At 38.1% G+C, this 144,179-nt stretch overlaps 1 pseudogene; it reads right to left on the bottom strand.

The window, feature by feature from the left end:
- Positions 1-49,077: 49,077 nt before the first annotated feature.
- On the bottom strand, positions 49,078-137,690 carry LOC142433749 (nucleotide triphosphate diphosphatase NUDT15 pseudogene; annotated as a pseudogene).
- Between the last annotated feature and the right edge of the window lie 6,489 nt (positions 137,691-144,179).

Below are 144,179 nucleotides of genomic sequence, written 5' to 3'. Positions count from 1 at the left end.
ATTTCAATTCACTTTATCACAACTTATCTTCTCCCCTAAAAGGTAGGTTATATAAACACATCTGATTAACCAAGCTCCTTGTTTTTGTGGCTTCTAATTTCTGAAACAAGAAATCATCCCTTACACATTCAATTATGTAATTCTTCAACCCACTGGCAACAAGGCATTTCCTGAGTGGGTCCATATGCTTTAATTGACGTGACCCCATCCTATATCCACCTTCTGCTTTCTGCTCTCAGAGTTTGTCTTAACTGTCTTTTAGTTAATGCCGCCACAGATGTACTAAAGTACATCAGACAAGCTCTCCCCTCTAATTGTACATAGGAGACATTTGTGAAATTTAGCTTTCTTACCTTACCAATGTATTTGGTAAGGTACACTCTTTCCGCATCAATGAGAGTTGCTCTTGAGACTTGAAAGAGGCCTTTGGCCAATTGTCTGCCAAAATATGTGATTTTTATCACTCAAAATTCAGCAAGTAAATACCCTTGCTTCCTCCAGTCTTCTAATGCCTCTCCAGGGCAGCATGGGAGCTTATATAGACTCCACTATTTAATGTACCCATGGAAGGGAAAACAATGTATTTACACAAGTTTCAAATTTCAGTAGTACTTTTAGTAGTAAGCCAGAACCTTTGCAGAATTTTCAAAAAATGGAGTTTGACTCCAGGAATCTTGAATTGCCCCCTCACAATAGTTTTCTCCAGTTGCTTTAAATCCCCAGCATTTGCTTGGGGACCCTGCAAGTGTTTCTGCCACTGGAGAACCAGCACATGGGTCCTGACAGCAACCATCATGGGACCTTGACGGAAACACCAAGAGACTTTTAAGGATAGTGTCCTTAGCATCACTGAAATTTTGAGCGAATGTCCTTCACTATGATATCAATGACTTCCTCCCAATCACTGTTCCTTCGTGAAAAATGAGCCCCTATTTGTTTCAGCTGCTGAGTTTATTGTTCTATTATCTGCAGATAAAATCAATTACAAACACATGCAGACTTGGTGGTAACAGAATAGAATACCACAGTGTGGCAAGTGTTGTCATAAAGAGCCTAGAATGCAAAAGAGGCCCCAAAGCTGTTAGGCAGTACCAAAGGTTTCTGCTCTGTCCTTGGTGAAAATTGTAGTCAGGTGACATAGCACCTGCAATATAATCAAAAGATCACAGGTAGCCATGTTTTAGAAAAATCCGTGGTTGACATAAACAGTCAAATCTAGGCCACTGACTCAAAGGTTGGCTGTTTGGATCCAGCCAGGAGCATCATAGGAAAAAGGCCTAGTGATCTACTTCTGCAACTCACTGTCAGCCCATTGCATGGGAGGTTGGTTAGATACTCTTAGATCAACATCAAGATGATTTGGGAGGTTGCATGTAGGGAATGACCTGTGGGTGGTTTGGAGCAGACATGATATGCAGTGCTTCCAAGACAGAATGCCAACATTCTGGCTTGGGAATCCTCATTTTAATCCATATTGCATTCATTTCCCTTCCTCTCCAAGCCCATTCGACAAATTCTAGTCTAAGATACATTTCTTCCAGGTTTTGATGCCTGCTGTCAATCACAGAAGAAAAATGCCAAATTATTTCTTGGGGAAAATGGTATACAGGTTTCTCAAGTTAAGAAGGGTTCCTTTTAATAAAAGCTTTACTAACATCCAGGTTGTATTTTCACTTGCCATTTTATGAATAGTTATAAAGGGTTTTAAACAGAGTGCTGCATGGGGCTGGAAGATATAGCCACTATCCACAAATCAAGCACACTTAGAAATGAGCAAATGGAAACTGAAGGCTGATTACTGATAGTGTCCTGGCAGTAATTGTCACTAATCCTTACCATCTTGTATAGGCTTTCTTCATATGATTGCCACATCCCTTGCTGTCATAAATATTTCATAAGATATTCAAAGCCAGTCCACAGCTGAGTAATAGCAAATGTCAGATGACACATTAGGAAGATGCATAGAGATTTTAAGCATAAATTTTTATCACAGAGCTTGATTCACATCTTAGGGTTACTCTGAAGAAATACCATTCATAGAAAAACGTGAGGCCGCAATTAACATGAACACCTTTATTAGGAGTCCATTATTATTGGCAAAGGAAGAAAGGCACAGGCTCTAGTTCTGTTTAGGTTTCCTGCACATTCTCCACTGTGTTAAGTATCCAGACAAGACACGCTGACTAAACTGTTCAAATGCACTGTGGGGACTTAATCATTCTCATCTACAGAACACGTAGTCATTCCTCTGGGGACTTAATCATTCTCCTCTACAGAACACGTAGTCATTCCTCAGGCTGATCCTGGGGAAATTTTTTTCAGGACACAACATCAGAGAAACTCTCATTTTCTCTTTTGGTTTCCATTTCTCACCTGTGACCCACTCCTTCTGAGGATACTCAGAGTGCAGACAGATGTCTCGACGAGAGAATCTGACATAGGTTCTTCCATTCCCTTATCTTCAATCCAACTGGACCCTGCTCACCAGGGCCCAACGCTCTGGGTCTTGCCTTCAAATTACTTGGTGAAAACTTTTTGGGAAACTATAAGATGCCAAGTGTCCGTATTTACCTCATGTATCTACTTTCCTACACGTCAGGAATGTATTTTAGCTAAGTAGCACAAGTGATTAAGTGCTGGGCTACAAAATGCGAGTTTGAGGTATGAGCCCACCCACAGTTGCCTTGAAAGCTACTACTGAAAGCTCACAGCCATGAAAACCCTATGGAGTGAAGTCATAATCTGAAAAATCATGGGGTTGTCATGAGTTAGAGTTAACTCCAGCACAAATTGTTTAGTCTGTTATTTCACAAAATCGAAACTTAAGAATGACTGCAAATTTCGAATTTGAAATATTAACAGAGTTAAGGTAGGGAGAGACTTTTGATCACAAAGACCTTTCCGGGTACCCCTCGAATCACACCATCTAGACACACCTCCACATAAGGCTGACCCAGCTCAACAATAACTTTTTGAAACAATAAAGCTAAATTGATCAAAGGAGAAACTAAAGAATGTCTCCTTCTTGCTCCTGCATAAAAGCAGTGATTGATTACCACCATTTTCATTGAATTATAAAATATTTTGTGAGAATATCTCATGGATGATATAATTCAAGGGTTTAAATATATTTAAAAGAGTTATGCAAGAGGGAGGGGGAAGCGGGGAGGGAAGTGGGGAAAAAGAGGACCTGATGCAAAGGGCTTAAGTGGAGAGCAAATGCTTTGAAATTGATTAGGGCAACGAATGTACGGATGTGCTTTATACAATTGATGTATGCATATGTATGGATTGTGATAAGAGTTGTATGACCCCCTAAAAATGTTTAAAAAAAGAGTTATGCAAGCACGACTAAAATAAATTTCAGATCATTTTCTTAATTCTTGTAGCCATTGTTACTAGCTCCCCATACCTACACCGAATCTCCCTTGAGAATCCCTTCATCTATTTATTGTCCCTATAGATTTGTCTATCCTGGTTTCCATATAAAGAATATCATATCAAAAGAGTAAATTAAAAAACCCATCAGCAATAACAAAATAAAGCAAAGGTAAACTTCCATCCCCACCCCCAAAAAAGCAGAAAATAATAAAAACCAGAAAAAGTTTAAAATTATTCTAATAGGGGGAAACAAGTAAGATGTTAAAATTTAAGCTAACAATATCTATAGTAATTGATTCTCCAATGCACAATTCCTGAGGAGAAATTTAATGGAGACTTATTCCACATGGGGATTCTTCAAATGGATATTGGTCTTTCACTGACATCTATAGCCTTCTGTCAACCAGGTGCTCAGAATTTAAACTCTAGTAAAATTCCCTCTTGTAATACTGGATTTTATTTATTCCAATACTTGGATCACACAGGCTGGTGTACTTCTTCTGTGTGGGTATGGCTGACAGCTCTCTTAGATAGTTGCTTGTTTTAAAACAAATCTACACACTATTCCTTCTAATAGCCAGGTACCATTTGTTTTATTCACCACACTTTGCTATAGCACCCATATCTTCAGTGGTCAATTCATTAGGGCAAATGTCGAGCAGTGCTATATCATAAGAATTAATTTTCTTAAGTTAGGATTTATGATTATGTGTGAACTCCAAATTCATGATTTTTTTTCTCTTTGATCAAAGTGGGAATTGGAGATGAGTCCACCAAGGTAAGCACAGATATCTCAAAGGGCATAGAGGGTGTTACTTAAAGCAAATTTTTAGGTTGAGGTTCAGGCACCCTGATAGGGGTCAAACCCAAACCCAGGGATTCATATGGCGTCCAACTAAAAAGGAGGGGTGGCAAAAAAAGACGACGGTACTGGGGAATAGGACACCAATCCACCCATGGGGAGGGTATTGTTTATGTCACTACAGGAAAGGGAGAGAGAAACCAGACCTCATTCCAGTGTGCAGAGCCTTGAGGGCAACATACTGGCATGGGACAGCACCTTAACATAGAGCACTGAGAGGCCAAGCCAAGTTACAGGAACTCCCTCCCTAGAAGAATGTACTACAGAGGACAGCACTGAAGACATAGCTGGGGAGAGTGGCTGGTCTGTCCTGACCACACAGGAGCAAACTATAAGGGATGGAGGGAGGGAGGGAGGGAGGAAGGGAGAGAAAGAGAGAGGATCTCATCCTGGTCCACTAAACCTCAATGATGACAATCCTGTTTCTAGCAGCCAACACACAGAGAGTACCACAGGCTGGCCCAAGCACGATACACAACATCCCCTCACTGGCCCACAGCACCATGGGGGACAGCACTGCAGACACAGTACAGCAAGTGAGTTTGGTCTGACTACCTCCACATGGGGGGAATCACAATGGGAGCACAACAGAGCAGCAAGGGGAACAAAGCCCCCAAGGAATCCAGAAAATAGACTTCTGACTCAGATGGCAGAGCTTGGCACCTCAACAGACCTGCTTGGAAGACATTCATAAAAGTCAGCAGATAGATCTGGAACTATTTATAGCCCTTTATTTCCTTTTTCTTTAATATTTTATATGTCTATCTAGATAAGATTTGCAGGATAAAAAATCCTGAGAAGAAAGCAATGGGACCAATGTTTCCGGGGGTTATTAGAGAGAGGGAGATGAGGAAAGGGAGCAGGTAGCCAACAAACTCAGGGACAAGGGAACAACAAGGGATCTAAAATTGACGGAAGTTGTAGAATGCCTGGTGGGATTTGATCAATTGTAATGTAGCCAAGAGGAAGTACAGAGAACAGAAAGAAGGGTGAAAATTGTAGTGTGGCAAGGGGGAAGTAAAAGGAAACAGAGGAAATGACTAGGAGGGAAAAACTATATATAGAAGTATAAATATAGGTAGGTACATATGTAAATATATGGGGCATATGGGGATGGGGTATTGAGCTATGCACATATATTTATATGCTGAATTATGCAGACAGACTTTGGACCTCCACTTAAGTCTTCCCTCAATACAAGAACCCTCTTCTAATAACCTGGCGCTCCATAATGCTCACCTCACCGAAATGATCACTGAAGACAAAATGGGTGCATAAGCAAATGTAGTCATGAAAGCTGATGGTGCCTGGCTATCAAAAGATACAGTGTTTCTCCATACTGAGAAGTATATGCTACAGGGAACAACAATAAACCTACAGGTTGGCGAGAGGGGCCGGGCTGCCACACTCATACAGAAGCAATCCAGGAAGGAAAAAGAGAGAGCAAGGGACTAGGCCCCATTCTGGCACAGAGAGGATTGTAGGGCCAATAACAGCTTGAGACATGAGGTCCCCTTGCTGGAGTATACCATAACATAGGAGAATTCTGGGGACATGGTGGAGAGTGAGTCTGGTCTGACATCCCCCTCCCCCAGTAGGGCAAACCATGAAGAAAACATAACATATCAGCAATGGAAGCAATGCCACGCCACAAAATTCCTGAGGAGCCCCCAAAATAGACTTAAGGCTAGGAGGGGGCAGTTTCCGGAACCTCCTAAGACTGGTGAGAAGATAGTTTTAAAAGTAAGCAACAGACTTGTAATTATGTATGCTTTTTCATTTTAGTTTGTTTTATTGCTAGTTTTTTTTCTCTTTTTATTCAATCCGGTTTTTTTTCTTTTTCTTTTGTCTCCAGTGTTGTTGTTTGGCCTATCTATATAAGATAGGAATAGGAAGCAAGCCTGAGGAGAAAGCAATGGGACAGATTGTTCCAAAGAGACTTGGGGGGAGGAGGAGGTGGTGGAAAGGAGCTGGGAGCAAGCAACACCATAGACAAGGGAACAATTAGGGAATTAAATGCAACCACGAGGAGGATGGAGAAATCCTGGTGCTGTTGGAGCAACAGCAATCTCACTGAGAGGAATTTTTAAAAGGCACAAGAAGGGCTAGTGTGATGGTGGGACAGGAAGAAGATAAAAGGAAACAGTAAAGATCTAGGAAGCAAAGCTATGGATAGAGGCATAAATATAAGTGTGTACTTATGTAAATATATTATTTATAAAAATAGAGGTACTGGCCTATTTACATATATTTATATGGCAATACATTGAGGAAATGGACAGACTGTGGCCCTCTGGTCAAGTCCTCCCACAATGCAAGAACACTTTGTTCTAACAACCTGGCAATTTTTTATGCTCACCCTCACGACAGGATCACTGAAGACAATATACGTGCATAAGTAACTGTGATGAAGAAAGCTGATGGTGCCCAGGTATCAAAAGATGTAGAATCTGGTGTCCTAAAGGCTTGAAGTTAAATAAGTGGCCATCTAGTAAAGAAGCAACAAGCCCTCATGGAAGAAGCACACCAGCCTGTGCGATCATGATGTCTCAATGGAATCAGGTAACAGGCATAAGAAGACCCAAATCAAACCAAAAACATATTACTGAGAACGAGGGGGACCAGAGCAGAGATCCAAAACCCATCTCTAGACAAGAGGACATCCCCTCACAGACAGATCACACGGAAGAGATGAGTCAACCAGGGCATAGTATAGCACTGATGAAGCACCCAAACCTTCCTCTGGTTCTTTCAGGCATCCTCACCTTCCACTATCATGACCCCAGTCCTACCTTTCAGTTCTGGCTAGATTGGAGCCTGTACACTGGTACAGAGAAGAGCTCGGGGGAGGAAGGAAGAACAGACTGTAATGATGAATGCATAACCTTCCCCCCCCGGGGGGGGATGAACAACAGAAACATGGGTGAAGGGAGACAGCAGGGGGGTGTAAGATATGAAAATAATAATAATTTATCATTTATCAAGGGGTCACAGGTTGGGAGAGGAGGGAGGGAAAAAAGGGAGCTGATGCCAAGAGCTCAAATAGAAAGTAGAGGTTTAGAAAATGATGATGTAACCTATGTACAAATATGCTTGATACAATTGATGTAAGTGGAATGTTATAAGAGCGGTAAGAGTCCCCAATAAAATTGCTTAAAAATAGAAAGAAAGAAAGAAAGTGTCTGGGGTCTTAAAGTCTTGAAGTTAAACAAGCAGTCATCTGGAAGGAAAGCAACAAAGCCCACATGGAAGAAGCACACCAGCCTGTGTGATCATAAGGTGTCAATGGCATATGTACCAGACGATCAAACAAACAGTTATATTGATGTGAAGGAGAGTGGGCAGAGTAGAGACCCAAATACCATCTGCAGACAATTGGACATCCCCTCCCAGAGAAGTCACACAGAAGGGACGATTTTGCCAGGGTCCATTACAGCACTGACGAAACACACAACCTCTTGTTGCTTCTTTAATATGTCCTTCCTCCCACTATCATAACCCCGGTTTTACCTCACAAATCCTGCTACAGTGAAGTATGTACATCAGTACAGATCAGAGCATTTGACACATGGAAGCCAGGAGAGCTAACCCCCTCAGAAGCAGTAATGGGAATAGCAATACCACGAGGGAAGGGGCACGGGGAAGGGGGTGGGGGGAGAAAGGGGGAATCAAAGCAATGATGGATGTATAACTCCTCTCATCCCAGGGGGACAAGTAACAGAAACGTGGGTGAAAGGATACAGTGGACGGTGTAAGATATGAAAAATATATATATATATAATTTTATCAAGGGTTCATAGGGTGGGAGGGAAAAAAGAGGAGCTGATACACAGCTGATAATAAGGGTTCAAGTAGAAAGATACTGTTTTGAAAATGATGGCAACATATGTATAAGTTTGCTTGATATAATTGATTTATGGATTGTTATAATATCTGTAAGAGCCCACAATAAAATCATTCTGTTGTACATAAGGGTCACAGTCTTAGTCTGGATTCATTAGAGAAACAAATCCACAGAAACTCATATGTATAAGAGAGAGTTTTATATAAAGGGTAAGTGCACATCAAGAAAACATCCCAAACCAGTGCTGCCCAAGCCCACAAGTCCAACTTTAGCCCTTATGTCTAACACCAATCCACAGAGTTCTCCTCTATCTCACAAAACACATGCAATGATGGCGACTGCAGGAGGAAAGCCGAGTCAGTGAATGTGTAAGCATCTCAGCGCTGGCAGGCATCTCCACACGTCTTCTCCAGCACCCAGGGCTGTACTGGGTAGGTCCATGTGGCTTCTCCTCAGGAATGTCTTGCAGGAAGTGAGCTTTGCCAGCTGAAGCAGGGAACTGGTGAAGGCAGCTGCACCTTGATCTGACCATCACAAAGCAAGAGACCCGAGAACTTGAAAGGCGAGGCTCACTGAGCCATTTATCCCTCCGTCCTTCAATTAATCCCACATGTATTTATCGACCAGGTTGGCAAAATAAACTATCTACCTCAGTCACTATGAGTTGAAACTGACTCAAAACCAAAAACAACAATGTAAAGGAGTCTGGGTAGCAGTTTGAGTTGAGTGTTGGAGTGAAACTGCAAGGTCGGTGGTTCAAACCCAACAGCTGTTCTGGAAAATGAGGCTGTCTGTTCTTGTAAGGAGTTACAGTTTCAGAAACTTTATATAGAGTCAGTATGAATTGAAATCAGCTAGAGTCCAGTGGGTTTTTGATGGGGTTTACATTGAAACTTCATTTCTGTAACATTTCCTTTTTTCTTTTGAAATTCTCTGGTGATTATTCATTTATTTGAAAAACATGTATTAAGAACCTCCTGATATGTACTGGACAGTAAGCAAAAAGATATCTAAGCGCTGGTTGGTGGCCTCAAAGGAGTCCATAGAATAATGAGGGAGGCTGTCAGGCAACAATATATATATGTAATGATAATTTCTCTGATAAGAGAATTTCTATGATAATTTCTCTGATAAGAGAAACATAAAGCATTGTCATGGTTGCTCAGAGACAGTGAGCTCGACTTCTGGTAGCTGGTCTTACCAGAGGAGAGTATGATGGAATGCACTCAAAGGAAAAGTGGTATGATGTAATTGTCCTCTTTTACATCATACCACTTTTCCTTTGGGTGCATGTTTGGAAATGAGATAGACCTACATTGTATGGCCTCTTTGAGTCTGTAGTCGTCACCCACTCACTTTCTCTACAATGGAGATAATAAAATTTGCATGGTGGTTTTATTAATAAGGATTGCAGTGACCATAAAAGGGGCCATTAATTTAGCTTTTTCATTCCTTTCACAACATGCCTGAAAGGCAAGTACTGAATCTTTGTCTAAATGAAGATAAAGCCAGGAAATTATTGTAGCCCCAGCTTTCTGCTCCTATTTTCACAGGCAAGTATAGATATATTGCGGCTATATACTGACAGTTTTACACGCAGTGTAGAGGAAGGAAAAAGAATGGTGGCCAAAGACATAGCATATATACTCGTGTACAAGCCGAGTTTTTCAGCACATTTTTAATGCAGTTTTTGTGATAAAATTAGGTGCCTCAGCTGATAGTCAGGTCGACTATCAAGTACATAGCTAAGTGGAAAGTGTCAAAGGAGGACAGAGCAAAGAGGGAATGAAGGCAGAGTAGGGCAAGTGAATCTCCCTTACAGTTTACCCTCCTCCATAAGAATAAAGATATGACAAAATAATAATTTATAAATTAGCAAGGATTCATGAGGGAGGGAGGAGGAGGAAGGGAGGGAGGGGGAAATGAGGAGCTGATGCTAAGGGAGAGCAAACGTTTTAAGAATTATGAGGACAATGAATGTACATATGTGCTATACACAATTGATATATGTATGGATTGTGATAAGAGTTGTATGAACCCCCAATAAAATGATTTTTTACAAAGGAATAAAGTACAATCTATAGTTAGTAGTTGTTTTACATCTTTTAAAATTGCTGTGATAGAGAGGGACTGAGGAGACTACACAGATTCCTGGATGGGCTCACTCTTTACTATGTACACTGCTTGTAATGATTCCCTTGAGAAACGGTCTAGGTTCTGCCTATGCCACCATCCAATTTAGCAGATGAAAGTTCTCAGCAACCCACTCAGTTATAGCAGCTTCAAGGATTGCTTTCACTTTGGAGTTGTGCCTGCCCACAGGCCCAGAGAACTTCCTAGTCCGTTTCTAATTTCTGTAGAGACACCGTTCTTCTCCAACAGTAATGAGCTAGTGGAGCACTGAGCAAATAATCTTAGCTTTTTCCCTTTTTATCTCCCTGTGATTCTCTGGCTTAAACTGATGGAAAAGAAGGGGGGACAACCAGTGCTTGCTGAGCAATCTGGAACCTCTGCGTTTGTAGTATATTACTTGGTAATATTCATCTAGCTTCAAGAGAAGACTGTCTGGTATAAACTTTAGTCAGGAACCCTTAAATAGGGTTTTTCATTTTATCTGCTGTGCAGCACTGAGTCAAGCTGTGTATGTGTGTGTCCTGATGGTCAAAGAAGGAGTAACAAAGGAAGGAACCCTGCAAGTTAGTGTGCTTCCCCTACAATATGTAGTGTCGTTTCCAGGTGCTCTGGAGTCAACCCTGACTCATAGTAACCCTCGGTAACAGAGTATAATGACCACATAGGATTTTCTATGCTGTAATCTTTATGGGAACAGACCATCAGGTATTTCTCTCACAGAGTTGCTGGGTGGGTTTGAACCACAAACCTTTTAGTTGGTAGCTGCGCACTTAACCAGTTGTGCCATAAATGTAGTAGGCTTTGTAAAAGACCATTTAAATAATGTTCTATGAAGAGAATGCATGGTACACCTACCATTGTCATACAGAACAAACAGACAGAAGCTCCAGCATCTTTCCTGACATTGCTAGCAAACTATCAAATTGTAGATAGTCTTAAGAATTTCAAGGAATATGGCTCCTATCATGGAAAAATCTCCTCAGCAACTACCAAAAAAGCCCAACAAGATCTGTGCTCACTGGAAGCCAGGGAAACAGCTTAAAAGTTTCTAAAATTTGGAGATCAGCAATGCCTGCTGACAGTGACTGACTCTCCATCCCAATTGACCAGGCCACCTCTGTGATTTCCCCTCCCCTGCACAAACTAACCAAACCAGCCAGCCAAATGTCTTACCTTGCTGGCCTATGGGGTCTTTGTGTGGGTAGCATGCCATGAGAGCAGCTTGGTATAGACATCCTCCCCACCCAAGAAATGATTTCCATCATTTTTTCTTTCTTCTTTCTTGCTTTCTTCTCTGGCACCACTACTCTGGCGCCCCTTCCCCTGTAGGCCCCCAGGCTGCAGATGCATGCACACAATAGCTCTGAAAAGGGAGCAAGAAGCTCCACCAATGGCAGTTTTATTGTTTTAACTTCAACTTTCCCTTTAGTTTTTGTGTTTCTGATTTATTTTCATATTTTTTTTCTTTACTGGTTCTCTCCTACTTCCTCTGGCTGTTTGAACCCACCCCCCTGTGCTATGCATGTCTCCCAGGCAAAAATGACGCAGGCTCTGTTGATCCAGGCAAACATGCTCAAACTAGGGTTATTCTTAAAACTAGGTTTCTTTGGTTGGTTTCTTTTCTGCTGAGAACAGATCAGCACATCCTGCCATAGTAACAGCAACCCAGCATCTACATCCAAGTACACCATCTTTTGTTTTTTCTATCTTCTGCGCACGTTCACACTTTATTCATTCTTGTTTGCTCCTTATCTGTTTCTTCTCCTCCTCCTTCTATATTTCCTTCCTTTGCTATTTTTCTTCTTTAATTTTGTTTCTTCTTGTAAATTTATATACACATAAATCTTCTTCCTCCAGTCTTATTATTCTCTTGCACCACTCACTTTCTCTTTCTGCTCTCTCCATTTTCTCATGAAATATATTATTAGTTCGTACGAGCCTCTTAAAATCTATTTCCCATTATTTTTGCAAATATTTTGCTTTTAGTAGAGAGCCCCTCATTATTATGGTTGTTAATTTTATTTTATTCTCTCTCTTTTTCCACCTGATTGTGTAGTGGTTATATATTGGACTGCTAATCATGAGGTAAGCAGTTTGAAACCACCAACTGCTCCTTGTGAGAATAATGAGGGATTTTACTGCCGTTAAGAGTTACAGTCTTAAAAACCCATGAGAACAGTTCTACCACAACCTAGATCTCTGTGGTCACTATGAGTTGGAATCAATGTGGGGACAGGCAGTTTTGTTGTTCTTTTCTCCTGCCCACCCCCTACTTTACCCATAACTCTCCCTTTTTCTCTATTTCCCCCATGTTTTTCTGGTTCCGACTAGACTGCCTACACATCATTATACAAAGGTAACTAGCCGTATGTGGCCCAGAACCACAGACCACGAAGAACTGCACCTCTATAGCACAGAAATAGTAATCAACAACATTACACCCCCTAACATCAAGAAAACAAACAGAAACAACATAAAAGCATTCAAACTAATAGAGTATTCTGAAAAAGAAACTCTAGAATTAGAAGAAATGGAATTCAGAAGAATGGTGCTTACTTCATTTCAATAGATCTGGTAAATATTCATGAGAACAGAAGATTTTTTAAAAAACTAGAAATCTTTCACCAAAAGGAATCCCGGATAGTAAACAGTAAGATAATAGAATGATACACAGTAGAAGGCAAAATAGATGGTGGGAACCTACTAAAAATAAGACACGCACATCAAAAGACTTCAAAAAGAGTAAAAAGAGAGTTCATAGAGTGGGAAAACATCGTTAGCAATGGCACAGTGGACAAGAGATTAATCACTAAAATATTATGGAATTCTACAACAACTCAGTAAGCAAAAAACAAACTAAAAATGGGGAAAGGACATGAATAGAGTTAACCAAATATGTTATTCAAATGGTCAATACACACATAAGATTAATGCTTATGATCACTAGTCATCCAGGCGATACAAACCAAAACAATGATGAGATGTAACCTTATACTGACAACAATAACCCAAATTAAAAAATTGAAAACCATAAATACTGGGAATAGTGTAGAGAAATTAGAACTATTATACCTAGTGGGCTTGTAAACCTGTACAACTCTTGTTGAAATTGATATTGTGCTACCTAAAACAATTAGAAATAGAAATCTCATATGCTCTAGCAATATTTTCAGGACATATACCACCAAAGAATTAAGAGATGCAACATTAACGGGCTTCCATGTTCATTGCAGCATAGTTCACAATTGTAAGAAGCTGGAAAGAGCCCAAATGCCCATCAGTGGAAGAATGGATAATTAAACTTTGGTATTTACACACAAAATAGTGGTGAAAACATGGAACATATCATCATATGGATGGACCTGGAAATCATTATGCTGTATGAAGTTAGTCAATTATAAAAGGACAGAGATTATATGAGGCCACTAGTGTTAGGATAAACACCAAGATAGAGAAAATATCTCTTCTCAGGTTATAAAATCTAATATAGTCTCCCAGCCCCCCAAAAGAGACAGTATGTCTCATTAGTGCTGAAGATCCATATAAACCAAACCAAATTCACTGCCATAGAGCCAATGCCAACTCAAGGCGACTATATAGGACAGTGTAGAACTGTCCTTGTGAATTTTCAAGACACTCTTTATGGGAGTAGAAAGCCCCATCTTTCTATTGTAACTTTATGTGAGTAGAATGCTCTCAGAGAGGTTAGTGGCTAGAGTGAAGGCCTTGCAGATCACAGCCTAATGCATAACCATTGCCACCAGAGCTACTCAAGATCCATATATATATAACCCCCTTATTTGTTATAGTGTGTTTTTCTCGGTATGAAATCTCAGATAGGTAAATCTAATAAGATAGTTACTGGATAAATAGCTTCTTGAGGTTCTGGAAAGGGGTGTGGATGGGAAATGGGAAGCTAATAATGGTGAGCACAAGGAAGAAGAAAATGTTATAAAATAGATTATAGTGATGATTGGATTTTTAAAATATGTTGAAACTATTGAATGGTATGTGTTAGTTATATGCCAATAAAACTGTTAATAAGAACAACATCAAATTATGGTTGAATTCACAGTTCCAAACTCATTGTTGAAAGAGATGAAGAAGCAACAGTAACCAGAACCCAAATCATGTTGCACCATCCCCATGTACCCTGCCACTGAAATGTAATTACTCACTCGCCCTCCTAGAAGTGGAGCAGAGGTGCTAGCTTTGAGGAAACTTTTGGGTTCTCTAGCCACATTTGGACAATACAGCTGCAACGTTTTGACAATATACTGATGAGCATGATGGGACTAAGGGTTCATGGGAAAATGTAATTTAAAGATGATAGAATGTTTCCATGAAGTCCCCTAAGTAAAGACTCATGGCAGTTATTTCACGAAATTGTAAGACTGAAAGGATCTCAAGGTACATTATCCCAAGTCCCACTCAAGTCCTAAAGTAATTTGGCTGAATCCTGAAATAATCACCAAACAGTGTAGAAACATTTCCTTTATCAAAGGGGGTAGTATTCCAGATTTTAACCCAGCCTGTCATTCCCGTGGCAGCTGAATGCTGTGACTTTCATAATTTGTACTCAAGACTTCCACATAGTGTTTTATTATGTTTGTGTTACCCATGTTAAACTTCAATTTTATGTGTTCAAACAGAAAAATCTACATTGACGTTGATCAACTTGTTCTCACATGGATTTCAACTTATGGCAACCTCATATGTGGGTAGTAGAAGTGCTTCGAAGCATTTTCAGGGATAGGAAATTTCAGAAGCAGATCACTGTCAGGCCAGTCTTTCAAGATGCCTCTGGGTGGGGTCAACGGTCATACTTTTGGCTAGTCAGTGAATGCTTACTACTGAGGGATTCCTCTGATCATCTTAATATCAATCCAAACTCACTCCTGTCAAGTTCTTTCAGACTCAGTATACCTATAAGACTCCGTAAAACTGCCCAAGTGGGTTTCAGACACTTGGAGTAGAAAGTCTCATCTTTCTTCCACAGAGCAGCTGGTAGTTTCGAATTACTGACCTGGCAGTTAGCAGCCCAATATATAACCATTATACCAGAATACACAACTGGGTTAATCTACATTGCAGAGGCCCTCAATTACCGCATATACTAGAATATAAGCCTAGCCAAGTATAAGCCGAGGTACCTGATTATTACCTGGGAAACCAGAAAAACTGATTGACATGAGTATAAGCCTGGGGTGGAAAATGCAGAAACTATTGGTGAGTTTCAATAATAAAACAAATGAAAATAAAATTACTAAAAATTGAGGCATCAGTGGGGTCATGTATTTAAATATTTATTAAAAATATAAAACATAAATAAAAGGACAAGTCATTTAACATTAGTAAACCAGCACAGTAAGTGGAAAATAGGTTCAACAAAAACAATATGGTATCTACAATGATACCTTAAGACTACTATTCCCTGAGCTCAATCAGCAACCAAGCTAAAATGTAACAAGTTAAAATCCTTCAAAACTGGATTCCTCATCACCATCCCAATGCAGAGCTTCAGCTGGTGTGAGATCATCATAGACGCTGTCCTCACTGAGATCGCTGTCATCACCATCACTGCTGTCATTTTCATACAAAGCGCAGTCTTCACTGCCATCCATAGCATTACTAATACTACATTTCTGGAAGGCACGTCACACCATGTCTTCTGGAACGTCTTCCCATGCATCTCGAACCCACTTTGCTGTTAACTCTATGTCAGGCTTCATGAGATTTCCTCCTTTTGTTAGTTGGGCTTGACCAGATGACATCCATTCATGCCACATCCTTTGCACATGGTCTTTAAAAGACTCATTCAAAGATACACATCATAGGACAGCTCTGGTTGGTTAGATGTGAGTGAACAAACATTTAAAGGCCAGCAGTGTCAGCGGGGCTTTGAATGAACAATGGAGAAACGGCAATCACCCGTGAGATAACGGGTGCTCATCCCATTACCTCAGGGGGCCCAGCAAGATGTTACACCTCGCTGGGGTACCACTGACCCATGTATAAGCTTAACCCGTTTTTCAGCACATTTTTTGTGCTGAAAAACTCGGCTTGTACACGAGTATATACGGTATGTTTCCTCAGACAGTAGCCTCCAGAATGAGATTTTTCAAGTACATTTTTTATTCTATTTCTTTCAATACTTGAGGCTTTTGTTAATTGGCGTCCATGATGTTAAGCATCAGCTTGCATTGTTAAAATAGGGCATTCTCTTGCTAGAGAAATCATATGCACTCAAGATACAGTCACATATACTTGCTACAGGACTTTAGAGACTCTCCCCAGAACTTGTGAAGTTTTATTGTCCCCAAATGATTACACTAACCACTGATCTAGCTAGATTGTAGTGGTTTCAGGTTGCCAGATTTTGACTAAGAGAATAATACAAGTACGCCTCTAGAGTAAGTGTAAAGAACCCTAGCGGTACAGTGATTAAGTACTTGAACAATATGGCAGTTGACTTCCATAAAGATTGGTACTTTGGAGATTCCATCAGACTGTTTTAGTCTGTCCTACAGGGTCACTATGAGTCAGAATCTACTCAATGGTAGTGGAGTTTTTTGTGTTTTGTTTTGGTTTTGATTAAAGTTAGTACTGTATTTGCGAGTTTTCTTTCATGCAAAATAGTTGGAGGAACACCTAAATGGATGAGAAAAGTCTTTGCTGAGCTTTCAGAACAGAATGTTGAAGGGTTTAGTGCCTTCCAGATAAAGGATGTATAATGAATGTTTGGCAGAAAGTGGTCTTAGACTTGGTTCCCTGGCAGTGAGATATGGAGAAAATAGCCAACACTCACTACTTCAAATGTCCAGAGTAGCAACCTTATCCATTGTAAAGAACTTAAGAGTTGTGTATTAAATTGGTTTGGGTAAGTTTGCAGTAGACTCTCCCTACCTGTATCAGATAATCATTTTGAAGAGAAAGCTTCAAGTATAAAATAAAAGAGACAAAGAGCCCCCAGGTAAACCAAAATCATACCCATTGCGGTCAAGTTAATACAAACTCATAGGGATCAGTAGTAATCTTTATAGAAGCATTTCTACCGCATCTTTATGCTGTGAAATGGCTGGTAAGTTCCATCTTCGAGGCCCAGTCATTTTTAGCATTTGTTAAATTAACATATTTAGGGCTGCTCTGTCAGAGAAAGATGAAAGCTCAGACTCTTGCAGGGGTTGAAAAAAAGTCTGCCTTGCCCTGTGTATCATTATTTGAATCTTTGAGAAGAGTATTGTAAAGATTAGATAGAAGGTATTTTGTTGTTAGAGACCAGAAATGGCTAAATAGCACAGATATTCTGCTGCCTTGTTCTCTCTTTTACTTAAAACAGGAAAAGTACTCATAAACAGTCACAAACCGGTTCCCCCTTTCCACCCCACATTCCCTCCACCCTCCAGGCATCACCACTCTTACCATTGGTCCTAAAGGAGTCATCTGTCCTGGATTCCCTGTGTTTCCATTTGCTATCTGTACCAGTGTACATTTTTTGGTCTAGCCAGATTTGTAAGGTAGACTTGGGATCATGATAATGGAGGGGAGGAAGCATTTGAGAACTAGAGGAAAGTTATATGTTCCATCGCCGCTACCCTGCACCCTGATTGGCTCATCTCCTCCCCACAACCCTTCAGTAAGGGGATGTCCAGTTGCCTACCGATGGGCTTGAGTCGCCACTCTGTACTCACCCACATTTACAATGACATGTTTTTTTGTTCTTTGTGCTTGATACCTAATTCCTTCAACAGCTTGTGAAGAAAAGGCTAGTGTGTTTCTTCCATGTGGGCTTTGTTGCTTCTGAGCTAGATGGCCCCTTGTTTACCTTCAAGCCCTTAAGACCTGAGACACTATATCTTTTGCTAGTCGGGCACCAACAGCCTTCTTCACCACATTTGCTTATACACACGTTTGTCTTCAGCAATCGGGTTGGGAAGGTGTGCATCCTGGAATGCCAATTTAGTAGAACAATGTGTTCCTGCATTGAGTAAGTACTTGAGTGGAGGCCCAATGTCCATCTGCTGCCTTAATACTAATCCTATAAATATATGCACATAGATCTATTTCCCCACCCTCATATGTATATGTATTTACATATGTACTTGCCAGTATTTAGAGCTCTATAAATACCCTTTGTCACCAGAGAATAGGGTGGAGGGAGACAATAATAATTTATGAATTACGAATGGTTCATGAGGAAGGGGAGAGGGACGAGAGAGGGGGAAAATGAGGAGTCAATATTAAGGGTTCAAGTAGAAGGCAAATATTTTGAGAATGATGATGGCAACAAATGTACATATATGCTTGACACAATGGATGTATGTATGGATTGTGGTAAGAATTGTAAGAGCCCCCAATAAAATGATTAAAAATAAAAAAAATTAGTGATGAAAATATCTAGTTTTTAATACATAATTAGAAGGTTTTTTTAATATTTTGGAAACAGAAAATACTTGTGTGACAGATAAGCTTTTTTGTGCCAACCTGGTCAATAAACACATGTAGGATTAATTGAAGGGTGGAGAGAGAAATGACTCGGTGAGCCTGGCCTTTTTAGTTCTCTTGCCTCTTGCTCTCTGATGATCAGGCCAGTGTGTGGCTGCCTTAGCTAGTTCTCTCCCTCAGCTGGCAAGGCTAACTTCCTGCAAGACATCCCCAAGGAGAAGCCTCATGGACTTACCCTGATGCAGCCTGGGGTACTGGAGCAGCCCCGTGGAGACTCCTGCCAGCGCTGAGATGCTTACACCGCCACTGAATTCATAGACTTTCACCCACTGGACTATGATCTTCCTGCAGTCAGCATCATTGTGCATGTTTTGTGAATTTGAGGATAACTTTGTAGATTGGTGTATGACATATGGGCTAAATCGGACTAACGGGCGTGGACTGGATGGGGTTGCGATGCTTTCTGAATGTACACTTACCTTTTAAATAAAACTTTATCTTATACAGAAAAAGAGTAATCTGCCTTTGTTTCCTAGGAGAAAAGTGAGGTGTGGGAGGTAGGAATGAAGAGGGAAAGTAGAGCTCAACAAAGGCCTGAAGAGCGAGAATTATGCTCTACATGGACCCGCCTCCAGGCCATCACTGGTGAGCTTGTGAACTATAGGAAATGCTTATCAGAAAAGATGGTACTTTCATTTGACTGTGAATGACCAAAACCAGCCAACCAGTAGCATTGAGTCTATTCTGATTCAAAATAACCCCACGTGTGTCAAAGTGGAACTCTACTCCAGGGAGTTTGAAGTTGCTGAGTTTTCTGAAGCAAGTATTTTTTCCAAGGTGCATCTGGGTGAACTCGGACCTCCAACCTGTCAGTTAGCAGCCCAGCATTAATGAGAAACTTGTCTTTCACATTCACCCTCTGAGGCCATCCACTGTACATTCGTTTCAGTCCAGCTATTATTTTATAGTTCAAATAAATCTCCTCCTGGAAGTATCTTCATCCATCCTTCATCTTATGTTTCAATTTCAGAAGACTAATAAATCTAATTTCATAAACTTAGTTGTTTACAGATATAGTTGTGTGATCTTCACCAGGAAACATCTATTCTGTAATCTTCAGAACCAATAATCCTCATTAATTAATAATGAGATATTATGAAATCCAGGGGTGGGTTGCTCTATGATGTCATTTTTCGATGAGCTGATGAATGTGAGGCACTCTGTTGTCCCACATTTTATTCCTGATATAAAAGTGGACTTCATTACATGGAATTCAATGATAGTAGAATTTCTACATGAATTTTTGAAGCCTTTCTATAGTATGAGCTGATTGGTATAGAAAAAGAACCCTCAGGACCAGTGATGAGGGTGGTGATACCGGGGGGGGGAGGGGGTGGAGGGAAGGTGGGGTAGAAAGGGGAAACAGATTACAAGGATCTACATATCACTTCCTCTCTGGGGGATGGACAACAGTAAATTGGGTGAAGTGAGACATCTGGCAGTGTAAGATATGATAAAATAATAATAATTTATAAATTATCAAGGAATCATGAGGAAGACAGGAGTGGGGATGGAGGGGAAAATGGGGAGCTGATTCCAAGAGCCCAAGTGGAAAGCAAACGTTTTGAGAATGATGGGGGCAACAGATGTACAAATGTGCTTGACTCGATGGATGTATATATGGACTACGATGAGTTGTATGAGCCCCCAATAAAATGATTTAAATTAAAAAAAGAAAAAAGACTCCTATAGACTATAGGCTCCTTACTAAGTCAACTATGAGGTCTTTTCTTCAAATATTGCTTCAGTGATAAACTCCCACAGCCAGTGATTTGGTGCTGACCCATAAAGGCACTGTAGGAAGGGTCGAACTGACCCTATGGGTTTCTGAGACTGTAAATCTACAGGAGTAAAAAGTTACTGCGGAGCAGTTGGCGGTTTCAAACTATGGACCTTGCAGTTAGTTGCCCAATTCTTGGTTACACGTAGCAAGGACAATGTCAATAGACTCCATGAGCAATTCCTTGCCACTTATTTGTGCACCTCAAAACAGTTTGTTGGCTATATTCTTAAGTCACAAGTTAGCATCTTGGCACAATCAAAACATTCAGTTGTTAGGAATAAGATGTACAGTCACGCCAGGTTCTTTAGGAAAGAGTTTTGATGCTACTAGCATGTTCCCTATAGGAGGAGAGAAAATACTAAAACAAGAGAAAGTCGTATTTTATACTTGAAAGTATGCTGATCACATGCAAAACAACTGGATAGTTGAGGGCCTAATTTATTGGAAATGTAAATATATCAACATTATAGTCTCAATGCCCATTAACTCATACTTATTGCACATCTGTTTTATGCTTGCTTTAACTGCATGTTGCTCCCTTGTACATTATTATTTTATTGTTTATGCATAGATAGAAGTCTGCACTAGTGGAATATCAATCCCTTTACTTTTCATAGGTTTCAAAATTACCATGTGCCAAAATACCTTATCAGATAAATAATTACATAAATTCATTTAGATCCTAGTATTTGCAATCATTTATACAGATTGTGTAGGAGGCTACTTTTTTTGTTCATATTATTGGGGAAGTAACGCGAATATAGTAACCAAGATTGGAAAGGTAATCTATAAAAGCGTTTCGTAAAATACATTTCTTTAGAAAAAAATTTAAATACTTACTATAAAAGCTTTGTATACTGTTCATGATTCATTCTTATCTGCAGTTTCATTTGTGTTACTGTGTACCTAAAATAATAGAACTGCATAAACAGGATATTTTGTTCATTCTTTTATTACAGTGACTTACATTATAATGAATATTTGATTGGGTAGTCTGGGTTCTAGTCAGAGCTGTGCGATTGACAAACCTGTAACCATAGACAACTCACATGATATCTGTACTCTTGTTTCCTAATTTGAACATTGAAGAGGTTCTCTCTGGGACTTAAATGCAATGATTCTATTAAAGTTGCCAAATAATCATGATTTATGTATGTATATCTAATAATAACCATTCTATCAGTATATTAGACTGGAAAATCAGTATTTCTTTGGTAAAAAAGCTCTTCTCAGAGAATTGGTTGCACCAAGACCTTCTAAATAGACAAGCTTCCATACCATTTAATCCCAAATCATTGCCATTAACTTATTGGATGAGAGATCCAATGTAGGTCAAACAAATGGAGTATTTTCCCTTAGAATTTGGAACTGATGCACCGAACAAATAGGAAAATTAAAAAGAGAGTTCTTCAAAACAAAATTATTACTTGAATTGTGGTCTAGAGTCAAGTACAGGAAAAGTCAAAGCCTCCTCCCACTGTTGTTGAGTCCACTGGGATACATAGTGACCTTTTAGGACAGAATGGAACTGGCCCAAGGGTTTCAAAGTCCTAACATATTTGTGAAGCCGATTGCTACATAGTTTACCTGTGGAGTGGCTGGTGGACTCAAAGAGCTCACCTTGGTTTAGTAGCTGAGCACCTAACCACTGAGTAACCAGGTCTCATATAGTGAGGTTGAAACTATGGTGAACTAGTAAGATGAGAAAATAAACCTGCTAAGAAAAGTTAATGGAGTAGGATGTACAGATAGAAATGGAGATAGGAGAATATAGCCCATGAAGATAGGATACGTAGCTTATGTTTATGGTGTTCTGGTTTCAATTCTACCATGTCCAAACAGTACCTGGGTCCAATTCTTACGTGTCTACAAGATTTTTTAGTGTAGTCCTACAATATACCTTCCATAAATTGGAATATTGAATTTTTGAGCAACAAGATTGCATAATTCATTACCTACTAATTGGAACCAACACAACTGCAACTAACAAAATTTAAAATTTTGATGTTTAGTGCTTTGTTTTAGTATTATGTTTAGAATTGTGGAGGGAATAAACATTAAACATAAAAACTCAAGATGTAATACTGTAAAATTCATTCTTAAAGGTTGTTTGACATTTTTTTGGTTTGTCTTTTTAAACAGACATACCCAAAAAGGCTGAACAAAATAATTGCTAAGATTTTGTCCAATTTTTTGTTTTGGGTGCCATGGACTTGCCGTAAGCTCACAGTGAGCGAAGCAGTAGGCTGCTCAGTGAAAGGAAGGAGTTTTAACTCACTAGTCACACTTGGCGAGACAGATGAAGCAATCGGCTTCTGTAGCGTTGCATTCTCAGAAAGCCTATGGAACAGTTCTAGTTTGTCTTCTGAGTTGCAGTCAACTCTAGGGCAGTGGGGATTAGTGGGAGAAAATCATACATTTTCCTTTCCACCTCACACCCGCTCTTTATCAGAAGCTAAATTGCTTCTTTCATGATTCATGCAGGACATATTCTAAATCACGTAATATAAATTATTCCTCATATTGCTGTAGAAAAATGCTGGGAATTTTAGATGTATGAGACATTTCAGGAAATAAAATAATTACTGATTAGATATGGATGAAAGGAAAGTGACAGAAATATGAAATATCTAAAATAGTGTTGAATATCATATAGATGTTGAAAGTGCTCTAGTGGTACAATGGTTAAAGCCCTTGACTCTAACTCAAAGATGATGGTATAAATGCACGAGCCGCTCCACTGGAATAAAAGGTGGTCACCTGCTTCCATAAATATTCACAGCCCTTGAGACGCTATACAGAAATACCACTATGTTCTATAGGGTCACTATCAGTCAGAGTCGACTTGACAGGAGTGAATCTATAGGTGTTAGGAAAGTCATAATGGGCATGCTGTTACATATTAGTTGCATAGGCAATCATTCACCCACCTCTCTGAGTGTAGTGCCAAAGTCTGTTTCCTATATGCAATCCAATGGCAAAGTTACAGAACCAAGAACAATACAATTTCAAAAAACATGCTATCAACCTTACTTTCTCTCTCTCCACATCTCTCTATCCCTCCCTGTCTGTTGTTTTTTTTCCACACCTATAGAATCGATCCCTTTAAGGGGTATAGTTCAGTGGTTTTTAGTATATTCACAAAGTTGTGTAAGAATTACCACTAATACTAGAATATTTCCCCCACTTCATGCAGAATCTCTGTAACCATGAATTGCTCTCTTCACTCCCCTCTTTTTTTTTAATCTTTTTATTGGGGCTCATAAGGCTCTTATCACAATCTGTACATACGTCAATTGAGCAAAGCACCCTTATACATTCGTTGCACTCGTCACTCCCATAATTCACCTTCCACTTGGGTTCCTGGAATCAGCTCGGTTTCCCTTTTTCCCCCCATGCCCCTCCCTCCCAGATCCCACCCCTGGTCCCTTGATAGTTTATAAATAATTATTATATCTTATCTTACACTCCCCGGCGTCTCCCCTCACCTGCCTCCCCCTTGCCCATCTCCCAGAGAGGAGGTTACACATAGATCTCCGAGATCGGTTCTCCCTTTCTACATGCCCTTCCCGCCTGGTGTCGCCACTCCCACCGCTGGTGTTGAGGGGTTCGTCTGTCCTAGATTCCCTGTGCCTCCAGATCCCCACTGCACCGCTGTACATCCTCTGGTATAACCAGGTCCGCAAGGCAAGGTAGAATTGGGGTCATGATGATTGGGAGGGGAGGAAGCGTTCAGGAACTAGAGGAAGGTTTTAAGTTTCATTGTTGCTACACTGAACCCTGAGTGGCCCATCTCCTCCTCACTACCCCTCTGGAAGGGGTGTCCAGCTGCCTACAGATGGGCATTGGGTCCCCATCATGCACTCTCCCTCTTTCACGGTGATGTGATTCTCACCACCACCCCACCTTTGTTGTTGGAGACCTGGTCTCCTCTGTCCTTCATGGTCACCTATGTTGGTGTGCTGCTTCCGTGTGGGCTCGGTTGCTTCTGGGCTAGATGGCCGCTTGTTTGCTTTCAAGCCTTTAAGTCCCCAGACGCTATATCTCTCAGTAGCCGGGCACCATCAGCCTTCTTCACCACACTTGCTTATGCACACTTTCGTCTTCAGCGATTATGTGAGGAAGGTGATCACACAATGATTGTTTTTGTTCCTTGGTGTCTGCTACATGGTCCATTCAACACCTTGTATTCGCTTAGGCCGTGTGCTTCTTCTCTGTGGGCTTTGTTGCTTCTGAGCTAGATGGCCGCTTATTTGCCTTCAAGCCTTTAAGACCCCAGACGCTATATCTTTTTTTGATAGCCGGGCACCATCAGCTTTCTTCACCACATTTGCTTACACACACGGCTGTCTTCAGTGATCATGTCGGGAAGATGGGTATCCTGCTATGGCTGTTTAGCAGGGCGAGGTGCTATTGTATTGGGGGATTATGCATGAGGAGGCCCAATGTCCATCTTCTACCCTACTACTGAACCTATAAATATATGCATATAAATCTATTGCCCCCATAATCATAAATATATTTACATATGTACATGTCTGTATTTAGGCTTCTCTCTATGCACTTTGCCTACTACTCCTTTCCTCTATTTCCTTTCGCTTTCCTCCCGACCCATTACCATGTTTGGCCTTCATTCTGGATTCAGTAGTTCCTCTCAGTTACCTTGCTCTTGGTCACTCCTTTCCAGTCCTCCCCTCCCCTCCCTCCTCTGGTTTTGAGCCACTCGCTGTTCCCTTGTCCCTGTGTTGGGCGACACCTCCTCTCTTCCCTCTTTTAATAGACACTGGAAAGGAAGCATTTAGTGCCCCTATGTATGCATTTTCCCATTGTGACCATTCCATACAAACGGAATGATACAATTATGCAACCTTTTTTTTTAAGGGGTAAAATATAGGTTTATTTGTTAGATATTGATGTAAACTCAAGTGAACTCTCCTAATTTTTCTTTTGGACATTGTGTCTGTATTTTGTGTGCGCTAAGTCACTAGAATAATTTCAATTTCTGGAGATTAGGCATCATCTAAAACAGGAAATAACATCAAAAGGAAAGAAGCCTTTGAGATGTCAACACTTTTTTTTTGCCCTAATCATTTTCTTTTTTTAAAATTTTTTTTTAATTTTAACAATTTATTAGGGGCTCATACAATTCTTATCACAGTTCATACATATACATACATCAATTGTATAAAGCACATCTGTACAGTCCCTGCCCTAATCATTTTTTTCTCCTCTTTTCTTTTTTTACATTTTATTAGGGACCCATACAACTCTTATCACCATCCATACATATACATACATCAATTGTATAAAGTACATCCACACATTCCCTACCCCAATCATTCTCAAAGCATTTGCTCTCCACTTAAGCCCCTTGCATCAGGTCCTCCTTTTTTTCCCCTCCCCCCCCCTTTCCCCCCTCCCTCATGTGCCCTTGGTAATTTATACATCGTTATTTTGTCATATCTTGCCCTATCCGGAGTCTCCCTTCCCGCTTCTCTGCTTTCCCTCTCCCAGGGAAGAGGTCACATGTGGATCCTTGTAATCAGTTCCCTCCTTCCAACCCACTCACCCTCCACTCTCCCAGCATTGCCCCTCACACCCTTGGTCCTGAAGGTATCATCCACCCTGGATTCCCTGTCCCTCCAGCCCTCATATGTACCAGTGTACAGCCTCTGCCCTATCCAGTCCTGCAAGGTAGAATTCGGATCATGGTAGTTGTGGGGAGGAAGCATCCAGGATCTGGGGGAAAGCTGTGTTCTTCATCGGTACTACCTCGAACCCTAATTAACCCATCTCCTCTCCTAAACACCTCTATGAGGGGATCTCCTTTGGCCGACACTTGGGCCTTGGGTCTCCACTCTGCACTTCCCCCTTCATTTAATATGGTATATATATACATATACATATATATACACACACTTATATCATTGTTGTTTTTTTTGCAAGATGCCTTATACCTGGTCCCTTGGCACCTCGTGATCGCACTGGCCAGTGTGCTTCTTCCATGTGGGCTTTTTTGCTTCTGAGCTAGATGGCCGCTTGTTCACCTTCAAGCCTTTAAGACCCCAGACACTATCTCTTTTGATAGCCGGGCACCATCAGCTTTCTTCACCACATTTGCTTATGCACCCATTTGTCTTCAGCGATCCTATCATGGAGGTGTGCAGTCAATGATATGATTTTTTGTTCTTTGATGCCTGGTAACTGATCCCTTTGGTACCACTCGATCACACAGGCTGGTGTGTTCTTCCATGTGGACTTTGTTGCTTCTGAGCTTGATGGCCGCTTGTTTATCTTCAAGCCTTTAAGACCCCAGTCACTATCTCTTTTGATAGCCGGGCACCATCAGCTTTCTTCACCACATTTACTTGTTCACCCACTTTGGCTCCAGCCGTTGTGTCGGGAGAGTGAGCATCATAGAGTTCCAATTTTATCAAAGAAGGTATTCATGCATTGAGGGAGTGTTTGAGTAGAGGCCCAAGGTCCTTCTGCCACCTTAATACTTGACCTATAAATATAGACACATAGATCTATTTCCCCATCTTCCTATATATATTTGCATGTACATGTCTTTGTCTAGACCTCCATGAATGCCCTTTGACTCCTAGCTCTTTCCTCCATCTCCCTTGACTTTCCTCCTGCCCTACTACCATGCTTCATCGCCACCTGGGCTAGAGTATACCTCTTCTCTAAGCAACCTTACCCTTGATCATTTCCCACCATGCCTGCCACTCCCCCTTCTCTACCATTTGTGGTCCCATGTTTTTCCCTTGTCCCTGGGTTTGTTAACACCACTTCCTTTCACCCCCTGCCCCCCCACCCCAAGTCCCCCCGGAACTGTCGGTCCCGTTGTTTTTCCTCCAGATAGTTCATCCAGCCTGTCCTATTCAGACAGACCTGTGGAGTCACTAACATGCACGAAAACAAGTATGCAACCTTTTATGTTTAGGTTCTTTCATTAAGCATCATGTTTTCAAATTTCATCTTTTTAAGGCTGAATATATTAATTCAATATTCAGTATGCTATTGTATATCATATTTGCTTATCTATTCATCAGTTGATGATGATTCAAGTTGTTTTTACTTTGGAGCTTTTAGGAACAATATGGCTACTGTTTCTTGTGTGGTCATAATATTTTCATTTCTCTTGAGTATGTGCAAGCCTAGGACAGAATTACTGAATCATAAGTTACCTCTATGTTAAAGCATTTGCCCAAATTTTTTTTAAAAAGTAGTCACAGTATTTCTCATTCCAAACAGTAGTGCATGAGGAATCCAATCACTTCATATCTTCACCTAAACTTAATATTGTCTTTTCTGTTATTGGGTGCGAAGTGGTGTCTCCTGTCCTATGACTAATGGAGGTGAGCATCTTTTTCTATGATTACTAGCCATTTGCATATCTTCTTTTGAGAAATGTCTATTCAAATCCTTGCAACACTTTTATATTGAGTCATTTATATTTTATTTTATTGTAGGATTGTCCAAACACCATGTGATTGAAGGTGGTTGTAACCTGGATTCTGCTAGGATTCACTATTTTATGCCTGGAAAACATGGCATTCACTTCAGCAGCTGCCATGGATGGATTTGGGGAGAACATGGTAACTCAAGTGTGGCCCTGCAGAGTGGAGTGGAGTGGATGTGGCAGTGGTTTCTCTCCAGTACTTGAATTCAGAGATGCGGACACACTATGACAGTGGAAATTAAAAGAAGTGCAGAAAATGTTGGGTGGAAGTGCCTATGAAGTCATCAAGCTAAAGGGATACACCAACAGGTCTAATGGATTAATTGTAGCTGATCTTATTGCATCAATGTTCAAAAATCTTTCCAGGATTAATCTCTTATCAACAATGGTGAAGGGGGTGTATGGCACTAAGGATGACGTCTTCCTGCTCCTTCTGAGTATTCCAAATACTTCAGTTTTTACCCGTTTTATCAATAAGAAGTGGAAAGATGATGAGGCAGTTCAACTCAAATTTTCATATACATTTTCCTGTGATATTAATGACAATTTCCGCAATATGTAAGTGCTCTCCCCACTTCTTGTGTTTTGTGTTTTGGTTCCTTTCCCTTCCTTACCCTGCCCTGCCTTCTGAGCTTTATCACTTGGCAAACCTTCTCTTTTGATTTCACATGGCTCATTGTCCTAAGGAGTGTGTACTCTTATATGTGGTTTCAGGTTTGTGTGTGTGTGTGTGTATGTGTGTCTGTTTTACAAAGGTTAATATTCTAACTTCTTTTGTCAGACCACAAAAAAGCTTCTTTTTAAATTATTATTTTATTTTATTGCCGGCTCTTACAACTCTTATCAAAATTCATACATATATCTATTGTGCCAAGCACATCTATACATATGTTGTCATATCTTTTTCAGAATATTTTCATTCTACTTGAACCCCTGGCATCAGCTCCTCATTTTCCCCTCCATCTTCCACCCTCCATCCCCAGATCCCCTTGATAATTTATAAATTCTTCTTTTTTTTCCCCATGTCTTACACCAACCACTTTCTCATTTCACCCACTTTTCTGCTGTCTTTCCTCCTGGGAGTGGGGCCATACATTGATCATAGTGATTGGTTCCCCTTTACTTCCCCCCTACCCGTACCCTCCTAGTATTGCTGCTCCCCTTATTGGTCCTGAGGGAATTATCTTAGTTGGTGTGTTTTTGTTGCTGATTTTTGGGCCATAGTACTTCATTGAATATTTTTTGGCAGCCAAGTGTTTTACCCGTTGCATCAACCAGAGATTTCACTAAGTGACTTCTATCCCCATATTTCCAACACAGACTTTATTGTCCTCAATAGCAACATGAAAATCCGTATATTGAATCTCCACTGAATGGTGGTCATTGCCTTGTGCAAGGTGGCATATGTCAATAATCATCATGTATATTCAAATGAGACAGTAGACATGATGGTGCTTAAAAGACTTAGAGGAAGCCACAAACCTCACTGACACTTAAACCCATGTAAAAAACCTGAAATCAGCTGTGAAATGGTACTATTGATGCCAAAAGAGCCAAAGTCACCCCAGGCTGATGCTATGGGTTTGTCTGACTTTGTAAGACTTCCATTGGGATCTTTATTTTGCTAATCCTTATAGTGAGTTATGCACCGGAATTAACTCTATGGCAGTGGATTTGGTTATTTGAGGGTTACAAAAAGAAAATGAGGGCTGGGGATGCCAACTTGGCACTAGGCTCTTACATGAAAAAGTTGACTTCTTTAGAAGTAGATATTTAAAAAAAATATTCACACATTTATTTTTCAGGCACTATCAGAGAGTAAACATTCCTCTACAACATCATTGTTTAGGCAGCACTGAAATTTTGCACGTACATGGCATGCTTTTCCTTGTATAAGTTGCATTTTGATATCAACCAAAACCCACTAGCGGACATCAGTCACACAGCCCACCTCTACTCATCACTCATCTTAGAAAAGCACGGAAAACCTTAAGATATGATTTTGACATGAATGACATTACTTCTCCAGGGACACTGGCAGATGATTTATGTACTGACTCCGACAGTGACAGAGAGTAAGTGTTTCCAATATCAAACAGCTTCTCCTATGACATCTTTACTACCTTATTCAGTCCTACTAAAGTTTCAGAAAGATCATGCAAATGCCAACCTATTTTTAAGAGTCCAATCAGAAGAAATGTGAATAAATACTGACAAAAAGATGCTTCCAACAAGCTACTAAAAAGAGCCAGAATAGGAAATGACATCTCTCCCAAACTAGAGCTGGTTAAAATCCAGATCATTCAAAAATAGTTAATTTTCAATTAACTTGATGTGCTTTTTATCCCTCTTTTCACAAGGTAACAGGCTTGTTTTTGGTTTCCTTTTCATCCATAACTTTTCCCATGCAAGTGGCAAGAATTGGGGGTCAAAGGTTTTTTTAAAAAGCTTCAGCACCTAAGATGTCCAAGTTTCCATTGCTCCATCTGTAAAACAGGATATTTCATAGTGTTCATCCAAAAAGTTATTTTGTAAGGACTTAATTAGTGAATTCATATGAAATACCTAGCATAGGTGTCATACATAATAAAATACTCAATAAATTCTAATTTTAAACAAAATCAGGTTCTGTAGTATGAGTAAAGGGATACATGAAAGTCCCACCCAGTGTAATAATCAGCCCTGATACTCTGCCATGTTTCTCTACGTTTCTTACTATTAGAAAAACTTTGTATTGTTAAATTAAGGTCTCCAGAAGACTCTTACAAAGGTGTAACTCTTGAGAAAGCTCTCCAGAAGTGCATGGAATCATGCAATCACCAAAAAACAAACAAACAAACAAACAAAACCCCAGCAGCAAGTTGCCCTCAAGAAGATTTTAATTGATGATTATCTATGGCTAGTTACCCTTTGGAACTAGATCACCAGGTCTTTTCTGAAGAACTTCTTGGATGGATTCAAACTGCCAGTCTTCCAATTAGTAGCTGAGTTCCTGACCATTTGTGGCACTCAGGGACTCCATATGACCATAGTATACCTACTCTTCATTTATTTACTTAGTTAGGTTTCAAAAGTCAGATTGTTATGCAAAATTCAGCATTATGTAAAAGTTGAAGATGACTACATCTTTACAAAAATCCTGCTGCCATAGAGTAGACTGCAGCTCACGCTGACCCTCTGAAGGGTTTGGGAGGTTGCACACCTTACAGGACCTGGTAGCCTCATCTTTATATAATTACCAAATTACATAGCTATCCAACCAGCGAGAATCATGGCCCAGCCACATGGACACATAGCTTTAAACATGATAGCCGGTGTAACCCTTGCTTTGCATTTGAAAGTTTTTGACTGCCAGGCATACATCATAAATGCACAAAATAGTTGGATAGTAGATTTTTCACTCGTAATAAATGTGAAAGGGTGGATAATGTGATACTAGATAAATGAGGAGCAGATGCAGTGTGATTTTATGAATTTGTTTGGTATGTCAGAGAGGATGGAGGCAAGAATACACCAAATTAAATAAGAAAACAGTTTAGGAAAATTTGGATGTCAAGCTTGGTTGGATATTTTCTAAGTTCAATATCCAAAATTTTCATCAATACGTCTTTCTTCTCCACTACATGAAGGACATATGTGTTTAATGCCACTTGATATCCTTGGCATGCTATCATTTGAGGAAGTAAGAGTTTGTTCTCTCCGAAGTACATCTTTCTCAACAAATTATGGAGACAAGCCTCTGGTTGTGTCTTCAAATTTAAGTTTTTATAGTTTTCATAAGTTCACTTATATATGACTAAATTTTGCAAAAATTCCTTTCCTGTCATATGATTATACTTAACTGGCTGTGCTTCTAAATAGGCTTATACGGGCTTTTACTGGCATTCTCTTCCTTTGTTCCGCTGCATAGATGCAGACTGAATTTGAAATACAGTGGAATGCATGCTAGACGCTTCCTATTCCCTAATGTGTTTCCTTTCTCACTTAATTATTAGCTCCTGACTTCACTCTTACAAAAGAAATGCATTTTATTTTTTAATCTAGACATCAGAATGAATGTACTTAATAGTAACTTAACTTGTTTTTTTGTCAATGTGTTAGCCAATCCCTTTTGTTTGGTTTAATTATTGTAACATAATTTTAAAGGTTTCACGTTCTCTGTGCTCTCTTTTAAGCTCTGACTGCTTTTGGACGGATGAATTCTTTCCCTTTGCCTTTATCTCATTTCTAAAATTTGCAACTGATGCAGCAGGCTCTTATTTTATGCCTTTTCCTTTTCCCCCTGTTTCCAGAACAGATTTTTCTTTACCTGGAGATCTTTGAGCAGTCCTTTGGGAGCCTGAACTGAATTCATCTTGCTCTTTACAATTCCTCTGAAAAAGAAAAATACAATCTGTTGTGCTTTAATTACAATTTCCCTTAGGATATGCTATTCTTCCATAGTCAGGAAGTTTAACACTTCTTTCTAGAAAAGCAGACTCACTAGATTGCTTATTACTCCAAATTTTAAAGCATTTTGTAGTCTGAAATTCCATTTCTAACCCAATTTAAATGCCCCTGGTCAATGGTTTCCTGTAGTCAAAGTTTCGCACATTTTCAATCGATTTCCCAGGTTAAAATTGGGTTTCTTCACAGTTAAGAATTGACTAAAATCCATTAGCTTGGTTGCATTTGTTCCTCAAATATCTAGATATATTCTGTCTTTCAAATTCAAATGAATTCAAGGGTGGTAAGTCTATATTAGTGAATCCTGGATAAAAGCGGAGTTTAAATATACTGATTTCACTTTAACTCATGTTAAGTTATACAGTCAAGGTGTTTTGCTAAATAAAGGCAATTTCAAACCATTGAAAATGAACAGAGTGAAATTGTTAATTTTTTGTTAATAAATAAAATAGGCAATTTAAAAGGTTAAAGATTATTTTCTCAAACAAAGCATATAAGACTTCTATCTCAAACACATATATATTCACATGTACAGAGGCCTTAAAACAGTGTGCAAGTGGAAGTAAAAGATAATGCAAGCTTTCAACAAACTTTCTAAAGCTTCTCTGTGTGTGTGTGTGCATGATTATTTTGGTTAGGCACGCACAGATGCACATAAGGGTACATTGCAAAGTATTACTACAAAATATTTGAAATCTTTATTAACTAGAATATCAAATGTGAAGCTATGAAGCTATTGTTTCTCAACATATCTTCCAACTTGCTTTACACACTTCTCAAGGCAACGTTTTCATTACTCTGATCCTTCCCTGAAGAATTAGACACTTCTATTTACATAACATCAAAATGGTAGTTGGGGTACACTCAAGGGACTCTTCAATATTCTTTCAATTTGGGGAACAAAAAAATTGGGGCTGTGGGGGGAATGGGCTAAGTGTCACCAGGGAAATTTTCATAGGACAACCAGTGCCACTTTCGCAGAAAGAGAGGGTTCATTGTTCTAATGGAAAAACACAAAACCACAAATTCCTCACCAAAAAATTCCTGGTCTTTTTCCAGGAATGGAATGGTATTTTCTGAAGAGTCTTTATCATAAGCCTCCATGATTGTACTGTGTCCTTTAAGAAAATATATCAAGACAACTCCTTTGGAACCCCCAAAAACCACTCCACAAGCTTTTGAATTAACCTACGGGCTTTGACTTGAACTCACCCAAAAGATTCCTTTGGAAGCTACTATTTTGATTAGATTTTTTTTTACAATACTCTAACGAAATTAACACAAGTGTATTATTGAGAGAACTTGGCTATAGCCACCCACTGATCACCAAGACACATTTTGCTTGGAATAAAACATGCAAATTGGTTGACTCATATGTGTGTGTGTATATACACACCACAAGCGCACATACCTTTTAGTTCTCAGAAGAAAGTAACCTCTTCTAAGAAACATTTTGTTTCAAACAGAGTTTGTTGTTCATGCCTTTGTTACTTCATAGCACCAATAAATGCCTGTGAGATGATAGTTCTTATGACATTACATTAGAATTATTTAGTCACAGATGGGCAAAAACTGCAACGTGTACATTTCTCTCACAATCCCATCTGTAGCTCCCATTTAGCAGATCTTAAGTATAAATCAAAACAAATGTCCACATTTACTAGTTGAATTGTTAGTGGTGAAATTTCACCAATTATAAATTGGTGAAAATAGAAAGTAGTAACAGCTAAATTTGTGTCCAAAAAAAGTAAACGCATGTGCAATATCCAATCCAATAAGAAGCAAATTTGGTGTCCTCCTTAATCTTTGTCACTGATTGTGTGATTCCTCTTTATGAATCAATCATCTTAAAGTTTGAAGTAAATAAAATATAACATCTTAACATCAGGAAGTAGTTGGTGACACAAATACACATTTCCTTGATAATCATAAACAAGGGACTGTGATGTTGGATTTCAAATGCCAGGAGGCTCACCTGAAGACAGCATGCTTCAGCATAGCTTCTATACTAAGGATAGATTGTGATGAAGAGATTGGCTTCCCACATAGGACAAATTAACCACGGAAATCTTATTATATATTACTTATTATTTACAAGAGTGCTGGTGTCATAGTGGGCTGGGTTACAAATTGGGCTGCTAACTTAAAGATCAGCAATTCAAACCCATCAACTATTCCTCAGGAAAGGAAAAAAAGAAGCTTTCTGCTCTCATAAAGAGTTGTAGCCTCGGGAATCATAAAGGGGAGCTCCAGTCCATCATATAGGGTGGCAATTTTTTGGAATTTACTGGATTGCAGTGGGTACAGTAGGAAAAAGAGCCATGGTGATGATGTCATTAAGCGTTTGGTTGCTAATCGCAAAGTTGAAAGTTACAAGTCATCAGGGGCTCCTGGGGAGAAAGTTGAATCCATCAGTTTGTATGGAAGAAGCACACCAGCCAGTGCGATCACGAGGTGCCAAAGGGACCAAGTATAAGGCATCATGCAAATATATATATATATATATATATATATATATATATATATATATATATATATATGTGTGTGTGTGTGTGTGTGTGTGTGTGTGTGTGTGTGTGTGTGTGTGTATGTATATATACCATATTGAATGAAGGGGGAAGTGCAGAGTGGAGTCCCAAGGCCCAAGTGTGGAGATGGGTCAGTCAGGGTGCGAGGTAGTACCAATGAAGAACACAGTTTTCCCCCAGATCCTGGATGCTTCCTCCCCCCAACTACCATGATCCGAATTCTACCTTGCAGGACTGGATAGGGCAGAGGTTGTACACTGGTGCATATGGGGTCTGGAGGCACAGGGAATCCAGGATGGATGATACCTTCAGGACCAAGGGTGTGAGGGGCGATGCTGGGAGAGTGGAGGGTGAGTGGGTTGGAAAGGGGGAACTGATTACAAGGATCCACATGTGACCTCCTCCCTAGGAGATGGACGGCAGAAAAGGGGGGGAAGGGAGACTCCGGATAGGGCAAGATATGACAAAATAACAATGTATAAATTACCAAGGGCACATGAGCGAGGGGGGAGTGGGGAGGGAGGGGGAAAAAAAGAGGACCTGATGCAAAGGGCTAAAGTGGAGAGCAAATGCTTTGAGAATGATTGGGGCAGGGAATGTGCAGATGTGCTTTATACAATTGATGTATGTATATGTATGGATTGTGATAAGAGTTGTATGAGCCCCTAATAAAATGTTTTAAAAAATATTCTCATACGTTGATTCATTTAATTTTCAGAATAGCACAGTGAGGTAAATACTAGTTTTCCTATTTCACAGATGGCAAAAAACTGAGAAGGAGAAGTGAAGAAACATATGCAAGGTCCCACCTAAATGATGGAGGCCTTATTTGAACCTAAGTTGTCAGGCATCAGAGCTTAAAATTCTGAAGCAACAAGAATTTCAATTTCATCAGAAGTACTGAATAGCTCTGAAGTGATATGAATAAAGGGATCCTTGGATTAAAAATTGAAAATCACTAGAATTATATCCCCTGATAATTCCCATAAAGTTATCAGGCTTCATCGTTTCAACAACTCTTCCCTTGGTTTGGTTGGCCAGGTACCACCAGGGACGTCTTATTCAGCAATCAGCTTCAGCCTCTGATTGCAGACTTAAATGTTGATCCCTGCTGTGCGGAGCCAAGAGTTCCTGGATTTGACTGTTTATTCCTAGAGGTTAGTAAATTGCCTTTTTCTGACCTTATCTCCTGGTTTCAGACTTTGTTTCCTGGCTTGCATCATTTGGCATGAGGCCATGTCAGCTCTACACTCAGAGTGGCTGATCAAAAACTGGGCCAAAGATTTGTTGGACACAAAAAAAGCTAGAGCATGTTAATCTGAGAGTCATCCTTAGAAAGGACTTGTCCCAAGGGAAGAAAGTTTCAGCTGGAATTGGTTATCCTGGCCCACTGAAAAAGGCCCTTGTCCTAAGTGTGGAACTAGCGAGTCACTGTGCCCGATGGCTGGCTTTCCCTCAGATTGGTCTCCAGCCTTAGGCCTCAGTGCTGTGGAGAGTAGAGGAGAAGCACATAGAAAGCCTGGAGGGCTCCCCTGAGCAAAACTCCCTAAGACGCCTGAGCACCATAAGTATCATCCTCCCTTTGGTTTTGGAGTCTCTGTGGATGTCCCCTCCAAATTTGGAACCAATTGTGAAGAAAAGACTATTGAGAAAAATCATGTTTATAGCTGAAAAGCTTATGTAATATTGTTTTAAAAAAGAATTTAAAAAAAGATGCAATTTGGTGAAGCCACAATGAGCTTCCGAGTTCCTTCCCTTATCTCAGTTCACTAGAACTCAGTGACATCAAGTCAATACTGACTCATAGGAACCCTGTGAGTTTCGGAAACTAACTTTTTACAGGAGTAGAAAGCCCTGTCTTTCTCCCTCCAGTTTACTCGAGAGGTCATTTTAATATTTAGATACATAAATTTATCAAGTGATTGCATCTGACTGGTCCTGGAGAAAGAGAGCATATCTCTGTTCTCAGATTTTTGTGATATTAACCTGCATGTTATTGTTACAAAGTGTAAGATCCCGTAAACTGAAGAAATATGGATGTTTATACAGTGTACTATGGGGTATTTAGTTCTTCAATTTGGTAGTATATAAATATCCAACTGAATAACCCAAAACCCAAGAGGAGATTGGAGAGCCCACTGAAATAACAATAGCACCTAAAGTATATTTTCTCATATTGAGGCCCATGTAAAAGACTTATGCATGGGAAGAAAAGATTCAGTAAGACGAGAACAGTATTGCTCCTTCTGTCCAGAGCTTGTAGCCCCAATATTATCACATCAAATCCAACTCTCAGTGACCCTATATACTTTTTCTGAGACTGTAAATCTGTACAGTCACAGATAGCCTCATCTTTCTTCTGCAGAGCAACTGGCTAGTGTAAGCCCCAACCTGTGGTTAACAACCCAACACCTAACCCACAACACCACTAGGTATACTTAGAGACCAGAGAGAACTAGAAAAATACAGGTAACATAGGAATGCATAATTTGTTTGTATCTGTATATCGATGAAACAGTGCACATCTTAAGGAATCTATTTCTTTGAAATGCCAGGAACCATAAAAACTTCTAGGGACATATAAACTATGGGGTCATGAAGAGATAACTCCTAAACTATTGCTTACATTAGTAGCATTTGGCATAATGCTCTAACCAATGAAGTACCTGATTACAAACTGATCATTTTATCTTCAAAGTGGCAACAGAAAAATATCTGATAATGCACCAAGAATCATCAATAAAATTAACATCAAAAACCATGGAAGCCAAAAGACAGAGAGATGACATATTCAAAGTACTCAAAATAAAAGATTGCCTACCAATAACTCTGTTTATGGCAAAAATATCCTATGTAAGTGGAGGAAAAAAATTAAGACATTCCAAGATAAACAAAAATTGAGAGTCTAGACACTAGGATATCTGCTCTAAAAAATACTACGAGTTCTTCAAGCTAAAATAAAAGGTATTAGATGGTGACTGGAATAGATCTGGAGAAAAACCGAGCACAGGTACAGTTAACTACATAGAAAATATAAATCATAGTGTAAGTATATGTTTTTTAATTCCATTTTCCTTAGTTGATTGAAAAGAAAACTAACTGTAAAGAAGTGTAATTATAAGTACAAGTGAATGGATATACAATATATAATATAATCTGTAATAATGAAAGCATTAATTGGGGAGCAAATCTGATCTATATGGAAGAAAATTTTTTAACCAATGGAATTAACTTATTAATTTAAAATTGATGGTTAAAAACACAACTGCTAATACTCTACTCCAAGGACACCACAAAAAATGAAAGCAATGATAAGAGAAGTCGAATATCACACCAAAATATCGATGTAACACAAAAGATGGTAGGAATAAAGGAAAAAAAAAGACATGATACACTCTTATCACAATCCACACATATACATACATCAATTATATAAAGCACATCCGTGATAACAGTTGTATGAGCCCCTAATAAAATGTTTAAAAAAAAAGACATGATACACATTGCTAATAAATGGTAGAGGTAAGTCCAACCTTACTAGTAATTACATTAAATGTGCATGAGCAAAACACTCCTATTGAATGTTGGAGAGTGGCAGAATGGTTTAAGAACAAAAAAAAATTATCCATTTATATGCTGTCTACAAGAGACACACATGAGATTCAAAGATCACCATACTGTCTACAAGAGACACACATGAGATTCAAAGATCACCATACATTGAAAATAAGCAAGTGGAGAAATATATTCAATGTGGAGGAAACCAAAAGTGAGCTGGAGTAGCATATTAATATCAGAGAAAATATATTTAAATTAAAATTTGTTACTGGATAAAATGAAGGATAATTTGTAATGATAAACATGCCTATATATCAAAAAGGTTTAATAACTATAAATAAAATACTTGAAACAAATATGTATATAATTGAACAATTCATTTTCTAACAGTTGACGGAAAATGAACAAGAGAATAAAATCTTGAGCAACACAATAAACGTTAGACCTAAAATACATGTATACATCATTCTACCCAACAGCAACAGAATACATACTTATTCTAAAGTGAACATGAAAATTTCTCAGGATAGATAATATACTATATAATGAATAAAGTGTCAATGAATGTGGAAGAGTTGAAATACAAAAGATGTTTTCTGGCCCCAATGAAATCAAGTTGAAATAAGGATCAATAATAAATGTGCAAACTTCAAAATTTGTGAAAGAAAACAATAAATTCTTATGTAGTCAATAACTCAATGAAAAAAAATCAGGGAAAATTAGAAAGTACATTGAAATGAATGAAAAGACTATACAGCATAACAAAAACTACCATGTGCAGTGAAAACGTGGCTCAGAGGATGTTTTATAATTGCAAATGTCTCCATTAACAAAAAAATAATTACCTCAGGCTAATAACCTTATATTTTACTTTGAGAAAGGGGGAAGCAAAATCTGAACATATGGAAAACAGAGGAATAGAAACAATAAAGATTAGGGTGGAGAAAATGGAAGTGACTATTGGAAATTGATAGAAAAAAATCAGTGACTTTTTTTATTTTCTCAAAAATCAGAAAATTTCTTAAGTCCAAAATAGAATAAAGAAGAAAAAAAGACATTTCAGAACACCAAAAGAATGAATGAACAAATGCTGAAAGTGGACTTTGGGGCCAGGGCGTGGTGCCCCAACAGACTGGACTGGAAAACACTCCTAAGGGCCAGCAAACGATACCTGAACTAACTACAAGCTTTTCTCTTGTGAACTGTTTTGTTCCGTTCTTTTTCAGTGGTTTGTTTTTGTTGTTTTGTTGTCTGGTTGTATACTGTTGCTTTGTTTTCCTCTGTGTTGTTTTCGTGCATGTTAGTGACTCCACAGGTCTGTCTGAATAGGACAGGTTGGATGAACTATCTGGATGAAAGACAACGGGACCGACAGTTCCGGGGGGACTTGGGGTGGGGGGGTAGGGGGGGTATGGAAGTGGTGTTAACAAACCCAGGGACAAGGGAAAAACATGGGAACCCAAATGGTAGAGAAGGGGGAGTGGCAGGCATGGTGGGAAATGATCAAGGGTAAGGTTGCTTAGAGAAGAGGTATACTCTAGCCCAGGTGGCGATGAAGCATGGTAGTAGGGCAGGAGGAAAGTCAAGGGAGATGGAGGAAAGAGCTAGGAGTCAAAGGGCATTCATGGAGGTCTAGACAAAGACATGTACATGCAAATATATATAGGAGGATGGGGAAATAGATCTATGTGTCTATATTTATAGGTCAAGTATTAAGGTGGCAGAAGGACCTTGGGACTCTACTCAAACACTCCCTCAATGCATGAATACCTTCTTTTATTAAATTGGAACTCTATGATGCTCACTCTCCCGACACAACGGCTGGAGCCAAAGTGGGTGAACAAGTAAATGTGGTGAAGAAAGCTGATGGTGCCCGGCTATCAAAAGAGATAGTGACTGGGGTCTTAAAGGCTTGAAGATAAACAAGCGGCCATCAAGCTCAGAAGCAACAAAGTCCACATGGAAGAACACACCAGCCTGTGTGATCGAGTGGTACCAAAGGGATCAGTTACCAGGCATCAAAGAACAAAAAATCATATCATTGACTGCACACCTCCATGATAGGATCGCTGAAGACAAATGGGTGCATAAGCAAATGTGGTGAAGAAAGCTGATGGTGCCCGGCTATCAAAAGAGATAGTGTCTGGGGTCTTAAAGGCTTGAAGGTGAACAAGCGGCCATCTAGCTCAGAAGCAAATAAGCCCACATGGAAGAAGCACACCGGCCAGTGCGATCACGAGTTGCCCAAGGGACTAGGTATAAGGCATCATGCAAAAAAAAAAGATATAAATGTGTGTATGTATGTGTATATATGTGTATATGTATATATGTATATATATATATCATATTAAATGAAGGGAGAAGTGCAGAGTGGAGACCCAAGGCCCAAGTGTAGGCCAATGGAGATCCCCTCATAGAGGGGTTTAGGAGAGGAGATGGGTTAATTAGGGTGTGAGGTAGTACCGATGAAGAACACAGCTTTCCCCCAGATCCTGGATGCTTCCTCCCCCCAACTACCATGATCTGAATTCTACCTTGCAGGGCTGGATAGGACAGAGGCTGTACACTGGTACATATGAGGGTTGGAGGTACAGGGAATCCAGGGTGGATGATACCTTCAGGACCAAGGGTGTGAGGGACGATGCTGGGAGAGTGGAGGGTGAGTGGGTTGGAAAGGGGGAACTGATTACAAGGATCCACATGTGACCTCTTCCCTGGGAGAGGGACAGCAGAGAAGGGGGGAAGGGAGACTCCGTATAGGGCAAGATATGACAAAATAACGATGTATAAATTACCAAGGGCATATGAGGGAGGGGGGAATGGGGAAGGAGGGGGGGAAAAAAAAGAGGACCTGATGCAAGGGGCTTAAGTGGAGAGCAAATGCCTTGAGAATGATTGGGGCAGGGAATGAATGTATGGATGTGCTTTATACAATTGATGTATGTATATGTATGGATTGTGTTAAGAGTTGTTTGAGTCCCTAATAAAATGTAAAAGAAGAAAAGAGAAAAAAATGATTAGGGCAAAGACTGTACAGATGTGCTTTATACAATTGATGTATGTATATGTATGAACTGTGAAAAGAATTGTATCAGCCCCAATAAATTGTTAAAATAAAAAAAAGAAATTAAAAACAACAACAACAACAAAAAGAATGAATGAACAAATGAAATAACTGAATAAAGGAATATCATTAACTCATGTTACATAAATGCAGATTATAGCAGAATATTATTTGTAAATATGCCAAAAATTAGATAGCATAGATGATATGGGTTAAAAATTGCTAGAAAACAACAAGTTACTGAAAAAATGTAGAAAATCTCAAGAGGGCTATAACAAATAATTAATTGAAATTATAATATAAAACCTCACACTAAGAAAAATCTGGGCTGAACTTGCTTCACTGCTAAATTCTGCAATTTTTTAAATACCAAAACTTTTTCCAAAAAATAGAAGAGAGGTAATTTCCTGACTTGTTCCATGAAGTCAGTGTTACCCTAATACTGAAAGGAGACAAATACATTACGTGAAAGAAAAACTATAGAACAATATCTCTGAGGAAAATAAATGGGAAAATTTTCAAGAAGAGACTATCAACCTGACCTTCTGAACATTTAATATAGATAGATAGAATGATAGATAGGTAGATAGACAGATAGATAGATAGATAGAGTGGAATTTTTCCAATAATGCAAAATGGTTAAATGTAAAAACAAATCAATTTTTGAAACAAAATCTCATGATCATATCAAATTATTTAGAAAAACAATTTGCTATAACCCACCACTTTTTATTATAAAAACTCAGAATTAAATAGGAATAGAAAGGTACTTTCCCAAAGTGATAAAAAGTATCCGAAAAACCAGTAGCTACTCATTCCTAAATGCTTCCTCCCCTGACTCCTACTACCATGACCCAGGTCTACCTTATAAGACTGGCTAGACCAGAGAACACACAGTGCTACAGATAATAGCTCTGAACACATGAAATTCAGGACAGAGAAGCCCTGCAGGAACAGTAGTGGGAGGAGCATATCATGGAGGTTGCAGATGGTCAAGGAGGGGGAAGGAGGAGAGAGGGGGCACCCATCACAAGGTTGGATATATAGCACCCCGCCCTGCCCTAAAGTGTATGAATAACAGAAATGTGGGTGAAGGGAGACAATGGACAGAGTAAGATAGGAAATAATAATAACAATATATAATTGATCAGGATTCATGAGGATGGGTGGGAAGGGGCGGGAGGGGGAAAAGAGGCGCTTATACTAAGGGCTCCAGTGGAAAGCACGCGCTTTGGAAATGATGATAGCAACATATGTACAAATATACTGAATATAATTGATGTATGGAATCTTATAAAAGTTGTAAAAGCCACCAGTAAATGATTAAACAAATAAAATATAAATATTAAAAACCAAAACACCAATAGCTAACATCATACTTAGTAGTCAAGAAGATACTCTTGAATTTCTAATTTTATGATGCCTTCTCTCCACTTCTATTACAAAATATAGAATTCTAGCTAGGGCAATTAGGCAAGAAAGGCAGGCATCATGGATGAAAGAGTTAAAACACTATTTGCAAATAATACAACCTCATATACAGAAAAGTTTAAGTAACATAAACAACATAATTAGAGCTAATAAGTGGTTTAGAAAGTTTACAAATAAGATCAATATATAAAAATCCAGAGTCGCAAAAAACAATGTTATATCCCGCTGCAAACACAACCATTTAACAACCAGTAATACCAGCAATATTCAAATGAATTAACAGGCCGACCGGCAAACAGAATAAGCATGGGAAGGTGAACAGGACTGTACTCATTATATATAAGCTTGGCAGAGGACATTTCTTAATATATATTTCTATGTGCTTTCAATACATACATAGACCCATGGATCAGAACAGAAAACCCAGACATAAATACATCAGCCTATAGGCAACTAATCTTCGACAAAGGATCTAAAATATGCAATGGGTAAAAGACAACCTCTTCCACAAAGGGTGTTAGACAAAGTGGAATGACATATACAGAAGAATGAAGCAAGACCCATACCCCTCCCCATCCACAAAAATTAACTCAAAATTGTTTAAAACCCTAAATGTAAACCCCAGAGCTATCATGATCATCAATGAGAAAACTGGAACAAATTTAAGAGCCCTATAGCAGGGCATCCAGACTACCAACTTCAATGAAGGAGGCACACACAGCAGAAGGCAAGACAGATGACTGGGACATGCTGAAATTACGGCATTTATGCACATCAAAATACTTCATCAGTAGAGTTAAATGGGAGCACAGACTGGGGAATTTTTTTTTAACCAATGACACATTGGACAAAGATCTAATTATCAAAATCTACAGAGCTCTACAGATTTACCCACTGACTTATTCTTTATTGCTGCTTCCATTAGCTTTGGTTATGGATTCAGCAAGATGAAATCCTTGATAATTTTCATCTTTTCTGCATCTATCATGATGTTACCTATGGGTGCCGTTGTGAGGATTTAGGTCTTCTTTACAATGTGGTGTAATCTGTACTGAAGGCTGAAGCTTATCTTCAACAGCAGGTGCATCAAATCCTCGTTACTTTTAGCAAGCACGGTTGTGCCATCTGCATATTGCAGGTTGTTTATTATCCTTCTTCCACTCCTGAGGCTGCATTCTTCTTCATGCAATCCAGTTTCTCTGATTATTTGCTCAGCATACAGATTGAATAATTTGGGTGAGCGGACACAACCATGTCACACACTTTCTGATTTTAAACCACGAAGTATTCCCTCTCTCTGTTTCACAGCTGACCCTTGATCCACGTACAAGTTCCACGTTAGCACAGTGAAGTGCCCTGGAATTCCCGTTCTTCTCGAGGTTACAATTCATGTAGTCAAATGCTTCGGTTTAGTCAATAAAACACAAGTGATGTATTCCTGATATTCTCAGCCAAGGGTCAGATAGCATCAGCAGTGATATTCCTAGTTCATGTGCTCTTATGAACCAGCCTGAACCACTGGCAGATCCCTGTCAATGTACTGTTGCAACCAATGTCAAATTGTCTTCAGCAAAATTTTACTCTTGTATGGGATATCAATTCTATTGATTTCTAATTTGCACATTCCATTGGGTCACTTTTCTGTGGAATAGGTATATATACGGATATCTTCCAGTTGGCCAAGTAGCTATCTAATTTCCTGGCATAGATGAGTAAATGCTTCCCATGCTTCATCAGCTTGTTGATGTATGTCATTAATTCCATCAATGGTAAACATGGGTATACCTGTACTTATTTATTATTCTGTAGTGAACAACTTTTTATCATACACTATAGTGAACACATTTTTCACGACAGCTAAAATCATTCTTCTAGTATGGGTGGCATCTGTCCCCAACCCATAGCACATTCCTATAAAATCAAAGCCTCTTCTCATTTTTTAATTGCTGACAGGGATGGAGTTACCCAGAAAGCAATGTGATGAAACCCACATAAAGCTGTTCATAATAGATAAATAAGTAGGCACAACTAAGCCTGTGCTTGTTTTTCTTACTGGGTAATTCCTCCTCACCCCCCTGGCCGCCCCGCACAGTAGCTTCGCTGTGTATAGGACAGAAGACAGAATACTCTAAAAAATTCTATAGCCTCAGAGTCAGAGTGCTATATTCATTTAGATTACAACATCTAGAACCCATCAGGGAGAATAAAAACTAGGCATAAAGGAGTGTAGCCTGTTTATGTACTATTGAAAATTGCTGTATTACACATCTCCAAGTGAGTCAGTGGTTAAAGTGCTTGATTGCTAACTGGTCTAGAGCGGGAAAGAGACCGCAAATTGAGATATTTTATAGAGACGTGGTTAAGTGGGCAAAGACAAGGCAAATCATCCAGACTAGGATATAACAGTTTCCAAAACATTCATGACCATGGTGCTAAGTATCAATGATAGAAAACAAAGGATATCATCACAAAATTATAACTGGCAGCAGATCAATTCAACACTGTTGCAGGAGGGACTGTAGGGACTATAGTCATGGAAAAAGGTATTTGATTTGGGCGCATGCACAAATGCCCTTTCAAAGGGGTACAGGCTTCTTTGTAGGGCCCATATCACTTGACTAATGCTAATTGATTGATTGTCAATGTACATGTTTCATGATCATGTAGCCTTGAGTCATATCCAACAACACCCTGACCTTTAAATTACCCAAATCTACTGCCAGTAGTTTGAGCCTGAGTCATATATGGTTTCTGAAAGTTGATCTATACGGGACCAGTCATGTTTCTCCATGGAGCAGCTGATGGGTTTAAACTATCAACCTCAGGTTAACAGCTCAATACCTAACCAATAGTGCCACCAGGACTCCTTCCTTTCAATAACTAAATAAAAATCTAATTGCTCTAGTAACCTTATACGACAGGGTAGAACTGCCCCTGTGGTTTTCTGAGACTGGAAATCTTTCCTGGAGTAGAAAGCCTCCTCTTTCTCCATAGCTGCAGCTGATGGTTTTAAACTGCTTACCTTGAAGTTAGAAGGCCCATGCATAACCACTTTAACACCAGGGTTTCTCCTCTACTTGGCATGCATCCGTAAATTATTAAAGGCATGCTCAGGCAAAATCCCTGCAGTCATGACTGTCCTTGGGATGGCCAGGAGAGTTACAATATACTTTTAAACACATTACTTGAGGGCAAAGCTACTATGTTACTCTTAAATGGTCAGAAAGAACTCATATTATGGTAATACTCCGACTGGAATGTTTTCTTTTTGTTAGGTGCCCTCAAATCATTTCCGACTCACAGGAACCCTGTGTACAACAAAACAAAACACTGCCTGGCCTTGCGTCAGCCTCACAGTTGTTATGCTTGTATTGAGCCATGGTCGCAGCCACTGTGTTGATCATCTTGTCAGGGGTCTTCCTCTTTTTCACTGCGCCTCTCCTTGATCAAGCACAATGTCCTTTCCTAGGGACTGATCTCTTTAGATAACTTGTCCTGGTAATATATCATTTTGTCCTACTGTGGTGGCTTGCATGTTTCGGTGATACTGGAAGCTAAACCAAAAAGACAAAGTCACTGCCATCCAGTCAGTGTTGACTCATATTGATACCTGTGCTTTTCTGAGACGGTAACTCTTTACTGGAGTAGAAAGCCCAGTCTTTCTCTTGTGGAGCTGCTGGTGGTCTCAAACTGGCAACCATGTGGACTGCAGTCCAATGTGTAGCCACTACACCACCAGGGCTTCTACTGGAAAATATTTCACTGGTGTTTCAAATAGGAGAAATGTTATCCAAAGTTAACAGGTGTTCAACAGAGCTTCCAGACTAAGAACAGACTATGAAGTCAGAACAGCCGCCCACTTCAGGGCAATTAGCCACTAAAAACCGTACTATGCATTACTTACTGTTTCAAGGCTTGGGTCAGGTGCACCTTAGTCTTCACTGTAGCATCCCGACTTTTCACCACTCTAAAGAGATTTCATGCAGCAGATTTCCTCAATGCAATGGGTTGTTTGACTTCTTGACTGCTGCTTCCATGAGCATTTGATGTGGATCCACACAAGGTGAAATCCTGGACAACATCGTCTTTTACTCCATTATCATGATGCTCATTGGTCCAGTTGTGAAGGTTTGGGTTTTCTTCGCATTGAGTTGTAATCCATACTGAAGGGTACAATCCTTGGTCCTCAGCTGCTAGTTCACTTTCAGCAACCAACGTTGTGTTATCTGCATATCAAGCTTTCCTCTAATCTTAATACCTTAGCCTACCACAAACCAAGTCCTTTTTAAATTTAGAATTAAACATAAGTAAAAGTTAGTCCATTCGAATCTACCCGCTACTCTGCAAAACATGTGGCAGTCAGTTTCCATAACGACAGCCATGAAAAACCTATGTTTTTTATTTTTTCAACACATCTCTAGCTGAATCAAAGTTACTAGGGAGCGAATACGTATTAATGGCATGAGTTCACAAAACTTTGTGAAAGTTGGAGCTTTCCCCAGGAGGGAAAAAAAAATCAAACTTTTTCATTTTAATTGGAGAGTTAGCTATAGGAAAAGACTTCAAAATTTTTTAGAAAAAAATAAAATTAAAAGATAATAGACTGTTTCCATAAGCTTTTAGAAGCTCCCTGATAAACCTGATATTGTGTTTTTGAGATTTTCATTAATGCAAGGCAGAAGTGATTTTTTATTATCAAGGCATCTTATTAATATTTGCAGGATGTATTTGCTAACACAAGTTACCTATGTCAAAATCAGTATATCTATTTCTTGATCTGTTTGTTGACGGTTGGTCAATTTGCTATTCTGTGGTGGCTTCCATGTCCCTTTGATGCTAGAAACTATGCCACCAGTATTTTAAGTACCATCAGGGTCCCCCACAGTGAGCAAGTATCAATAGAGATTCTAGTCTGAGAACAGACTAGGAAGAACCAAGAGCCAAATCACTTCTAAAACATTATCCACAGACAAACTTACCAATAACAATGGAACATTATTTGATGTAGTCCCTCAAGTTGGAAGGCACTCAAAACACGACAGAAGATCTGCCTCCTCATACTGGTGTCAACCTTAATATATTAGAAGCAGCAAAGCTTTGAGGACCGGCGTTTACTGATGGGGCATGACTGAAGGTGAGAAGAAACAGCTGAAACCCCTATTAATAACAGGAATGTGGAATATACAAATTATGAATCTAGGAAATTGAGAAATAGTGAAGCATTCAATGGACTGTATAATTATGGACATCCTGGGCAGTAATGAACTGAGAGGATCCCTGATGGCATAATGGGTTAAGCATTAGACTGCTAACTATAATGTCAGCAGTTCAAATTCACTAGCCACTCCTTGGTAGAACAATAAGGTTTTCAGCTCCCGTAAAGATGTACTGCAACAGACACCTACAAGGGAGAGTCTACTCTGTCCTGTAAGGAATGAGGCAGAATATGAGGCAGAATCAACTCCATGACACTGATGGCTTCTTATTGCTGTTGTTTTATGTCCACAGCATCCCCCCTTTTTTATTTTCTTTTTTGCAATCACCAAAAGTTTTCCTTGTTTAGATAGTCAATCATAAACTAGCCAGGTTCCTTAATTTCCTGCCTTGTTTGCCCTACTTGCATGGGTGTCACAATTACATTACTAAGCAAATATTTGTCAAAGAGAAGTGGCAAATCACTAAATATAATAAATTCTACATTAGAAACACTGTGTCAACATTTGAGTTAGGATCTCTCCGTGTATTGGAACACGAAGGCAGATTCTACTGTCCCTGACTCCATGCAAGTTAATAAGCACCAAATGTGTAACCCAAAGCTCACATAAATGTGGACACTAGATCTACACAATATTATTTATCACACATGAAAAAGTAAAATTCAATGACACAAACGCAAAAAATGTCACAATTATTGGCTGTAAATGCGACAGCCATTTGAGAAACTGTAACCTAAGTAGCAACCACATGGAAAGTTTTAGGCACAGTGGCAGAACTTGGAAAGACAGATGAGTTTGCTTCTCTAACTAGATGGTATTGTGCCTTTTCAAAACACCGAAAAGAACCCACTTGGCCACTTATAGATGGTTTCCTTTGTATCCTACCAAATCTTCTCAAAAAGAATCATAGTCTTGTTCTTTAAACAAGAGTTCCCAGAAAAGCTGGTCCCCTGGAGGAAATTTATCCCAGGGAACCCACTCCAAAATTTTATTTTTCTCAGGTTCAATGTTCTTTGGTTTTAAATCATGAATCAAGTCGACCTCCCCTTTCATTAATATAGTAACATAATACTAGTTCTCTTTCTCAATGAAGGAATTTACAGCTGAGGACCAGCGAACATTTTTCAGGTAAAGAGCTGCTTCTTCCAAGTTTTCTCTTTAAGTATATTTTTCCAGCTTTCACTGAAATCCAAATGACCTCCAGGAAGATGGAAACTGCTCATTTCAAGAGAACCTTTTCTCTTTCCCAGGAAGATGCAAAGAGGATGCTTACTACTAGTCACCACTACGCCTACTCTGACTCTAAGCCAGGGCCACACAGTTGTGAAGTGGAGATCATAGTACCTGGAAGAAGAGCTGGACCCAAGCCGAAGTCTGTTTCTATGTTGTTGTTGTTTTGTTGTTTTTTTAAAGGTGCAATGGGCATTTTGAATCAGACAATCTTATGGCTTACTATGGTAATAATGACAGATTCAGAAGGAAAAGCATCACATTCAAGGTCAAAGAGAAGATTTCAAGATTTTCTTTGAAGTGAAATGTCTGTGATAGGATAACATTCACACACCTATGAGAAAGATGAAATTATATGGCTATTATTCAAGTCTACACATAAGTTAGGCTAGGTTTCCTAGAGATGCACGTGCATGCGTGCATGCGTGTGTGTGTGTGTGTGTGTGTGTGTGTGTGTGTGTGTGTTGAGAGGTGTATCTAAAGGAACCACCTCTTATCTGTCAGTCTGTCACACTGTGCTGGCTTGGATTATATGTTGCCATAATGCTGGAAGCTATGTCTTCAGTACTTCAAATACCAGCAGTCACCAATATTGAACAGGTGTTAACTCAGATTCCAGATTTATAACTGATTACAAAGAAGAACTAGACTGTTAAATCCAGAGTGATTAACCATTGAAAATGTTATTAATAGCACCAGAACATTGTCAGATACAGTGCTGCAAGATGATCCCTTCAGGTTGGAAGACATTAAATATATGATTAGAGAATAGTTTCCTCCTCAAATTAAAATGGACCTTAATTATAAAGTTGGAACAAAGCTTTTAAGACTTTCATTTGCTGATGTAGCCTGGCTCAAAATGGGAAGAAACAGCTAAAAAGATTGAGTAATAGTTGGAATGTAAAAAGAAACATGCATCAAGGAAATTAGAAGTAATTAAAAAATGAAGTGACACATTAAGGTGGATACCCTTGGAAATCCACAGGGGAAGTTCTACTCTCTTTCTTAGAGTGATCACAAGCTGAAACCAACTGGTTGGCAGTGAGTCTGGAGTCTTTTGAACAACTTTTAGGTAAGGCAGGGGAGCATGAATGGAGGCTGCTTGACCAGAGACTAAGGCAAAAGGAATTCCCTTAAAGAAATAACTATGACTGGGACTAGAGTTCTGACAGGAAAACCTCCTAGAGCCAGGCCTCCCTTCTGTTAATGAAACTTAAAAAAATCATTTTTGGGGGGGCTCATACAACTCTTATCACAATCCATCCATACATACATTGTGTCAAGCACATTTGTACATTTGTTGCCCTCATCATTCTCAGAAACCCGCAGGGGCAGTTCTATTCTGTCCTACAGTGTTGCTATGAGTAAAAATTGACTCAATAGCAGTTATTTGGGTTTGGTTTATTGCCTGGGAGACTGAGATCCCGAAACAGAGGAACCTCGATTTCCAGAATCCCTCACAGTCATGATTTCCTTGGAGCAATTAATAAAAACCTCCCCGGCATTGTCTCTATGTCTTACTAGAGTAGATTTCTCATTAAAATATCAGAACTCAATCCCAATAACCACTTCTTCAATCTGAAAATGATCAAACTTCAAGATGCATTGATAATTATTGGCCATTGAAATTCCAAACACGAATGACAGCTATTAGTTGCAAACTAATAGCCTAACAACTTCTTCATTACAAATAACTTTTTTTCAACAGCATAAGTGACAACTGTTCACATGGACAAAGAGTGAAGAAGGATGGATGCATTTGGATTATGCTTCTGTACTGTCAAAGAATTACAGTGCTGGGCTGCCAAAAGGAAAAAAAAACATTCTGTCTTGAAAGAAGCACAGCTAAAATGCTCCTTAGAGGCAAGGAGGATGAGACTTCATCTAACGTGTGGTCAAGAGGGACCAGTCTCTGGAAAAGGACATCCTGTTTGGTAATGTACAAAATCTACAAAACAGGAAGACCTTCAACAAGATATATTTGGCACAGTGGCTGCTTCAGTGTGCTCAAAGAGATGAACAACATTGAGGATGGCGGAGGACCAAGCATTGCTTCAGTCCATTGTACATAGGGGGGCTCTGAGTTGGAACCAACATGACAGCACATGGATCCTACCAGAAGGGACACAAAGAAATCAAATTTACTATATTTGTGGGAAGAGATGATAGAGAATTCCAATATCATCAATCAAAACAAAAACATGGGTTGACTACGGGACAGACCATCGATATACAAGCTCATCTTGAAGTTAAAGAAAATTAAAACAAGTGCACAATAATGACCTTGAGTATACTCCACCAGAATTAGAGGAGATTTCAAGCACAGGTTTGACTCATTTTACGGCAATGACAAAACACCATCTGGGTTGTGGGATGATACGAAGAACATTGGATATAAAAAAAGCAAAAGATTATTAAAAAGACATAAAAGAAAGAAAACACCAAAGTGAATGCCAGAAGAAACTAAAAGCTCAATGTAGAGTAGCTAACGTAAAGGAAAGAAATGAAGTGGCAGAACTGAACAGAACATTTTAAAAGGCTATTTGAGAGGGAAAAGGAAAGCATTTTATGAAAGGTGGAAGGAGTTAGAAAGCCAAAAAGGAAGAACTTGCCCAGAATATCTCAAGCTTAAAGAATTGAAGAAAACATACATAACTCAATTTGAACTATTGAAGGATTCCATGGACAAATATGAATAATTTAGGAAGCATCAAAAGCAAGATGAAATGAATAGAGAGAGTCAATGTACTTAAAAAGAAGTCCTAAATTAACCATTTCAAGAACCGACGGGTATGGAAGGAAGAAGTCCAAGCTGCCCTGAAAGCATTAGCAAAAATGCCAAAGCTCCAGAAATCCTTGGGATACTACTTAGACAAAGAAGGTCTCATATTAGCTGCTATCGGTTTCTCGTGTTGTTGTGAGAGGGGGAAGATCAATCAATTTATGCCATAGAGCATGGTTACATAGTTTCCCCAAATAAACAGACACTCCTGTAAAGGTGCTCAGTGAGCCTTAATGTAAATTCAAGACCATATGTCAAGGGGGACATAGCTGTCTCAGAGGAAGTTATTTCATCTTTGGTGGGGTGGGGGGAAACCTGTCATTGGTGAAAACGCCAAACATTACTTATTTAAATGCCAAACATTACTTATTACTTAAATGAGCAAATTTGACCTAGTTTCTATGCAGCTATTGGTGATCCAGGCCATGTCCTATTGCCAACCAGGAATTTAGACTCTGTTCTTTTTAGATATACAACATCCTTCATAGACCACATCAGAAGAATCCAATTTAGAAACCCTACTAAGAAAGCTGAATTTTGCCTAAAGCACACCTATAGTGAATTAAAGGAACTGAAATACTCCCTCAGACTTAAGGCTGAAACACCTAGTGTAAGAAGAAGTAGATAATTACTATCCCCAGGTTATGGATTTGGAAGTCATTTGGATGTTGGTTCAAATTTCTTTCTTTAAGAGTGTCCAATAAATGGCAACTTAAGACTATCATATGTTTGTTATTTTCACACTATCTTTGCTTTTTTCCTGGTATATCTTATCCAGATTTTGTGGAGGAATGTTTTACAAAATTTTGCCTGATTGCCAACCCTCATTGTTAGTGTAAATAGTGCATAGTCATTTGTTTTTAATCTGCATAGCTCAGCAATCTATGCATTTTAGTAAAAATAAAAACTTAGCGTATGCATTCATTTTCTTAACAACATATTATATTTTATACCACTGGCTAAATTAATGATACCATCAATAGTTTAGAAGTCCTGGTATTATGATGGTTTATGCGTTGGGCTGCTTATGAGTTGGCATGGACTCAATAGCAGTGAATATCACAAGATTATCACATGCTCCATGAGGATGATTTTTAATGTTTCTTCAAGAAAATGATAATTATCTATCTAAAATGGACAGGGGACATATATATAATCCATAGATATATGAATGGGTTTGGGGTTTACACGTAATATAAGAACAATTGTCTTGTGATGTGGCTCTACTCAATATTTGTCCTCACAAAGAGATTACTGGCAACATGGAGGCTATATCAAAGTGTGGTAATGAAACCAAATAGTGACCAGCTATCAAAAGAATTAAATCTTAGTCTTAAAACTTTATCTTAATATAAACAACCATGTAAGTGAAGAGTAAGTTAAATCCACATAGAAGAACCACACCAGCCTGGGTGATCCAAGGATTGCAAATTATAAAATGCAGCACTGGGGATTGAACCGTATTAAGACTTTAATTCTGAACACCTGTTTTGCAGAAGGCTATAGATAACAATGAAAATCTAAAATCCATTTGAAAAGTCCCCACATAGATTACGTCTCTGGAGAACTCCCTCTAACCATTGACCAGGAGTGTGAATAGCCTTGTTATCAGACAAAGTGTATATTGACCTCTTGATGAATTCAGATGTAGCCAGGTTAAAATTTAACACCTTGTTTTATCTTCTCCTTTGGACACATCTTAAATTTGCTCTAGTTTTTGTTATTTTCTGCTTTCGTTTGAGTAATATTTTTCTCTGCTTTATTTTATTATTACTGTCAGGCTTGTTTTGTTTTTATTTCTTTGGTATGTCTTTATATAAACTCTAGAGGTAAACCTGTAAACCCTGTAACTAGATTAATGGTTGCTTAGGGATGTGGCAGGGGAAGTTGGTGGGGGTGAGGAATGGAGTTCCAATAATAATGAATACAAGAACAAAGAAAAGTTTCTAAAATTAACCGTGATGATTGCACAACTTTTTAATATGTTTAAAACTTGAATTGCACTTTATATAAATTACATGTCAATTAACCTGTTACAGTTAAAAAAGGATGGGGGTGTTAGGTCGGGCCGACTAGAGAAGCAAATCCAGTGACACTCATATATATGTGTAAAAGAGAGCTTATATTATGACATAATTAGTTATCAAGCAAATGTTCAAGATCAGTCCAGAGGAAGTCCATAACTCCGATACTAGTCCATAAGTTCCTCTTCGGATTCATGTAGCCACATGCAACAATGCAGAATGCAGGAGCATCAGTGGCCGAATGGTACAGAGTCATGAGGATCTAATGGTGGTGGTGACATCATAGGGCTCTGGCAGCTCCCAGGGTGGCTCTTCAATAGAAAGGGGAAGGCAGAGAAAGAGGGGGAGGTTCTGAGGACAGGCCCACAAGGAGGTACCATCAGACTGTGACCTGATTGACAGACTAGACGCCACCCCTACAATTCAGGTTGACTTGTAATTATGTAACTACCAAAATGGGGTATCAATTGAAATGTTTCAACAATTTGATGAAGCACACGCAATTAGCAAGGTCTGGCCAATCAACTGAAAGAGATCCATGATTGTACACATTCCAAAAAGGGTTATCCAACAGAATGGTGGAAATTATAAACAATATAATTAATATCCCAGGCAAGTAAAGTTTTGCTGAATATAACTTAACAATGGTTGCAGCAATATATCACCAGAGAGCTGCCAGAAACACAAGGCAGATGCAGAAGAGGACATTACTTGAGGAATCTCATTGCTGATATCAGATAGATCTTGGCTTAAAGCAGCACGTACCAGACAGATGATGAACTATATTTTTTTAACTAAGAAAGTGCATTTGAATTCGTGGATCATAATTAACCATGGATAAAATTGCAAAAAATGAGAATTCCAGAATATATAATTGTGCTCATTGTAAACTTGTGCATGGACTGAAAGCCCCATTGTTCAACTAGAATAGTGGGACGTTGAGTGGTCTTAAATTAGGAAAACTGTGCATCAAGGATGTATCCTTTCATCGTACTTGCTCAATCTGTATGCTGAGCAAATAACTGAATGTACTATACGAAAAAGAAAGGTAACATTAGGCTTGGAGGAAGGCTTATTAACAACCATTGATACGCCGATAACACAGCCTTGCTTGCTGAAAGGGTGAAGGACTAGAAACGCTTGCTGATGAACATCTAGGAATGCAGCCTTTTGTCTGGATTACACCTCCATGTAATCAATACAAACATAAAACCTCACAACCGGAGCAAGGACAACATCATGGCAAATGGACAAAAGTTGAAGTTGCCAAAGATTTCCTTCTACTTGGATCCACAAGCAGTGCTTGTGTCAATACAGTGATCAGTAAATCAAAAAGTGTATTGCAGTAGGCAAATCTGCTGAACCACACTTTTTTAAAGTGCTGAAGAGCAACGAGGGACCTTTGAGGGAAAAGGTGTGCCTGACCCAAACTATGGTGCCTTCACTCACTTCATGGGCATATGAAAATTGAAAAATAATAAGGAAGACCACAGAATTGATGTATTTGAATTAGCATACTGGTGAAGAATATTGATAATACCATGGACTGCCAGGGGACAAACAAATCTTTCTTGGAAGAAGTACAGCCAGAATGCTCTTTAAAAGTGAGGATGGCCGAACTTCTTGTCATGTACTTTGGACATGTTACCAGGAGAGACCAGTCTCTTGTGTATGTCATCATGCTTGCTGACATACAGGCTCAGTGAAAGAGGCAGACCGTCAAAGATATGGATAGATATAATTATGTGTTTAAACAAGGTTAAGATTGTTGGAATTGCACATGACCAAATAACATTTTGCTCGGTTGGATATAGTTATAGTTGGAATCAAGTGGATGGCACCCAACATCAACATAGAAATGTCTTTGATATTTATATTTTATATTCAAATTCTAGTAAGTATACCCCCATTATTCAACAAAGTACCAAATAAGTTGACTGCAATACAGTTGAATTTTATGGGTTACTTTTTCCCCACTCTTGCATGTAGGTACACAAGTTGTTGTTGTTTGTCTTGGAGTCTTCCTTGCTCAATACACACATTTTTATACATTTTATACATACATAATTGAAAAGGAAGATCAAAGAGGAATAGCATCTGAATTATGGTCCAGGTGAAGGATATTGAAAGTACCATGGACTGCTAAAGAACACACAAACCTTTCTTGGAAGAAACACAACCAGGATGCTTCTTAGAAGCAAGGATGTTGAGACTTGGTCTCGTGTGCTTTGGACACATTATCAGGAGAGGCCCATGCCTGGAAAAGGACACCATGCTTGAGAAAGTAGATGGACCATGCAAATGAGGGAGATGATCAAGGAGGTGGATTGACACAATAATAACAGCTATTGTGAGGGTGGCACCAGACTGGGCAGTGTTTCTTTTTGTTGTCAGTGGGTCTCTTTGAGTCAGAACTGACTTGATGTCACCTCACAAGAATAGCACCCGTAGAGACAACTCCAACTAATAGCAATCTTATCGAACAGAGTAGAACTGCCCCGGACAGTTTCTTATACTGAAATCTTAAAATAACAGATCCCTTAGGGAACCACTGGTGGGTTCAAATGGCTGATCTTTCATTTGTACCCCTGCACTCGCAGGGCTCCTATTACCTGTCTACATGCCTGCCAATGTGGCAAAAATAGAGGGCTATACTTTGAAATCCAGAAAAGGATTGATTTTTTCCCCGCCTATTGTTTAATGTAAACTATCCTTAAATGATCTGTCACGAAAGATGGATATGAGGCACAGCTTTAGGGTAGACCATAGGATTTGGACAACATTCTGCCGACAGAGACTTGCTGAACCTGTCATTACCAGGGAACTCCTCCCCTTTGGCGTGGTTATTGGTCTCATTCTGCTTCATGTGCACAGAAGATAGACTTAAATATCTGAATTTTCCCCTTGGAGCGTAATATTTTAAGGCTTGTTTTTACTTTTACAAGATTCCTTTTTCTCTTGTAATATCCGATCACAACAAACCATTGCAGAACTGTTTATTCTGGATAACAAATATATGGAAAGTTCCTGAAATCACATTTGTCCTACAAACAAGAATAGTCTACACAGATTAAAAATATATGACTGGAAATATGTATTAGCAACCCATTACTTCAGTCAAAAAAGTAGAATGGGCCATGTGCCAGGAAAACCAATCCATTTCATTGAAAATGTCAAATTGCACATTTGGCATCATCTAGACAAAAAGGTCTAATTATATAATTGGATTTTCAGTTTTTTAATTGGCTTTTTTGCATTTTGTAAAAGCAGCCAAATATTTTCAAGGCCAAGAGTATGATACATCACCAACATATGACTGAATATCTTGCATGTGCTTGTCTGTCTCCTACCTAGAAAAACAGACATATACGTACTCCTTAACTCTCCATCATGTCTTTCCTAACACATGAATTTAGTTTTTCCCTCTAGTTATTGAATGTAATGTTTTGCTACGTCTTGCTAATGAGGTCTTGAAGGACAGTGGATTATTCTTTCACATATTTCCATGTAATTGTGTGTTTAATACTGAACTGGTGATAAAATAGGTACTGCTTATTGAATAAAGGAATTAAAAGACACGAAATAGCTTGCTATCTCTATAATAATGCCAACATGCTTAAATGAAGTAAATCCAAGGCTTACAAAGTGATCACATCTGTTTGTGTTGTAAGTATGGTCTTCATGTCCTATTCCAGAAATTCAGTGGGGTTCAGGAAAAGTATAAGCAAAGTAGTGTAGGTAGTGCTGATTATCTTTCCTTAGCGGTATTAATCCCAGAGGACATTTGCTCAAATACTCCTCAGCATTGATTCATTCCCTTCTCCGACCATGGTGAAGTACCTCTTGAGTGGAGTAATTGTTTTGTTTGTGCATTCATTCCTGCAAATGAAAGGAGGCTCCAGGTGATATGCCTAATTGCCTTTTTCACTACCAAACTGCAGCATGCTTCTCAATGGCTTTATCTTTAAAGGGAGTGTCTCAATCTGTTTCTCTAATTGAGAGTGAATCCCATCTTCTAATTAAGAGATTTGTCAATGCAAGCAATGGGTTCCTGGTGTGTTCTTTGGGGCCGACAGAAATTCAATCTAAGTATACATTGCTTTTATCCCTCTGGAATTGGGTCAAGCAGTTGTGTGGGGAGATTTTTCTTGCTTGCTTTTCCTTTTTTGCCTGCCATTCTTGTTTCAGAAACTTCGGCCCTTAAAAACGAGCAGTTTTTGTGAAGTCATTCCTTGAATTACCCTAGCAGGACAGATTTTTTTCAGAACCCTCCTACAGAAGTTGTGAGTCAGTCAGGGGCACATGGCCCCAATGAAATCAGAGCTAAAGCACTACTGAGGCAGCAGCTAGAGCTAATTCCCACACATTATTTTCCCTATTGCATCACTTTCTCTGTTGCCTATTGCATCCGATCCAAATTTTTTAACCAACAGAGCCGGAATTTGACAGAAAGTCATGTTTGTTGTTTAACTTGGGATGGAATTGAATAGGTGCCTCACATCTTCCATACATCTTTATATGTCTTAGCTGTGAGCTAATAATTCTAAAATATAAAATTTTATAATTGAATTCCAGATTATTTCTGAATTTGACATTTATGTGTTTAGTCACGCATCATCACCCTAAGATTAAAATTGTCTTTCAACTTTGTTCAGCAAAGAATATTGCTGACCTAGATGTGAGAAACTCACTCGTTTTAGGTTATTTTTAATCCTATAGAATTCCATTTTAGGAAAATATGACATAAACATGCTTGGATTTAGCTTTAGTCCCTTTTCTATCTTTCTCCCTTCAGAATTTAGTTGTGATCTCGTTCCTAACTTTCTCAAGGGTATTGTTGAACTAGTAAATATCAATAGATTTGTTACCATTTAAAACAAAAGTGTTTGTAATACTTTTGAGCATATAAAACGACGAACAAAGCTTTACTTGGCGTTTTGCCAAGGCTGGAAAAAAGATTTCCAGTACCATATCAGCTACCAACAGTTTGCAGTGGTGGCCTGGAGTTCTTGGCTGAGAAGGGTTGTGATTAATCAGTAATGCCTACAAAGGTAATGGTACAGAGGGGTGGAAGCCAGCAGGCATGCTAGCTACTCTCCAGATCTGGGTCAGAATGGAGTCTCAAGAATGGAAAAACACAGGCTTTCTGGTCAGAGGAATGTTGGCCAAAGAATGTTTTTTTTTTATGTTATCAAATCATTTTGAGCCTCAGTTTCTATATATACGACATGAAAATGCAGTGTCTCCCACACTATTGTTACTTTCCATGGCATTTGATTCCTACTCATGGGTGCACAGTAGAACTGCCTCATGGGGTTCTCAGGGTTATGGCCTTTTCGAAGGACAGCATCAAGCCTGTTTTCCAACGTCCCCATTTGCAGGTTTGACCTACTAGCCTTTTGGCTAAATAGTCAAGCACTTATTCATTTTCACCATCATTGTCAGGACAATGTTTTTGTCTATATTAAGCAGGATTACACTGCCTTTTTGTTCTGGGTCTGGCAATGTTCCCACCTTGGACGGGCCATACATACCACTTTGCTATCATTTTCGTGGAACAGCCTTGAGTTTTGCTTCTCTGACACATTTCTGATTTACACATGTCCCAGCTCTTGCAGGTTTTACTGCACTGTCATTGGCTGTTGCTATGCCTAGTCCGCATAAAGTATTTGGTCTACCATTCCTTATCTGTAGTCCTACGGTTGCGTTAAAGTTTACAAGGTTAGAATGAATTGCTTAATATTATATAATATATTATTTCAGGTGTAAATTTTACTTAACAGAGTCGACTGTGCCTTTTTATAATTTTATTTCCCAAATTAGTAAAAAGTCAGGTTTTGACATCAAAAAGTGGGATTTGTCAAGGGAAGGTAGTTTCTATTTCTGGGCCCTCGGTAATCCATATTCCAAGAAATGTTCTCAAACTGGAATCTTCTTTTCTGGGATTTTATGAACTACGAGGACTGTATGAGCATTAGCTAGGTTTATGTGCTACATCTTTGTTAGATGCCCACATCACTTTTTGAAGTGACAACCTGCAATATTTGTTCTCCTTTTCTTAAAACTAGCAATGTTCTGCATTTCTGATGAATATAGTCACAGTCATCTTATGTTTCTCTGCTCTTCAACCTTGGATATTAGCCAAGCTCAGACAGAGGCATTCTTGACTTTGGGAAAACAAAAAGCAAGTCTATGCATTTATTAAGACTGAACAGTCTTTCCTGAGGGCCTCCTGGAATTGCACTATGTAGAGTTTAGAGTGTCTGACCTGAATAGATATAAATGTCAAATCTACTTCATGGTCACCTCATATCTAATGAGTAATAAGAGGTAATTCCATTTATGGATTAACTTTTTTAAACTATGGCTATGTGTAGAAATTATTATACATGTATATAGCACATACTTGTATATAGGGTATCCTTGATCTGACATAGTTGTAACAAACCAATTTGAATGTCTGGAGGGGAACCCTTCAACTTTTAATTGTTCTATTTCTCTTCATCTTGGTTGTGCCTTGTAAAAGCCTGTGGTTTTCACTACTGACCCTATACAAGTGGTAGAGACACCAAGCAAAACATGGTGCAAAGTTATTTTTTCTAAATACCATAGAAATGATAGTAATTTTGGAATAAGAATTTGAGGGAGTAGATCATGCTATGCTCTGAACCTAGTTTATTTAATGGCCCCATTCTGTATTCTGGATCTGAAGTTAAATAATTTCTAGCACTGTATATATGGATATTTTTATATTTTGGTGTAAATTTTCTGAATGGATAAAAGCTTGATATTAGCCAAGACCATATTATGCCACAAACCACATTCTCCTTCCTAAGGTATCCAAAACAAATCTCCCCAAATCCACAAATTAATGTAGAAAAAATAATCCACAACCCAATAGCAGTAGTAGTTTTACTATAACTCGATATCTCTGGTATGTAGGCACTATTCCTAATCCATTGTAAAATTCTTGTTAAAAAAAAGCCCTAGTGGAACATGTGGAACATTGAGTTGCTACCCACAAGGTGGTCAGCAGTTCAAAACTACCAACCACTGAGGTAGAAAAAATGAGCCTTTCTGCCCCCACAAAGCCTTAAAGCCTTGTAAACTCAACGGGACAGCTCTACTCTGTCTTACATAGTTACTTTGAGTCAGAACTGAACTAATTACGGGTAGTTTTTCTTTATACATGGAGCCAGGTGGCATACTGGGTTACAAGTTGGGCTGTTAGCACATGGTCAGCAGTTTGAACCCACCAGCTTCTTGTCTAAAGAAAGGCAGGGCTTTCTGCTCCCATAAAGATGCATAGCTTTGGAAAGACCCATGGGAAGTTATACTCTGTCATCTAGTGTTGCTGTGAGTTGGTATCAATTCCATAGCAATACGTGGATATTATAAACACTACTTCATTGATTATTCTTATGTGTAAGTAATTTGTCATATATTTTCCACAATGAGTCAGAAGGGACTCAATGGGAGTGAGTTTTGTTTCTTTTTATCCTTTGTAAAGACTTGGCCAAATTGGTGTAGCAAAATCATTAGCATTGGCATTGTTACACCTGTCTTTGTTGTCTGATCTTTCTAAGACGTAGACCCTTGTGTGGCAACCTAAACCTAAAGAAGGTAAAATAAAATTCGTTTTCATCTTTGAGTGAGCTGTCTCTTACATCACACATTTTAACATAAAATAAATATCTCAGAATGACTGCACAAAGATTTATAGTTTTTTATTGTCACTTCATGTTGACAGGTTAGTCATTCTGACTTACAAAGTGAAACTTCACACCTTTTACTTAATTTATTTATTTTTATTTTGGGTGGTTACAAGATAAGGTACCAGATGTCCCTGTTAGTGAATCTTGTGGGTAAATCAAATGTACTTGAATGGTGTTAGCGGAGGCACATGTGGAAATACCCCGTATGGCAGCATGTTCGCATCGATAAATGAGTAGACTCACATGCATGTTTCGTTTGAAAACCAAAACAAGCAAACAGAAAAGACAGTTGTAACAATGACAATCTTTAAATATATCACTCATAGGAATCAAATGAAAGTTACACATGGAAAATTGTGATTTCTTTTTTTTGAATCCTATCTTGTTCTGTTCAGATAAATGCAAACATAATTGCCTTGATTTTAGATGTGTCACAGCTTTCCCTATAACGTTTAAAATGTCAAATGTGGGTAGATTAAGTTCTTTGAGTGTGGTTTTCATCATTGAAAGAATTCTGGAAAATAACAACAACGTTCAAAGGACCAAAACTGCAGTGAGATCTTCTGCTTTTGATGAGAAGACTTCCTGTGGTTAAAGCAAGCCCATAAGAAGCCCAAATGAAACTAAAGAAGAAACGACACTTTGCAGAACAATGAAAATGTGTTCTTACCTCTTCCAGCCCTTGCTTTGGCTGTCTAAGTAGCTATTGACCTTTAACGAGTGTTGTTTCTCAAAGGGTGTCTAACAAATGACAAGGATTAACTTTACTTTCATCATGTACCTTCCTCCCTTTGCCAGTAAATCTCTGTCCTATACTTTACAATTTTTCTCTAAACAGCATTACTGAATTCTCATTTTGTAGATTTAAGATACTTGGACTGTTCTAATTACCAATTTCCATGAAATGCTATAATAGCAATCAGATTAGCATAATATGCCTTATTATTACATAGCTCTTAATATACTACATGACACATCAGATGCCCACAACAGAAAAGCTTGTTAGGAAAGGACATTCCTTATGCTTTAGTGGTACCTCTCAAATATTTTATGTTCTTTTTTACCACCGAGTACTACCACAGAAAATATGGTCACTTTCTTGGAAGCTTTTGAGATTTGCTGGCCAGAGTGCTATCTCATTAACATGAAATAAACATAAATTGTGGAGAAAATATGAATATTTGGCATGTTAGATGTACTGTTTTGCTTTAAAAAGTGATAGGCTGAAACGATGGTCTGTTATTTCATTTCTAGAATATTACATGAATGTGGATGTTAGGAAGATAAGGTTGTATGTCATAGTTACCCATATGACCAAATGACATAAGAGAGGGCAAATCACTGAGTGACAAAATTGATTGAACTAAAATTACAGAACAAAAACACAACCCAAACGGAAACCACCAGCGGAATCTGGCTAGCCTAACATGTTTATGCATAGTAGCCCAACTACAAACAACACAGCTGTAAGCATACCAAACAAACTGCAGTCACTGCCATGGAGTCGATTTGGACTCATAATGATCCTATAGAATGTGTGCAAAATTGTAAATCTTTATGGGAGCAGAAAACCTCATCTTTCTCCCACTGAGCACCAGGAGGGTTTGAACCACTACCCTTGTGATTAGAAGTGCAATGCTCAACTCAGAGCACCACCAAAGTGCCTTAGCTGTAAGCAAAAGTAGACAATATTTGAGTTCCTGTTATTCTCTGTCCCTATTCCCACCCTGATTCCAGGTTTACTAGCAGATTGGTCTAATTCTTGTGGCTAATTCAGGTAGTCAGTCTTTTACACATAAGGTTTTATTATTATTATTCCTATGGACTTCGAGAAAAAAAAATAAGGCTGGTCTTTCACTCTGAACTTCCTGTAATTATTCACCAGTGGAAAATGATCTCCATCATGAGTTATCCCATGATACCTAGTTAGTCCTCAGGCAATGGATAGTTCATGTGGAGGAAATAGCATGCTGATTTGCAGTTATAATTGAAGAAAATTGCTTGAGAGGATTCTGACAGCACAGAAAATAGGCCAATTAGTTATCCAACTCCCATCCTCCTGTGATTCATGATTGTCTCCATTTAATTTTGCTGTCACTTATGAAGTGAGGTTAAAAATAGATTAGCTTCTTTTAGCCACATCTTAGATTTTTTAACAGTATGATTGAGTTTAAAAACCAGTGGTCCTCAAAACTGTATTTAACAGTTATTCCTCACAAAACACTTTCTAATGTTAAAAACCACCTAACTCAACAGCATGACCTAACAATCCATCATGCACTGAGAAGGGATTGTTTGTTTGTTTGCTTGTTTGTTTTGCTTTGTTTTGTTTTCTTTTGTTTTGCTTTGTTTTCTCCAAAGGACAAATTTTTTCCAAGCCTACAATAATTAAAATCTAAGCCAAAGAGACACAAGCATTAGTCGAGGAAATAGTTATTAATGTTTTAAAATCAACTTTAGAAAATGACAAATCTGTTATGGGAAAATAGGACAAAGTATTAACCATAATGTGAAAAATAGCAACAACAATAAAAGTCCCAAATATCTATACTCAGGCAACACATTCAATAGTGCCCGAAGATCACAGGCCAGTGGGTGGAAACTCTTGTGGAGGCAATGGCGGAGTAAATATCTCAATGCTGGTAGGCGTCTCCACATGGTTCCTCCAGCTCCAGGGCACTAGCAGGAATTTTTCTCGGGGAGGAAGCGTGTGTCCCTCCTCCAGTGGGCTAGTTATATACGTAGCAAATCCAAATGAGGTCATCAAGCTGCGACCTGATTTACAGGCTAAACTTTTTATTTAAATCATTTTATTGGGGGCTCGTACAATTTTTATCACAATCCATACATACATCCATTGTGTCAAGCACATTTGTACATTTGTTGCCATCCTCATTCTCAAAACATTTCCTTCCAATTGAGCCCTTGGTATCAGCTCCTAATTTTTCCCCTCTCTCCCTGCTGCCCCCTCCCTCATGAATCCGTGTTAATTTATATATTATTATTTTGTCATAACTTAAACTGTCCTAACTGGACATGAGGTTCCAGGGGGACATGGGAGAAGAAGCGTTGGAAATGGGGAGTGGAGAGTCAACAAACCCAGGGACAAGGGAACAATGAGAGATCTAAAATTTATGGTGAGCTTGATAGTGGAACAGGAGGAAGGTGAAAAGAAGTATAGGAAAGAACTAGGAGGCAAAAACTATTTATAGATGTATAGGTATCAATATGTATATATGTAAATATATTAATTTATAATGATAGGAATATAGGTCAATGTACATATATTTATATGTTAAGTGACAAGATAGCAGACAGACTTTGGACCTCTACTGAAGGCCTCCCTAAACACAAGAACACTTTGTTCTAACAATCTGGCATTATGTGATGCTCACTTTCCTGACCTGATTGCTGAAGACAAAATGGGTGCATAAGCAAATGTGGTGAAGAAAGCAGATGGTGCCTGGCTATCAAAAGCTATAGCATCTTGTGTCTTGAAGGCTTGAAGTTAAACAAGGGCCCATCTCGCAGAGAAGCAACAAAGCTCACATGGAAGAAACACACCATCCTGATTGATCAAAATGGTGTTGACTGGACCAGGTATCAGGTAACAAAAGATGAAAAACAAACAACTACATTGATGCAAATGAGGGGGGATTGAAGTGGAGATCCAAAGCCCATCTGTAGACCACTGGCCATCCCCTCCCAGAAGGTTCACAAGGAAGGGTTGATTCAACCAGGGTGCACTGTAGCACCAATGAAACACACAACATTCCTTTAGTTCCTGAATGCTTCCTCCCCTGCACTATCATGACCCAGTTTACCTTACAAATCCTGCTACACATGAATACATATGTTGGTACAGATAAGAACTCTCAACACATGGAATGAAGGACAGATAAACCCCTCAGGAACAGTATTGGGAGTATCAATTCCATGAGGGTAGGGAATGGTGGGGAAGGAGGAGAAAGGGGGAACTGATCATAAGATTGGATATATAACTCCCTCATTCTGAGGGGGATGAATAATAGAAATGTGAGTGAAAGGAGACAATGGACAGTTTCAGATACAAAATAATGGTAATAATATGTAATTGGTCAAGCATTCATGAGGGTGGGAGGGTGGGGAGGGTTGAGAAAAAAGAGGAGCTGATTCTGAGGGCTCAAGTAGAAAGAAAATATTTTGGCAATGACGGAAACATATATGCAAGTGGTCTTAATACAATTGAAGTATGAATTGTTGTATGATATGTAAGAGCCCACATGGAGTCACTATCAGTGAGAATCAGCTGGACAGCAACCAAGAAGAAAGTAGTTATAGTTTCTCACATTTGTATAAAAATTAGTAAGCTTTCTAAAATTATTTCATCAGCTAATGAATGACGAAAGCTTAACTACTAAGCTAACTTGTTTGGTTTATGTCCCATTCAAATGATATACTGTTTTTGAGCTCATAGGTGGAACGAAGTATGCACGAGGATAAGTACAAGAAGTATTGCCACTAGGGTCCATTACATATAGGAAAGTGTTTGTTTCTAATACACGGCGTTTTAAATGTGTCTCTGAGATCAGCGGATGGCTGCAGACAAGTTCTCAATAATACAATCATCCCAGTCTCCTTAGGGACCTTTCACAATAAGGTCTTACCAAAATAGTGTCTACCAAGGGACTCTGGTAGTCTAGCTTATTTGAAGAAAGTGATGTCAGCTCAGAAAGTTTGGGTGACTGTTTGGGGGATCCAGATGGGGTGATCTTGATAAATTGTCTTGAAGGGCACATGGTAATTACTGGGGCTTAGTATGAGAGAATTTTTAAGAAAATTGAAAAATAAATTGGTGATAAAAATAGAAGGAAAGTTGTGCTGAAGAATTCTTCCATTGTGACAAAATATCTGCTAGTCTTTGAGAATTTCCAGGAAACCTTACCCCATCTGCCCTAAAGTCTGATCTTGCCCCTTAAGTCTCCTTTGGTGTTCTCAAAACTCAAAAAGCATTTAAACTATCATAAATTGTGTTCTCCAAGAATGCCACTTTGCTGAAGCTTTGAATTAGTTCCAATATTTTTCTTGCCAAGTTTTGGGGATTTTGTAGTAATGAGATCATATCATGTGCACATATCGAAGGTTTTACTCACTCTTCTCAAACTGAGGTGGGTTTAATTTCTCTTTCTTGTCTTCTTGCTAACACTTCCAGCACAATATTGAATAGGAGTGGTGATAAAGAACATCTTTGTCTGGTTCCCATTCACAAAGGAAATGGTTTCAGTTTCTCTTCTTTAAGACTAAAGTCGGGCATTTGTTTTGCATATATGACCTTAAATATGTTCAGGAATTTCCCTTCTAATCCTATTCTCCTGAGAGTTTTCATCAGAAACATGTTGTATTTTGTCAAATTCCTTTTCTGTATCCCCTCAAATGATCAGGTTTTGTTTATTTAGGTAATAGATTACATAGAGAGTTTTTCATACACGGTATGAATTCCACTTGGTCAAAATGCATTATTTTTTTGATGTGCTAATTTCATTCAGTAATACTTTGCTGAGAATTTTTGGATCTTATATTCACGAGGAATATTGGCCTATAATTTAATTTATTAATGATGCATTTGCTACTTTTGTTTCTGGGTTATACTTTCTGTAGAAGATTAATTTGGGGCATTACATCATTTTCTGTGCTCTGGGATAGATTATGTAGTATTAGTGTCACCTTTTTGGAAGGTAAAAGAGCTGATATTCTCGAATGATGGTTTTGGAAAAGAAGTCAGAAGAACAAATAAATCTACCTGTGAAGAGGTACCTTCAGAGTACTCCTTAAAAGTGAGAGTGGAAGACCTCATGTCGCATGCACTGGATATGTCATCAGGAGAGACCAGTCCCTGCATAAACATAGCATGCTTGGCAAAGGAGGTCAGAAAAACAGAGGAAGAACATCAAGGAGATGGATTAATACCATGATGAAAACAATGCACTGCACATAATACAAGCGGTGATGTTGGTACAGAATTGGGCTATGTTTCTGTTCTGTTGTGCATAGAATCAGAACTGACTTGAAGATACGTAACAACTTTTCTGAATGTTAAGAAAAATAACCAACCAACCAACAAAACATGCAAGCCCACTATTGTGTCAGTTTTGACTCATGTTCTTGTTAGGTGCCATCAAGTCGGCTATGACCCATAGCAAAGTATACACAACGGGAAGAAACAGCACTGAGCCCTGTCCCGCCCTCACAATAGTCCCTTTACATGAGCTCGTTGTTGCAGCCACTGTGTCGGTCCATCTTGATGAGGGCCTTCCTCTTTTCCCCTTCCTCTCCTGACAACATGTCCAAAGTACATGACACCAAGTCTCACCATCCTTGCTTCTAAGGAGCATTCTGCCAGTACTTCTTTCAAGGCAGATTTCTTCATTCTTTTGCCAGTCTATGACACTTCTTTCTTCTCTTTTTATCATTTTATTGGGGGCTCTTACAGCTATTATAACAATCCATATATCCATTGTATCAAGCACATTTGTACCTATGTTGCCATCATTTTTTTCAAACCATTCTCTTTCTACATAAGCCCATGGTATCAGCCCCTCATTGTTTTAACCCAGCCCCGTGCACCCACCCTCCCTCACAAACCCTTGAATTTTTTATAAATTATTATTATTTTCATATCTTACACTAACCACTATCTCCCTTCGCCCATGTTTCTGTTGTTCATCACCCTGGGGGTGGGGGTGGGGGGAAGTTATATGCTGATCTTTGTGATTCGTTCCCCCTTCCTCCCCCCGCCTTTACCCTATCCTCCTGGTATTGCTACTCCCAATATTGTTCCTGAGAGATTTATCTGCCCTGGATTCCCTGTGTCAAGGGCTATTATCTGTACCAGTGTACATGTCTAGCCAGATTTTTAAGGTAGAATTGGGGTCATATTAGTGGCAGGGAAGAAGCATTAAAAAACTAGAGGAAAGTTGTGTGCTTTGTTGGTGCTGTACTGCACCTTGGCTGCTTTGGTCCTTTCTTGTGACCCTTCTATGATGGGATGTCCAATTTTCTACAGATGGGCTTTGGGTCTCCACTCTGCCCAACCCCTCCATTTGCATCAATATGATTGTTTGTTCTGGGTCTTCTGGTGCCTGATCCCATGAACATCTCATGATCACACAGACTGGTGGGCTTCTTCCATGTGGGCTTTGTTGCTTCTGAGGTAGATGGTCACTAGTTTATTTCAAGCTTTTAAAACCCCAGACTCTATATTTTTTGATTGCCCGCCACCATTACCTTGCTTCACCACATTTGCTTATGCACCCATTTTTCCTTCAGTGATTGTGTTGGGAAATTGAGCATTATTATGGAATGTCAGGTTATTAGAACAGTGTCTTGCATGGAGCGAGTACTTGACTAGAGGCCTGAAGTCCATCTGCTGTCTTAAAATGTAGCATATAATACATGTACATACAAGCACCATAATTCAAAGGTACAGATTCTTCTTCACTGTCCAACTTTCACATGCATATGAGGCAACTGAAAATACTTTGACTTGGGTAGGCACACCGTATTCCTCAAAATGATCTCTTGCTTTTCAATATTCTAAAGCATTCTTGTGTAGCAGATTTATCTAATGAATCATAATGTTCTCTTGATTGCTGCTTCCATAAGCACTGATTATGGATCCAAGCAAGATGAAATCCTTTACAACTTCAATCTTCTCTTCATCTATCATTTATCCAGTTGTGGAGATTTTGGTTTTCCTTACATTGTTTTGGAAACCATACTGAAGACTGCATTTCTTGATCATCATATGAAAATGTCTCACGTTCCCCTCTCAGTAAGCAGGTTTGTGTCTTTTGCATATTGCAAGTTGTTATTAAGCCTTCTTTCAATCTGGCTTCTTCATTCTTTATATAATCCAACATCTCTGATGATTTGCTTAGTGTAGAAAATGAATAAGTATAGTAAGAGGATATAGCCCTGATGCTCACCTTTTCCTGATTTTAAACCATGAATTATTCCCTTTTTCTGTTTGCACAACTTCCTTTTGATCCATGCAGAAGTTATGCACGAGCACAATGAAGTGCTTTGGAATTCCCATTCTTCTCAAGGCTATCCATAATTTGTTATGATCCACATAGTCATATGCCTTCAGATAGTTGATAAAACACAAGAATAAATCTTTCTAGTATTCACTGATTTGAGGCAAGAGCCATCTGACAGCAATAGTATCATTTGTCCATATCCTCTTCTGAATCCAGCCTGAACCTCTTCTTGGATGATCTTCAGCAAAATATATTGTCCTATATTTTGAGCATTTTGTTGGTTCACCTCTTCTTTGGAGTGGGTAAAGATATGGATGTCTTCCAGTCAATTGGCCAAGTAGTTGTCTTCCAAATGTCCTCATATAGATGAGCGAGTCCTTCCAGAGATTCATCAGCTTCTTGAAACATTTCAAGTGACACTGAGTCAATTTCTGAGCCCCGTTTTTAGCTAATGTTTTCAGTGCAGCTTGAACTTCATTCAGTATTTTGGTTCCTGCTTATATGCTATCTCTTGAAATGGCTGAATGTCAACTAGCTATTTTGAATCCACTGATTCTGTGTATACTTCCCATCTTCTTTTGATGCTTCTTGCATAATTCAATATTTTGCACATAGACTCGTTCATTATTACAACTCGAGGCTTCATGTCTGTTCTTTAGTTCATTCAGTTTAACATATGTTGTGCGTGTTCCTCCGTTTGGGTTTCTAACATTGCTTGTCAGTTTGGCATACTGTGGTGCTGTGGTGATGAAATCTATGGCAATAGTATTTCAAATACCAGCTGGGTAACTCAAAGTGGACAGGTTACAGTGGAGTTTCCAGACTAAGAACAGTATACAAAGAAGGAATTGGTTGCCCACTTCTGAGGAAATAGCCACTAAAAACCTTAAGCACAGAAAATCCTGACTCATAGGGACCATTTAAACAGTTTTGAAGACTGTAAATTTTTTACAAGGTAAGATAGCCTCATATTGAGCACCCAGAAGAGCTGTTGTGTTTGAAACCCCAAGATTAGAGTTACTAGTCCATGTCTGAATGCTTAGTAGCATTGAATCGACCTCTGAAACCATCTGGCCCCTGACTTTGTTGTGGTTTTTATTGGGTCTTTTCTAATGACCTTATACATGTCTTCTTTTGTAATAATTCGTTCAAAATTTCAGCTTCAATCTCTGTTAGTTTAGGTAAGTAATGTGTTTCTTAAAATATCCATTTTTTTAGGTTTTCAATTTCGTTGGTCAATTTCAATTTACTTCATTAAAAAACAAACAAAAACAGACCTATTCAGTAGATTCTGACTCATCACTACCCTGTAGGACAGAATAAAACACCCTCGGTGTATTTCTGAGACTGTAAATCTTTACTGGAGTAGTAAACTTCACATTTCTCCCAACAGTTCTTCATAGTATTCTTTTATTATCCTTTTAATGCTATCAGGTCTGGTGTGGTGTTGTCCATTTCGTGTCTTATTCATGTTATTTATATCTTTTTCTTTGTTAGATTTACTAGTGGTTTTTCTACTTTATTAATCTTTTCCAAGAGTCAACTTCAATTTTTGTTGCTTCCAGTTTCAATTCTTTCTTTCTTTTTTAAAAAACGTTTTATTAGAGGCTCATACAACTCTTACCATAATCCATACATACATCAATTTTGTAAAACACATCTGTACATCCTTTGCCCTCATCATTTTCAAAGCATTTGCTGTCCACTTAAGCCCTTTGCATCAAGTCCTCTTTTTCCCCTCCCTCCCTGTTCCCCCCTCCCTCATGAGCCCTTGATAATGTATAAATTATTATTTTGTCATGTCTTGCCCTGTCCGTCTCCCTTCACCCCATTTTCTGTTATCCTTCCCCCAGGGAGGAGGTCACATGTAAATCCTTGTAATCGGTTCCCTCTTTCCAACCCACTCATCCTCTGCCCTCCCAGTATCGCCACTCCCTCCCCTGGTCCTGAAGGTACAGAAAACCTATTTTTTAATCAATACATCTTTTTATTGGGGCTCCTACTGCTCTTATCACAATCCGTACATAAATCAATTGAGTAAAGCACCCTTATACATTTGTTGCACTCATCATTCTCATAATTCACCTTCCACTTGGGCTCCTGGAATCAGCTCGGTTTCCCTTTTTTCCCCCCTCTCCCTCCCTCCCCGCTCCCCACTTCCCCCTGGTCCCTTGATAGTTTATAAATAACTATTATCTCTTACATTACACTCCCCGGCATCTCTATTTCCACTCTAATCTTTATTATCTCTTTTTGTCAGGTGAATGTAGGCTTTTTGTAATGCTTTTTTCAAAGTTGTTAGAAAGGTTTGGGTTAAGATGTTGATTTCAATTCTTCTGCTTTATTTTGTAGGTGCATTTATTGATATAAATGATCTCAGATCACTGGTTTTGCTGTGTCCCAAAGATTTTGGTATGCTGTGATTTCATTCTCATTTGGTTTAAGATTTTTTTTTATTTCAATTTTTATTTCTTCTATTACCCAGTAAGCAGCCCTAGTGGAGCTATGAGTTAGATAGAAGTCTGCATTACACTAATACTTTTTATTTTACTCTCTGTACCAACACTTTTACCTCACGTTTCTGCATGCATGGAATTACCAAATGAACTTGATTCATCTATGCTAGGAAATTATCCTATTATAATCATAGTCTACAATGCTATATTTGTCACTCTATTTCATTTGCATTATATTTGAAACAATCTAGTGTGGATTATTTAAAAAGGTCCCTCTAAAAACAAAAAGGTGTTAAAGTACTCTATAGGTACTTTGGTAGCAGAGTAGGTTAAGTGTTAAGCTAATCCCAAGGCTGGTGGTCAAATCACCAGCTACTCTTCAAAAGAAAAATTAGTTTGTCCTTTTTGAAAATGCTCATGTTGAGATTTACAGATGGAAAATCACAAGGGATTGTCCTACTCTATCTTATGCTATATGTTAAAATTGAATAAGTGGCTGTGTGGCTTTTTTGTTCTGTATTTTTTGTACTTCATGTGTGTTAGGCCAGGCTGACTAGAGAAACAAATCCAAAGACACTCATATGTGTATTAAAGAGCAATTGTATATTGATGAAACATCCCAGTCCAGATCAAATCCATAAGTCTGATATTAGCCTATAAGTCTGATACTCATCCATAAATTCATCTTCAGACTCATGAAGTTACATTCCATGATGCAAAATATAGGAAGATCACAGGTCAGTGGGTGAAAAGCCTTGTGGATCCAATGGCACTGAAAGCATCACAGCCTGTGTCCACAGATCTCTGCCACAGAGCTTGTCAAAAGGAGGGTGAAAGCAGAGAGAGAGATAGAGATAGAGAGATAGAGGGAGAGAGAGAGAGAGAGAGAGAGAGAGAGAGAGAGAGAAGCCCGACTCTTCTGATGGCAGAATCAAGTGAGCGGAAGTACCCAGAATCCTCATGAAAAGGCCATGCCCACAAGGAGGCATCATCAGGCTGTGACCTGATTGACAGGCTATACTACACCCTAGTTATCCAGTTGGCATGAAATTATGTAACTACCCCTTGTCAACTTGAAACTTTTATGCAACTCTTTATCCATATATATTTTTAAAGCAAAACAATAATAAAATAATATTTGATCCTAACTGGATAAAACTGAAATTTATACAACTCAAAATGTGTCTGCCTCATTTAAACATAATATCTTACAGATGAACAAAACAAGAATATTCTATACTTAACAATTGCAGTCATGTCAACATGTAAACCATAATCCTATAATACTTTGAATATATTCCTCTACCTATGCAAGTTTGTAAGCCAGCAACTTCATGAATTTATCCCCCTGCCCCCATTTTGGGTATTCAATTTCTATAATTCCCACTTAGGTCAAACCAGTGTTCTGAGAAGACAAACATGTTCTTTGACATGAAAAATCTTCATTCCATTTGGAACCTTGTGAGTGGGCATCCAAATGCAAAGTCAAATCAGGATAAGCTACCCATGAAGTCAGCAGCAATATATACCAATTCACAGCCTCAAAAATCTTATCTTCAACTAGTCGGGTTCTGTTCAATTCAATATGGGCCACTTTACTTAGCCTTACTAGAGTGCTTATTGGCTGCAGTTGCCTTTAAGCCATGGGCCACATCACAAATTCAAAACAACCCTAGCTCCCTTGGGCTAGGTCATGAACTTCAGAGCTGACAGACCTCTCTCATCTTCTTCTCTAGTCCCTGTGAACCAGGTCTAGAGTCAATCTCACCTCTTTAGTAACACAGCATTTCTCCCACTTCCACTCACAAAGTAGATCCAAGTGGTCACCTAGCAAGCATTTTAGGATGCCCGCAGGCTACCTTTAACATTCAGTCCTAGAAATAAGAGTCTCTTCATGACTCCAAAATTTTCCAGCTTTAGATGAAAAAATCCAAAAAGTTTCATTTTTTTCTTCAGTCTGTTAACAGCCTCCTATGCTTCAAATTCAAATGTCCCGAGCACTCAAGGCATTAGGTGGAGCTTATCTTTTCAGAGCCTTCATTTCAGGCTTGTCCTAACCCATTTAAAGATTTGAATTAATGGCTGAAGACAGTGTGATTACAAACTCTCTATCTTCATACTTTGTAATAATTTCTATCAATCAGTATAACAATGACAATAGGCAGAAGAAAACGATGTAATCCTAGTACAGCCAGATCCCAAACAAAATTTTTGAAAGTCAAGTTCAATCCTTATCTGTCTTATCATAATCCTTATCTAAAATATTCCATTGATACAAAATATGGCCATAACCCTCTGACTATATGGGTCTTTTGTCAGCCATTTTGAGGATCTGTCAGCCATTATAACTAAGCGGCATAGTTTCAGAGAAGTTCAAGAGGCAATTTTGTCCCCTGAGCTCAAAATTTACACTTATCACAATCATTTTTTGCCATTCCAGACAGGATGAACCAAAGAGCAGTTCTATGAGTCAAAACTTTCACTTCCAGTGTCCTTTCCAGAAAACAATGGAGTAAACCGCATGACCCTCTCTGACCTTTGGCGAGGCAAAGAAGAAAAAGTACCATGAGGCAGAGTCAGACAAGTATCTACTCTCCAACTTGATGATTTTTTTTTCCTCTAGTGCCCCACTCCTAAGGTACCATATTGTGTTTTACCAGGTTGACTAGTGAAACGAATCCAGAGATAAGAGAGCTTTATATCAAAGAGTAATTTTATCTTGAGAAAACATCCCAGCCCAGATCAAGTCCATTACACATGTGCATATATCCGATACTAGTCCAAAAATTCCTCTGCTGACTTACTAAGCAAGTCTCCGAGTGGCTTGTCAACAGGAAGAGGAAGGCAGAGAGAGTGAGGAAGTACCCAGAATCCTAATGAGAAGGCCAGCTCCCATGGAACTATCATCAGGCTGTGACCTGATTGACAAGCTAGACTCCACCCTATTTTGCAAGCTGTCATTAAATTATGTAACTACCACATCATGATAGTACTTTCTCTTTTTATCTAGCATTATGAATTAAGTGTTGCACTACTAACTACAAGGTGGGTGGTTTAAACTCACCAGCTACTCTGCAGGAGAAAGATAAGCCTATCTGCTCCTGAAAAGATATATAGTTTCAAAAGTCCCTGAAACTGTACATAAAGCTTAAGTCAGAATCGTCAATGGCAGATTTGTTTTTGGTTTGTATTGTCTATATATTCAACTTAATTTGTTTTTCAGATATTATAGGTCAGGTTGGGTCGCAGAATCAAGTTAAAGATCTTAATGGGCATGTTTCTTACCTGCTTAATTTAGATGATTATTTATGCAACCCATTGAGCTTTCTGGGACCATCATAAATAGGAGAGAAGATCTTTAAAATAAGTGTTTCTTTGCCTGAGTACGGTAACTCAGGAAACCATAGGACAGGTATGGAAACATTATATTATCTAAGTAAGCCACATTATCATCTAATGTGCATATATTTGTTTTAGAAATCTTTGAAACCAAAGCTGTTTGTAATTTGAGAAACCATTTGTGTATGTTTGTGTGTTTCAAAAAAAATACTTAGGGATATCATCCACATTCTAGCGATTGAATAAAACATTTGATTATGACTGAAATCATGTGAATCACTCCTAAAATGTCCATTTATGTTCCATTTAATCAAGCAAAAAACTTTTATCAACATTATCGTGCTTCTCAAGACTCTAATTATTTATTGTAAGACATCGAACATAATACTGTGGACTGAAACAGCTTAGAGAAAAACATTTTAAATACCATCTGCAAAGACTTCTTTGAATTTTAACGTTCTACAGGAAGACAGCATAAAAAATCTGAACAGAAGCACCCAATAAAAAGAGAAACCAACTATGCCTCTCTATCAATTTCACTTTTCATCTCCCTCAATTACAAAAACACATTATGGAACAGATTATTCCACAAGCCAAGGAAATAAAACGGAAATGTGGTTACATTGTAAATAATCTCTGGACATCTTCTTGTATCTTCTGATGGAAAATTTCAAAGAACATATTACAATCTGACTTAAATTTCACCTTTAATTATATTTTATTTTATGTTAATGATGGCTGCTTTAAGGAAGAAACAATTGTTAAAATGGAGAGGAAATGTGCTTTTATCTATTTCCCTGGTGGCTATTTACATATCTGTTGCATTCTTGTTATGCATGAATAGCAATTTCTGACGTGGTGATTCTAGAGTTAAGGTCAGAATCTTTAACAAATGATTAGGTTTTCTGTGGGCTGGCATTAACAGTTATATATTTATGAAATACTTTACATAACCTCCACAGGGAATTATAATATTTTGGGGATACACTATTTCTAGCTAGAAACAATCAGAAGAAATTTTAAGAGATGGAAATTATAGTTCTGTTAGTGTTATTCATGTAAATTAAAAGTAAGCAAGCAAAGAATGCAAGAATAAACATGGGCTGGATTTATCAGAAACATTGGTTGGGTAAAATTAAATTGGAATTTTCAGAAATAATTTTTATTATCAAATATAATAACCTGAAATATTATTGTGTTGGGGTTCTGTAGAGAAACAAAACTAGGACACTCATGATTTTTATAGAGAGATATAACATGAAGAAATAAACAGCTAATTAATTCACAGAGCAGTAGACAGGGCTTGTTCAACTCACTTCCATGAGACAGTTAACACACTGACAGTCTTTCCACTCATGAGGACTGCTGGGTGCAAATCAAGGAAGCAGACAGTTGAGTCTTCTGTAGATCAATACAGGTAATCTGGCCACAGGCAGCAAACAGCAGGGCAAGTCACCAACAGTCAAACAGATGACAGGGTCTGATAGGCCCCAGCAGTGTGGCTAAGCAGGTATTGAAGGAACCTCAAACTCAGCGACACAGTCCATGGTTGGGTGTCCCACAGGCAGGGTAGCTTGCAAATTGAGGCAGAGAACTAGATAAGGCAGCCACACACTGGTCCAATCATCAGAGAGAAAGAGACAGAATGGCCAGACTCGCCAAGCCATTTTATCCCTTTGCCCTTCAATTACACTGCGATGTTATTAATCCCACATTTGTTCATTGACCAGGTTGACTCAGTAAACCTACCGTTCAGAATTAATGACCATTTTTATGGATATAAGAACCAAACATAATTATTTGCATCCCTCCAAGTGTCTTTGAAAAGTTGGAAAAGAAAAGATTCAATATTAATCTTTTTTCACAGATACTGACTCTTCAGGATGCAAAAATTTTAAGGAAAATTATTGAATCAAGCTAATTATTTGATATTTTAAAGCCAAAGTCATGTCATTAACTTTACAAAAAGAAGTTAATATATTGAAATGGATATGTATATTTATTTGATGCTAGACTCAAAGAAAAATCTATTAATATATATTCAACCTATAAAGAGTAAAATGAAATGCCAAGTTAAATGACTAGGAAGAGCTGTTCAACCATATCATTTAGTTAGTGAATATTAATTGACTGTTTCCATATATGAATTCTGAATTAAATTGTTCATTTCTTATACTTTGAGTGGGACAATAGCATAGGTCATCCAAAAGTATATTTATTATTTGAGGTCAATTTTGACAAATTACAAATGAGAGCATTCTGATGCCTACATTATGAAGTTTCCTGGCAAACTTTCACCTACCTAATCATGACAGCTAGCATAATCATATAATTCATCACATAGATTGGGGCACCTTTGAAGATAAAAACTAATTATCTTAATGCCATCAAGTCGATTTTGGCTCATAATAAGCCTACTACACCCTCTAAGGGGCAGAATAGGAGTACTCCTTTGTGTTTCTAAGGCTCTAAGAAAAACCTCATCTTGCTCCCATGGAGCACCTAATGAATTAGAATTGCTGACTGTGGTAAGCAGCCCATTACATACCCCACTACACCAGAGCTCTTTAAGGTAAAAGAGGAGATGGAAATTAATCAAAAGTATGTATTTTTGAGCTCTTAGAAACAGGGCCACCCCAACACTCCTTTTCCAGGTCTAGCGCAGTGCCTTGCATCAAGTAGTTCAATAAAATATCTATTCTGGGAAAAAAGTATGTATTTTAAGGAGGTGTATTGTCTGCATGATTGGTATTATTTTATTGATGAATCTATCTGATTTGATGCTCAATAAGTGTTTTCAAAGATAAAATTATTTCTACAAAAGTGAAACAATGTATAACATGGGGTTCAAATGGTTTGTAGAAAAACGTCATAATCTTTTAATTACATTTTCCCAGAAACTTTTCAGACTTCCTTTTCATGTACAAGGATAAGTTTAAAACATGAGTTTATACATTCCTTGATTATTCTAAATAAAATGTGTCTAAACTTGCATATGTAATCAGTGGATAGCTTCAAACCAGTTCTGTCAGTCAGACACAGGAGTTAGTTCCATTAGGGTGTCTTTCTAATATGTGGTCCAATGAAAACAGTAGCTGCCAAGGGCACTGCTCGGCAGTTCAATCAATACAAAGAGGTCATCTCAGAAGGTAATAGCAACTATATTTTGAGAATCCAAAGTGGTCATATAGATAAACTTTTTCATAGTCCCAAGATAATCACTGGGCCATATTAGGAAGTTTTCAGAAAATTGAAAACTAAAGCAGTTAGTGAGAAAAGATCAGGAAAATGGCTTAAAGGAATTTCTCCACCATCATGACAATGTGCTTGCTCTTTAGGTGAGGGTAACAAGTGCTGTTCTATTAGAATTTCCTGGGATATCGTACCCCATTTACCCTATTGCCATGGATTTACCTGTTTAGTTTTCTTTTTTCCCCGCAAACTCAAAGAACATTTAAAAGGATCATAACTTGAATCCTCCAACAATGCCCAGCCATTTTGATGTGATGTAAGTGGTAGAGCCCAGAATTCCTTCGAGAAGAATGTAACAGATGGAAACAACACTTTCAGAAATACGCATACCAGTCATGAATGTACTTGTGTTTTCATTTCTAAAGGTTGCTGCTGAGTAGTTATGGGTTAACTTGAGTTTGCCACCTAGAATAATTTATGCAGTTTGTAAACCTGAAAGTAATATGGGCACTGGCTGCATGGGAAAGTTTTGGCTTGACGTAGCTGATCATCAAAGTGTTAAAGAATCAGAGCTTCACAATTTGATATTTTAATTAATAAAGCATTCTATGATTTTATAGCAATAGTTTCTGATTTATCCCAGTATATAAATGAAAAGAGTACTAATTATGTAACTTTGAAAGGCATAGTGATTATTACTGGCACCTGATCACAGATGTATTTTCTTGAATGATATCTATATTTGCTTCATATAGTCATGTTGATTTATTTTTAGTCAATCTCATGGGGTTTCACTCCTTGGGCAAAAGCCACACCCACATATCTTTTCAACATAAGGCTTTCTCTACCTGTGTGCCTTACTGATTGAAATTCAAGTTTAAGTGTTTTTGGTACCACATTTGTTGAATGTATTGATTCATTTCCTAAATGATTTAGAACAGGATGCAACCAATATGTAAAGAGTTCATTTGCAAAGAGTCTCTGTGGTGAATTGAAATTGCTGGATATTGTTTTCCTACAAATGTCTTTGTACCTCCCACCAAGTGACTGGGTGTGGGAAACACCATCAGAGGGGATTCATCAGTTTTGCCATTTCACTGGTTGTATAAATGAGTCACCTCCGAAGCAGGAAGAGATGGTACATGACCATCAAGAAAGAACAGACACCAATAGAGACTAGAGATCACAACACTATAAACAGAGCAGAGGAGCAGGAAGCAGACTTACGGAATCATGGAAGCAGAGGTTAAGGTACGGTATGGCTGAGGGGCTGAAGATAAGTGAAACATGCTTGTCAGTATGTTTGAAAAGAGGCACTGTGGCCAAATAATTGAATCCTTAACATTTTGTACCTGTAGTTTTTCTTAAACCTTCTGTAATTCTGAGTAGTCTCTGTGAGTTCCACAGAGCTATTGCAATAGATTATCAAACCCAGCATCAGAGCAACACAAAGACCATTAGGGGATTTGGCAGGTAAGATCTAGTAATTCCCCATTATGTAATCAAGCGCAATGTAATCACCTCCATGATGACATCTTCTATGAGCAACCAATCGATTGTAAGATTACTGTGGGATGCAACAGAGTTCTGATGTAATACATTGAAAAGAAGTTTCCTCAAGGTTAAGATCTACTTTCAACATAAGTGGATGATGTGGAAAATTTGGGGTAATTTTGCTAGGTCTGGGTCCCTGGTTCATTGGACTTGAGTCAATGGTTTATCACTATGAGTCAACATTGACTCATGGTGCACCTTTAGGACAGGGCTGACCTGCCCATGTGAGTTTCTAAGACTATAATTCTTTATGCACATAGAAAACCCCATATTTTTCTGGAGGAGTGACTGGTAGTTTCAAAAAAGTGACCTTGTAGTTCGTAAGCCAAGGTGTAACCACTACACCACCAGGGCTCCAATGATCTGTCACATTACCTGCCAAACCTGGAAGTCATCAGTGGCTTGCCATGTAACCCACTAACTTTGGATTCATTAGCTGCTACAGCCCTAGGCGTGATTTACTGACCTTAGAGTAATTCACCTCTGCAACCACAAGCTATTGCCTTCCTGTGAATCTTGGTTTCAGCAGCCCTCAGATATGAGTCAGGAGATGCCTCCAGCCTAAAATCTGATCCATGGGTTTGGAACTTGCCTTGGCTTAGAACATGCCAGCTTCTACAACTGTGTAATTTTCTTGATATAAATGTCTCTCCAACCGTTTCTCTCTCGCTTTCTCTAGTCTATCAAGTTTCACTAGTCTTACTTCTTAAAGAACCAACCTAGAAAATCCATAGATTAATTTGGGTGTTATTAGCATATTCACAATGTTAAGTAGTACTATCCATGAGCATAAAACTGCTTCTTTATAAGGGTGAAGGAATCAAACTCATCAACTGAAGACTGCTTCCTATGAGGCCTCTGTTCTCTAATATCCTTTGATGATTCTGACACCAGCTGTCCCACATCACATAACTATTTCTCTTCTGAGTTCAATAATTCATTGCAATGGCCACACCAAAATCACAGACAATATTCATGATCATGAAGTGTTTCAGGGAAGTTAATAGGTTAAAATTCAGGATAAATGCTCAGGATACAGTTATTTGAAGGCACAGTTCTCTGGAAAAGCCACTTGCCCTCCTGGCCTAGGACCTGCTTAGGTGATGTTACAAAGCCCCTATAGCACTGCTGGTAAATGCCTAAAGGGAATTCCATAAGCTTCAGCCCCTAGCTTTGTCTCTGATGTTCTGCTACTACCCTTCTACTCCTCTGGAGTCATAGTTCTGTCTCCCAGATGAAGGAGGTTTAGCAGGCAGGGATCTTGGTGTCAAAAAGACAAGCTCCACTCCCCTGCTTGTATCTCTTGATAGTACTTTATCTTATGGTGGCTATTGTAAATGGCACTCTTTTCCTGATTTCCTTTGCAGAGTTCTTTCTATCTCTTCATTATTGTATTTCATTAATTTAAATTCACCATAAGTACTGATGAGTATCAATTTACTACTGTCATTTTGTTGTGCTTTCATTTTTTCATGCCAATGGAATATTAGTTTCGTAAGAATTTTTGGTTCTGAGATCATTTTGTTCCAATGGTTCTTTTCATTTCTTTCACTGTTGCTAATTTTATGTTTCCTGAGTAAAATAATTTTATCTTTTTTCATTTTGAATAGAATGTTTTGTGGTTACTTTGTATTTTTTTAATAATGTTCCTATGTTTAAAACTGTGTGTTCTATCTTGATATTATCTTGATTTCCTCTTAATTTGGCAGGATCTGTAACTATATCACTTGTTACCTCCTTTTGCTTTGTAGTTGTCATTTACAGATTGACATGGCTGGTTTCCTATTTCTAGTCCTGAATATTTACTTTAATTTTCAAAATTCTTTATTGGAATTGGTTTCTGGGTGATGTCATCATGTGTCTTAATCTCAGGTTATTTGTTGTTCGGTCACTATCCAGAATACTCCCTTTAACATTTTATGTAAGGTTGCTCTGGCTTTCCAAAATACTTTAATTTCTGTTTGTCTGACAATTATCTAATTTCACTATCAAATTTGAGGGATGATTACAGAAGAGAGATTCAAAATATTTCCCAGGAACTTTTTGAAGTCCCTTTTATATAATTTTTGATTGGTAATTATTTTTGCTTTCAGTTGTTTGCCATGTTTTTTGCCTTCTTGCCTACATCGTTTCTATTGAGAAGTCAGAATATAGTTCTCCTTTGTAAGCGACATTTCATTTTACCCATGCTACTCAGGATTTTTTCTTCATTTTTGATTTTTCAAAGTTTTATTGTGATATACCTTGTTCATTTTCCTTTGAGGGTCTAGCCTATCTGGAATTCACCAAGTTTCTTGAATGGATATCTTCTCGCCTTTCTGATATTGGGAATGTTTTCTGCCAATAAATCTTCTGTAGATTTCTCTGTGCTTTTTTGTCTCTTCCTGTTATATTACTCCAATCACATGTAAATTATTTCTTCCTGACGATGTCCAACAGAACTCTTATGCTTTCTTCATTTTTTCATTCATTTTTTCCTGATTGCTTCTCTTACATACTACTGTTTGTCTTAGATTTCATTGATTATGTCTTCTATTAGTTTTTTCTACTCCTTTTCCTATTAATCCATTATCTATTTTTAAAGTTTCAGTGTCAATCTTCTGGAGTTATAGTTTTTGTTTGAGTATAGTTTCGATTTGCCTACTTATTTACTGTTTGTCCTTGTATTGTTTTCCTGGTATGTCTAGAGTTCTGTCTTTCTTTTCCTTGGTTTTATAATTGATTCCTTAGTTTTATATTTATTTTCCTTTGTCTGTCTCTTAATCTGTAGAAAGTTCTTGAGCATAATTCTTGTAAATTACATTAACATTTGTTTCTCTAGAAACTTTTCTGTCCCTGTAGTTTGGTCACCTGCTAGAATCATTTTGCCCTATTCTTTTGTGACATTTGAAATTGTCTGTGTATCCAAAACATTGTAATGTTACTGTGTTTATTCTATTCATTGATTGTATATTGGTTTCTTAAATCATGAATTTTATGGTTATTGTTATTGTTATATATATGGGCAGGCAGGAGGAGAATGCTATTCTAATTGCTACTGTGCTTACCACCTCTCTCTGGGTTCAATTGATAGTGGATGGGAGGGTGGGTATGTATCTCTGATGTTCATTTAGAGTAGCTGATGGTGGCTTGTCAGATGTTGACCACCATATATCTTCAATGCAATAGTGCTGGTTTGTTTTGCCCAGTGTTCAAGGAAGATCAAAGACAAATTGACTTGTGGTGCTGGTCACAATTATTGAAAATACTATGGACTGAAAACTAACATATGGATCTATCTTGGAAGAAGTGTAGCCAGAGTGCTCCTTAGAGGCAGGGATGTTGAGATTTCGTTTCACATACTTTGGACATGTTGTCAGGAGAGCCCAGTTCCTGGAGATGGACATCATTCTGTGTTAAAATATAAGAGTAGTGAAATAAAGGAAGGCCCTTGGTGAGATGGATTGATATAGTGACTGCGGCAATGGGATCAAACAGAAGAATCATTGTGAGGATGGCACAGGACTGGACAGTGTTTCATTCCGTTATACAAATGGTCGTAATGAGTCACAATTGACTTGATGGAACCTAACAACCACAACTTTCCCAGTACATGGAGTACTTGAACTTAAGCAACACAGCCAGTATTACTCTTGCATTAAACCTAAGTGTTCATTACTGCCACTCATATTTTATTATTGTGTGAAATAGTTGGATAATAGATGTTTTACCATTGTACATAGTAAATGTCACATATTGCAATAATCGATAAATGACAACGGATGTTATAATGGTGACTTCTGTGTGTCAACTTTCTGGGCCCTATTCTTTAGTTCAACAGTTATATAATAATGTAATGTGCCAAGTATGTAATGATGTATTCAGCTCCCAAATGTGATCTGATGTGATGAGCCCTGCTTTGATATAACCAAAGCAGTGGGCATACACTCTCCTTAATATAGTCACAGTCTGGATCCAAGTAAAGGGCGTCTCCTTGGATTATGCTTTTCACAAATATGTATGTGTGGTCTTTCAAAGCTCTCTTTTACTTACTATGAATCTTGTATCTGGTTCACATAATCTTACCTCCAATTCTTGACATTCAGCCAGGGGACTGCTGATTTTAGGATTAGTTGAGTTCTTCTTTCTGTCAACCACCTGACTGTTGTCTGATATGTCAATGTTGGATTTGTCAGCAACTGCAGCTACATGAGTCAAGAGAAGCTTCAGCCTTATATCTGATCCATGGATTTGGGACTTTCAAGAATATAAGAACATGTGAATTTTGTCCTTTCAATATATGTCTATATATACATATACAAAGGTAAGCAAATAAGTATTAGGTCTAGGGTTCCAACTCATATATGCACAGGTTTGTTAAAAAACGAAATGTTCCCACATGTAATCAGTGGATGAATATAGACAAATTCTCTTAGTAATACCCTTATCAGAGTCTCATTCAGTGCCTTTAAAAAGAGGTGGCAATCAACTCCCATTCACATTGTGCTTAACGTCTTAACCTAGATCTATAAGGAAAGCACGCGTCTGGTTAGGAAGGTGTGGGAAGATACTGATAGGATTCACCTGTGAGTAATTACACACAGGAACCCCTGAAATGGAATTGTGCTGTGTATAAAACGAGCACTCTGAGAAACAGGAAGAGGAATCTCATTACCACCATGAGCCAGGAATGGAGCAGGTACTCTGCACTTGAGATCCTTGCTCAGTCATTCTTCGGATCCAGATGACAACTAACTCTATCATTAGAGGCACCGCAACTGAAATAGAAGCCAGAGCGTGGAGCAGAGTGATGAACTTCCCAATCCACAAAGCTACTTAATTGGGGTAGATGGATTTGCTGTGCCACGGAAGTGGAGCTAAATGTGTTTTGGTTAAGGCTTACAGTAGAGTGGCATGCCTCTTTGGGTAGTTTTTAGCAGATTGACATTTTGTACCAGATCCTGTTAAACAACTACCTCTGGACTTCTCACTCACATGAAAATTTGTCACTTTCCTTAACCGACCTAATTTAACTGAAACATCTCAATAAACCTTCTTTAACTAAGTCATGGATTTTGTTTGTGGGTTTCTGTGTAACCATTGCAATGGATGTTAGAAGAAAGAGGAGCAAAGCAGAGAACATTAAGCCAATGCAGATAGAAAACAAATTATATCTGAATTGAATGGAAAACTGATCTGTACTGTGAAGTTTCAAATAATTCACAGTAAAAAAGTTTTTTCTTTAAGGCTTCATCAAAACTGGTTTCTGATATATTTTTATTATATCCTCTTGCTTCAATGCATATTTCAATATATTATGTTCTGCTTTAAAATTTTCTTGCTTAGAGTTTATTTTGTCTTATTTATATTGTCCCTCAGTGCCATCAAATTGGCTCTGGCATATAATGATCCTATCTACAACAGAACAAAATGCCAAAATACTACCCAGTCTTGAAGTAGCCTCAAAATTGTTATATTTGCATAACATTTGTTGCAGCCACTGTGTCAATCCACCCCATTGAAGATGTTCCTCTTTTTGTTGACCCTGCACGTCATCAAGCATTAAGTCCTTTGCAGGGACTGGTCTCACCTGATGTGAGATGAAGTTTTGGTGTTCCAATTTCTAAGGAACATTCTTGTACTTCTTCCAAGACAGCTTTGTTTGTTCTTCTGGAAATCTTTCAATATTTTTGACATTTTTTACCAATATAATTATTCAAATACATTAATCCTACAGGCATCCTTACTCAGTGTCCAACTTTCACATGTGTGTGAGACAATTGAAAATACAATGGGCTTGATTCAGGCTCACTTTACTCCCTAGTGTGACATCTTTGCACTGGCAACACTTTAGAAAGGTCCGATGTAGCAGATTTACCTAATGCAATATGTTGTTTGATCTCTTGACTGCTTCTTTCATGACCACTGATTGCACATTTAAACAAAATAAAATCCTTGATCTGCATTCTGGTGGGTCATCTTCCTGTAATGAATACAATAATGGTTGTCTGAAATCCTTGGTCCATTTAACATGCTGCTATCTATTAGTCAAGGTGTGAGGATCATGGTTTTCTTTATACTGAGTGGCTATCTATAAAGCCTGCAGTCCTCCATCTTCGTAAGCAAGTGCTTAAGACCTTCTTCCTTTTAACAAGCAAGGCTGTCATCTGCATATTTCACATTGTTCTTGAGCCCTCTTCTAATCCTGATGCCATGTTCTTCATTTAGTCAATTTTCTAAGAATATTTGCTAATCATAGGGATTGAATAAGTATGGTGAAAGGACCCAGCCCTGATGTACGCCTTTCCTGCTTTTAAACCAGGAACTATCCCTTTGTTCTGCTCAAATGACTCCTTCTTGGGCTATCTGCAAGTTATCTAGTATCACTATTAGATGTTCTGGAATTCCCATTCTTTGTAACGTCATTCATAGTTTCTTATGCTCCACATAGAATGCCTTTGCATAGTTAATAAAACACAGACATCTTGTGAGCATTCTCTGCTCCAGCTAAGTCTTAGTAGACATCTGCTATGGTACCCCTCATTCCACTTCCTCCTCTGAATCCAGCTGGAATTTCCAGCAGCTCCCTGTGTATTGCTGCAAATATTTTTGAAATAAGTTCAGGAAGAATTTACTTGCATGTGACATTAAAGAGATTTTGGAGGGTAATTTTCACATGATGATGGGGCACCTTTCTTTGGAATGGGTAAAATAATGGCTCTCTCTCAGTCCATTGACAAGGTAGTTAGCTGTCTTCCTAGTTTCTTGGTATAGACTAGGCAGTGCTTCCAATACTGCATCAGTTTGTCAAAACAATTCAATTGCTATTCTGTCACTGCCTGAGGCCTGTCCTTGGACAATGCCGTCAGTGTAATTAGGACTTTTTCCTTCAATATTTTGGTTCTTCTTCATGTATTTCCTGTTGAAATGGTTGAACGTGGAGAAATAGATTTTGTTTAGTGACACTGTGTACTATCCATCTTCTTTAAACACTTCCTGTATAATTTAATTTTGTCTCTAAAATTTTTCCGTATTATAATTCAAAACTAGGCTTTCCCCCCAGGTCGTTCAACTTAAATATGCTGATCATGTTCTTCTATTTGTTTACTTGAACTGCATTTGGAAATTTTGTGTTCACTTACTTTACTTCATAATTTTTTCCATGTATTGTTCCTGATGTCAATATTCAACTTACTTGAACTTTAGTCATGATTGTTCAGTGTGTCAAATCTGTTCTTGAGGTTGTGTCCAAGTTCACGTGGAATACACTCAAGGTTGTATTTTGATACTTGTGAACTTGTTTTAATATTCTTCCCCTTCAAATTCAACTTGCATATAAACAATTGATGAAAAGACTGTTTCACTGTCAGCCTTTGGTCTTACTTGGCTGATAGTAGTGAGCTTTTCTGTCATTTCCACGCCCCCCCCCAAAAAAAGATGTAGTCTATTTGAGTTCTGTGTGGCCCATCTAGTGAGGTCCATTTGTATAGCTGTTTTTTATGGCATTGAAAAAAGATATTTGTCTTGCCAAATTTCGTCAAGTGACCTCTAGCTTTATTTCTATTACCAAGGCAATAGTTTCCTCCATTTCCAGTATTTGCATTACAATCACCAATGATTATCAATGTTTCTTGGTTGCATAATTTCAGACTGAAGTAGTTGGTAGAACTTGCAATTTCTTCATCATTGGCTTTAGTGAATTGTGCATAAATTTTAATAATATTTGTATTAATGTGTCTTTCATATATGCTTGTAGGTATTATCTTATTACAGGTAGCATTGTACTTCTAGATGTTGAAATGTTATTTTGATGCTATTCCTCTTGAATTTCCTGACATATTTAGCGACATGATTCACAGTGACCAATATCAGCCCATTTAAGCTTACTAATGCCTGCCTAGAATACCTATCTTTATGTGATCCATTGATTACTTATATTTTCATAAATTCATGGTTTGTACATGCCATGTCCACATTATTAATGGGTATTGGCAGTTGTTCTCAATTGACGCATACCCCATCAGCCATGAGTGTCATGAAAACTTGGCTCTGCTTATATCATTAATATCGACTCTACTTTGAGGAGGCAGCTCTTACATAGTTTTATTTTTAGCGCCTGCAACCTGAGGGGCTCAATTTCTGCTCTATATCAGACACTGTTCCATCGCTATTCAAAAGGATTTTAGTGGTCAATCCCTCATATATGGTTTACGTGTTACTCCTTCCTAGCCTCTTCTTAGTCTTGCATCTCAGTTGAAATCTTTTCACCCTGTTGGTATTTGAAATACCTTTGGCAGAGGGAGGGAATTTCTTGGGGGCACACCTGACCTCCTCTGGCTATGCTAAAGGGGGAAAGAATTCAACTCCATATCTGCTCAAGATTTATTCCTATTAAATCAGCGATTCTCAACCTGTGGGTCACAACCCTTTCATAACAGTAGCAAAATCACAGTTATAAAGTAGCTATGAAAATAATTTTACGGTTGGGATATCACCACAACGTGCGGAGCTGTATTTAAGGGTCATGGCATTAAGAATGTTGGGAACCACTATATTAGATAGAAGTCAGATATGCCATTACCTTTTGTCCTTTATTCTGAACCAAGTGCTCACAGACACTGCCAATTGTTCCATGGTACAGTACTGATTTTCTGTACATGGATCTGTGATGTGCTCAGTTCCTCGCTCTTTTTACTGATTCTGAGATTTATCTTTCCTTTTCTGAGATGCCCCACATTACAACCAGCACAATGGCAAAACTGAACTGACCAATCCCTCATATTCATCCTATACAACCTATTTGCATACTGCCTCCCTAAGCCATTGACAGTATCATGGATTGCCAAAAGAACAAAGAAATTTGTCTTGAAAGAAGTACACCAGAATGCTCCGGAGTGGCAAAAATGGCAGAGATTTTGTCCCATGCACTCGCAACATATTTTCAGGAGACCCCTGAAGTAGGACATCATGCTTAGTAAAGTGGAGGGGCAATAAAAAAGACGAAGGATCTCAATGAGATGGACTGATCCAATTGCTACAAGGATGGGCTCAAACATAACAATTGTGAGAATGGCTTGGGATTGAGCAGTGTTAGCTTCTTTGGGCATAGAGTCTCCATGACTTGGAACCAACTCGATGGCACCCCACCACCACCATCAGCATCACAACCACCCAGTCATTAGATGAGAGTTACAAAGACTATGAAGAGACGTGCCGAGTGATTTCACTTCACCAGCTCTTCTTACAATTGTCTATTTCATACAAGGACATCTCCACATCTTTCAGTTATATAATCTACATTTTTACAATACTTAACTCTATTAACAATTATTCACAACTGAATCACATAATTATATAATCCTATTACCATCTTCTCTCACCCTCCCATCCTCAGAAATATCATGGAAAGAAGAAACTATATGGGAAGGGGGTTCCATTTTCACCCTCATTCTTAGACTAAGGATACCCAGTAAAGTGTGTAAACCAGCCATTTCATGCCTCTATTTCCCCCCTATTTCAATATCCATTTTATAATTTGTCCCTATCAATCAAGTAGTCTGATGAAAAAAACTTGTGAAGAAACTGTTAGGTAACTAGCTTGGGGACAGAGGGTTATCCCTCCATGACTGCAAAGGCCCCCATAGAGAAGGCGGGAAAGAAATCAGGCAACCATCAATACCTGTAAAGACCCCAAATGAGCAGGCTCATATTCAAGCCCCTGAGTCAGGTGGGCCAAACTAGACCCAGGTTCATGGCATCACCTAGGTAGACCTAACTCAGCCAATGGGATAACAATACCATAGCCATGCCTTCCCCCAGTCAGGGGGTGGGCTAGAATAAAGGCAAGGAGCATGCTCTGAGATGCTCTCTCTTACCCTACTCTGGGTTAGAAGCAAGTAGAGTGAGGGTCTCCCTCCCCTGTGCGGGCACTCATGTGCCTGCTCCAGACCTACTTGGGGCCCACAGCCTCTTGGCCAACATGCTCTCAGCTTTTAGAGTTCTTGGGCAACTGGCCTCCCAGGATCCCCCCCAGATGCACACATGGATTACAAAACAGGCTTCGATGTGAACTCTTTCATCATGTGAAGCAAGAACGGAGGTATTGCCAACTCTAGAAACCTAATAAAATCTTGATTTCTCTTTGGAACTTTGAGCACCCACATAAGCAAAATACAGTCTAGGGCAAGCTATCATAATTACGGTAATGTACACCAGCTGATAATGTCAAATGTCTTTCTTTTTATTCAGTTGGTTCCTGGTCAACCCAGCCTTTGTTATTCAAGGTAGGTCAAATGGGTACCAGCTGCACTTCAGACCAGCTGGCCCCTTCACACTCTCTCTCAACCTCCCTGTAGGCTCCGGATCTGCACAACTCTCAAAACTTCTGATCAGTTAGCCCTTCATCCTGTCTTTCATCTGTAACTGCTGTGGGGTTAGGTCAATGGGTTCCAATAGAACATGTCCAAACGTACTCTGTCTCGTCATTGCTGTATTTCTCACACTTCTACCGAATAAATGGGCCCATATAGTCACCACACAGCGCATATTAGTCTGCTCACCAGCTCCTTTTAACTTCAGTCCCAGAAGAGTTTTTTTTTTCCTTCCTTTTTTTGATGGTCCTTGATTTTTTATGTCTGGATACATTCAAAAGCAAATTGCTTGCTCAAAATTTAAAAAGCCAAATTGCCATGTCTGCACCCTACCCCACCCCTTTGCAGGTTTTTCATTCAAATGTAAATCTCATTGAGCATTTCTGGGTGTGTCTGCATATCTTTTCAAAGGCAAATAAGGTGTTTCAGTGTCTTAGGGCTCAGATCTTCTACCTAAGGCCCCATATGCTACTTAGCTTAAAATAAAAATGTTTCTTCCAGACATTTCTTAACTTTGTTTTAGAAATCCTAACTTAGTACAGGAACCTTGGTTGCATAGTGGTTAAACTTGGGGCTGTGATCCACAAAGTCAACAGTTTGAAACTTTCTATTCCTATAAAGGGTAACCTTCTCAGAAACAGTCAAGGGTAGGTCCACCCTCTCCTCTACAGTAGCCATGAATCAGAATTGACTGGATGGCAATGAGTGGGTGAATCAAGTACAATCTGAATGTGGTCTTGCAATCTTTACATACTCATAATTGGAAATTCTGCTTCAAACTCAATCTATACTTACCTGCACTATAATTCATTGCAATGGCCAGAGATTTGATTACAAGGCAGGTGAGAAATGCTCAACAACAAAAAAATGTCTATTGGATTCAATAAGCCATTGCAGTGGCCTTAGACAACTCACTGACAATATTTTTACAATTATGGGATTCATTGAGGGAAGGTAACAGATTGTAAGTCAGGAGCATAACTGGGAATAATACAAATCTTTTATCTTTATCAGTGTCTCTTAGTTATGCCAGTGGACACATCTCTTTCTGGTCCTTGGCTTCTCAACCATGCTGCAACTTCACCTCTGTGTTGCTCAGGCAATGTTGCAAAGCTTTTGGATTTACTCATCCCGTGGTTGCAGAAGCTACCATTCTCTCTCATTGTCCACCACTACTTCTCCATGCCGAATTTTTGTTACACCCTCTTCTTAATAGTCATGAAATTCCCCTTTCCTGCTTATAAAATGGCTCATTTTATACCCAGCAGAATGCCAAGATGGACCAATATCCTCATATTATTCCCTTACACCCTATTTATATGTGTAAAGGTGAAACTGAAGAACAGGGAGGAAGACAGACATAACTGACCGGACAAGGGAGAGCAGAAATAGAAATAGCTTTAATAGGGGAGTGGGGGGAGCTCCCAGACGAGGTTCCGTGACCTAGGCCAACAGGTCAGGGAAGTCCTACTCAGCAGCTGGGGGCGAGGGTTTTTAAAGGGGTGGTGATGAATGTATGGCAATTAGCATATGGGGTTGTTAGGTAGCTAGCATCAGGGATGGGAATGTCCATTTACCCATGACCAGGAGAGCCAGCATAGGAAAGCTGGATTTTCCCGCCGGTGGACGCAGATGGGCGTTACACCTGGAGCAGCCCACCTGGGCCAGGTGACTGCAATTCAGCCAATGGAATTGACCTTGGGTCGTTCACCACGCCTCCCCCGGGAACCCTTAAAAAGTCAGGAACCGAGAGGGAGCGGGTCTTGCTTAGGTGGGCTGGTTGTCTTCGTGGGAGGAGAGAGATCCTTGCGTGACCTGGGGCAGCCTCTGCCAGGCCGCATGGACAAAGGAATCCTATGGGTGCTGCGTAAAACCTGAAGCTTCTTTGAACTCTCATTAAATTCACTTGGATCACGAGCCCAGCTTCGGCATGAAATCTTTCTCACGCGGAGCCAAGGACCAAGGCTCAAATCTAGTCCCGGAGAGAGAGACCTAACAGGGTCTGGAAAGCAGGAGAATTGCTTGTGGACCCCTTGGGGCTTTCTTCGAACCCGCAACCTCTGGTTTCACAGGTGATCTTATCTGGCGGTTATCTTATCTGGCCCTGGCTGCTGCTGACCTTTAGGATGTGCAGAGAAGCATGTGAAGGGCCCAGGCCTGCTTTAGCTTAGTCCAAATGGGGGCTGCCCAGTTCGGACCTGGCCCAAACAATATGGTTTTATCCATGGTCCTATCCAGTCTAAGGCGATCTGGTGGAATAGTTGGTTACTCATTGGACTGCTAACCTCTAGGGAGGTAGTTCAAACCCACAAGTCACTCTATGAGGGGGATAATAAAAATGAAGCTTCCTGCTTCTATAAAGATTTACAGAAATCCACAAAATCTGTTCTATCCCACCCTTTATTATCGCTATGAATTGGAATTGACTTAATGGCACTGAATTTTTGTTTTGTTCTTACTCAGTTAATTGGTTGGAGTTAAAAAAGATTATGGATAGTAGACCATACCAGGTTATTTCCCTTCACCACACATACCCATAACGCTACCACAAAATATTATTCACCACAGTAGGACTAGGTGAAAGATGAATGGGGGACAACAACTAGCTCTCTTTAAATTATAATTTACGTGCAATATCTCTGTCTGTCACTTTGTTCTTAACCTCTTTGTGCCTTTTTAGCGAAAGTGAGTTTATAATAGATGCTATATAGATATATCATGTTTTTATATTTAATTTGCCAATCTCTGAATTTTGATAGAGGAGTTTAATCTGTTTACATGTAATGCAGTTACTCACAATGAAAGATTAATTTTAACCATTTAGTTGTTTCGGTTTCGATTGTCTTATATCTCTGCCCACCCCTCCAATCTTCAATTATCAATTGCTGCTTTTTTTATATGTAGTTGATTTCTTCCAGTGTGTCATTTTGATTCCTTTATGTTTTTGTGGTTTTTTTAATTTATAATCTTAGGAATTACTTTGAGGATTACAATTACTATCATTAGCGTATTATGTGGAATCTAGTCTGAATAATACTTTTTTAGATTTAACATATGCAAACACTGGTCATACTATTATGTGAATAATATTATACATCCTTTGCTCTTCCATTATATTTTTACAGATGCATCTGTATACATTATGTGTCCATTAGCCACTGATGGTATACGAGGAGTTTGTGGGAATTTTGCTGAGTAATGTATTTCAATATTGATATTACCATGTATTGTTTTAGTAATTTACTCACAAAATATTTAGTATTAACCATAACTACGCGTGCAGGCAGGAGCATGAGTCAGTTGAAGGGTCACTCTTTTTCAAAGGAATTGATCAATTTAGAGATATAAGAGGAATGGGCCAAATAAATGAGATTCACTCTAAAGTATGACAGTCAATCAGAAACCATCCTTCAAGTTCTTAGAAGAGGTAGGATCTAAGTTAGCTGCTTGATTATAAAGTATGGATGCATTTGTGTCTGAGTGAGACCATTTATGATTTTATTAATGGCTTTGTTAGGTAGCTTAGCCTAGGGAATTGGGAAGTCCATTTATGCATGCCCAGGAGAGCCAGCAAAAGACAAAAGCTGGATTTTCCTGCCAGTGGGCTTGGATGGGCGTTACACCTGGAGCAGCCCACCTGGGCCGGGTGATTGCAATTCAGCCAATGGGAACGACCTGGGGTCGTTCACCACACCTCCCCCGGGAACCCTTGAAAAGGCAGGGACCTGAAGGGAGAGGGCCTCTTGGTCTTGCCTTGCTTGTGCGGTCTGGTCGTCTTCGTGGGAGGGGAGAGATCCTTGCGTGTCCCGGAGCAGTCTCTGCCAGGCCGCATGGTCAAAGGAATCCTATGGGTGCTGCGTAAAACCTGATGCTTCTTTGAACTTTTGTTAAATTCACTTGGATCACGAGCCCGGCTTCGGCGTGAAATCTTTCTCGCGTGGAGTCAAGGACCGAGGCTGAGATTTAGGCCGCAGAGAGAAACCTAACGGCTTTATACCTAGGTTGTGGAATGGCATGGCATTTTCTAAAATTCTGAAAAAAATTTCTAAAGTATATAACAGGCAATAAAATCCACCTGTATTTTTATTGTAACATGCATACACTCAGAAAATGATTATTTTAACTTCCAGTTTTCTTTTGGTTAAAGTGAGGAATGGAAATTTTCATTCTAAAATATAAAGATCAAAGAAGCAGCAGATTTATTTCAGCATTTAATAGAAGAAAAAAAAGTCAAGGCACAACTTTGTTTCCAGACTTATCATATGGTTCTTTTATTTTATTATCTGGCTATTTGATTCATTTATCTATTTTACCTGTGGTAAAGAGATATATGTCAATCAGGTATTTTTTATAGATACTTATTAAACTTTATTGAAAAATATGAGCACTCTTAATAAAGGAATGTACATTCCAAGTGTGTGAATAGAAAGACTGCAGAAAGATATGTTTTCCCCCAAATTAGTGTCTAGATACACTGCAAGCAAAGCCAAATTGTCAACAGGGAAATTTCACCTTCTAATAATGATAGATTACATTTCAACAATTTTTACATGTACCATTCAGTGACATTAATTACATTCATCATTCTGTGCATGCATTATCACTATCAATTTTCCAGTATTTCCCTTACCTTCTTTCATTTTATACTGAGAAAATGCTATACATGATTACCTTAAAACAATGTATCATGTAAAATGAATACTCTTGATAGTTCTTCATCTGCATTTAAAAATTAAATGTAAAATAAATAAATAAATAAAATACTGCAGCTGTGTTCTTTTTAAGATGCCTACAGAAGTTTATTTATTTATTTTTTTGCTGAAGGACAACACCAAGCAAGGGCAGATTTTGCACAAAGCTAATAGTGTTCAATAAGAAAATATATATGATTTTTCTTTTCCAAATCTGAGTGTCTCTGCTTCATTTTGATTAGTTAATCACTTCACAGTGACACACACAAAAAACTTTACATATACGCAAGCAGGTATTTTATATTCCTGGGTAAATGGTCCCTTCTTTATATCAATACAAATCATTCATTCTCAGTTTCAATCAATGTTGCAGCTACTGTAATTCTTTCCATCAGCCACAGGGGCAATTTAAACTAAAATACCTCTGTTTAATAGATTATCCTTCAGAGATTCATAATGTAAACACAGGTAAGGCAAGTTTTCCAAAGGTGTGTCTGTCTACTCCAAGTGTTAAATTAACTGAATTATTGAACAAAGCATTTGGTTTTCAGAGGTTATTTTTTTTTTACATTCTCTTTGAGCATTGCCACAGCACATTAGGGACTCTGCTTTTCTTTCATCTGTAGTTTATGTAGTTGGTGACTTTCTTGAAAGGTCAGAACATTCCAAAATGCTGCTGCCAATTGAGTGGCTGGGAACATAGCTAACTTCAGAAGATGAATTAATTACACACTGTGGCAATTAGCCTCTTTCCCTCAATTTCAGTACCTTCAGGGATCATTTGATTATCACCAGTTTCCAAGCGAGAACCAGAAAGATCAAAGTAAGATATTTAAAGCAATAGAACTTGGGAAATCAGAGTTAGATGTATCTTTTCTGTGTCATGCTTTGTTTTTTTCACAAACACCATTAGATGAATTCTAAAATGAAGTAAGGATGCTTGGCTGAGAAAATTTCAAAAGGCATACATGCACACTCATATGTAGTATTCCAAACTCAGTTCATGAGTACTTGCTCATAAGTCCCAAGCTCTTTACTCACTCTTTCCTCCTGGAAAAGCAATGGTTATTACCAGATTTTTGAATCGTCCTTGAGTGACGTAAATGGTTAGCAATTGACTATAGCTAAAGAGTTGACAGATCCAACCCACATAGAGGCTCCTCAGAAGACAGATGTTGTGGTAGTTACAAAATCTGTTGTCAATTTGAGATCTAAGAATGAATGGGTGGAGTTTAGCCAGTCAATCAGGCCATAGCATGATGAACTCATTTGGAGGCACTAAGGAGATAAATAGCTCACTGGAGGCAGGGCACACGCTCATTTCCTGTGGAACATTCCTGTTGAGAAGACACATATAACTCCGTTAGAGCCCTGCAGCCTAAGGAGCCAAATGAAGACCCCTGCTAGTGCTGAGATGCTTTCACTGCCACTGGATCCACAAGACTTCCCACCCACTGGCCTGCAATCTTCCTGTAGTTGGTGTCATTGCATGTCATGCCTGAGTCTGAAGAGGAATGTATAGATTGGTATCAGACATATGGGGTAATATTAGACTTATGGATTTGATCTGGACTGGGCTGGGATGTTTTCTCAATATTCAATTGCTCTTGTATATAAAGCTCTTTCTTATACATATATGAGTGCTTATGCATTTTTTCTCTAGTCTACTAAGACTCACACAAATGTGATGATCTGCTGCCTATGGGTCACTGTCTTTCAAACTGTATGGAGAAGTTCTACTCTGTGCATCGGTTGCCATAAATTGTAATCTGGTTGGCAGCAAGTAATGTAAAAGTATCAAAATAATTGATTGGATTTGATCTCTTTTTTGACAAATTTTGAATTTATTTTAGTTTAAAAAATAGTTGTTCTTTTTTTTAGTGAGATTTTTCTGTTTCATTTAGTCAGTATTACTGGGTCCTTTTTATCTAAGTCTGGTATAATTTTCCATATGGAGAAGTCAGGATAGGTGAATCCATGAACACAGTAAAAGGATTAATAATTATCTGGAGTCATGGAAGGGGAGGACAACAGTGGATACAAGAAGGAAGAAAATGTTCCAAAGTTAACTGTGGTGATCATTGCACAACCCTTCTTACTGGGATTGAACTATGGAATTGTATGATACGCTATTTATATCTCAATAAAACTATTTTTTAAAATAGAAAAGTTCAGATTAGAGAAGTCAAATCACAGTAAATGTGAGATAGTTAAAATGATTTGACTCAGTTGCTATGCCTGAAGCTTGGAGTACTCACTTGGAACCATAGTGTAGCAGGAAGAAGGTGAAAACAAAAAAACCCAAAAAGTCTATGTCTGGCGTGAAGTCCAGTCATTGAATCCTGAAATGTTCTGAATTTAGCAAAGTATCATTTGCTTTTCAGAAAGACAACTAGTAAGAGCATGGTTCATCCAAATTTTAGAGAGTTCTTCTGTGTGTCATACACTAAAAGTCAAGGAGGAGAACAAAAACTACTTTTGATTTGAAAGAAGTTAATGGCATTTCATTAACAAACTGTAAATAGTATCACCGTAAGCTGGATGGGAAGCGGCTTTCACAGGCCATAAATGCTTAATGTTTATTACCAATAAAAGTCAAAGGAGCATTTAGTAAAGCAGTTTACCAAACAAACATTAAATACTTTAATGCATTAGCTTCAGTGGACAGAATCAGGCTATTTAATTAGCAATGAGTAATCTGTTAAGCTTTGATTCACCACAAATGATCTGCAGCTTAATACAGAGTGATGGTCATTGAAAGCAAGGGCTGACGGTAAACCCCAGTTTTGGGTTAACTGAACCTCATACAAAACTACAAAGAAGAAAAATGCTTTATTTGTGCTGTACAATCTGGTGGAAAGAAAATAACTCTTCACTTATTAAGTTTTATGAATGTGAGGCAGCTTATGCTTCAGTTTCTTCATCTGCATTTTTCTTGAACAGAATTTAATTAATTAATTAAATTCTACTGGACATCACCTTGAAACTTGTTTCTTTCATTGTTTCTTCTATAGACTTGAACTTTCTAATAAGAATGCATGAATTTCAAAGTTAAAATTCCTTTGGGTTTCACAGAAAATATAATCACAGATTACCTATTTAGTTTAGATATGTATTGAAAAGACCCAAGATAAATTTTTCTGCTTGTCACCGTGTCAACACAAACCTCTAAATTCCTGGCGTTGGTATGTGTACTGGGCTTCATAGAAATAAGAGAAGTTAGTTATCATTTGGAATAGTAACCTAAGCTAAATGGTACAATTGCTATTTATTGACAATAGTACTGTATAATAATACATTTTCCCTTTTTCTATCCAATAGATATTTTGACTAGGTTGGCTTACTGACATTCCTTGCGGGTAAAGTTAATGTCAAGCCACCTTAGCAGTGATCGGCTGTCCTTGTTCTCTGCTCACATACACATCATGCTTGTGCACCATTCCCCAGTCACATCAGCAGTGTCTAGGTTTGTAAGATAGGTAATTATATTACATTTTATATATGAAAAGCTAAGGTTTTATAAAAAATTAGCAAATAGCCCAAGATCTAACATTTAATTAATAACCTTGATGTCATTCAAAACTATATGTGACCATTATTTACTTTATTCTCTGATTTTCATGTATTAGATACAGCTTTGCCCCAAACTCAATAATCCTGTATATGTCACTTTCCCACTTCTAGCATTTCATTTCCGTAAGTGAAAAGAAAAAAAGGTTCTTAGCGATTGCACAGAAACCATTGGAATACAAAACTGCAAACCAATTTTTTTATATCTAAAGTAAACTTTTGCAGACCTTCTCATGTCAAAGGAAGCCATTTTAAACACTTTTCTCTAGTTTTCACCTTTGTTCCTCCATATTCATATTCCAAATTATTTTCATCGCTCAAGGTTAAGTTCAAATATCACATTTTTACATTTACTCTTTTCTTATCTACCGAGTCTTACATAATCCTCAATTCTATAAAATTTAACTTTCAGTTTCTTGTGGCTGTCTCTTTTTCTACTTATAGTCATTTGTGTATATTTCTTTATTTCCTTTTGTTCCACCTAATTTTATTAGGACCTGATCCAGACATAATACCATTCTATAGTTCAGTCACTTCATAGTTCAACCACATCAAGCTGTATGATACAGAAATTCGGACCAATTCGGTTTATTAAGTGCATATTGCTAGACATAGTCCCCTTTAGGGTCCTTAAAAGTATTGTTAGTCATTACTTTCCTCTGTTAGGAAGTTGGTCTTTCCCCCCTTTGCTTTTTTCTTTTTCTTTCCCCATTTTCCTACCAATAGACATGCACTTGTGGTCTCCCAAATGTGTATTCTCCATTTCTCCTCTGCCTTGATTTTCCCATCAGTATCCCTCATCACTCTGAGGAATGTCTGACAGTCTGGAGGATCTGATTATATATTTGCATGGCAGCCATTAAGTGGTCATCCTCCTCTCCCCCATTCTCAAAAATCTGTTCCTATCTCTGTTAATGTGGGGGAGGGGTGTATTTCTAGGTATTTTTCCATGTCATCTAGATTATTGAATTTGTTGGGATACTGTCATAAGGCTCTGTTATTATTATTTCATTTAGATCTGTTGTGATACCACTTATCTCATATGTAATATTAGGTAATTTTCTGTTCTTTCTTTTTAAGTTTGCTAATTTTGGTCACCTTTTTAAAAAACCAACTCTTGCTTTGTTGAGTTTTTCCATTGTTTTTCTGTTTTCCAGCTTAGTTCTGCTCTAATTTTTATGATGGAGAGTTTATTCTATTGATTCAGTTCTCATTTTTTAAAGTGTTGTGTTAAGGTGTTGAAAATTATTGTCTCCTATTTTTATGTGTGCATTAACTGCTATAAACTGACATCTGATAACTTGTTTTACTGTGTTACATATGTTTTGGTATTTTACGTTATCATTCTCATTTGTTTCTCGGTTCTTCTTAATTTCATCTCTTATTTGCACTAATAACCAGTTGTTTTTGAGTTGTGTTGTTGAGTTCCATATGTTTGTCTTTATGTTTTTATTCTTTCTATTGTTGATTTACAGTTTTATGACACTGTAATCTAAGAAGATAGTTTGAGGGATCTCTATGTGTTTGAATTTGTTTAAGACTTGCTTTATGGTTTAGCATGTGGTCTATTTTAGAATATGGGCCATGTGCATTGGAGAAGAATGTCTGTTTTTGCTGTTCATTGGATAATTCTCTAAATATATAGTATGTAGAGTGGTTTGTGTGCTGCTACTGATTTTCTGACAATAGAGAACTGGTCAATATTTTTCTGTGCATTCCATTGGATTTGGGTAATCTTTAGTGATTGACTTTTGTTTATCTTAAGTTGTTGTGGTTACTCCTGTTGGCTGTAGTTTTCTTGGTACAGTGCTCCAAAAGAAAAAAAGGAAAAATAATCTTGAAGCACCCAGAGCTCAGGTTGCACATCTCGTTTACCAGGGACCCTACCTGTTAAATTCTGATCTGTCTACTTGTTAGACTGGTCCTGTTACCTAAGACTTCCATCTATTGTCTATTGGAGCTAACCTCTTTCAAAGAGGGGGAGGGCTGTAGTATGGAGCTTTGGAGATTCCATACCCCATGCTGTGAGTTTTGGCCACAATGCAGGGTTCATAGGGATCAGAGAGGGATCAGGGATGGGGACAACTGGGAGAGGAAGTGTCCCTCCCTTTGGTGGTTCACTGAGCTAGGGGTGAGGGACCATAGGGTCTCACTGCTGGGCTGAGCTCCTTGGCCTTCTCTGGCAAGAAAAAGTAGGGAAGGAAATCCAAAATATTCTTGGAGTACGAAGAATTCAGGGTGTGCTTCTGCTTTCCCAGAATTTGGGTTCCTACCTTTACCTGTTGATTTCTGGCTTGGCAGGGAGAATTCTAGATCTCTCTGTGTACATTTCTTAACATCTTTGGTAGACTAGATATTCCAGCAGAGCTGGAATTTTCTCATATTCTACTTTGTATCCTTCCTACCATTTGACATACACTACGAAAAAAATTCACACATAATGTATACAATATAAAATCAGCCTTCAAAATGGTCATAGGAAAATGGAATAAACAGATAATGAATTTTTCCCATTAATCTTTTGAAGTTCCCTTGTATACATACATATTCTCTCTCTCTCTCTCTCTCTCTCTCTCTCTCTCTCTCTCTCTCTCTCTCTCTCTCTCACCACTCATTCACACACACACACACACACACATACACACATACACACATACATGAAAATAATTTAATCAATAATGCTGCTGAGTGTCAGTTCATACATGCCTGGATTTATTCTAAACAATACATGTTTGAGTATGTCATATTGATCAGTGAATGGCCACAGACAAGTTCAGTAATACACTTGTCTGAAGTGGGAAACTGAGAACCAGGAAGAGTGTGTGTGTGGACAAATTCTCTATATTTAAAGGAGTCTGGGAGGCACAGACTCTGGTGGGGGTAGGCCTTCACATTCGTGATTTGGAGATGAATTTCAGTCACATTCTCTTAACATAAAGTTATTGCCCACAATGTCCTCCTGTAATAATGCCAATCTTAAGATGCTTCCTAGAAGCTCATGGTTGCTTACTATATGATTGAAGGTTATCTGAGCTAGGGGACAAGGGACCACAGGGTCTCACTGCTGAACACTGTCTGCCACCCAGAGCAATCACACCCTATTGTCTATCCCACCATAGGTACAGTCCACTTCTTTCTGATAAGGATCACAGTTTGTTTCCCTGGAGAAGAGTTCAGGACACCTAAGGTCACACCAGCTCAGGGTCAACCAAGGTTAAGCCACCAACTTAACACTAGGACATGTCCATCCCGTTATGGAAATGCCTTCCTGTCACATGTATGCCCCAAGTACCTCCCCTTTCTGTTAAGTGTATGCTTCTAGTACCTCCACTTCCTGTTATATGCGTGCCTCCTCCATATGCCCTTTCTCTTATGTATGTGTATGATGTGGCTTGCATACAACAAAATTATATAAACCTGTTAAAATATACATTCTCTCGCTCTCTCTGTTTCAGATTCTATACCTCAAAAAAGATCGACCACTTAATTATTTATTTAAAGTGGTTTACTTTGTATAGTATTCACATATCATACACTTCCAAGGGTAAATCACTTTCACAAAGAGGTGTATATGCATCATCACAATCAGTTCTCATGTTCCTTCTCCTGTACCATATTCATTGTTTGACCCCAAAATGCCCTCACCCTCCCCACCTCCCCCAACTCCCCGATAGACCATTGCATCAGTTATTGCTTCTGTGATTCCAAAACTGTGAAACCCAACAAAAACAAAGCACAATGACAAGAGGAAAATAATAATAAAAGATAATAATAAAAATTTAAAGTAAGAAAGAAAATATCATCATCAACATTTTAAAAGCTAGAGAGGGTATATCTGTTGTGGAAAAAGCAAGAAAAATTTGAGCATAGAGAATATTCGTGTTGGGTCAACAGGGGCCAGGTATCCTTATACCTTGGTTTGATCCACCATAATCAAGTTTATTATCATCTCTGACTGATAGTAAAACTGTTTGAATTCCTTACCTATGGCTAGAAGGGATCTGCCAGAAGCTTAATCTGACTAGCTACTCTGTAGATTGATTTGGATTTCCCCTGTCCTCCATAGCATTCTATAAATTGGGTGTTCACAATTTAAGCTCTAATATTTTTTCCTTCAGAATATTTGGATGTTTTTTATCATCATCTTTTGATTATGCAGGCTCGTGTGCTTCTTTGACATAAACTAAGTTGATGGCTCACTTAGATGGCTGCTTGGCGGAATGTAAGCCTTTTAAACCCTGACACTATTCCAATTGATACCTGGGCACAATTGGCTTTCTTCACCACACTCTGCTGTAGCATCTTTATCTTCAATGATCCCTCCATAAGGTCAAGTATCTAGCAAGACCATATTATAAGAACTAACTGTTCTTGGATTGGAGGTAGCATGAAGTGGGAGTCCACAGTGCATCTCCTTGTCCACAGGTCCACAGGTCATGAAAAACTCTGGTTTAATTTGACAGTCATATTATGACAAAAACAAAAACCAACACCAAGAGCAAAACAAAAACAAACAAGTAAAAGGTAGAAAAACTAAAACCAAAGAAACGAAAAAGAGAAAACATTTCAAATTATCCCCATGGGACATACGGGGTTTGTACTGATGACATAAATAATTAATCAAATGACATAGAATTTCAGATAATATTAGTATGAAAAGTTTATGCAACTATAGTTCCACTTTGAGCTGCAATCTTTGAGTTGTTGCTTTGAACAGATTGATTTCTTAACTGACTGAGCTCTATTTACATTGAGCATGTTGGCTTATGCTCGGGGAAAATTCCCCGTGTCCTTTCTTACAAGTGCAGATCTTTGCTTGTCAGATTATAACCTGTCATATTAATGGAAGGGGAGCATCCAAACCTAAGTATGTGGTGCTTCTGGGTTCCCTTTCATTGGACAGCCAAAAAGCCATGGATCCCACCCAATGTCCAATGACTGTTATTTTCATAGAGTTGGGGTGGCCATCCCATTAAAGTATTTCAGTCCTAAATCCATGGGTACAAGTTGTTTTGAGGTAGGGCTCAGTTCATTCATCTGAGCTTCTATGTTATGTCCTTCTGGTGTGACACTTGGGTGATGATATAGTGCCTGTAAGGCCAGCATCTAAGGTCATCATAGTGCTTCATCATGGTATGGGTCTCTGAGGGTTGGGTAGAGACATATTCATTGTGTCTACCCAGGAACATGAAATCAGTTTTATTCTCTTCTTCGGTTTCCTACAATAATTGTGTAGCTTCCCTTCCCCGTGTAAGGCTGCTCTTCCCCATTTACCCACCAAAAAATATCAGTGCCTTCTCTAAAATGTAGATGCTTCCCTTCCCTGGTCTTCACTTGATTTTTCAGTAAGGTGCTTTTCTTATTCCTGAGGAAGTCCTGCTGATTTGTCATAGCATCAATAAGTGGTCTTCTCCCTTTTCCTTCTTCTTGTAGGAGTGACCCCAGCCACTGAGAGGTCTCATCTTTCAACGTAATTCTTATGAAGTGCACATAAGGGAGATGCTGCATTGTTCGTGGTAAGTAGGTCGCCTTTCTACCTTTCATACAATATTTGTCCTTTTGTGATTGACTAACTTCACTCAACATAATGATTTCCAAGTCCTTCCATGTCATCACTATTTTTGAGGAAGCATAATATTCCATCGTGTGCTGCTTCCAGTTTCTTGCTATTGCGAACTGTGCTGCTATATACATGGGAGAGAATACATCCACTTTTGTTGCGTCTCTTATTTTTTTGGAGTTTAGCCTAATATTGGTATTGCTAGATCTTATGGTATTGCAATTCCCAGTTGCTTTCAGTATTGCCATATCATTTTCCATACAAGTTGTATGTATTGACAAGCCCACCAATAGTGTGCACAAGTTCCAATTTCTCCACATCCTCTCCAGCATGTGCTGCTTTCTGTTCATGGAATTGGACTAGCATTTTGGCTGTATCAAACATCTAAAGAAGCATCAGAAAGCCCAAAAGATGAGCTGATAGGGACAGCTGGCCATCAACCTCTACAACTGAAGTAACTGTTGCTCAAGGCCTGAAAATGGCAGAATTACTATTGATGTAATAGCTACTGAACATAGTATCTCAGATGGCTTGGAATTTTCAAATTTAAGTGAACATCTTGGTCTCAGCAGGTGTTTTATTTTATAGATTTTGAAGTACTACACAAAGATCAGCTAGATTGAAGAGCTGATCTGTGCATCAGTCTTGGGCAAGATTGAAGCTAATGAAAATGATTTTATAGAACAAGCATAACTGGTGTTGATTCTTGGAATTACCAATATGATCCAGACAGCAAGGTCCAGTCAAAACAGTGGCTTCCTAGAGAATCTATTGGTAAGGTTAAATACAAAACAGAGAGGTCAGCTCAGAGGTTATGATTTTTGTTTTTTACCCCAGAGGGTCATCTTGGCAGATTTTTTTAAAAAAACATAGAACCATAATGGGATCTTATTATAAAGAAACTTACGAGAATTAAAAGCTTCATTGGTGAGGAAAAGGCTATGTAAGCCTTGTTGAGGCATTTTTTCCTTCATTTGTGACAGTACACCTGCTCATTCTTTGGGTTAACAAGAGCTGTTCTACAGGAATTTCACTGGAAAACAGTACACCATTCACTCTATAGCTCTGATTTTGTCTCTTTAGACTTCTTTTTCTTCTCCATACTCAACAAACATTGAAGAGAAATATCATTTGTGTCCTACAAGGATGCTAAAAACTGCTGTTTACCTCAATACAAGAACACTTTGTTCTAAAAAACTGGCATTCTGTGATGCTCACCCTCCTGGCACAATCACTGAAGACAAAATGTGTGCATAAGCAAATGTGTTGACCAGAGCAGATGGTGTCCGGCTATCAAAAGATATAGCATCTGGAGTCTTAAAGGCTTAAAGTTAAGCAAGCAGCCATCTAGCGTAGAAGCAGCAAGCCCACATGGAAGAAGCACGCCAGCCTGTGCGAACATAAGGTATTGCTGGGACTGGGTAACAGACATCAGAAGACCACAAACAAAGAAACAAACAAAACCATATTGTTGAGAATGAGGGAGTTCAGAGCAGAGACCCAAAACCAATCTGTAGAGAGTGGGACATCCCCCCATAGAGGGGTCATGAGGAAGGGATGAGTCAACCAGGGCTCAGTAAAGCACCACAATGATTGACACATAATTGCCACCCCACCCCCCTCCAGGGGGAAGAACAACAGAAGCCATGGGGAAAGAGAGAGCAGTTGGTGTAAAATATGAAAATAATAATAATTTATAATTTATTAGGGGTCATGGGGTGGAGAATAAAGAGAAGTTGATACCAAGGGCTCAATAAAAAGTAGATGTCTAGTAAAAAATGATGGCAACATGTAGAAATATGCTTGATACAATTGATGTATGGATTGTTATGAGTTGTAAGAGCCCCCAGTAAAATGATCTTTTAATTTAAAAAGGTACATAGAAAACACACACAAAGGAGCAGAAGCGTAGTCTTGTATTTAATAAGATCGGTAATAACAATGAAATTTTTTTACGTTTCGTAAAAGAAATACACCCACCGCCCTGCTATTTAGATATATTGTGAATCCAAGAGTGCAGAATTCATTGCAAGGGCGGTTAGAGTGACATAGAATCACCATCTTGAGAATGTACAGATTTAGATGGAGGACATGTTGAGGCACAATAGTTTTGTTTTGATTTTTGGTTTAATAAAGTTTTCCATGATTTTGCAGTAACTTTTTAATTTATCACACATACACACGCGCGCGCACGGTCTCAAAAGGTTAGACTAAAAATTCCATTAGCTTTTAAAACCATTTTTCCATTAGTGTTTTGCAGTCTATATATCATTTCATATTGTATGTTAATGTCATCAATCAATTGCTACCATAGTTATAGAGAGGTAGGATGGGTTTAAAACTGATAGTGTTCATAAACAATAGTTATAAAATGAACAAACTATTGGTTTGGGATCTACCTTATTCTGGGGTCTCTGTAAAAACAAAATAGTGAAGCTTATATATGAATATATCAAAAGACATAACACGGAAATAGCTCATACAGCTGTAGATATGGTGAGACCAATTTGGGCATATTCCCAGTGAGATGTGGGACTGGAGGGTTCTCCTGAATCATGTAGCTTCAGAGGCTGACAACCCAACATTCACAGGTAGATGCCAAGCTGATTCCTGCAGAGACACATGAATTTCTACTTAGCAAGTCAGTGTTGTGGTTATAGACACAAATGAAGCCCAGGTCAGTGTGTCATATGACAAGCCGCCGAACACTTCCAGGATGGGCGGCCAATATAGCAAGGTGTTGGCTGAAATACAAACAACTGGAGGTCTATATACCAGATGCAGGATCCAGACCCACCCAAAAGCAAGCGAAGTCCACTTTATTGGAATCAGGCCACAGCCCTGAGGCAAATAATTGCATCAGTTCTATGATCCAAGCAATCTTAATACCATTATGGAGATTTATAACAATTTGACTGTGATTACATTGTGTTAGGCCTAGTCATAGGGGAATTAGACCAAAAAAAAAAAGAAAAAGAAAAAACAAAAAACCAAATTCATTGTTATCAATTGAATTCTGCCTCATAGCAACCTTATAGGAGAGAATAGAACTGTCACTGTTGGTTGGCGAGTGTGTTAGTCTGGGTAGACTAGAAAAACAAATCTAGGTCGACTCATATATGTATAAGAAAGAAGTTTATATACAAGAACATTTGAATATTGAGAAAACATCCCAGCCTAGTCTAGATCAAGTTCATAAGTCCAATATTAGCCCAAATGTCTAATGCCAATCTTTAAAGACCTCTTCAGACTCACTAAATACATGCAATGATGCCGAATGCAGGAAGATCACAGGCCAGTGGGTGGGAAGTCTTGTGGATGCAGTGGTGTTGTAAGCATTTCAGTGCTGGCAAGTGTCTCTATCTGGCTACTGTAGCTCCAGAGGTCTGGTGGCATCAGGGTAGGTTCAAGTGGCGTCTCCAACTCCCAGGGCATAGCACCATGTGTCCTGTCAGTAGAGCATCTATCAGGGAGTGACCAGAGAGAGAGTGTGTCTCTTACCTCCAAGCAGGAAAATCCAGGAGTTCCTAGAACTATCAGGAGAAGGCCATGCCCACACAAAGGTTTCATTGGTTATAACACGATTAACAAACTGCACTCCACCCCTTCACTCTTAATCCTCTCAAATCCCAAATTGACACCAGATTAGGTAACTAATGTTACTACCACAGTGAGGCTGTAACTATGTATGGATGTAGAAAGCCTCATTTCTCTTCTGAAAGGGCAATTACTAGGTATTAACTGTCAAACCATTGAGAATCCTGGCCCTATCAAGTTGACAATAAATCTTAACTGTCACAGAATCTTTATGTTATAAATTACAGAACTCATCCCAAATTGTTCTAAATAAAAAAAGGCAAATTACTAAGTAAATTAATTGAGGCTTTGTGACATTATTAAGACTCCTGTACACTATTTTTTGCATTTATCTTGAATCTTTCCTAAAGTGTGTGCAATCATGAATTACAGAATATAATATTCCTTTATATTTTCAGAAATAGTTGTAAAAGGGCCCTAGTTGTGGTAGTTAACTTGAAGTGTAGGGATGGAGTCTACCCGCTCTGTCAGGTCACAGCCCAATGGTGCCTCCTTGTGGGCATGAGCTCCTTATAAGGAGGGTCCTGGGACAGCCACCCCCACCCCACCCCCCACCACCACAACCACCATCCCTTCCTGCCTTCACCTTCCTGATGACTCCATGTGGTGATCTGCTTGAACCCTGGAGATACATCCACCACCATTGGATCCACCAGCTGGTGATGTTCCTGCACTCTGCATCATTGCATATGGCTTTGTGAGTCTGAAGAGGGATCTAGGGACTCGTATCAGGCTTGTGCACTTGAGTTGGGCTGGGATGTTTTATTGATGCATGATTACTTCTTGATACAAAGCTCTCTCTTACACATATATGAGTGTCTCTGGATTTGTTTCTCTAGTCAGCCTGGCCTAATAAAGTTGTAAGACCACACGTCCAAAATGGAAAGGTCCACAACATTAGGCCTTCAGTCGTATTCTTGACATTAGTTGTATTTTTTTACAAAAATCTATTCCTGAGTCAGTCATTGTGGCTGAGATGTCAAAAAGTCGCATGCAATTTTAAGAATAATACAAAAATCCGATGGTCCTTGACTCAGCATTGCTCAGTGGTAATATTTTGTAAAATTATTGTACTATATTTCACAACCAGTATACTAACATTGAGAGAATTCACTGCTCTTATCCAGATTTCTTCAGATAAACTAGTCCTCATTTCTGTGTGTGTGCGTGTGGTTGTATGTGTGTGGATTGTCTGTTCATGTCATTTCCCTGTTTTTATCTAGTAATGATGCAATCTAGTGTTCCTCAATCTTTTAGATTTCCTATAATAAGGCTATTAGTCTGTGGTATATGTTGATATTCTTCTATTCTGTTTTCTGTTTTGATTCTACGTTGTTAATAGCATTTGCCATGAATATATTTTCCTATGAGTGCTTCTTGAGTTTGAAATCATGGTTAAAAAATTTCCTCTATCAAAATTAAATAATAATTTATACATGATTTCTTGTAGTATTTGTTTTCTTTCTTTATAAATATATATGTACATATATATTCATAGTACATTCAAAGTTTATTTTTGTATATTGTATATGATATGGATATAATTTGATCTTTTCTCCAAAGTCTATCAACCTACTTGTTTCAGCACCATTTATTAAAAAGTAGATCTTTATTACAATGATTTGAGACTTGGAATCTCATTATGAATGGTTCATTAAGAACTAATGACCCACATTATAGTGAAACAAGGCAGAGAATACACTTATTACTTTAGATAGGATCACCACAGATGTAGTAAGGAGTCAGAGTTATCTCAAGAATTATGATGCATAAGGTGTAATGCTGAGAGTTAAAGAATGGGCATACTATGATGTTGTTGTGAGAATAAACCTAGCCAGAAGAAACAGAGAAATGGGTCTGACATTTGCTTCTTCAACTACAGTATTTGGAAGCCTCTATGAAATACAATGAAGAATTTCAGTGGATACTTTTTTATGCCATTTGACAGCATTATTGTGGCCTTTTTTAGGTGGAGGATATGAAGAGAATAACAAAATTAGCGTGTCATAATGCTTTGTAAACTCTTAGTTTGGGGGTTATTTCATGAACTTGCATTTTATATTAGTTTATGATCATAATAGTCATGTAGCTAATGATCTGTAATCCAATTACTACACTGCTGTGATCATTAACAATCATGTAGCAGATCTGAAGAGCAGTGGGGCAAATGGGAAACATTCATATTTTGGTCAGTTATAGCTTATTGCATAATTACTTAAGATAAGTTACTATTTGTACAAAAAGCAATATTGGCAATGGAGTGCAATGATTAATTCTGGGAGTAATACATGCTCTTTAAGATGGTGGGATGTGCTAAAGGGAATTTATAGAACAAATGAAGATATATATCTTAAGTTGTCAGGAGTCACCATTATGAAAAAAATAGTAGTGCTAGTAAAATTTTAGGGCAAAACAATGTGTATTTCCTAAATACAGCCATAACTATGTTGTAATTTTTATATGAACAGTATTTTACCGGTGTTTTGTTGTAGCCTACAGTAACATGTACCGACTTGTGGCTATCATGATAGTCCTGGAGGATATTCTTTGTTTTTTCCATTCACTTAACTTTCAATTGGTGAAAACTGTTCATTTTAAATTAATTGTTGAATGAAGCATTAGCTTCGTAAAGAATCTAGTTGTTCCACTAAGAGTAAAAATAATTTAAAATTATTTTACAAATCATTAGGTTTAATGGTATTGTTTTAGAAACTGCTGTGTAGTAAATTTCACAAACATTGAACGAATATATAACCACAGAACCAAGAGGTTTTATATTTTTATTATATATTTTAATGGAGTTTTATGTATGTTTAATTCTCCTAAAACTAAATGTATATAATTATTTCTACTGAATATGTATTTACTAGGAAAATATAATAAGCTTGCTTGAATTGAGTCATTATAATACCTTATTTTTGCATGCTATTTTTCTTTTTTTAAAATCTTTTTATTAGGGCTCATAAGGCTCTTATCACAGTCTGTACATACATCAATTGAGCAAAGCACCCTTATACATTCATTGCACTCGTCATTCTCATAATTCATCTTCCACTTGGGTTCTTGGAATCGGCTCGGTTTCCCTTTTTTTCCCCCATCCCCCTCCCTCCCTGACCCCACCCCTGGTCCCTTGATAGTTTATAAATAATTATTATATCTTATCTTACACTCCCTGGCGTCTCCCCTCACCCGCCTCCCCATTGCCCTTCTCCCGGAGAGGAGGTTACACATGGATCTCCGAGATCGGTTCTCCCTTTCTACGCCCCCTTCCCTCCTGGTGTCGCCACTCCCACCGCTGGTGTTGAGGGGTTCCTCTGTCCTAGATTCCCTGTGCCTCCAGATCCCCACTGCACCGCTGTACATCCTCTGGTATAACCAGGACCGCAAGGTAGAATTGGGGTCATGATGATTGGGAGGGGAGGAAGCATTCAGGAACTAGAGGAAAGTTTTTAGTTTCATTGTTGCTACACTGAACCCTGAATGACCCATCTCCTCCCCACTACCCCTCTGCAAGGGATGTCCAGCTATTTTTCTAATATTTGTATTTGTATAAATATTTTGAGCTACATTAAAAGTATCACTATAGTTGTATCCTGAAAAATATATCTGAGTAGTCTGAAAGATTACTTGCTCTTGTTCAGAAGCAAAAGCAGTTTTAGCTGAATTAAACCTAGATATAGTAGAAAATGGACAACTGGTTACAAAATAACATTTAAATGACTATCTCCTGTTAATATGGATTATGGCTATATATTCATACTTCCTATAACACCCAGGGCACCTAATACAATGCTGGTTATAGAACAGATCTTTATTAAGTTCTTATGGATTGATTAAGGCCTAAATCAACATTAAACTGCTTATGGAATGCTTAGAAGGAAGATGGAAGTACATAAAGCATTTCAAAAAATGTGTAAGGACAATTCAATAAAAGATAATGTTACAGTAATGATATTCCTGCAAGGATGTTAAAGAAAAGATAAGGTCATTCTTTATCTTTTGTTTTATGTAATTTAATTTCTTAATGTTTTTTTTATATTAGGCCATTGATAATTTGAATGAACCCATGTCTCACATGACAAAATTTGGAGTCACCACCATAATGACTCCATTAGTGATCTTAGCTGACCTCTTCTGTTTATTGGAGTTAACCACAAGTTATTTTTACCATTGTCTGCATTATGTTCGAAAGAGAAATAGTATATGATGGCTCAGTGATGTTTTAATGGTATCTTATGACACCACTTCAGGGAAAGTTACATACTTTCATATGTAACCACGGTTCATTACTCAGTGAAAAAAATAGATCTTAGTCATATGAGTTCATAGTCCCCAGGAAATCAGAAACATTCAAAAATTGATGTACCAGCCTCCTGATAAATATATTTGTATGACTAAAACATTTCTATCAATATTTAGATTTAAAAATGAACTAGAGAAATGCGACGAGGCCGAGAAAGAAATTGCTGAAGTAATAAAATTAATGTAATGAGATTAAAATTGAAAAATAAATGCTTCCTTTTGCTACAATCCAAGCAACCACATAAAAGAAGAAAATGTGTTTAAGGTAGTGGCTTTTTGTTGCTCATTTTATAAGATGCAAAGCTGCTTTGTTTTTTTAAAAACAAAACTCTACCGTGGCAGTGCCAATATTATGGATTGTAATTTTGAAATCTCTGGTCAACAGTGGTGGTCACTACTGGTCACTACTTAATGACTATCTGTAGCATGTATCATATCATTAAATTCTACTTTCTTTTTCATATGCACACAATTTCATTGCTTAAGTATACTCGCTCCTGGTCTGACAGTCAAACGTGACCCTAGGGATAAAGATGACCCATCATTTTAATGATCAGTATCTTTTCGAAAAAATATGTATATTGAACAAATATTTCTTACTAATCACATCAGATAAAGATATAGGAATAGTTGTTCTAGTCCTCCTCTTTGAAGAGTTCACGTTAACAGAGAGACAGAATGCTTAATAGTAAACGATGTGTATAATAGAGAGGGAGAACGCTCCTCGGTGGAGGTGATGGTGGAAGTTGCTCTTTAAATATAATCATTTCTAGTAATTTTTTACAATATTTTGAACACTAAAATGTATGTGAACATATTTTCCTAGAAAGTTTTGTTATGTTATGTCAGATTTCAGTCATATGTTTGAAAACCCTTAAAGACATCTTTATTTAATTTCCTGCTGTCTAGATGTTTTGAAGTTCGATAGTTTGAACTAAAATGTAAACTCATACACAGTTGTTAATTTTGAGTTCAGCATAAGCGCCAGTTCCCTGACTCCTACTCCATGACAACCCATAAAATAACACAGAATATTTGGTTCCCATCCGGTCGTTTTCACAGCATCCGAATGAAAGAAAGTCACTTCTGAAGTATGGATGTCTGTGAGAAATGAATATTTCCACAGCCACAATACCTCTGGAACCACATGGTATTATAAGGCAAGACAAAAAGTTTTGATATAAAGCCATAGAAACATTTATTAAGGTTATCCAAATGTGCTCTCTAGTGTTTCTTTCCATATTCTCCATCTAAAGACTAAGAATTCTTTATTCTTAGATTGACACTATGCCAAAATGGGAGTTTTGGCATCCTCAATGGGCTGAAGTTGAGTTTTGTTCTCAGAATTGCTGTTTTTCATGACAAAAGACATAAATAGCCCTCTTTGGTAGTGTTAATGAGACAAGTGCATTACAGAGAAGACTTGCCGCTTAAACATATTTCCTTTGGAATAAACCATTGCAGTGTTGCCACAGTAAACACATTAAAGGACATTATATTTTTCTCTCCTTCTTCAGGAGAAGACGAGGCTTTCTACTCACACAAGGAACTAGTCTAGGAAACTCAGAGGCAGTTCGACCCTGTCTCACGGGTATGCCGTGAGTTGGAATGGACTCAGTGGTAGTGAGTTTGGTTTGTTTTCTTCTCCCTCTTCATCACCACTAAAATAGATCAATGTCAGCAAGAGCGATGGAGCATTTGGAAGATATCAGACCTTTCGATTTCTCCTGGGATTATCAATTATCTTAGAGTAGGGCGAGGGTGACAGCAATCGAGAAGAAAGAGGTCTTTGAAATAAATAAACCAAACCCACTGCTGATTCATAGTGTGCTTTCCCCCACGCCCACCCCCATGTAACAGTTTATGAGATTACAAAGCCCACTTTTTTCTCCTGCTGGTGGTTACCAACTGCAGACCTATATGCAACCACAACGCCACCAGGGCTCCTTGAAATGAATAGGACATTAAAATTAAATATGGATAGGACAAGACATAAGAGCTGAAATTATATGGATTTCAAATCTGAAAATGATGAAAAGCTATGGAATTCAACCAAAATGCTAATGAACATCAATATGTAGCAAGAAAGTAGGGACAAAGGTGAAAAACCATTGATAATACTTAGAAACAAATTAAAGTCGTGTTTATCTACCAATTGCATTAATGCATTTCACTAAATACTTATAGGTGTTTACTAAACAAGTTACTGCTCGGTGACAGGTATTGAATCCTTGGGTTAAAAAGGGAACTGATCGCTGCTTATTTTAAGCACACAATTCTACAATCAGTGTGATGTACCTATTTCAAGCAGCTAAGTCATTTTTGCCAGCAACACTTAGGATAAAAGCTTAGCAAAGGCAATTATAGTCATCCAAGAGATAAAGTAGGCATTCTCTTATAATCCACTACTTCATTTTTTAATCATTTGACAAATAACCATTGGCCCCTTAAAATGTTTTAGTAATGCTTTAGGTACCAAAGAGCCCATTCATGATACCATAAAATATGCATTCATCATATCATCTTAAGCTTCTCCATACTGTGATAGTTCTTCAAGCTTTTCTTATTTTTGATGACTTTCCAGTTGGTGCCTTAGTGGGTTACTCATTGGGCTGCTAAATGCAAGGTCAGTAGTTTGAAACAACAAGCCTCTCCACAGAAGAAAGATGAGTCCTTCTACTCATGTAAAGACTTACAGTCTCAGAAACTTACAAGTACAGTTCTACCCTGCCCAACCAAGCCACCATACGTTGGAATCAACTTACTGGCAGTGAATGAGGCTTGTGTGTTTGTAGATGCACCTGCATGTGCCAGTCTGAAGAAGTCCTGGCTATCTATAATTGGCAGTGTCAGCTGGAGCTTGTTCGATGGTTTCCTTATGTTAAGCCCGAAATTCTGGTTTGGACATTCCTACGTGGGACAAGCAGTTTTCTCTTGACTACAAATCTTAAGGTTGGCAATTCAAACCCACTCATTGACACCATGGGTGAAAGGCATAGTCATCTGTGTCTGTTAAGAGTGTAGCCATGAAACTCTATGGAGCAGTTCTCCTCTGTAACATGTGCTGCTGCCATGAGTTGAAATCAAGCCCATTGCTAAACGTTACAATTCATTAGTTTTGAGAGCAATAACTCAATATTGAAATATCCATATTATCACATGAGATGCACATGACTTATCACTATTGATGCTAACCATGAGCATCTAGCTGAGTTGCTGTTAATCAGGTATTATTACTCTTTTTGTCCTTTCAACTTTTTTGAAGGATAGTTTCTTTCTGTACTCTTTGGCAGGAGTTCATTAATGGGGAGACTTTAATATTCATTAAAGTTCATAAATAAGAGGTAGGAGCAAATTCCACCCTCTGAGGAACAAATATTGACAGGTTATTTGACATTCTTTTCTATGAGAGACTTGTGTAGCCTCCCACATTTATTTATTTAGTCAACCATTTATGTCAGTATTGACCCTTAATTTCTTATTTTATATCTTATGCTATAAAACAATACTATGGTATTGAACAAAAATTAATGCTCATAGATGCAACAGTCAAGAGATTATGTGACACCTTGTATTGGGCAAATCTGTTGCACACGACTGCTTTAGACTCTTTCTAAAGCAGGGATGTTACTTTGAGGACTAAAGTTTGTCTGACTTAAACCAGAGTATTTTCAATGACCTCATTTGCATTTGAATGTTGAACATTGAATAAAAAAGACTGAAGAAGAATCCATGTTTTTGAAATTTGGTGATGGCAAAGAATATTGGAAGTTTAATGGACTGCCAAAGAAGAAACAAGTCTGTCTTGGAAGCCATAAGGCAAGATTGCTCTTTAGGGGTAATGATAGTCTCACATACTTTGAACATGTTGTCAGGAGAAGCCAGTCCCTGAAAAGGACATCATGTTTACTAAAGGAGCGTGACAGTGAAAAAGAGGAAGACGTTCAATAAGATGCATTGACACCATGACTACAACGATAGGCTCAAACATAGGAGCGATTGTGAGGCTGGCCCAGGACCAGGCAGTGTGTCATTATATTTTGCATAGGTCGTTATTGGTTGGAACCAACTCAGTGGCATCTAACAACAGCACAACAATGACAATTGTAAATTTATAATTTTAAATTTGGTTTTATAATTATAAACTATATAACTATAAGCACTAATGCTAGAGTTATAGTATAATACTATGCAGTTAAGCTTATAGTGGTGAGGAAGAAATGCGTGGCAATTTACTTCAAAATAAGTCAACCAATGAAACCCTATGGATCACAGGGGTCTTATCCCATTGTATATGGAATCGCCATGTGTCAGAAGTTGACTTGAAGGCAGCTAACAACAGGAGGAACAATGCTCCAGTAAATGTTATTAGTAAACAGGTGTATTATAGCGGTACTATCATACTTATTGTGTCATTGTTGTGGATAAAACATTACTATTATAGTTATAATGTTAGTATTTCAGTTATTGTGCTACTGTTATGGTAGCAGTATTGTACTTATATGGCAATGGTATAGTTATGATATAGTTACAGTTAAATTGTTATATTGCAGTTACATTGTTAAAGTTCTAATTTTATGACTTAGTTCCAGAATTGTGGCTACAGTTACATGGTAATAGTTATAGAGTCATGGTTATTGTTGAAGTATTGTGGTTTAGTGGTACTTTCACAGTTATTTTTTTGTTTTACAGTTATTCTTACTGTGCTACCGCTATATTGTATGTTTAAAGTTATGCTATAGCTTTGGTTTATCATATTGTTATAGCATCAGTGCTTTAGTGATGGTATTCTAGTTATAACAGTATAGTTCATTCTATTATAGCTATAGTTTTAGTTATAATTGTTTCTATAGTTATACTGTTATCATTATAGCTATAGATATTACAATTATGTTAGTGTTACAAAATTTGTTGCCATTGAACTGATTCTAACTCATAGTAACTCTATAGGGCATAGTAAATTTTAAAGCTGTAAATCTTTATGGAAGCCCATTGCTACATCTTACATATTTCTTCTTTAGAGTATCTGGGTAGATTTGAACTGCTGACAATTTGGTTAACAGTAAAGTGCTTAACCACTGTACCACCAGGCTTCCTTGTTAAGTGTTATAGTTTATTATTTTAGTAGGCTTCCTTGTTAAGTGTTATAGTTTATTATTTTAGTTATATGATTATGCTTATAAAGATAATAGTTGTAAAACTAGAGTTATAGTTAGGAGGATATGGTTTTGTAGTGCTATATCTCAAGATATATAGTTAAAAGATTATAGTTATATTTAGCACATCAGAATAATAGCACTACTATTTTAGGCATAGGACTATCATTATACTCATCATGTACTGCAACAGTACTAACGTTATAAATATAGCAGTTACCATCATTATAATACAATAATTATTGTTATAATGATAGTATTATTGTTGAGTGTTATGATTATAGTGTTGAAATATACCTATAATGTTAGTGCTATACATAGTTATAGATGTTATAGTTATACTATATGTATAGAAATTTATTGTAATTGCAATGATAGTCTTATAATTATAATTGTAGCTGTACTTAAAATGTTAACTATATATATAGCAGTAAACTATAACTTTAGCGGTGTAGGTATAGCATTATAAGTCTAGTTGTATAACCATAAATCTAAAACTACGTTTAAGTTAGAAAGGCCTGGTAATCTCTTTCTGAAAATCACTTAGTGAAAATATATGAATTACAGTTGTCCAATTCACAACTGATCATAGAAATGGCATGGGTTTGGGCATGGCATCACCATGAATCAGAGACCAAATTTACAGTAATGAACAACGACAGAATTTTGTGTCCATGCTAAAGTTATAGTTCAGTGTTAAATCCTAATTACATTATGATTATACATATATAATTAAATTAATATTCAGAGTTATAATTATATTTATAAAGTTATAGTTTTAGAGGTATAGATATATATTTAACCTATAGTCCTGGTGGCATAATTGTTACGCATTGTGCTGCAATCAGCAACTCCACGGAAGACAGACTGATCATTCTATTTCCATAATGAGTGACAGTCTCAGAAATCCACAGTGGGGTCGCTATGAGTCAGCATTTACTCAATGGCAGTGGATTTGTGTTTATAGTATATTTATATAGAGATACTATAAATATATATATATATTAGTTCTATAAATAAAGTTCTATAATTATAGTTATAATGATGTAGTAATAGCTATATTGATATGAATTTATGTATTACTGATATAGCTATAATGCTAATGTTATATAGTTTTTAGTGTTATGGTGTAATATGAATAGTTATATGTATTAGACTACAGATATAGTAATAGCTATATTGCTACATTTTTATGTATTAGTGATATAGCTACAATGCTAGTGTTACATAGTTTTTTGTGTTATGGTATAATATGAATAGTTATAAGTATTAGATTATAGGGTTCAAATCAACTGCCATCAAGTCGGTTTTGAGTCATAGCAAAGCCACAATTTTATGGTGTTAAAATATTGCTATAGTGACAGTATTACAATTTTAGAGATGTTCTAGTCTTAGCAGTGTGGATATAGTTATAGTGTTTTGTTTATAGCAAAAATGGCATAATTATATAGAAACATAGGTACAGTTACAGTATAAACTTATAATTACAGTATAATAGTGTACAGTATTGTTTTGGTATTATAATTATTTTTACAACAAATTATTCTTATTAAGTTATAGATATGGAATTATAGTTAAATTATGTTTGCCTTGCTATAGCTATAGTAAAGCAATATAATTTAATCCAATAGTTATATTTGTAAATCTTTGTTACTTTTAGTCATATGTTATAACTAGTGAATTTAGTCATCATAGTGATAGTATTATAAATGCAGTGGTATAGTAACAATGTTATAGTTAAATATTTTTCATTTAAACATGTAATTACACAGTTATATTTATAATAAGTTTAGAGATACAGTATTATGGTTTAAGGGTATTATTCATATTTGTAAAGTCATAGGACAATTATCAATTATAGTGTCAGTTGTAGTTCTAGTATTAGTGTAAGTGATTATCTACCTATAGGTACGATACATAATATTATAGTGTCAGCAATATTGTTACAGTATCAGCAGTATAGTTTAATGTTAGCATGTAATAGCATATACAGTGTTATAAGTATGGTATTATAGTATTATTGCTATATACTAATGTTATAGCTATAATGCTAGTGCTATTTTATAATGTTATATTGATATATTTATATTGATTATATTATAGCTTTATATATATTTTAAATTCTGGTTATTTCTGCACATACAAAAATTACTTATAGTGCTTTTTTTCCCCTCTTGCTATTGATTCTCCACTCTAGTTAGGGACACATAGGTATAGTAGAGATTTAAAGTAATATATTTTCTCTAGTAATTTTGTGGAGACATAGTTATAAAGATGTAGTTTTAGTTATAATAGTGTCATTATGGATATGTCATTAGTTATCATTCAAAAGTTCTTGTTATAGTACTATAGCTATACTGAGAAATTTATCCTTTTATTGCTATAGTCTAATGTTATAGTAATTATTTTATGGCTGTATCTGATTATTTTTATAATGAATAGATATAGATATGGGGAGACCTTGTGGTGTGGTGATATTGCATTTGGTATTTAACCACAAAGTCAGCAGTTCAAACCCACCAGCTTCTCTGTGGGATAAAGACAAGGCGACTGCCACAAACTGTCACAGTCTTGGAAACCCACAGGGGCACGTTTACTATGTCCCACAGGGTAACAGATGGCATAGGGGCTACTTGGATTGAAAACCACAAAGTCAGCAAGTAGAAACTGCCAGCCTCTCCAAGGGAGAAAAATGAGGCTTCCTACTTCTGTATTGATTTACAGTCCCAAGAAACCACAGGGACAATTATACTCTCTCCTATAAGGTCGCTATGAGTCACAAATGACTCCATGACAGTGAGCTTAAGTTTGAGTTTGATAGGGTTACTGTGAGTCAGAATGAAATGGATGACAATGAGGTTTTATTTTAAAAGAGTTAGAGTTATAATATTACAGTTGCAAGGAGGTATTTTTGTTTTAAGGTCATAGCTCTAGTTATATATATTCATCATTCTAGTTATAGGTTTATGTTATAATTATAGAATTATTGTTATAATTATAAAATTTTATAGTTACAGTGGTCTAGATTTAGTTACAGATTTATTGTTGTAATTATGGTGTGGCTATCAGAATAATTTTATGATTAACACTATAGTAAAGTACTTACAATCTTAGACTTTCAGTTTTCACCTTAATAGTTAATTCATTATTCCAGAAATATTATATTTTTCTACAGTTACTGTCAATTTTCCAAGTTCAAAAATTTCATCTTCATTCTTTTCATTCTTAATGTCTCTTTTCTTTGCCCCACACTGTGCATCTTGATTGTCACATTTCATGAACTCAAGGGATGCTAGAAAGAGAACACCCCAGGATTATTCATTTCATTATAATACCCACTAAAGTGTGAAAATGAAAATCATTTTGCTACAACAATACACACTCATTTATACCCTCAAGTCCTCTCATTTTGATTTCAATTTATAACTATTATACTTTAAAATAAATTGTGCTGAATATTAATTCCTTTTCTAAACATTTATTGTCTTGATTACTTAAAATATATTACTCCATTTAAAAGTTGGGGTAATGATTTATTTGAAAGTCAGACAATAATGTGTTGAAACATGATTACCACCCACATAAGGATCCCAGTTATGTATTACATTTTCATTTCCTATTTTTTTATTTATTAAAGCATAATAATTTCAAAAACTCTGCAATGGTTTGGTTGTTATAGGCAAGTATTCTCAGATGTGTGAGAATATAATTATAACATTCTACATAAGCATTATAGCTATAGCATTTATTTATAGCAGTAACACTACAATACTATATTTATAATACTATACTTATGTCTTCAATATGTAGTTTCAAATCTAAAATTTTAAAGATTTTTCTGTTTTTGTTTAATGTGTGGTCTAGTATTAGTTCTGCTCTCTTGTTTTGAATTTTTCACTGAATCCTATTATCCATATGTTTGATCTTCTTTTCCAATACTCAGTATTTACTCTTCTTATGCTTACTATTGTGATGTATCTTATTTAGCCATTTTTTCTGAGGTAGATTTAAAATAAATATATGATTTTTAAAAATTTCATTGCCTCATAAGAAAAGTTTGGTGATTTTGAGGCATGTTTTATTTTATACCTTGTATCATTTTATTAATGATTGCTATCTCATTTTAAAGTGATGGTTTCACTAATTATCTATTTTGTGGGCATGCCTTTTTGGTGTGCTTTCATTGTCTGTAGAATTTTAATTTGTTTCCATTTCTCATAAAAACATTTCATTGATATTTAATCTTGAGAATCCTGGTAGCTTATTATATGTAAAATTACATTTTGTAAAGTTTTAGAAGAAGACATAGTTAAAGGTATATTTTACTTTTATTCTCAGAAGCTCTTTCGCCCCCCCCCACCTCCCCTCACCCACGAGGGTTTGTGTATATGTGTTGTCTTTCTTCCCTTCTCCCACTTTTATTAAAACCTTCTTTCTTTAATATTTTTATTTTGGGTGCTTTAATTTTAAATTTACTTCTAATATTTTTGCCTCAGTGTAAGTCACTGTTAAGAATGGAAACTTAGTGACTCGTTTTCAAAAGTTCATAGAGACTGGAGTGATCCGTCGCTGTAAGGACTTATTATCTGACCTTGTACTAGATGGCTATTGGACTCAGCAAACATTGGATCATTTTTGCCTGCTATAATTGTAACCCCATAATTTTCATAGCATATTTATCAACTCTTTTAACATTCTCCTATACCACGATCCATTTGAAAATCACTTCTTTCCCTCTGATTTTACTGCACATTTGCTAAAACAATGTACATTATGGGCTATATTTATCCTTCTTGATCTATTTGATCTGACTCATCTTATGTGATATTTCAAAGAGAGATATGATGTAGATGCAACCTCTACATTAGCTATAACAATGTCTCGGTACATCATCTATCAAAGTATCCTAGTGGCACAGAGATTGAAGTGTTCAGCTGATAACCAAAAGGTCAGTTTTAAGAAAATGGAAAATGGAGGCTTTCAAGAAGATACTCTAAAATTTCCAAGCTAAGGAAAATCTCCTCAACAAAGGCCAGGTGAAAGTTGGTGAGAGGGCAAACTTAGATGCCCCAGAAACCAGAAGAACAGCCCCCCAGGCCAAGGAGACTATGTCTCCATAGTTCAGAATCTGTGGGAATGGGCAGAGGTAGAGGGAGAAGGCATCTTATGCAGGCTGGCAGGCTCTGCTGTTTGTTATTGCCTGTTGGGAACAACCTCAGCTCCTGTGTCCCAATATATCTCTATTACCATTGATTAAAGGCCAGAGTCACTCCAGTGTCATATCCTGCTCCCTTCCCCTGAGTCACAACTCCCATCTACTCAGTTCAGCTTGCCTTACAAATCCAGGTGCATCCTGCCGGGCTCAGCTCAGTCTGGTTTAGTTTCCCAGCCCACTTGGTTCAGATCAGATGGGTTCACAAGCAGCCCAGGGTGATCTCTGCCTGTTCCCCCTCAGATCTTGTATCCTCCATTGGCACTGATCAGAGACCACCCCCCACAACCCACTCTATCCTGTCCTCACGATGTCTGTCCAATCTGGCTCTCCTAGGCTTCACAGTCTGTCCAAATGGAATTAGATCAACACAGTTCAGCATAATCCTCCCATCCACTGGACTCAGATCAGCTTGGCTCACCTAACCTCTCCACCAACTAATTTGGTTCCACTTCCCCTTCCTGCCCCACCTGGTTAATCTCAGCTCCACCATTCACTTTGGCTTGGCCCAGCCTCCAAACTGTTCAGCTTGATTTGGGTTCTGTCAGTCAGTTCATGAACTCTTGGCTTCACCAGACTCCTTATCATGGGACTCTCACCACTTCCCTAGCCCACGATGGCATATACCAACAGAGCTCCTGCCTAACATCTGCCCACAGGTAACCCAAATAGTACCTATCTACATGACTTTAGTCCATTTTTTTAGCTATCCCTCTTGCTCTTCCATCTCAATATCACTTTGTATTCTCTATCACTTTTTCTTCTTGAAACACTTTTACTACACATTACTTTTTGTCATGCTTCAAAAACTGAACTTCCATTAGTTTTAATACATTTTTTGGTCTTCCTTTTTTCTTCATTTCTCTCACTTTCTGTTATATATTGCTACTAATTCTCTACTGCACCACTGAATGGAGTCAGCATAGCAAAACACCAAAACAGATAGCTGGGCCACAGTGCTATGCAAACTGTAGTCAGTTTTGGTGTTGTGTGTGTGTGTATCACAAACAACTGAACAACAACCAGACTCAAAGGCTTACTCTGAACAAGAGGCCCTGGGGTTATCAGAAATATGATTTAGGAGAATGGTGTGTAGATACTTATAAGAGCATGCAGCAGAGTACCAGGGGAAGAAGAGCAAAGAAGTCGCCACAGATAGAGGTGGTGCCAGGGCATGGCACCCCATCAGACGTGACTGGAAAGCACCTGTGAAGGAAAACAAACAGACCCTGAAATATTCATATGTTTATGTGTATATGCATGTGTGTTGTTGTAGCTATTGTTTTACTTTCTGTTGTTGCTTCGTGGTACTCAGTCTTGTCAAAGTACATAGCATGTCCACCTGTAAGTGATAGGCAGAATAAACAAGCCAGAAGAGAGAACAATGTGATGACAGTTCCTGCGGGACATGGGGGTAGGGGAAACAGGGAAAAGGAAGAGGGTGTTAACAAGCCCAAGGACAAGGGAATGATAAGGGATCCAATATCAGTGTCAAGGAGGGTGTGGGAGGTATCACAGAGCTGGATCAAGGGCATTGTAACCCAGAGGAATTCCTAAAACCCAAATGAAGGCAGAGCATGATAGTGGGACAAGAGGGAAGTAAAAAGAAACAGAGCAACGAACTAGGAGGCAAAGGGTAGTCATAGAGATTTTAAAATGGGCAAATAAAGATGTAAATATATTTATATACAATGAGAAGGAAATAGATTTATGTACATCTATTTATAGGTTCAGTATTAAGGAAACAGATGAACACTGGGCCCCTGCTCAAGTACTCTATCAACACAAGAACACTTTGTTCTAACAATTTGACAGTCTGAGCTGCTCACCTGTCTGGCACAATCGCTGATGATAATGAGTGCACAAGCAAACATGGTGAAGAAAGTTGCTGGTGCCCAGCTACCAAAAGATATAGCACTTTTTTGAAGTCTTAAAGACCTGAAGATAAACAAGCAGCCATCTAGCTTAGAGACAGCAAAACCCACATGAAAGAAGCACACCAGCCTGTCCTGACTCAATCGCTGAGGACAAAGTGGGTGCATAAGCAAAAGTGGTGAACAAAGTTGATGGTGCCCAGCTATCAAATGATATAACATCAGGGGTCTTAAATGCTTGAAGACAATCAGGCGGCCATCTAGCTACGAAACAACCAAGCTCACACGGAAGAAGCACACCAGCCTACCCCGACACGAACGCTGAAGACAAAGTGGGTACAAGGGCAAGTGTGGTGAAGAGATATGATGGTTCCCAGTTATCAAAATATATACAATCTGGGGCCCCATAGACTGGAAGATAAACAAGGGGCCATCTAACTGAGAAACAACAAAGCCCACATGGAAAATGCATACCAGCCTGTGAGATGACAAGGCGTGGAAGGGATCAGGTAACAGGCATCATAGACCAAAAAAAAAAATCATAGCATTGTGAATGAGGGGGAGAGCAGAGTAGAGACCCAGTGCCCATCTGGGGGAAATTGGATATCCCCTTGCAGAAGGGCTGTGGGGAGGTGACAAGCCAGTCAGAGTGCAGTTTAGCAACGATGAAACATAAAATTTTCCTCTAGTTCTTAAATGCTTCCTCCCCCACAATATGATCCCAATTCTACCTTACATAACTGGCTGGACCGGAAGATGTACACTGGCACAGATAGGAACTGCATATACAGGGAATCCAGGACAGATGAACTCCTCATAATCAGTGGTGAGAGTGGCGCTATCAGGAGGGTGGCGGGTGGGTGAGGGAGAAAGGGGGAACAAATGACAATGTCTACATATAACCTCCTCCCTGGAGGTTGGACAGCGGAGAACTGGGTGAGGGAGACATCGGATGGTGTAAGATATGATAAAATAATAATGATTTATAAATTATCAAGGGGGAGTGGGGAGGGGGAAGGGGGAGGGACGGGGAAAAAATGAGGAGCTGATACCAAGGGTAAAGTAGAAAGCAGGTGTTTTGAGAATGATGATGGCAATATACATATGAATGTGCTGGACACAAATGATGTATGTACGGATTGTGAAACAGTTGTATGAGCCCCTAAAAATAATTTACAAAAAAGGACATGTCTTAAATAAGCAGCCATCTAAGTGAGTTGACAGCTATGTCCACACTGAAGAGGCATACCAACCAATGTGATCCCAGGATTTCAAATGGGAAAATCCAAGATCAGATTAAGGAATGGTATTAGAGCATAAATTCTGAACACTCAATTTTCAGAAGTGTAAGGATGAAAATGAAGGCCAACATCCATTTGCAGAGTTCCCCATGTAAATTAAACCTCTGTTGAAGTACCTCAGACCATTGGATAAGGATGTGAATAATTTTGTTTCCAGATATGATGAATTGGAAAACGGATTACGTACTGCGGGTAAATTTGCTTTAAATTTAACATCTTGCCAGTTTTCCCTTTTGACCCTCTTGTCCTAGATCTATTACCTATTTCTACTTTCTTTTGGAATGATATTTCTCTGTGTCTTATTTTATTGTTGTGGGTTTTTCTTCTTCCTAGTGTGATTTTCTTTACATGAAATCTAGGATAGGTAAACCTATAAAGACAACAACTGGATCAATGGTTCCTTTGGGTTACAATAGGAGAAATCAAAGGACAGGAGATACTAATATTAATGGATGTAAGAATGAAGATATGTTCTAAAATTGATGGTGGCTATGATTATAAGACTATTATTCATTTGAACCAATGATTTATATGATATGTGAATTATATGTCATTAAATTGGTTAAAAACAAAAATAAAATTTTATCTCATTATTTCTTTTTCCCTCCTGAAAATGCACCGTTTTATTCTTTGAGATTAACACGGGAAGCATTTCATTGGGAAACCGTACAGAGTCCTCATTACAGTCCTGCTCTTTCCCCTTCAGATATTATTTTGTCCTCAAAATTTTAACAATACTGAAGAGGAACATCATTTGAGTCATCAAGGATGTTCAAAATGCTATTTTGATGTAGTGTAAAGACTTCTTTGGGGAAGGGTTAGAAATATGGACACACTTCCTTCAGAATTATAAAATTTCATGGGGTTCTCTGTAAAAGTTTACACAGTAAATTGGGTTTTCATTTAACAATTTCTATAAAACCTGTTCAATGGCATTGGTTATTTTTCTTTTTCAATCCAAAAGAAAGCAGAAAATAATGGGAAAATAGAACAAAATAGAAATGGGTTAAAAGGAAACACTACTTATAAGGTACTAAATTTTATATATCTGCATTTATGTGTCTGAGAGTACCATGGTCTGGTAAAATGACAAGCGAAATCTGTCTAGGAAGAAGTAGGCAAGAGTGTTCCTTAGAAGCTAGGATGCTGAGACTTCAGCTCACACACTTTGGACATTTTGTCAGAAGAGACCTGTCCCTGGAGAATGGCATCATGCCTTGTAAATTAGAGAGGCAGCAAAATCAAAGAAAAGCTCTCAATGAGATGGATTGAAAGCATGGCTGCAACAAGGAGCTGAAGCATAGGAACAATTGTGAGGAGGTCACAGGACCAGGCATTGTTTAGTTCCATTGAGTATAGGTTTGCTATGAATTGAAACTGACTCAATGGCACCTAACATCAACAACATAACTGCATTAATTTGCTTTCCGGTGGACCCTGTCTATTGACAGGAAATTTACATCTCTATTCAATGATCCTGGGAGCAATAGGAGACTTTCTATACCTATAAAGGGTTACCTTCTCAAACAAACTGAGCCCTACCTCAAAATGACCCCTACCCTTGGCGTAAGGACTTGAGTGCTCTAATGGGAGAGGACACAAAAGGTTACCACCCCAAGACTGTTGAAATCGTGATCATTGGACATTGGGGTGGACCTTTGGCACATAGTGTGTCCTATGACAGGGTATCCAGAGCCACCATATAATTAATACCTCAATGTTCCCCTTGCATTATTATGACCGGTTTATATCTGTTAAGCAATGGTATACACTTGAAAGAATTGATACAAGAAAAAATTTCCCTAGCACTAATCTCCAAGCTGCGTGTAAACAAAGCTTAATCAATTAAGAAATCAATCTGTACAAGGCGATTCATGGATTGCAGCTCGCAGTTGGAAGATACATAAATCCTTCATCTCAACAGTATCTTAAATATCTTAAATTCTATGTCTTTGAAAAAATTATTGATGTTATCATGGGTTTTGTTGTTTCCCTGCTAGATCTTGTTTATCTTCAAGCTTTAAGGCCCCAGATGCTATCTCTTTTAATAGCCAGGAACAATCACCTTCCTTCAAATTAGGGAATGTTTTGTTGTGTTTATTTTTGCCATAATTGAATACAATTTACGTGAATAACAATGAGAACAGGTAAAAAGAAAATGTTCTAAAATTCAGTGTGATTAAGATTATAGAACTCTTCTTGATATTTTTGAACTCGACTTGTCCAATATGTGGATGAAGTGACATTAAATCTGTTTTAAAGAAGCAAACCCATGATATGCCTGACAAGAAAAAAGGATTCTTTGTCAAATGTTTGGTTAGAGTCCAACCTTAGTAACGTTTCTTGTTTTTCAAACTTTCTCCTAGAGTTTCTTATGGTGTCTAATGTCTATTCAGTCAACTAAATTATTTTTAATTATACATTATTGTACTAGTAGTCAAAGTGATGTTGAGACCATCTTGTAAATACTTTGAAAATCAATGGAAAAAATATATAGATTTCTTTCAGTTACAAGGAAAATTGTATTTTGTGTGAATTCAGAACATAAAAAGAGGTATATCAGTTGAAAGAATTAGATTCCATAATTTATTATAAACCAAATTGTTTTTAATTATATATTTATTGTCTAATTAATATGAAAAAACATGTGCCTATTTAATAATTTCTACATGTTGAATGGTAGTCAACCAATAGGCTCCTTCCAGTTATAATTCTTTATGTGATATATAATTCTTGGAGTTATGCCAGTGACTATAATCCCATTTTGAAGGGTGTTCTCTACTACACTAATGGACCAAATTAGGGTGGGATTAAAACATGACTTCAGTAAAGGGTGAGAATCAAGTCACATTTTTTCCCTTGAGATCATTTTTAGATTCTGCATTAGTCAAAGGTATTAACTAAGTCATACTCTGTTTCCTTGAGGCCATCTTAAAGACCATTGTACTCGAGATTATGGTTTAAGGCGTCTCCTTTGTTTTCCTTGAATAGAGTGTATGTTGGCACAACACTACAGTTATTTCACACATCACATGTCCTGGACAGACATACCACTATTTTTCTGACTGAGTATTGGTAGAAGCAAGAACACCTGCTGTGACTTTTGGACATTACAGCTTCTGGTTCTGAACCTTGAATTTGCCTCACCTCTGTTCAACTTTTGGATTTAAGACTGGGCAGCACCCAACACCACCTGAGATGTTTCCTTAAAGGTTTGTGAGTTTCTCTGGGACACTGCAGTGAATTGGAAAACCCAGGGACATGAAAGAATATATTCAATGGAGGATTTGAGGGAAAATCGAGCAGAATAACATCTTGGAAGATTTGGACATTCGGGAAATCTTTAATCTCTAATTCTTTGGGACTAATCCGATATTAATTATTCTAAAATAAATTATTACCAACTGCTTAGAAATAACTACATTTTCATGTTTTACTAATATCGCTATCCGTGTCTGACTTATATCACTATGATTAAAGAGTCACTCTTCCTTTCTCTTTCCTCTTCCCTCACAGTCCTTGTAACTAATAAACTTTGGTTTCTATGCATTTGCCTATTTCATGTAAGTGAGATCATACAGTCTTTGTCCTTTTTAACTGACTTATTGCCCTTGAGAGGAAGTTTGCCTCGGCAGAAAGTTTTCAAGTTATATATATATATGTAAAGGGACCCCCATTCAAGTTACAGAAACATATATATACACACATACATGTTTCTGTAACTTGAATGGGGGGTCCCTTTATGCTAATATCAGGGATGTAGTTGACTAGCATATTGAATTTTGCATGTGGTTGGTTTTCAATTTATAAATTAGTTATTTTTAAAAGCTTTAAAAAATAAAACTTCCAGTATTTCTTGTTACAGAAACAAATAATAGTGTTTCCATGAGAGACAAGAAAATATAAAGAATGTTGAATTATTTTCAATATAATTGTTCCTATTAGTCATAGTTATTTTTATACTTCATTTACTATTATTTCATAGCACTATAATTTCCCCATACATACATTTTAATTAAAATATGCTAAAAATAACATATAAGACAAATGTAATCATACTTTTATATATTTACAAGTATTTTAGAAAATGAATAATGTATTTATTTGAAATAATGTTTAAAATGTCAACTAAATTCAATCACACATTCATTTTATATGGTTTATCCTTCTCTTTTATCATTTTTATTACACTCAATCATTACTTTCAAGAGTCTCTATGGATCAAAAGCTTACAGAAAAGTGTAAATTTCCATTAGAATAGAAATTAAATTAGTTTAAGAATAAATCATTGTGTGTAACATTCAATTAAATATACTCATTTTATTCATTTCAATGGATTTAATTATACTGACTAAGCATACATATATAACAGTATTTAAATTACTCAGAATGTTTCAAAAAGCAGCATATCTGGTTATTTTCTTATCAGCAAGAGACTTTAGCCTAATGTAATGGGCCAGTGAACCCAATTCAGAAAGCGACCCGGTTCTAATATCAACAGAACCTAGTCATGGTGGTCATTTGCTGTATTGTTGCACTACATTTTCTTGAATTACTGTCTTTGTTCTATTAAAATAATACTTTTACTAATGTACAATTTATATTGAGACACATTATGACTGTAGACAAATTCCAATCTTAATCTTCAAATATTTTACAATGTATTTCTGTTAGTCTAGAATTATTTCCCATTGTGTCAAGCCATCACCTATAACCTCCTTTTCTTTTCTTTTTGTTAGAACCAAAGCATTGCATGACCAACTAGTCCAGTGGGGTTTCTATCTAATTGGCATCATATAACTCCATGATTACAAGACTTTCATATCATTGTAACAAGTGACCATATTATGCAGTATATTGAAAGGTTTGCAAGTCAAGCCGCCAGATCTTCTGAAAATAGACAATAACACATCTGAGCAATTTTTAAAAGGTAGTTTTATTTGAATTAGAATCTTTCAAGCTACTGTTTTGTTAGTGTTAAATGGATTCCTTATAAGAATAAACACTTACAGCTTATGAACAGTAACCATGAATAGATACCAGAAGCTCCCTATGGGTATTATATTTATTGAATAGACTTCTTTGATTACTTTGCTGACCATACCATGAAATTTTCTTTTATGTGAAACCCTGGTGTCTTTTATTCTTATAGAATTCTTTTACAAGGGAAGCAAGAATTTTTTAGGTTCAAATAAACTATGAAAAAACCGTTTTCATAGTTTTCCCTTGTTACTGACTTGCAGGGTTTATTTAACATTTTCATGCATTAAAGGTTTGGGGTTCAATATAAGGTTGGATCTGATAATGTAGAGATCTACAGGTAAGAAATACAATGTGGTAATAGAGAAAACTTTCCAGAATAGATGAAACAAAAGAGCATCAATGGGATGTTGGTTAAAGATTTCATTGGAGTTAAAACTGAGAGTCATTTACAAATGCCTTTTCATTGTTGTAGTCCCCCCTGCCCCCACCACATGAAACACTGGGCAAAAATGAATCTATTGACTATATGTACCCTACAGTGTTATAACACATGCAGTGGTTCTGATTTTGTTCTTACTTTAAGATGTATCCAAAAGCAAAGGAGGAGCTGATACCAAGGGCTCAAGTAGAAAGAAAATGTTTTGGAAATGACGATAGCAGCATATGTACAGATGTGCTTGATATGATTGATGCATGGGTTGTTATAAGAACTATAAGAGCCCCCAATAAAATGATTCATTTTTTTAAAAAGCAATTTTCCCAAAACCTACCTGTGACCCACAGGTTTGCTTTAAAATTGAAGTATTCTGAAATTCTTTTAGATTTCAATTAATAATAATATGTAGTGTTTCACTTCAGAGTGAATAAATTATAACTACTGAGTGAAATATTAAAATTGAATAAAATATTATACCTCAGGGGAAAATGAATCCCCACAAAATACAAAGCACATATTATTAGGCTATAAGAACATGGAGATGAACATAGTTATAATCGGTTTTACAGATCAAAAAACATGTCTAAAAGAAGGAAGAGCTGGCCCTTAAGTTTTCCAAGATTGTACATCCTCACAGAACCAGATGGCTCTGGTTTGAACTACTTTCTCTAGCTTTGAACCACTGACCTTTCAGTTAGCAATCAAACACTATAACAATTGTGCCACCCAGGCTATCCACAGGTACAGAGGATAGTATTATGACACTTATTTTGAGTAGGACCCAATGCAATCCACAAAGAGCGTGCAACAATTTTATAGATCATTGGTATTTTATTGTTATAACTGTGTTGATAAATAATTCATATGTAATAATATTCACCACTTAAGTGTACAGTTCAGTATATGTTAGTATGTTCACAGAACTATAAAATCATAACTACACTTGATTTTTGAACATTTCATTAAGCCAAAGGAAGCCCTATATTCTTAATCTTTACACTCCAACTCTCCATTCTCTTCAGATATAAGTGACCACAGGTGATACATGAATTATTTTTATTTGACATTTTTAGACATGGTCCTGGAACACCAGTCTCCCTTCCATCCCCATCCAAATGCCTGGTATAATGTAAATTGAGTGACGCTCAGTCTATTTATATAGGCTCACCGGACCATGAAGCTGAGTACCTTTAAATGGGTTGCATGCCCTGACCCCCTCACCTCCACCACTAGGCCAGTAGTTTCAAGAGAGCCCAGAAGCACTCCTGTGTGGCAGAAACAAATGGCAGAGGCTTAGGAATCCTGCGGAAGGGTGCGTCTATCCACAAGGCAAGACCTGGTGAGACACAGTGGCAGAACAGAAGCCTCAGGCAGCGTTATAAAGACATTTGTTTTGAACCTGCCCAGTGACAAAGGAATGGACATGGCTAATTTGGAGAAAGGTAAGCATTTCTACTTTGATAATCTGTTGTTGTTATTTAATGTTGCTTTCTGTAAATAATTATAATGGCTTTAACTTTTACCTGCTAATTTGTCCTGTGGGTCTTATGTGTATGGCTCAGTTATAAATTAACTGATATAGCTACAGATGACCTGAGAATATTTTGTTATTGGATGTATAGATGAGGGGATAATGATGCCCTCCCCCAAAAGGAGATTTTTTTGTCAAAGTTTTGTATTTAAATTGTTTTATAAAACAACCTTATCACCTTCAAAGTATTCTCTATTACACTTAACACATTTGTCAAATCTGAGATTCCATTCTTGGAAACATTTTTTAAGTGCATCAGTTTGGATGGCGGACAGCACCTCCCTTGTTTTTTTCTTCACCTCTTCTATGTTGTCAAATCTCTATCCTTTCATGTCCCCCCTCATTTGTTGAAAAAACAAGAAGCCTCATGAAGCAAGATCAGGTGAGTAAGGTCTGTGGGGCAAGAGAGGTATTTAGGTTTTTGCCCCAAACTGGTGCACTCAGATGGCAGGTGCATTATCGTGGTGGCAAAATCAGTCCCCCATCTGCCACAAATCAGGCATTTTTTGGTAGCACACTCTTACAAAATCTTTTCAAAACCTCTAAATAGAAAGCCTGATTAACAGTGTGACCTGGAGGAATTAACTCCAAATGCACTATCCCCCTCATATCAAAAAACATAAATGAGCATCAGGTTGTTGGGGGCATCCCCTTGCATCTCATTTGTATCAGTCTTATGGCATCCTGGAAATTTGAGGCAGCACACACCACAGATCTACTTTCTGTTTATGTAAATTTGCCTCCTTGGGACATTTTGTAGAAACAAATTCATACAATATATTGTCTATTGTGACTTGCTTCTTTCACCTAGCATAACAATTTCAAGGTTTATTTATGTTTTATCGTGTATTCGTATTTCATTCCCTTAAAATGTTTTAACTATACATGTAATACATTTCTAATTTAACATTTTTCTCATGTACATTTTGTGACATCAATTAAATTAATCTTATGTTGAGACCATCAGAAATATCCTTCCCAAATTTCCATTATCAAAGAGCCGTAGTGGGTTCTGTGATGGGCTGCTAACCACAAGGTCAGTAGTTAAAAACCACCAGCAGCTTCAGGTGAGAAAGATAAGACTATGTGCTCCAGTAAAGATGAACAGTTTGGGAAATCACAGAGGCAATTCTAATCTGTCCTGCAGAGTCACTATGAGTCATAAATGACTCAATGGAAATGAGTTTGAAGTTTGGAAACAAATTCCATGCTTCTTAAATAATGATAGGATTCTACAATTATTAACATTTAAAAATTTTTGTTCTGTGGTAAACCAGGTTGATTTGAGTTGAAATCAACTTGACAGTACCTCACCATAACTTAAATTTTATGTCACTTCTAATAGCTCTAGGAACCTAGGAGGAATACAAGTTGTACATTGGGCTGGTTTGAAACCGCTAGCCACCACAAGGGAGAAAGATGAGTTTTCTACCCAGTAAAGAATTACAATCTTGGAAACCCAAAGGGGGAGTTCTTCCCTTCCCTATAGGGTTGTAATTAGTCAGAATTGAGTTGATGAGATTGAGTTTGGTTTTGAGTTTTTTTAATAGATCTTGGTTTGTAAATAACAATTTTAATATCAGTACTCCAATATAATTTTTGAGAGAACATTTATTTGTAGATTCAGAATTTAATATAAATACTTCCATTACTTTCCGTGAGAAAATTTTAAAGAAAGTAATCAATGAAAATTTGAGAGACAGTAATCAACGTTCCCTTCCTCATAGTTTCATTAAATTATAGAAAACCAAAGCATACAATGAACATCTTCTAAATATAACTCTTAGCACTATGTCATGAATGCTAGAAGAAAAAATTGTTGTTTTTACTCTTAAGCAGCTTTCAATTCATCAGTTCCTCCTTATATTCTGATGATAGCTTCCATTATCATAACATTGTAGATTTTCACTTTCTTCTGACCCAGCTGATAATATTCTTGGAAAGCAAAGAAATAGTTGGTGAGAGCAATCTGAGTATGGGTGTCCCAGTTCCTTTTTCTTCCCTCATATTCCACTCCACTTTGGAATTAGGTATTTTACAGGGATCATTTTGTTCTACTCACTTACTCCATGACTTAATTTTATAGAGTTGGACTCTCCTCCTTTGAAGCAGTAAATATGGTAGGATTTAGATACCAACATGAACCTTAAATTCTACTGAAATTACTTATGTTAACTGTTGTTGAGTGCCACATTGTTGAGTGTCCTGAGATAGTGGAGGAAGGGATGGTAGTGATCGTCCTATGGAAATGGTTCCATTAACAGTTTTCTATGTAGCTTTGAAAAAAATATTTATTTCATTGAGCTATAATTAACCCACCATCCAATTCAGTAGTTCACTCATGAAGAAGAGTTGTGCAATCATCAACACAATAGACGTTGGAACATTTTCTTCCTTCGAGTACCCTTTGTTGTCAAGGTACCACTTACTTCACCCTCTCCATTAGTGGCCCCTGGTAATTATTATTTCAGTTGATAGTATCTTAGTATAGCTTCTCAACTTCAAGTTTGTGAATTACCTGACATTTCTCGAAGAAATTCGTTTTATACTTACACAAGAAATTATCTCTGGGTGTTTTTTCTTTGAACCCAAAACATTCTTCGTAGTTTGCAAGTTAAGGATCCTAAAAGTAGACATTTCACAGAGGTGATGTGAGGGTTTAATGAGATAATGCCTTAATTTTCTCAGCACAATGTGTGAATTTTAATAAATGAAATATAAAATATATATTTTGTTGCTATATTCCAACATCTTTGAAATATTCAACAGACCGTAATCAGGACCATAGACATCATTTCTGTGAATTATGTTATTTGGAATACCCTTGGCAATGTTACCTTTTGTTCCACATTAATTGGTTAATGATTTAGTTATTAAGTAAAATTAGACTCTGGTGGATGTTGAAATCACAATTAAACATCAAATAAATTAGAAAACATTTTTCAAATGATGAAATTATGTACCTATTTGATATATACTGTTCGTACCTGCTCTTCACTTATTAACTATCTTATTATCTGACATGTCATGAAAATAGTAAAAAAAATCTACTTTTCTACTATTTTGTACATTAAGGAGGCTGTTAGCCTGGGGCCAACAGCTTTAAATGCTCTTTCCCTCTAGGAGTGCCTCTGAGTAACCTTCAGGAAGCTGAACTGTGCTGCCCTTTATCTTCAGAACCCAGTTCCAGGCAGGTGACAGCATCTATTTGCAGCACTGGGCCAATCACCTCTATGGCCACGACCTCGAGAAGAATTCTCAGGCTGAACCAAGTCAGGGGCATTTGTATTGGCCCTTATAATGCCCGAAAGGTTGGCACTCAATACTATATTGTGGGAATCAGCCAAATGACCAAAAACCTCTGTCTCCATGGTGTGTAACCAGGCTCCCAGACCCTTTCAGGAAGCCCTGAGGCTTACTGGCCAGGCTCAAAAGGAAGAGCCCATTGCCAGATGATGCAAGAAAGGATTTCGGTGATAGGAGTGGAGCCCTAGCAGCTGCTCCATGAAGTATACTCTTAGTAAGTAGAGGAGGAAGGTGAAATGGTTAAGCTGTAGGCTGTTCAATATCACAGCCCAACTTTATCCAGCTTTGTCTCCTCCAAACTTTCTTCTCCACGGAGGAATAATTCATAACTTGGCTCAAGCAAGTGATGAAGCATCAATTATCAATACATCTTAGCTGTTATTATTTCTATGATAATATTTTATAAATTCAAAAATATAGACGAATGGTCTGAAAAAAGAAAACCAAAAATGCTCTATTTTTCCATAGCCCTCATTTTTGCATAGCCACCTGGTCTTTGGAACCTAATTATATTAATAAGTAACAAGTGAATGTATATTGAAAAAACAAAACATTCTAGTTTAAGAACTCGAAAGTAATAATTATGATAAAATATTGCCTGAGTCTAGGTCCTTTCTGATATATGTAGGAAATTCAGATTTATGAAAAACAAATTTTTTGAGATAACTAAACTTAAAACAGTATATTTGGTCCAAAGAGGTGACTACTTGATAAAACAAGCCCACCAGTGACAAGATGAATTATATCATAGAATGTTCCTATTCAAAACAGTGCTATAATTTTTCTTTCTGCCCCAATGCAAAGTTCTTTACTATTTCTGACAATAGGTATCTATGATGAGTGCTGCACATTACACATGAAAGAATAGAATTTTAAAGTATCTTGCTAATTAAGACCACACAGAACCAAAGAAGACAATTAAGATAAAAAAATACAGGAGTTCCGACAAAGATGTTTAACAAGTAGGCAGCTCACGTTGGAAACTCTGTGCAGATTGGTGAGTGGGAAGATTTGGGAGGCGAATAGGGGTTCCAATGCTATCATTTAATTCTGGAGACAGCCCAAAGTGCTTCCCTGAACCAGGAGCTTATTCCCACCCCATCTCCTGTACCTGCTGCAGATTCCTAGGGTACCAGGACTACTGCAGGGACTGAGTCGACCCAAGCTGCCCATGCTGCTGCGAACACCACTGCGGCTATCACCCCTTGCCGCAGCACCAGAAGCTTGCCAGCTGCTCAGCAGGGGCTCTGGCAGGTAAGATTTGATACCCCAAACAGTACAGGGCCCTCCCATTGTCAATTGGAGGATCCCTCCCCCAAGACTTACATTCTCCTTTCTACCTTTTCCCTGTTCTGACCAGTGCTCTTAGTGGCAGAGCTGAGCGATAAGCTTACAGACATGGCTGGGGCCCTTCCCCTGCCCACACCCCAACCCCCTGCCCCTACAGCCTGTCCACAGTGCCTCTAGCTGGAAACAGAGTTACTAGAGCAAAACACAGGCTGACCTCAGAGCCTGGCAACTAAGAGGGCCATCAAAACAACAGATTCCTGATAGGCTAGGGTGAGAGGGAAATCCCAGAGGTACAAAGGTGAAACACCCGCCTCCCACGCAGTTGGCAACAGGCAGCTCACAGAAGCGTTCCTATAAACTTCCCAAAGATAAAGCCAAGGCTCGTTGACTCCCATGAAAATAACACAGCATTCCTGAAAAAAGAAACCATAAGTTCAACAATTATGGTAGGTAACTTTAGTATACCACTATCTAAGAAAAAAAAGATCATATTGAAAGAAGCTTAACAAGGAGGCTACAGATGTGAACTCTATTATTAGGTGACTTGACCAGATAGATATTTTCAGACCTCTCCACCAAAATGCAAAAAAAAAAATCACATTCTTCTCAAGCCCACATGGCACAGGACACAAGTTGTGTCTGGAAATTCAAGCACAAGCTATTATACAGACTTCCTTCTTGGACCACTATGCCATAAGACTGGAGATTATCAAAAGGAGCAATAAGAAAACAAGAGCAAACAATGGAGAGATGAATAACTAACTATTGCACGTGGAGTCGGTACTAGCCCAGATCAGAAATGAAATTAGGAAGTTTCTAGTAACCAATAGAGAATTAGAACATGATGTGCCAAAACCTTTTGGGTCATAGCAAAGAGGAAGTTGGAGTGCAATATATAGACACATGAAAGAAAAAAATGAGAAACCTATATTGATATGTTGGCACAAAACTTACAGCAATTAAAGCAGAGTCAACAGGACAATCCTACTAATAATAAAAAAACAGGGCTGAGATACATGAGAGAGGAAACAGGAAAGCTATGTAATAAATAAATGCAGCTAAAAGTTGATTCTTTGAAAGGATTAATAAAATTGACAGTGCTGGAAAACCTAACCAAAAAAGAAAGGAACAAATTTTAATAGTAAGGATGAGGGATGAAACGGGACATTACAATGGACCCTAATGAAATCAAAAGGATAACTAAACAATATTATGAAGCCCTGTACTCTAATGAATTTGACAACTTGGAAAACATAAACAAATACTTGGAAAAAACAATCCCTCCCTTGACTATCCCAGATGGATGTCAAGAATCTCAACAGACCCATAGCAATAGAAGAAATAGACAAGATTTTCAAGGGATTACCCAAAATACGTCCCCCAGGCCAGATGTCTACACAGGAGAGTTCTACCAAGCATTCAGGGAAGAACTGACACCAATCCCACACAAACTCTTAGAGCATAGAAAAAGACAGCAAACTTCCAAACTCTTTCTATGAAGTTAGTATATCTCTGATACCTAAAGTGTGCAAAGGCCCCACAAGAATTAAGAACTGCAGACCAATATCCCTAATGAACAACAATTAAAAAATCCTTAACAAAATACTAGTATGGTAGTTACATAAACTGGTGTCAACTGATAGAGCAGTGGTTTTCAACCTGTGGGTTGTGACCCCTTTGAAGGACAAACAACCCTTTTACAGGTGTCACCTGAGTCTTAACAGTAGCAAAATTACAGCTATGAAGTAGCAACAAAAATAATTTTATTGTTGGGGGGTCACCACAACATGAGGACCTGTATTAAGGGTCACAGCATTAGGAAGATTGAGAACCACTGTTATAGAGGGATGGAGTTTAGTCTATCAATCAAATCATAGCTTGATCTCATTTGAAGCTGCTAAGGAGATAAATATCTCCCTAGAGTCGAGACCCTCACTTACTCCCTGTGAGACATTACTGAGGATGAGCCTGATGGAGCTACACTGATGCAGCCAGAGTCCTTGACCTGGAGGAACCACGTGGAGATAAACAGCAGCACTGAGATGCTTCTCCCACCACTGGATCCACAAGACTTTCCACCCACTGGTCTGTGACAAGGAATAGACAGAACCCTATTACAAGAAACCAAGAATAACTTCCACAAATGGAAGAATATCCCATGCTCAAGGATCAGAAGACTCAATATAGTAAAAATGCCAGTTCTGCCCAAGGCGCTATTTAAGTTTAATGCTATCCTGATACAAATAATGCCGTCGTTTGTTCCCAAAGAATTATAGAAACTGATTGCCAACTTCATATGGAGAGGGAAGAAACCTAGAATTAGTAGAGAACTCCTTAAGAAGAAGGACAGAGTGGGAGGGCTTTCTTTACCCGACTTTAGCACCTATTATACAGGCATAGGGGTAAAAGCAGCATTGGACTGGCATAATGACAAATACTCAGACCAATGGAAAAGAACTGAAAACTCAGAAATAAAATCATCAGCATACAGGCAACTGATTTTTGATAAAGGTTCCAAAAATATCAAATGGGAAGTGGCTGCCCTTTCAACAAGTGGTGCTAGAATAAAAGGATATCTACCTGCAAAAAAATGAAGCAACTCCTTTATCTTACACTATACACAAAAATAAACTCAAGGTGGATCATAGACCTGGAGGTAAAATCCCAGACTATTAGAGCCATCAATGAATTAGTTGGGACAAACCTGAGATCTTTGATGCAGGAAATACATAGGCTATGGGAAATAGGAAAGGACATGAACACAGGAGGCCCAAATTGACAAGTGCGGAATACAGAATATAAAACACCTGTGTTCAAATGAAGAGGGAAGGAGAATGAGTGGAACATACCCTGGCCCACAAAGCCCCGAGGACGAAATTCCTGCTCAGAAGAAACAATGCACAGAGAGGACAATAGGGCCGGCACCACCACTAAATGCAATGTCCCTCACTGACCCATAGCACTACTAGGGACAACACTGGAAGAACAGTGCTGGAATTGTGCCAGATCTGACCCCACCACAGCTGGGAGAAATGCTAAGTTCATGCACCAGAGCAGCAATGGAAGCAAAACAATGAAATCCCTGAGCAATATCAAAAATAGACTTCGGGACCAGGGAGTAGCACCCCATTAGCTTTGACTGGAAAACAATCCTAAAGGTCAACAAACAGACCTGGAATTGTTTATAGGCTTTTTTTTGCTGTCACTGGTTTTTGGTGATATTGTTTTGGGATTTTTTTGTTCTGTTTTGCTCCTTGTTTTTTTTACTTATTTTTTAAACATTTTATTAGGGGCTCATACAACTCTTATCACAATCCATACATATACATACATCAATTGTATAAAGCACATCTGTACATTCTTTGCCCTAATCATTTTCAAAGCATTTACTCTCCACTTAAGCCCTTTGCATCAGGTCCTCTTTCCGCCCCCCCTCCCCGCTCCCACCTCCCTCATGAGCCCTTGATAATTTATAGATTATTATTTTGTCATATCTTGCCCTATCCGGCGTCTTCCTTCACCCCCTTCTCTGTTGTCCATCCCCAAGGGAGGAGGTCACCTGTAGATCCTCATAATCAGTTCCCCCTTTCCAAACCACTCACCCACTACTCTCCCAGTATCGCCCCTCACACCCCTGGTCCTGAAAGTATCATCCACCCTGGATTCCCTGTGCCTCAGCTCCTATCTGCACCAGTGTACAACCTCTGCTCTATCCAGACTTGCAAGGTAGAATTCAAATCATGGTAGTTATGTCTGCATGTCTTTCTCAATAAGCTAGGTGGGATAAACAATACAGAGGAGAAAAAAGCAACCAACCAATGGTTCCAGTGGCACATGGCAGTTGGGGAGTGAGGCGGGGGAATGCCTGGTACGGCTTGATCAAGGGCAATGTAACCAAAGGAAATTACTGAAACCTGAATGAAGGCCGAACATGATAGTGGGGCAAGAGGAAAGTAAATGGAAATAGATGAACGAACCAAGAGGCAAAGGACATGTATAGAGGTCTAAATACAGGCATATACATATGTACATATATTTATATGTAATGATAGGGAATTAGATATAGGTACATATATTTATATGTTAAGTATTAAGGTAGCAGATGGACATTTGGTCTCTCTCTACTCAAGTACTCCCTCAACACAAGAACTCCTTGTTTTAATAACCTGGCATTCTGTGACGCTAAGCTTCCTGACACAATCGCTGAAGACAAAATGGGTACTGTGGTAGTTACGTAATCTGTCAATTTGGGATTTAAAGGTTTAAGAGTGAAGGGGTGGAGTTTACTCTGCCAATTGGGTCATAGCCAATGATGCCTCTGTTGGGCGTTGCCTTCCCCTGAGAATTCTGGGAAGTCCTGTATTTTCCTCCTTGGCGGTGGGAGACACTTTCTCTTTCTGATCACTCCCTTGGAGACTCTCTCTGCTCACTCCCTAAGAGACGTTCTACTGACAAGACATGTGGCGCTATGCCCTGGGAGCTGAAGTAGCCACATGGACCTACCCTGATGCCACCAGACCTCTGGACCAGGAGAATCTTATAGAGATCCCTGCCAGTGCTGAGATGCTTATAATGCCACTGGATCCACAAGACTTCCAACCTACTGGCCCGTGATCCTCCTGCATTTGGCATCATTGCATGTGAGTCTGAAGATGACCTTATAGTTTGGTATCTGACATATGCGCTAATATTGGACTTTCTGGACTTGATCTGGACTGGACTCAGACATTATCTCAATATTCAATGGCTCTTGTGTATAAACTTATTTTTATATACATATGAGTGTCTATGCATTTGTTTCTCCGGTCTATACAGACTAACACAGATGCATAAGCAATTGTGAAGAAAGATGATGGTGCATGGCTATCAAAAGAGATAGCATCTGGAATCTTAAAGGCTTGAAGATAAACAAGTGGTCATCTAGCAGAGAAGCAACAAAGTCCACATGGAAGAAACACACCAGCCTCTGTAATCACGAGGAGTTGATTGGATCAATTATCAGGCATCAAAGACCCAGAACAAAAAATCCCCAATATGAATGAGGGGGAGTGCAGAGTGGAGACCCAATACCCATCTGTAGAAAATTGGATATCCCCTTACAGAAAGGTCACAAGGAAGAGATGAGCCAGTCAGGGTGCAGAATAGCACTGATGAAATATACAACTTTCCTCTAGTTCTTTAAAGCCCCCTCCACCCACTGTTCTGAATGCAATTCTACCTTACAAATCTCACTAGATTAGAAAATGTACCCCAGTACAGATAAGAGCTGGAAACACAGGGAATCCAGGACAGATAAACCCTTCAAGACCAATAATATGAGTAGCGATACCAGGAGGGTTAGGGGAAGTTGGGGGGAGAAAGGGGAAACATATCACAATGATCTATGTATCACCTCCTCCCAGGGGGATGGACAACAGAAAATTGGGTGAAGGGAGTTATCAGTCATTGAAAATTTATAAATTATCAAAGTTTCATGAGCATCAAAGCCCACATGGGAGAAGCATACCAGTTTGGCTGACCACGAGGTGTAGAAGGGACCAGTTATCAGACATCAAAGAACTAAAAATCATGTCAGTGGGTGCCCACCTTCCTGATACAACCACTGAAGACAAATGTGTGCATAAGCAAATGTGGTGAAGAAAGCTGATGGTGCCTAGCTATCAAAAGATATAGAGTCTGGGGTCTTAAAGGCTCGAAGATTAACAAGTGGCCATCTAGATCAGAAGCAACAAAGCCCACATGGAAGAAACACACCAGCCTGTGTGAACATGAACTGTTGAAAGGATCAGGTATCAAGTAACAAAAAGTCATATCATTGAAAATGTGGGTGAGTGCACAGTGGAGACTCAAAGCCCATTGTTATCCAACTGGACACCCCTTACTGAAGGGTTGTGAGGAGGAGATGAACCAATCAGGGTGCAGGGTAGCAATGATGAAACATAACTTTCCTCTAGTTCCTAAATGCTTCTTGCTCCCTCCCTCCACTATCATGATCCCATTCTACCTTACAAATCTGGCTAGACCAGAGGATGTACATAGGTACAGATAGCAACTGGAAACGCTTGGAATCCAGGATAGATGACTCCTTCAGGAATAATAGTGAGAGTGGTGATGCCTGGAGGGTGGAGAGAATGTGGGGTCGAAAGGGGGAACTGATTACAAGAAGCTACGTATAGCTTCCTCCCTGGGGGATGGACAGCAGAGAAGAAGGCGGGGGGAGACATCAGACAGTATAATATATGGCAAAATAATAGTAATTTATGAATGATTAAGGGTTCTTAAGGTAGGAGGGTGTGGGGAGGGAGGGGGAAATGAGCAGCAGATATTAAGTGCTCAATTAAAAGGCAAAGTTTTGAGAATGATGATGGCGACAAATGTACATATGTGCTCGACACAATGGATGTATGTATGGATTGCAATAAGAATTGTATGAGCCCCCAATAAAATGATTAAAAAAATTAAAAGGCAACACCCAGGTAAAATCATGGGGGG

This window comes from Tenrec ecaudatus, chromosome X (genome assembly GCF_050624435.1).
Source record: "Tenrec ecaudatus isolate mTenEca1 chromosome X, mTenEca1.hap1, whole genome shotgun sequence".
In the NCBI taxonomy this organism is placed as follows: domain Eukaryota; kingdom Metazoa; phylum Chordata; class Mammalia; order Afrosoricida; family Tenrecidae; genus Tenrec; species Tenrec ecaudatus.
This window is presented reverse-complemented; position numbering and strand designations above follow the sequence as displayed.